The sequence below is a fragment of the Balaenoptera borealis genome (assembly GCF_965194805.1).
Source record: "Balaenoptera borealis genome assembly, chromosome: 8".
Taxonomy (NCBI): Eukaryota; Metazoa; Chordata; class Mammalia; order Artiodactyla; family Balaenopteridae; genus Balaenoptera; species Balaenoptera borealis.
Genome location: NC_138865.1, coordinates 29,286,630 through 29,403,651, shown reverse-complemented (window position 1 = coordinate 29,403,651; position 117,022 = coordinate 29,286,630). Strand labels below are relative to the sequence as shown.

The following is a 117,022-nucleotide window of genomic DNA, read 5'->3' as shown; positions in this document are numbered from 1 at the left end:
TTAAAGAATAGTTAACTTTTAAAGAAGTTTCTTTATCAAAAGAGCAGTTTGAGTTATAGCCATGGTTTTTGCTGGGTTAACATTGGCTTCAGTTAAATCGTTTCAATTATAAAGTAAGTATAACTATGGTGAAGAAGCTTGTCTCATTTTTAAATGCTGAATCACATTTTATTTCTTGAATTAATGCGATAGAAACGTCAAAATTCCGGACCACTGGAATATGCTAACTTTTTTGTTTTGGGGTTGTGTGTATAGATTTTGTTGTGCTGATTTGTTTGCTTGTTTTTTAAAGAAACTGAAACTGCTATGTCTGCTAGTGGAAGAAAATGCTTTGTTTTGCTCTGAAGATTCTGAAATTATTCAGGCATATAGTGGTTCATAGATTACAAGGAATAATGCTAGTTAAATGCCAATGAACTATTTTTACTCTTTTTACACGAAATGTACAAATTTCGGGGGGGGATGATGGTGGCAGCGGTGCCTCTTAACTACCTTGTGTAAAACACTTGAACATTTTCATCAATATTGCCATCATCTGTTTAATACTCCCAGTATATTTTCTCAACGTGTTTACCTAAAGTTGTATGGAATGACATAATAAGCAATAAAATCTGAATTACACCCCCCCTCCCAAAAAAAAAGTGCCTTCTTAAGTCTTTCGTCATTGTACACAGTTATGGTTTCACTCTGATGCCTTTGCAAAAATGCTTCCTCTTCAAGAAGATTTATAGAAGGGACCTTCGGATAAATACAAGTTTCTGGTTTTCAGACCATAAAGGTGAACTGGGTAAGATCTTGAAGAATTCTAATGGGAAACCTGATGGCTTCATAAAGCTGTTAACAAAAACGATTAGTTGCACATAACTGGGTAAACTGGTGACTATGGTTATAATTTTTATGGTTTCTATCTGAAAAATGACTGTTTTAAATCTGTGTTTTCCAGGTGTAAGCAAAAGTCTCCCCTTAAACTAATTATGACTTACAGTAATTTGTTAAATTATACCCTTGTAAGCAGAATTGAAACATTTATCTTTTTCTCTCTACCTGGTTGATCCTGCCAGTAGCGTATGCTTGTCTCAAAGATGAAGCCGTGCATGTCTAAGTATGCACTGCTGGTACACTGAAACAGCGGATGGCTCACTAACTCAGTTATGGTACCTCTGGTCGCTCGCTATTGCAATTGGATTACAAGTAGTTATACTGATCATTGTTCTTTGTTTCCAGATTGTTTGCTCTTTGTGTCTCCCTGCTGCACTGTGTCTTTGTTAACGTTACTAGCTGCATTACTTATATCCTGTCTATTTTATAAGATTGGTGTCTCTTACAGTACCCAGTATGTAACCAGGCCTCCAACAATACTTCTATGGCTAAACATCTTGAGGAAATAGATCACATTTATAACATAAAATAATTGTAATAGTGTGATTCTAGGTATGGGAGGAAGCAACAAGGGAAAATGTCTCCTGGATCATAATTAGATAGAGGATCCAGAGGATCTTTAATTATCAATAGGGCCTAGTCCAAAAACTAGCACCTGGAGTGGCATATCAAGAATTCTCCCCTGACCTGGGATAAGCCTCCCAGCACCGTGGGACAAAATTTGATCCTGAAATGTCTCCCAAATATTGGTCAAAATCCTGACCAAGAGGAGAGGATCTGAGAAATGGAATATTGCCTGACACATCAGTCATTAGCGATTGCAGCCCTCCAACGTGAGCCGGTGAGCCCTGACGAAACTCAGGATATGAGAATATAGGATACAGGCCCCGGGTAGCTGAGGTACATATCAAATGAATGATTTCAGTGAGCCCAGACTCTTGCATCTTCCCATACATAGAAAACTGCCAAATTCCTTAACTTGAGATGCTGCTTCCCAGGCTTGGAGCTCTCAAAATTCCTGTCAAATAGATCATAACTCTCAACTTTTAGGCTGAGAATATTTTTTTAAGGCTACAGGTGTAAAGGAGACACTTTCCAGAGAGGAACAAAAAAAACAAACAAACAACGTTTGGAACACTGGCACTGATGGTGGACACCCCCGGAAAGTTCCATCTGACGAAGCAATTAGAAGGGCCGTCACCCCTTTTTCCACAAGACTGTGGAATGGACATTGACAGTAGGGAATTGGAACAGGGAGGAGCCAAATCTGACTACACGTTGGATCTCTTTCTTTGACTTTAACCTTTGCCTTCTGCTGCTTTTGTTCACTAAAAGGATACTGTCTGTACATAATGGCCTGCCTCGGGGAACCCTGTTCCTCTGCCTGAATGTTAAACCAAAGTGCCTTTGTTCAGGGAAACATACGGACTCTGTCCACCTGTGGATGGCTGCAATTAAGAAGAAATTAACACATCCCCTCCCTGAGGCTGGCCATTCCAGGGGATATTCGCAAAACTTATGGCCCTTTTACTTTACCTCCTCATCTCCTCCCCATCTCTGTGCTATAAAACAAACTGGCATCCAAACCCCGATAAGATGGTTATTTTGAAACTTTAGTCCGCCATCTTCTCGGTCTGCTGGCTTTCCGAATAAAGTCATATTCCTTGCCTCAACACCTCATCTCCGACTTATTGGCCTGTCGTGCGGCAAGCACAGCAAGCTTGGACTTGGTAACATCTTTACTCAGGACACGGTGTCACAAAATGGGACATTGTTTTCTCTTTGTTTGTTTTGTTTTTGTGTTTGTTTTTGTTTTGGGCTGCGCCACGTGGCTTGTGGGATCTTAGTTCCTCGACCAGAGATCGAACCCGCGCTCCCTGCAGTGGAAGCTCGGAGTCCTAAGCAATGGCCTACCAGGGAATTCCCATGGGACACTGTTACCTTGCAGTCATGGTCCTCACCTTTGTGAGACAGAGGTAGTAGCGTAGCAGGATTGAGAACGTTGTAAAGTTTAAGATAAAGATTAGGTGGTGAAAGCAGGATTTCACAGGAAGTGAATCTAGTGACACTTGCAGTGAAACGTTGTCAATTCAGAGTTAAGAAGACTGTGGACAATGTGTGGAGTTTGCAAATAAACTTCATTTTCTAGAGTCAAATCTGCCAAGGCTTCCACTAAATTTGCAGTTGTGGCTATAACCTTAAGACAACTGAGATAGGCATAAGCAACTGACTCAAGTTGCATGCTATAATAGGCAAAAGGCCTATGTTTACTACCATGCTCACATAGTTCCGCGGGGCCTGATTATGCCATTCATGCACAAATCAAGTAAAAGGCTTTGAATAACCTAAAGTTAATCTATTAGGTAGAGATCTCTTTGCTAACTTAAAAGGGCTAACATATTTTGCCTCCAGTGGAGATCTCACCTTAAAGTTTCCGGATCAACCTGAACCTGATCATTTGGGTAACCCTAAGGCAGGCAGCTCTTGCAGTGCTTGTTTTAGCCTTGTAAAAGCCTGCTTATGTTTATCTTCCCAAGCAAAGGATTCAGGGACTAAATCTTTAATAAGTTCATAGAGTGGAAGAGGTAACAGAGAAAAATTTGGAACCCAGAGCTTGCAATAACCAGCTAAACCTAGAAATCCACAATGCTAGCACTTAGTTGTGAGTCTAGGAAGTTCCTGTATCAGCCTAATTCTCTCTGGAGATAGCTGAATTCCTTCAGTGCTTAGATTATGTCCTAGGTAATGAACAGTGTCTAGAGATAATTGTAATTTTTCCTTTGTGTTCTTTCTCAGCTAACTGTTGCAGCAAATCAATGGAATCTTTTATGCATGCCTTATGGAATCTTTACAGTAGCTGAGTACAGCAGGAGGTTATCTCCATATGGTAAAAAGGTTGATTTCTCAGGGAACTAGAGGGTACTTAAATCTTGGTGAGGTACTTGGGAGAAAAAAGAAGGGGTCCCAGTGAACCCTTGAGGCATAAAAGTGCAGGTATATTGTTGATTGTTCCAAGTAAAGGCAGATAGATATTGGCTGTTGGGTCTCCGGGATGCTGAAGGAAGGTGAACAAAGGTCTCCAACAGTACACCATTCCAAGTCAGTTGAATCTTGTGACAGAAGGGTGGCTAGGTTTGGAACAACAGGAAAACAGGGAATAACTATTTTTATTAACAGCTCCCAAGTCCTGGACAAATCGCCATCCTGCCAGGTTTCCAACCAGGCAAGATTGGCATGCTGAAGGGACGAGTACAGGAATGACTACCTCCCCTCCCGGGAAATTAAGTTTTCTACAATAGGTGTGAGACCTTGTATGACCGCAGGCTTTAATAGTTGTTGAGGAAACCTAGGGAGAGGTTTAGCTACATCTATCTGAATCTTTATAGGTTTGCATTTTTTTTATTCTTCTGATGTTAACACTGTCAGAAGTAGCCCCCAAATTTGCAGGCATCTCCACCAAATTAGAGAACTTTTGCTGAACTTCCTCTTTTATGTCCAGGACAGATTGTAAGGAACATAAATAATCAGGTTCAGGTTGATCAGGAAAGTTTAAGGTGAGATCTCCACTGGAGGCAAAATGTACTGGCCCTTTTAAGTTAGAAAAGAGATCTCTACCGAATAGATTAACTGGGGCTATATTGCATAGCAAAAAGGAATCTTGGTTGAGATAAAAATTCTCTCTGAACTTTATTAGGTACTCCCACTATGGAAACATCCTCTTGACTCAGAGGGACCTGTTGTTCTTTGAGGGTGGGATTTAGAGTAGAAAGCACAGCTCTGGTTAGGGCTAGGGCTAGGGTGTTAAAGGGTTAGGTAATTATGTTTACAGTTAGGGTTAGGGTTTAATGCAGATTTCAAAGTAAAATATGAGAGTGGGGTTTAACGTAGAAAGCATAGCTCCAGTATCAACTAAAATTTGGCAGTTTTTCATCAATTTTCATTCTATTTTCCTCTGGGCTGTTTAAGGTAATTGCTGGTAATAGTTTACCAGAGAACCTCTGGAGTTCTGCCAACTAGGGGAGAGGGTCATGGGGGGGGGCCCTCCCTTTAAGACAGATATGAGAGCATTTGTGAAGAGTTTGCATAGGACCTTTGAGGACACCTTTTTTTCTAGTGTCCTCACTGATTACAAATGAAACATCAACTTTGGGTCATCGAATTGATCATGGACCCCTAGGAGGTTATAATGAGGGGAGGCCTAGGTGTTATTTTGTGTCTCTTGCCTTAGAGCTGTTGTAACTGTAAGGCTATGAGCTTGGTGGATTTCTGTTTGTGATCTTGCTCCAAGGTCCTTTCAAAATGCTCAGCTACAGTCAGGAGTTCAGTCAGGCCTACAGCCTCCCAGCCTATTTTCTGCCCTTTTATCAATCCACTAATCTCAGAAGATAATCCATTTACAAAGAGGGCAGTTAAAGTAGGCTGAGTGGCCTTTTTATTGCTTGCAACCCCAAATGCCGTAAAAAGAGAACCTACAAACTGGCTCTAAAGTCTTCCACAGATTCACCCCTCTTTTGTTTGTATGAGTGAATAACAGGCCAATCATTATTAGGCCAATTAATAATAGACCAAGTGTGAGCAGGGAAGATTTTAGGAATAGCTTATAAAAGGTTAGTTGTTATTCTGCAAGCCTTTTTAGGTTGAGGATCTTGAATATCATCCTAGGGATTATGTCATTTTGCTTCCCGCGTCCATTCTGGGGCTTCCCCCAGTCCTACCAACATGTGTACAAGCGGATAAAGATCTAGCAGTTTGGGGACATAGGCCGTGACAGTGACTCTAAATTCTTCAAAAAATGTTGGGGGTTCCTCCCTAGGTTTAGAGAATTCTTTGACTATAGCTCTCAGTTCAGTCTTTGACCAAGGGGTAAAGGACACCTGAGGGGGCTCACCTGCAACCTCAGCTAGTTTTACTTTAAATGGCAATTGTTAAATATTCTCTTGGGAATAGAAAAGTATTTCAGACAGAAAATGAGTAAAACAAGAGTACTCAGGTGAAAAAGGAAAGGGGGGGACAGTAGGAGTTAAATCTGCAGTCACATCCGTCCTATGGTCTTTTGTTTCAGGTACCTTTTGTCTCTTTAATTTTTCATTAGCTTTTTGTTCTAAGTCTCTAAACGAAGCTATTTTGGAATCTTGAAACCTTCTGTAAACTTTTACATACCAATTAAAGCAGGCATCTCATTCTCCCTGTCCAATTTGGGAACCCTTGCTCTCCAGTGTTTTCCTCAAATGAACAATCTTGTCTAACTGGAACATTCCCCACAATGACCATTGTAATTCTAGATCAATATTAGTATAATTTTGCCATCTTTCTAAATATCTACAGCCTCCAGGACTATAGTTCTCAAATATAAAATAAGCAGGTGTGCCAGAAGCTGGCATTCTCAACTCTTTGGTGATAAAGGATCTCATTTCCTTAGCTAGCCTTTGTCAACCCAAAAGAACACACAAAAGAACTGCGCCTTAATATATCAGCAGTAACAAAGAGATGTTACTATGTCCTGGCCAAAAGAAGGCCTGGTATGCACCACCACCAATTCCCAGGGATCCCTGGACTGTGGAAAAAGATCCAACCAGCAAATCCCAAGGAATGGGGACTGCAAACTGATGCCTAACAAAATGGAGAACAATAGCCGCCACCAACAGTTCCAAGCATGGAAACTGAGGGCTGATGCCAAACAGATGGGGAAGTGCAGACTACACTGCCAGCAGTGCCCAATGTGGAATCCAGGGAACAAAATTAGGGGCTAGGCTTTACCACTCAAAAATATACTGGCAATAACCAAGAGATGTTACTGTGTCCTGGGAATTTCCATCTGAAAGGCTAGGGGTTTGGCCTCAGGGAGAATCCTCTACCAGCCAAACTGACCTGCCCTGTAAAGGAAAGCCAATTAGATTGCGAGCACAAACTCAATCAAAGAGAATGGAGCTCAAACCAAGAGGAGCTTACCAACAACCTTCAGGAATGGCAAGAAAGACAGTGAACTCAAAGGAGTTGTGGGCACCACACCTGTTTCTCCTTGTCCCAAATGTTATCAGAAATTTGCTTCAGATCCCATCACTGCCACCAATATATTTATCTTTTTCCTTTTAAAAAGATAAGCATTTAATCATAAAATCATCCTGTTAGCAAGAGGAATCATAAGAGTGGATTTTAGAAAAGTGCACATACATATTTTTATACAGAACATTTCTGGAGGGATACATATTCAACTGTTAGTGGCCACCTCTGAATGCCACCAATGTATTAAAAAACAAGATTTAACTGAGTAAATTTGAAGATTTACTTTGAATTTTGAATAAATTGGCTTTATTAAACGATTCATGAATCAGGCAGCATCTCATCTGATAGAAAGGGAGATATTCCAACGGGTTACACAACATGGAAGGCTTTTTGTTTTTTGGCCACGCCACATGGCATGTGGAAATCTTAGTTCCCCGACCAGGGATCGAACCCATGCCCCGTGCATTGGAAGAGCAGAGTCTTAGCCCCTGGACCACCAGGAAAGTCCCAGAAGGCTTTTAAAGTAAAGAGGGTGGGACAAGGAAAGAAAGTCATCATCAAGGGAAAAAATGAAAGTTCACTGGAGGAAAGTGAAACTTCAGGCGACAATGGCTTCTCATTGGCTAAACTGCGGAATTTTCTATTAGCTATTTCTATTTTCTATTTCTTGTTGCTGGCCAGGAAGGAAGTCTTCCCTCCTCCAGCTGGGGTAGTAAAGTGGTTGCACTTCCTGTTTGGGGTCAGTAAATGACCTCTTCCTGTTGGGGTAATTGATGATGAGTGACACGGCATGAGAGCTCCCTCTACGGGCCTTCCAGACTCCAATTCTAGTTGAGGTTTCCTTTTGTTAACATTCACAGCATGTTTTATTGGCAGGAGGATTCACAATGAGGGAGAAAAGGCCACAAGACTCACCATAAAGAAGGCTCAGAAATTCCTGGGTGGGTCCAAGGGAGGCATAAGGTGACTGTGGGGTCAGCTGGTGGCGACAATGATCACATGGTTCCATCTGATGGGTTTGCAGCTCGATGTGGAATAGTGAATAAAAGGGTCAGTTCATCCTATCAGAGAAACATGAAACAGATAAGCTTCCCACTGCTAGAAGCATCATGAGCCTTCAGAAAAGAACAGAGAATATGTCTAAAGAGTTTGGGAACATCAGAGCCATATCTCCTCAGAATGGGACTCCCCAGGCTCTCCAGGTCTCAGTCCCCAACTCTCCCTCAGGGACAAAGCCTCCTCACCTCTGTCCTTGTCAGCTCACTGATTCCTAGAGGTCCTGCCTATCCCTGAGGACTTAGGTTTCCACGGAGACAGGTTGGTTGAGACCTAGTGATACAGTTGACCAGCCTGAAACGCAACAGTTCCCACCACCCTGGGGCAGTTGGGCTCAGGGACACGTGGCTCTGGACCCCATGTGGAGGGTGTCCTTGCACGTCAGCTGTGCCCCAGAAGAGCCAGTAACGCCTGTAGCTGTCCAACTGATTCTCAGGGTATTTTCCTGGGAGAGCCCTTGGTCATCTGACCTCCTATCCAGGAAGCCCCGTGACTTTCTGACTGCTGCCTGTCACGCCAACAACACACCTGTGAAGGTTCTGCTCTGCATGGCCATCTGTCCTCCAGGCCCCCCCTTCTAGGGACCCAGATGCTAGGACCACACAAATGCTGAAGGAGTGTCCACCTGCCTAAGGTACAGACACCCCTGTATCCATCTGCATGATTTCTACTGGGAATCAACAACATTTATGGGGATTCTTTGGCCCTAAAGAACAGACCAACCTGATAGCAGCAATGCAATGATTCACGATTACCAGGGTCAATGCACATATACAGGGGCCCATAGCCCCAGATGCCCCACTCACAATTCACATGGGTGTCCCATACGTACCCACCGATGCCCAAATATTCTTGCTTCATACATACATACATCCAAACACGCACATCAGTGGTGTGCTGGTAAGTGCTAAAAAACTCTCCGAGAAAGGTGGGAAAGACTTCACCTATGCTATCTACGTGGTATAAATATTCCCAGCATGACCAATTTCAAGCTACCCACCTGACATCACTGAACACAGAGCTGGGAAGAGATATGCACCATTGACTATCCCAGGATAGTATGAACCAGTTCCAGCACATCCCATACCTTTTCCTATGAATTTGTGCACACAATCCACTTACACCCCAAGTAGAACCCTCAACTCCCATCACAGATATATAACCAAAAGGATACCACATACACATATGTGTTTGTACATATACATATATATATATATATATATATATATATATATATATATCCTGAACACACACGTACATTTCTACCCTCACCCTGAATAAATACACAAACAGACTACCTCTTACTACCTAAATTTTTACAGACAAAACCTTACTCACCCTGAATATTCACATTCCACTCTCACAACTATATATACACACACAACATGGGCCTGAAAACAAACACGTGCAACCAATATGCCATCCAGATGTACACACTGAGTACCTAAATACACAGGCTCACCAAGTACACAACTGTCTCATGTGCAACCCAAAAAAGACCCATATGCAATCCCACAGCCCTAAAATACATATACTCCAGGATTCCTGCACACACACATAACCTACACCATCTACTCTTTCCAAACACACAAACTAAACTCTCACATCCCCCAGAATACATACCCCAGAAGCCCCAGGAACTCAAAAACACACACAGCCACAAATAACCTATTCTTATCAAATACAGCTGACCCTTGAACAGCTTGGGGGTTAGGGCGCCAACCCTCCATGCAGTGGTTCTGCATCCATGGATCGTGTAGTAGTCCTGTAGTATTTACTGGGAAAAAAATCCACTATAAGTGGACCCGTGTGGTTCAAATGTGTGTTGTTCAAGGGTCAACTGTACATATAAGTCCACCTCACTAATACTGAGAACACACATACAAGCAACACCACTAAATTCTTCAGGCATTACATTTGGAAATAGACACATAGAGGACTCTAAGCCTCCTGATATACTCACAAATCACAAATACACACACCCACAAACTACTCATGAGTATACACCCCAAATGCTCAGACACACTCAAAACAGAAAAACACCAACAACCTCTGCAGTCTTACTAATATACATACACAATTCTCACACACCTATGGACACACACATGCAAATATTCCCAAGCCCTGAACATACAGATCCCCTCCCAAACACTATACGTTATGCTACCTCTCCAGAATACAAGCTCCCCACCACCACCCCAACATATAAACTGTATATGTGGGGGGGGGTGTTTATATATATATATTTCTACCCTCACCCTGAATATATAGACAGACCACCTCTTACTCCTACCAAACACATGTATAAACACCCTAGCATTCTCCAAAGAAATACACTTTGAATACTCCTAACAACTCCATACCTTATGAACAAACTTTGATAATGCATGAACCTGATGATGGACACACACACAGATTAGAATACACAAGTAAGATACATGCAAGTATCTCCAGCAAACCATTTATGAAACAACTTCCGTATATCAAATTATCCCTAGCTATTAGGAGCCAGCTCACACATATGCAAATACTAACAAATACGCGTATCACATATTTCTAATACATAGAAATGCAATTGTCCAACTTCCCTGTAGAAACATAGAACCCCACCTCTTTATCAGATATACATATACTCACTTCCCAAAATACATACGCTTAAGAGGCTCCTACTGAAAATTACAAATGCACAGCCTCAGCAAATATTCCTCCAAGTGGCCATGCCCCTTGAATACACACACAAACTCATTTAACACATAACTCTCCACAAGTCCCAAATAGAACCACAGTTACCCAGAACACTACAAATATGCAATAATATCATCCTATATGCCCTTTGTTCCAAATACACATACAGTACCACACTACTGGCATATACATAACCCCACATTCCCAACCTCTCACACAGAATTAACTCTGCCATCTTGCAGAATACAGAATCATACAAACACAACATACCTACATATACAACATCCACCAGTCCCAGAAAATAGTCACAGACTTGCCCTCTACACATCCAAATATACATAGACAGCTCCTGAAAATGCACCCACACAAACATCCCATAACCATACAACATGCCCTGAATACACAAATGATCATCCTACATTCCCCAAATATACAAAATAAACAGACTGGACACCCAAAGTAATATACACCACTACTTTTCCTGACATTGCCCTTACGCATATGCAGATAATCCTTCCAAATCCACCATTAGACACACATAAATCCCCAAATTCATGGGTGAAAAAAACACATGTAAACATATTCCCCAAACACCTAATTACAAACACCTAACCACCAACTCCTTGAGTATGCCTGCGTCACATCTCAACACCCTCCAAGTACAACACTCACTCTTACACACTCTCACAAAAACACAGGCATGACCTCCCTTCAGACACAAACATCCACAGACAAAACCAAGCCACACATTTGACTACATATCAGATTCCCACCAACCAATTAAATATGTACAGACCCCATCTATGCTTGCAACTCAATCATGATTTGACATCAGACTACAAATACATGTTTACTACCACATTCAGCAAAGTTGCTCCCATCACTGACAAAAGAATGCAGTTTGAACATAAGTGGTGATTGATGTTTTTATGATAAGAAGGAAGACACTAGTGAAACCATGAGTGTGTTCCTTCGATCTTCACTCATTTTCCAATCACCTGAGCTACACCTTTGGAACCAGATGAGGGTTTTCAACTCGCAAGAACGTCCCTCTAGCTTTTGGACTCTTCAGAACGCGCAGCCTAGAACGGCACCTGGGCACCTGTTTAATAGCTCACACACACTATTTCCCCCCGACTGTAGGCCCCGCAATCACTGAACCCTTCATGCAGCCGGCTCCCCAGTGGTGCCAATAACCCTGGGGTAAACCCCTCAAGGGAATCGAGCTCTATGGGGGCGTGAATCCACATTGTGGGGAGTCTCCTTACACGGGCAAGGGCACAAATAACCCACAGGGTGAACAACAGCGCAGAGCGGTGACACCTGAGGGGTGAAAAGTCCCCGTACCCCTTACCTCAGGGTTCCTGGAATTGACTCTCGAGGCCGCCATGACAGGCCCCGCCCCCGCCGGACGGCCGTTGGGGCCCCACCCTCCGCGCTCGCGCATGCGCTCCTGTCTTCCGGAGCCGAGCCAACTGCCCCAACAGACGCCAGGAGCCGTGGGAGGACGGCGGTCCGCGTGCCCGAGAGCCCCGCCCCAGTGGGCGTGCGCAGGCGTGCAGGCGCGGGGCACGCGGGCATCTGGTCCTGCAGCTCTCTGCCAGAGAGGAGAGAGGTGGAGTGTCGGGCACGCTGCAGAGCATCTCTGGCGACGCTCCTCGCCGGGAAGTTTCGTGCTGGTCTCTTCTTAAAACCAGCTCTTGTGAGATGTGCACTCGTGATTTTTCTATTGCACACCTGAAACCCATGCACTTAGCTACAAAGAGTTCTGGAGAGCTCCGCTCTAAGCACAGTAGCCTCAAATTGGGGCAAGTGCTTTCATGCCCTTTGGACTGCACTTCCTTGGTTCTTGTTTATGCCTTTCAAAAAACAGTAGGTCCTTTTTCCTAGCAAGCCTGAAGTTTCCGTTAAAGAACAATTCTAGCAAAGAATTCAGACCTGGGAAACACTCTTAAGATACTGTCTCCTGACTCCGTTCCTAGAGTTTTTCCAAACGCATTTACTCTACTAGAATATTTTTTCTCAGTGTATTTAATACATGGAGGTTTTTCAATAAATGTTGATTCACAGGTGTTTCCTTTGTACGGTTTTTTTTTTTTTTTTAAATAACTTTGAGAGAGAGTGGACAATCTGGGCCAATTTCAACACAGCAGGTAGTATGGGAACAATTTTACTTTCCCTCCCTCCTTTTTTGTAATATCTTGTAGACTTTCAGTTGGCATTAAAAACAACAACAACAACAAAAATAGTAGCGGGATCAACTTACTGGCCTGACTTTGTAATACTTCCCAAAGAAACTTCAATCATCAGATCCTCTTTCTGGTCAACCGCAAGATTAGAGCATTTCTCACTCAACAGGATGCCCCTGAAGACCCCTCACATCTAACAGCACTAAGCGCCTCCAAGTGCCCAGACTTGAAAACTCCACAAGACACAAACATGGTATCTCTTTGTTTCTTTAATGTTTCGTGATTGAGTGGAAGACGAACTGTCTTCTGAGGCTTGTGATGCATGTCCAGAGTTGTTTTTTCTCAGTAGTCAATGCCTGCGCACAGCCTCTGTGCAGGAATAGTCAGAGATCATGATCCAAAGGACTTTTAGATATTCCCTTCTGTGACTGCTCTTCCCAAATTACATTTGGGCTAATTTGATTATCTCTGTCCCTGGGGTGTAGGATTTTGAAGTATTACAAAAGTGATTGCAGAATTGGGACTGACTAATTTTTGCACAGTGCCATTTTTGTATCAGCGGCCTTGAGAAGAGTCCTTCAAATACTGTATCAGAATTATGAGTGAGAATCTTGTAAATAATTGGTTGAATGACTGAACAAAGGGAGGAAGCAACAAGGAAGCCTGCCTTTCTCGAGTGCCTGGGTACAATATTTTGCCTCACAATCCCTCTAGAATGAGGTTATTGGTTGAAAATCATATGAGTTTTCCTTCATTGTAAAAGCTCCAGTACTGAGCGATATTCCCAAACTGTTTATTTTTTTCAGTCCCCGACAGGAGTTTCTTTAGATATAAAGTTCACCATGATGTTGCTTGAAATATTCTCACCTTATCTTCTCATCTTCTTCTGAGTCAGTTTTTCCTGACAAGGGGCAAGGGACTTCTTAAACACCAACAGGAGTCTTTTTCACACTGTGGAACAGTCCTTCTAAACCTCTGTTTCCTTCCCCAACACCCCACAATCAGTTGGAGTTCTACTGCAGCTACAGCAGTGAGAGAATCTCGTCTCGCAAGAGATTTGGTTGCCATCCTCTGAGGTTTTCAGCCTTCATCTCCCTTGACAAGTTTCCTAACAGTCCTCTCTTCTCACAACACAAACCACGAATACTCTTTCATATCATTTTGATAGTGGTAAACTGACTGACATGGATTCTCAATATGAAAATAATAATCAGACAAGTTTTGTAAAAGGAATGTTACCATGATTCCCATGCAGATGGGGCCATATGCAACGATGAGCCTAGACTGTAAAGAGCAAGTGTATGTAATGCAGACAGGAAATTAACAAACTTGTAAGCAGGGCTTGCAGGCTAGGATTTAGATGGAAGTGGGCTTCTCTGAATGGGGATTGGACACTGGTGGATAAACTCTTGGCATTGTGTCAAGGTGCACATCCATGTCATGGGTAGTGGACTTTTAACACCTAGAAAAACCAGGGCTCTAGGATGTTTAGTCCCTTTAACATAAGGAAAGAGAAGAAGATTTTCTGCCTTCTTGTTCCTTACTTCTGTCCTTACCCCTACTAAGCCAAGATGTTCAGTGCTATATGATGGCTCTTCCAAATCCATTTCATCCAAAGAGCCTGCAGATTTTGTGTATGTTTACAGTTGTGTTTTCTGTTGGAGCCAAGGTGCACACTTGAGTCTCATCACTCCAAGTTCTCTTTCTCATAAGGATGAGTAACTGATAATAGCTTAGTATGTTCTGATTTTTTGGTAGTGTTGCCAGATAAAATACAGATTTCAAGTTAAATGTAAATTTCAGATAAACAGGGAAAGAATTTGCAGTAAAACTATGTCCAAAATGTTGCATGGGACAAAGTTGTACTAGAAATGAATTCATTGTTTATGTGAAATTCAAAAGTCAAATTCAGTTAGGCATTTGTTACTTTTCTTTACTAGATCGAGCCACCCTATTTTTTCAGGTGCTTTGAAATTTAAGAGACTAGAAAGTCTTGTTCTAGGAATCTAGTGCAGAAACACAGGAGCCACAATACCCGTACAAAGACAATCATTGGAAATATCCTCAGATATATTGGAACATATATGAATTTTCATCTAGAAAAAAAATGAAGGCATTTTAAAAACTGAAAACAGATTGCCTTCGTTTTTAGTTGCATAACGTATCTCTGGGAAGATTTTAATGAAAGAGATAACACTGGTTTCCTCCAGGAAAGAGGATTGGGTTGACAGGGGAAAGAGGTGGGAGGAGGACTCGCCACTGCATATTCCATTTTGCACAATTTAATTTTGAACCATGAGACGGTGTTGCTCGCTTAAAATATTATACTAAAATCATTTAAAAGGTAAAAAACTAAATCTTTTACAACCATGGAATACTATGAGAAAGACATTTAGTGAATTCTGGTCTTGGACATGGGGGCTGCATGACGGTTTTTTCATGGACGGGGGCTTTCCAGCACAAAGGATCATTAGTAAGGCTGGTCCTGCTGGATGTTGGTTGGAGCACAAGGACCACTCCTTTAGGAGTGATGTACATACAGCAGTCAAAGACACTGGATCTGCTGAGACAATCCTAATTTCAAATACTCAGTTCCATGTGGCCATAAATACCCAAGTGTTTATCAGACTAACAGTTCTGAATTTTGTTCAGAAAGTCTAGTCTCTGTTGAAGTAAGTCAAGAGCCAGGTAGGAAGCAGAGTGTGTTGAGGGACACAAAACTAGGTTGATGGAAAAAGAAGTGAAAGGAAGGGACCGTCAAGTCCAACCTCGGTGCCGTGAATCAAAAAAACAGTGTATAAACTGCGTAAAGAGGCACACGCCAATTGTGTTGCCACTGTGTGAGGTGGAAGGAACTTCCGGTTCTTGCCTACCTGCCAGAGCCCTCGTGGAATGTCTCCCCACCCCCACCCTACCCAGACCCACGTGCCCTCTGCCCCTCCCCCACTGCAGAATGTTTCAGCCACATTCTACTGTTATGACTCAAACGTGCCCCTCCTTCAGTTGGATCCTGAGCGTCTGTTGAAGCAGGTCACTCTCTGGGTCCTGGTCTTGACTTTTCTCATTGAGGCTACCAGGCAGCAGTAGTCCGTGCCCAAGCCTGCAGGATGGCTTCAGAAGGAGGTAAGGCTATAGGCTGGGGGTGTGTTCTCAGAGACCCTGCCATCCCTCACATCCTTCGGGTTCACACGTGACACTTCACGGTGGGCACACAGTTGGACTGAAGTAGAGGGAGAAGAGAGCCCTGGACACACGAGGACATTTCACCTGGGGAGACTGGGGAGCCTGAAGAAACCTGAGACTGCACTGGGGAGGAGGGGTCATTGGAGGTGGATCAAGAGGAATTGGCCTGGCTATGGAGAAAGGATGGCAGCAGGCAGGTTGATTCTTTCTAGAAGGGAGACAAGCCACTTTGAAACGTGTGTGTAAGGATGTGTGTGATGTCCTGGTGGTGACACAGGGAGGGTCATGAGGAAAGCCTAGACCTGTCTTGTGTTCCTGAGACACCTGAAGCTTGCCTCACCATATCTTTCTAAGGGATTTGAACAGGAGCATACTGTATCTAAGGGGGCCGTGGGGAGAGATGGTCTTGGTGAGAAAACTATTCAGTGGGGCTGTGTGTGGCCACACCTGCAGTGAAGTGTCCTCTCCGAGAGCTAGGCAGGAGGTTACTCTAACTGCCGCAGCCCACACCTCGTCCACTCCTCCCAGCCCAGAGCTCACTTCTCAGTTCAGGCAACTGTTGCTTTGGATTCAACAGGGGATGGGCAACCGTGTAACTTCAGCCAAGAGAGGGCTCAGGTTCCTGAGTTGCTCTGAATTGTTCTTCCTTTTGTGGAATCGCAGTACTTCAGACCTACTTCATCTCGTCCAGTATCTCATGGTGGACCCTCAGGCTGCCTTGAGAGGAAGAGTTTGTTCATATTTCCTGTCACTCCTTCATGGACAGGGGACAGATGTGGAGTGGGGTTGTTTCGGGTGGAATGTCTGTGAAGGCTGCTTCCTCTTTTAAAGGGGGAAGGAGTGTAGCCCAGGGGCAGGAAGACGATCTTCTGTGTTATTATTAAACGTCCTATGACACCTGTTCTGGTTAATTAGGTGCACCGTGGTGTGTACCTTGTTCTCCTGAACAGGGATGTGATCCAGACAACTTGATCGCCATGGCAACTGGCTTCTGCCTGCTTCTCAGATTGTCTTTCCGTTATTGGGAGCTGGAGGGGGAAGGACCACAGGCGGTCTGTACTCCCATGACCAATGTAACATGACAATTCCCTGGCCCTTGTTTAATCCTCTGCAGCCATCACTGGCTGTGAAATGACAGAATCTAAGGGACACGCGCCTACTTCTCACACACCACTCCCCCCACCCCCCGCCTCCTAGGAACAGAACTCCTGAGTGATGACAGTGACTCTGGGCACTGGGGAGGGGGTGGCAGGACCTGGCCCATGTTAAGTGTCTGCTGTGGGTTGTTCTGAGATGCAGGTGCATTCTGGGCCAGTGTTATGGGTTTGTATCGGGATTCCATTAGAGAGATATTTTCCAGCATTTTGTTTTGTTTTGTGAGGCTAGGAAAGAAAGAGGGGATTTACACTGAGCATCAGGAAAAGGAGGACTGAGGAGGAGGTGGGGCCCTAATATTTTACACAATACCTGTCCACAAAGGGCTTTTGGGTGCCTAGAACTTACCTTGGAGAAGGTCCCTACCTGCTAGTACGCCGGCTGAGGGGCATTTCTCACAGAGCGGATGTCCACACAGTTCCAGATCTTGGGAGACAGCCTGTGAGGCTTAGGTGCCAGGCGGTGCCTTAGGGAGGCTCTCCAAGTCAGTGCTTGCTGAGGCGATTTCTTCTCGGCAGACAGGGGTCAGGGACCTTGGTGGATGGGCGCGGGGTCACCAGTGGAATAATTCTCAACTGGAGGTCAGGGCATGAAAATCACTTGAAGACATTTGCACGCTGCACAGTTTCCCTTGTCCAAGTGTCCCTCACCTGTGGAGATTTACACTCTGATGCCACAGAAAGCCTCAGTCCCACTTGCCCATTCTCCTCCTCCATTCACTCCTTTCCTTTGCCTCCACAGCATGGCCAGTGCTGGGAACGGATGTGACCATGAACCCCGGTGCCTCCTTGTCTACTTTCACGGCAGTGCCCTTCCCTCCACCCATTCCTGGCGCCCAGCACCGGCCACCCTGGCAGCAGCACCTGCCACGACCCCTCACCCCAGCATTCCCTCCTGGCAGCAGCCTGCTGCTGCCAGCTTTCCCCAGGATGCCTTTGGTGGCTAATGGTGGCCATGGCCCCAGTGGCCCTGGGGATTGCAACCTCACTGTCCAAGTCAGGTCACAAGGGAGGACAGTGGAGGCCCCCCAGACTCAGACCTTTGTCGTTACTCAGGCCCCCCTCAACTGGAGCGCTGCAGGGGCCCTCAGCAGGAGTGCTGCATGTCCTGCACCCGAATTCATAGCAACCCCTGTGATGGGGACCGTTGTGACTGCTCCAGCTGTTGGAGTTAGTCAGGCTGGCAAGGGAGGCTGGACCCCAGGCTTTCCTCCTCAAGCTCCACCACCAGCTGCCCAGCTGGCCCCTATCATTCGCCCAGTGAACTCTGGGCCATGGCCACATGGCACTTCCAGGGAGGGCCGCCTGGCCACCAACCAGTCCAACGCCTCGCAGGATGGCTCCTCTAACACCCAGAGAGAGTACAGTAACTTCCGACGTTGGCAGCACATCAAGCCCCTGGCCCGGAGACACTTTCACCTGAGTCCTGATGCAGAAGCTTTTTCCTGCTTTCTCATGTGAGTGAACGCTCAGGGGGTCCTCAGCTTATGGGAGCTTTTAGATAAAGAGGAACTGGGGATGGACTCGCACGTTAGCTTTCTAGGGCTACTGGAAGGAAGGTGTGAGGGCGATGTCCATGCTATGAGAAGGCACACTGTCGGTCACATGGGTGGGCCTGCCAGTCCGTGACATCAGGACTGCAATGTGCCCTATCTCAACTGGCCCCACCACCCTGTGAGTCTGGCCAGCTTGCTCTTCCATGATTCTCATGGTAATCTGGACTGAAGACCTGCAGTCAGAGAGGGTCGTGGTGTAAGGTGAGGAGCCAAGGAGTGGATGCCGCACTCTCCTGTGGTGCCGTGTCCTTCATACAGGACTTGAGCGTACATGGCCAGGGGAGGTCACTTCAGAGGAGGGGGAGGAGCGCGGGGCCCAGGAGGGCGCTTTATGCATGCCTCCACTTCGTTGTGGAGAATTCCACGAGGAACAGGGTGATGGTAGAGCTCTCCTAAGGGCGTGGGCTCTCTCCCACTAGACTTGTGAGCCTGGCAGGCATTTCCATCCTAAACCTCCGGTCCCTCGTAAAAAGGGCACAATTACACTTCACTCAGAGGACTGTGCCGAAGACTCCTTGGGCTAATCTATGAAGTGTTAGCAGATTGCTTGGCACATGACACGCCTCATTGATGATGGTGATTTTTATTATGAAAATGCAGCCTTGAGGAGGAAAAGAGCTCCCCAAGGCACAATGTCCCAGCTCTAGCCTGGGAGTGGATGGTCATCCTTGAGTGAGTGTGAGGCGGTGACAGCAGTGGCCGGGAAGGCTTGTCTTTGCCCTCTCAGACGCCCGCCTCTCACCCTCCTGTTGCTCAGTCATTCTGGGTTGAGTGATGTGTGGTCCACATGGGCGGGTGGGGTCAGGCAGGTGCGGGCTGGGCTGGGCCCGGAGACTGACCCCAAGGGCTTACAGCCCAGTGCTTCGATCCGTGGCCCGCCTGAATCCCAACATGCCGCTGGAGGAGGGACTGTGGAGGGCCGTGCAGGAATGGCGGCGCTTGAGCAACCTTGACCGGATGATCTACTACGAGAGGGCGGAAAAGTGAGTCAGCGTCCTGGGCCCAGGGGCTGCGTGGAGGGTGAGGCGAGTGGGTGAGGGCAGGGTCTGGCCGTGGGGGTGCTCATCAGAGAGGACAGAGGAGAAGGGCTGTCACCCAGCACAGGGTTCCTGCAGCCCAGGAGCCCTACTGTCCCCCAGAAACCCGTCCCTCACCTTGAGAGTTTGAGACTTCTGTCCTTCCTCCACCAGGAGCTCTGCCTTCCCCTGATTTTGACCTACCCTTGCCTTGACATGAAGGTCTCAGGACGGGGCAGGGTGAAGCTGTGTGTCCAGTAGGGGTCCAACTCCGGCCATATGGGCTGGGCTGGGGAAAGAGCTCCACCCGCCAGCCTGCTGCTTCCTTAGTGGTGGGTGGCTGGCGGCCACTAACATAGATTTGGGACCACCTCTTCTCATGAAAAGTGCCCTGTGTGGGTACCCTGGCATCCCTGAAGAGGCTGGGGAAGCCAGCTGTCGTCGGCCCAAGGGTCTCCGGCCCTTCCAGTGTTTGCTCCATGGTAATCCCCTTGGTTTAAGAAACAAAAGCAAACAAACGAGCGCCTCTCAGAGGAAGGGAAGGCCTCTCCTCTAAGCTCAGCATCCACATCGTCCAGCCTCTCCTGGGCCCTGTCTCCAGGTCTATGTTCCAGGAGTCTCAGTCCTAGCCCAGGGTCCTGGATTCGGGCAAGGACCCCTGTGGGGAACACATGCCTGTTCCAGCCTCTGGCTGTCAGCCCTTCATGTGGTTCTGGATGGGGACGGGGGCATGAGGAGGGTGCCCCCTGGGTCAGCCATGTGTCCCGTTGACCTGGTTCAATTCAGCGACCTGGGTCTATGCTGTTGAATGCCCTCCAGTGCTGGTGAGGCAGGAAGGGTCCCAGATCTTGTTATCACTTCCAGGAGCAGCTCTCTGCTGTGGACAGCACCTCACAGGGCCTTGACGGCCCCAAGGCACATCCTCTCCCAGTGCCTCATTCTTGGCTGCCTTTGTTGGGCTCCAGAACCCAGGCCTTTTTCTCAGGGTGGCCTGTGCCTCCGTCACCCCCCAGGTTCATGGAATTTGCGGCCGAGGAGGAGACGCACATTCAGCATTTGCAGTGGATGCAGTGCGCGCAGCACCTGCCTCCTCCAGCCCCACCGAAGCTGGATCCTCGGGGGCCCCCAGCCCCGAAAGTGGGCCTTCAGCCAGGCACCCAGCTTCCCACTGGAGCTGAAGGCACAGGTAACAGGGGCCTAGGCTTGGCCACCGTCCCCATGTGGATCCTTTTCTTTCAAGACAGGGGCATTGGTCTTTCAACCAAAACAGCCACCGAGGCGGGGGGTGGGGGGGTGGGGTCTCAGCTGCCCTTTGTCACTACGGGGTATTGACTTGGTCAGTTTTGTAACTCCTCTCACACCTCCCTGTCAAAGGACCCCACACGAAGTCTGCCTAAGAAGTGGGCTTGATGGGGAGACCCCTAGAAAATTGGAGGTTCCCCACTTCCTTACTTGTGACTCTCTTAGATGACCCCCTAACCTCCCCTCTCCAACTGTGCATGAGGCTTCAGATGGTCCTGACCCCTCCCACACCCACATCAACGTCCCCCAAACAATGCCCTCACCAACGTGCGCTCGGTGGTCAGGAGGTGGACCGGGAGTCCCTCACCTTCCTTCCCTTCCTCCTGCTCTGCCTCAGCCTGTGCTCCCAGGATGTCCGGCCCCAGGGCCCAGCCCTCGCACCCGAAGCCACACAGATCCCAGTGGCCCCCGGAGCCCAAGGCGCCCAAGGAGATTCCCCCTGAGACTGTGAGGGAGTATGTGGACAGGATGGAGGCGCTGGTGGGGCACATCCACTCAGCCACAGGCAAGTCACCTGCAGAATGTGGAAAGGACGGAAATGAGCTGAAGCAGGAAGAGGACGACACCTGCTTGGACCCGTGTCTCTTGAGCTACACTGACGAGCTGCGTTCCCGGGAACACTCTGTCACCAAGGTAGGCTGGGCCTGGAGCCTGGGGTCTACAAGATGCCAGGGCATGGAACTCTCAGCACCCAAGATCTGGGTTCTGCTCAGGCCGATGGGACTTAAGCTCAGCTCCTTGTTCCTGAGCCTGGTGTTCGGGGAGGTTTACGGAGATGTATGTGTGTATATGTTTGTGTCTGTGTGTATGCCTTTGTGTGTCTGTGTATGTGCATCTGTATATGTGCTCTTTTGTGTGTGACTGTGTATGTGCATGTGTGTGTGTGTGTGTGTGTGTGTGTGCTGACCATCCCCGCCTTGTGGAGGAGAGTGGGGGTGGGTCTCTGCTTTGCACTTTCCCTCCTGGTCTTCTTGTGTCACAGGCCACTCCTGGCCAAGGATGCTCACAGCCTCTTCTTTCTGTCCGAGGTGGAGGCAGTCATTCATCCTCGATTCCTGGCAGAATTGTTTTCCCCGGACCCACAGCTGGATGTCTTGGCCCTTGCTGAGGAGCTGGAGCAGGAGGAAGGACTCACCCCTGAAGAAGTGAGCCAGGGGAGGGAGAGGGACACTTAGGGAGCCAGGGGACTCCAGGGGGGGGGGACCCCAGGTGATCCAGGGGACAGGGGAAACCAGGTGGCCCAGGGGAGCCAGAGGAGGGAGGGATCGCAGGTAGAACAGGGGAGACAAGGGACACCCAGGAAGACCAGGGCACGGAGGGACCCCAGTGAGCAGGGGAGAGGTAGGGCTCCAGAACAGGAGGCCCACATGGCTCTGTCCGTCCCTTCCCTGCCTCGGAGGCCTGGCATGGGGAAGGGCCCTCTCTGGGGTGGGTGCGGCACAGGGTGATAGGAAGGAGAGGATGGGGAGCCGGGAGCGGAGGGAAGGACACACAGCTGGGAATAAGGTGCAGGAGGATGGCAGGCATGCCACCGTGTCTGTATTTGGAGTCTAGTCCTGGGGTCACCCGTCCCCTCCTCCCCCCCAGGGCCATTGTCCCACTGCCCAGTGCGCCTCCTCTCACACGTGCGCGTGGAGCCGTCACTGTCCTCCTCCCTCCTACCAGTTGGTGCAGAAACGACTCCTGGCCTTGAAAGAGTACAAGGGTGGGCCGGCAGCCCCGAGCCACAGTGCACCCGGAATGGGCTCAAGTCCATCTGAGTCCCACACCGGCCAAGGTGCCCAGAGGCACGACCAAGACCGCCATCGAGGGGTCAGTGATGAAGCCTGCCCACCAGAGATTGATGTTGAGGCTCTTCATAGGCCCATCCGAACAGACACTGGCCCTTTCGTGCTCAGAGTCTTTGTTCCCTCTCGAGGACGTCAGGCTGGCAAGGGAGGCTGGACCCCAGGCTTTCCTCCTCAAGCTCCACCACCAGCTGCCCAGCTGGCCCCTATCATTCGCCCAGTGAACTCTGGGCCATGGCCACATGGCACTTCCAGGGAGGGCCGCCTGGCCACCAACCAGTCCAACGCCTCGCAGGATGGCTCCTCTAAACCCCAGAGAGAGTACAGTAACTTCTGACGTTGGCAGCACATCAAGCCCCTGGCCCGGAGACACTTTCGCCTGAGTCCTGATGCAGAAGCTTTTTCCTGCTTTCTCATGTGAGTGAACGCTCAGGGGGTCCTGAGCTTATGGGAGCTTTTAGATAAAGAGGAACTGGGGATGGACTCGCACGTTAGCTTTCTAGGGCTACTGGAAGGAAGGTGTGAGGGCGATGTCCATGCTATGAGAGGGCACATTGTCGGTCACATGGGTGGGCCTGCCAGTCCGTGACATCAGGACTGCAATGTGCCCTATCTCAACTGGCCCCACCACCCTGTGAGTCTGGCCAGCTTGCTCTTCCATGATTCTCATGGTAATATGGACTGAAGACTTGCAGTCAGAGAGGGTCGTGGTGTAAGGTGAGGAGCCAAGGAGTGGATGCCGCACTCTCCTGTGGTGCCGTGTCCTTCATACAGGACTTGAGCGTACATGGCCAGGGGAGGTCACTTCAGAGGAGGGGGAGGAGCGCGGGGCCCAGGAGGGCGCTTTATGCATGCCTCCACTTCGTTGTGGAGAATTCCACGAGGAACAGGGTGATGGTAGAGCTCTCCTAAGGGCGTGGGCTCTCTCCCACTAGACTTGTGAGCCTGGCAGGCATTTCCATCCTAAACCTCCGGTCCCTCGTAAAAAGGGGACAATTACACTTCACTCAGAGGACTGTGCAGAAGACCCCTTGGGCTAATCTATGAAATGTTAGCAGATTGCTTGGCACATGCCATGCCTCATTGATGATGGTGATTTTTATTATGAAAATGCAGCCTTGAGGAGGAAAAGAGCTCCCCAAGGCACAATGTCCCAGCTCTAGCCTGGGAGTGGATGGTCATCCTTGAGTGAGTGTGAGGCGGTGACAGCAGTGGCCGGGAAGGCTTGTCTTTGCCCTCCCAGACGCCCGCCTCTCACCCTCCTGTTGCTCAGTCATTCTGGGTTGAGTGATGTGTGGTCCACATGGGCGGGTGGGGTCAGGCAGGTGCGGGCTGGGCTGGGCCCGGAGACTGACCCCAAGGGCTTACAGCCCAGTGCTTCGATCCGTGGCCCGCCTGAATCCCAACATGCCGCTGGAGGAGGGACTGTGGAGGGCCGTGCAGGAATGGCGGCGCTTGAGCAACCTTGACCGGATGATCTACTACGAGAGGGCGGAAAAGTGAGTCAGCGTCCTGGGCCCAGGGGCTGCGTGGAGGGTGAGGCGAGTGGGTGAGGGCAGGGTCTGGCCGTGGGGGTGCTCATCAGAGAGGACAGAGGAGAAGGGCTGTCACCCAGCACAGGGTCCCCGCAGCCCAGGGGCCCTACTGTCCCCCAGAAACCCCTCCCTCACCTTGAGAGTTTGAGACTTCTGTCCTTCCTCCACCAGGAGCTCTGCCTTCCCCTGATTTTGACCTACCCTTGCCTTGACATGAAGGTCTCAGGACGGGGCAGGGTGAAGCTGTGTGTCCAGTAGGGGTCCAACTCCGGCCATATGGGCTGGGCTGGGGAAAGAGCTCCACCCGCCAGCCTGCTGCTTCCTTAGTGGTGGGTGGCTGGCGGCCACTAACATAGATTTGGGACCACCTCTTCTCATGAAAAGTGCCCTGTGTGGGTACCCTGGCATCCCTGAAGAGGCTGGGGAAGCCAGCTGTCGTCGGCCCAAGGGTCTCCGGCCCTTCCAGTGTTTGCTCCATGGTAATCCCCTTGGTTTAAGAAACGAAACCAAACAAACGAGCACCTCTCAGAGGAAGGGAAGGCCTCTCCTCTAAGCTCAGCATCCACATCGTCCAGCCTCTCCTGGGCCCTGTCTCCAGGTCTATGTTCCAGGAGTCTCAGTCCTAGCCCAGGGTCCTGGATTCGGGCAAGGACCCCTGTGGGGAACACATGCCTGTTCCAGCCTCTGGCTGTCAGCCCTTCATGTGGTTCTGGATGGGGACGGGGGCATGAGGAGGGTGCCCCCTGGGTCAGCCATGTGTCCCGTTGACCTGGTTCAATTCAGCGACCTGGGTCTATGCTGTTGAATGCCCTCCAGTGCTGGTGAGGCAGGAAGGGTCCCAGATCTTGTTATCACTTCCAGGAGCAGCTCTCTGCTGTGGACAGCACCTCACAGGGCCTTGACGGCCCCAAGGCACATCCTCTCCCAGTGCCTCATTCTTGGCTGCCTTTGTTGGGCTCCAGAACCCAGGCCTTTTTCTCAGGGTGGCCTGTGCCTCCGTCACCCCCCAGGTTCATGGAATTTGCGGCCGAGGAGGAGACGCACATTCAGCATTTGCAGTGGATGCAGTGCGCGCAGCACCTGCCTCCTCCAGCCCCACCGAAGCTGGATCCTCGGGGGCCCCCAGCCCCGAAAGTGCGCCTTCAGCCAGGCACCCAGCTTCCCACTGGAGCTGAAGGCACAGGTAACAGGGGCCTAGGCTTGGCCACCGTCCCCATGTGGATCCTTTTCTTTCAAGACAGGGGCATTGGTCTTTCAACCAAAACAGCCACCGAGGCGGGGGGTGGGGGGGTGGGGTCTCAGCTGCCCTTTGTCACTACGGGGTATTGACTTGGTCAGTTTTGTAACTCCTCTCACACCTCCCTGTCAAAGGACCCCACACGAAGTCTGCCTAAGAAGTGGGCTTGATGGGGAGACCCCTAGAAAATTGGAGGTTCCCCACTTCCTTACTTGTGACTCTCTTAGATGACCCCCTAACCTCCCCTCTCCAACTGTGCATGAGGCTTCAGATGGTCCTGACCCCTCCCACACCCACATCAACGTCCCCCAAACAATGCCCTCACCAACGTGCGCTCGGTGGTCAGGAGGTGGACCGGGAGTCCCTCACCTTCCTTCCCTTCCTCCTGCTCTGCCTCAGCCTGTGCTCCCAGGATGTCCGGCCCCAGGGCCCAGCCCTCGCACCCGAAGCCACACAGATCCCAGTGGCCCCCGGAGCCCAAGGCGCCCAAGGAGATTCCCCCTGAGACTGTGAGGAAGTATGTGGACAGGATGGAGGCGATGGTGGGGCACGTCCACTCAGCCACAGGCAAGTCACCTGCAGAATGTGGAAAGGACGGAAATGAGCTGAAGCAGGAAGAGGACGACACCTACTTGGACCCGTGTCTCTTGAGCTACACTGACGAGCTGCGTTCCCGGGAACACTCTGTCACCAAGGTAGGCTGGGCCTGGAGCCTGGGGTCTACAAGATGCCAGGGCATGGAACTCTCAGCACCCAAGATCTGGGTTCTGCTCAGGCCGATGGGACTTAAGCTCAGCTCCTTGTTCCTGAGCCTGGTGTTAGGGGAGGTTTACGCAGGTGTATGTGTGTATATGTTTGTGTCTGTGTGTATGCCTTTGTGTGTCTGTGTATGTGCATCTGTATATGTGCTCTTTTGTGTGTGACTGTGTATGTGCATGTTTGTGTGTGTGTGTGTGTGTGTGTGTGTGTGTGTGTGTGTGCTGACCATCCCCGCCTTGTGGAGGAGAGTGGGGGTGGGTCTCTGCTTTTCACTTTCCCTCCTGGTCTTCTTGTGTCACAGGCCACTCCTGGCCAAGGATGCTCACAGCCTCTTCTTTCTGTCCGAGGTGGAGGCAGTCATTCATCCTCGATTCCCGGCAGAATTGTTTTCCCCGGACCCACAGCTGGATGTCTTGGCCCTTGCTGAGGAGCTGAAGCAGGAGGAAGGACTCACCCCTGAAGAAGTGAGCCAGGGGAGGGAGAGGGACACTTAGGGAGCCAGGGGACTCCAGGGGGGAGGGACCCCAGGTGATCCAGGGGACAGGGGAAACCAGGTGGCTCAGCGGAGCCAGAGGAGGGAGGGATCGCAGGTAGAACAGGGGAGACAAGGGATACCCAGGAAGACCAGGGCACGGAGGGACCCCAGTGAGCAGGGGAGAGCTAGGGCCCCAGAACAGGAGGCCCACATGGCTCTGTCCGTCCCTTCCCTGCCTCGGAGGCCTGGCATGGGGAAGGGCCCTCTCTGGGGTGGGTGCAGCGCAGGGTGATAGGAAGGAGAGGATGGGGAGCCGGGAGCGGAGGGAAGGACACACAGCTGGGAATAAGGTGCAGGAGGATGGCAGGAATGCCACCGTGTCTGTATTTGGAGTCTAGTCCTGGGGTCACCCGTCCCCTCCTCCCCCCCAGGGCCATTGTCCCACTGCCCAGTGCTCCTCCTCTCACACGTGCGTGTGGAGCCGTCACTGTCCTCCTCCCTCCTACCAGCTGGTGCAGAAACAACTCCTGGACTTGAAAGAGGAGGAAGGTGGGCCGGCAGCCCCGAGCCACAGTGCACCCGGAATGGGCTCAAGTCCATCTGAGTCCCACGCCTGCCAAGGTGCCCAGAGGCACGACCAAGACCGCCATCGAGGGGTCAGTGATGAAGCCTGCCCACCAGAGAGTGATTTTGAGGCTCTTCATAGGCCCATCCGAGCAGACACTGACCCGTTCGGGCCCAAAGTCTTTGTTCCCTGTCGAGGACGTCAGGAGGTCTCTCCATTCCTTGCCGGACGGCCCTCCCCTCCCCAGGGTCAAAGGCGCACTGGCCCTCTACTGGGACCCAGGGATGCGTCTGTTCTCAGAGAGGCGTCTCCTGTTCGGGAGGCCCGAGGGCCCAGGGACGCGTCCAGTGAGAACGAGGAGGCGATCCCCAGCCTGGCCTCCCTCTTGGCCTCTCCGCAGAGCCTGCCGCCTTGCGGGCTGTCCCAGAGTCCTGCCCCTGCCTCAGGCCTGGCCTCCCCTGGAGGTTGGGGGGCCCAGAGTGCTCCCCAGGCCCCCTCCCCTCAGAGAAGAGGCCCCAGCCCAGCTCCACCAGCCGCTCCCAAGTCGAGCAAGCGGGCTCTGTGTGGGCGCCCAGCCGCTGCTGAGAAGCTGCCCATCCCCGGGGCTGGCCACGGGGTCTCTGCGAGGCCAGCCTTGGCTCTGGGGCTGGCTCGCCCCTCACAGCCGAGAAAGAGAAAGCGTGACCCGTTTGTCACAGGGAAGAGGAGGAAGAAGAGGAAGCACTGCAGCCAGTAGGGAACAGCCGGGCCGGCCCTCCAGGGCGAGCCCCCCAGGGCGGCCCCCAGGGGAGCCTAGAGGCTCCTCCTCACCCCAGAGCTGATCCTGGGATTGTGGGGGGTTAGGGAGGTGGGGGAGGTGGGTGTGGGCAGGACTTTTGGAGTGATGTATGAAAATTGTGAATAAAGATAGTTTTGGTGGGAAATGCTCTCAGGCCACTGTCATCTTCTTCGTGTTGAGCTGCTCCATAGAGAGCGAACCTGAGAGGAAGGAAGGGTGAGGGAGGTCACAGGAGCTATGGATCTACAGGTGGCCAAACCTTTCCTCCACATAGACAAGGACTCCTCAGGCTGCCCCTGGGAACGCATAGCTCTCACTTTCCCCAGGGACCCCCTCATCATCCCCTTCTCTAAAGCCTGCTTGGCTAGGGGCCTTCTGGGGCATCTGTAGCATCTTCTGCATCCCTGAACCGTCTGGGGAGGGAGAGCTGCTTTTGTGCCTCTCAGCCCTCTGGACACTAACCAGTTTCTAGGACGGAGCCTGCAGATGGCCCTTGTCTTTATGGAGCTGCTCTCTGCTTCCCTGAAGTGGCCAGGCGATGGCGCTGGGGTGACCCTCCGCTCATCCAGGGTTTCCTGTGTGGGTGGCCTGACCAGACAGGAAAAGTCTTGGCCATGGGGACAGGACTGTCTGCCTCGTCATAGCGGGAGCGTTCTCTAGTCCCACTGGGATTATTGCAATGTGGAGAGTGGTTGAGGCAGCTACCTCTTAATCCCAGTGAGGATGCAACGAGGGGAATGGGCGCGGGGAAATTCATGGGGCACCTGTTACAGGTGTGTCTAAGGGAAACGACAGTTGGGCCCCTTTGTGGAACTTGTGGGATTTCTGTGCAGCAGCATCTCTTTCAACTGAGGGAGGAGGACCCATCTGGCTGTGGCTGTGGGGACTGGCCTTAGGGGCCTAGGGGTGTGCAAAGACACCCCAGAACTACTGTCCCTTCCCTTTCCACCCATGGCTGGACATGTGTGTGTATTGGTATCAACACTGATTTGTATTCCCATAGAAAACAGTTCCTCCTGACAAACTATGACCGTGTTTCACAAGAACAGCTTGCTCACAGGGGCAGCAGGGGTGGGGGAGAGGTGTCTGCGGCCCCAGATCTGGGTGGGAGCTGGGATCCATGCTGAGGAGTGTGGAGGCCTCAGTCACCGTCCTGTGGGTGCCGGCAGAGACTTCGAATCATCAGAGCAGGGGAAATGACCCGCTCATAAGGGTGAGACGAGCAAACAATGAGGGGCAGGGAGCAGACCCCTGCTGTCTCCCCGAACTGCCCCCCCTCCCAGTCTGCTTAGCTTCCGTCACAGCCTGTGCTGGCCCACCTCTGAAGCCCCTTCCTCCTAAAGCACTCAGATGCTCTGATCTTTTGTAGACCTGCCCCGGGCCTCACCCCCCTTCCCTGCTGGCCAAAGGCTCTTCTCCCGGTTCTGAGTTCTGATTCCTTCCCCAGGACCCAGGCGGGGGTTAGGACAACAGGGACTCCCTGAACATGACCCCTACACCATCAGCATGCAAAACTGGGGCCGCAGGCTTCCACAGGTGGCATGGCTCTCTGCTGGACCCTGCAAAGAGCTTGGAGAAGAAAGGGGCTCATGTCTCTCCACCTCCACTAATCTGTAGGTCAGCCTCACAGGTCCTCCTCTGTCCAGGTGGGCAGCACATATGTGCTCCCAGCCCTCCTTGACCCTTTGTGAAAGAAAGTTTTTGCAGCTCAGTAGTCTATTAGTCAAGGTGTCTCAGGGCTTGTTCCTTTTGAAGCCCTACAGGAGAATCTGTTTCCTTTCCCTTTCTGTCTTCTAGAGGCTGCCTGCATTCCTTGGAATTAGTCCCTTCTTCCATCTTCAAAGTGCATCACTTTAATCTCTGCTTCCCTCATCACATGGTCTCTCCAACTCTGACTCTTCCTGTGTCCCTCCAATACAAATCTTTGTGTTTATATATAGCCCACCCAGAAAATTTATGATAATCTCTTCATCTCCAGATTTTTTACATGGTCACAGCTGCAAAGTCCTTTTTTCCATACAAGGTGACATTCACATATTGTCATAGGAGGGGTTAAACACGGACCTTTTTGGGGAACCGTAATTTACCCTACTAGAAGAAATCCACAAGAATACCTACCATCAGAATCCACATGAATAACAGACTATGACCAAGTGGAATTTATTCCAGGGATGCAAGCCTGGTTCAATGGTAAAAAATCATCAATGTAATCTACCATATTGAGTCTAAAGGAACACATACTGTCACACCAATTAATACAGAAAAGGCAGTTAACGAAATTCAACACCCATTCATATTAAAAATGCTCAGAAAACTAGGAATAGAAGGTCACTACCTCAACCTAATAAAGAACATCTACAAAAAACCTACTTCTAACATCACATGAAATGGTGAAAGAATGAATGTTTTTCCCTGAGTTCAAAAACAAGGTTAGAATGTCCACTCTCATCTCTTAGTTTTCAATGTAGTACTTTAGATTCTAGTTAGTGTAGTGCAGCAAGAAAAGGAAAACAGAGGCATACATATTAGAAAAGAAGAAATATAATTGTCATTATTTACAGATGACATAATTGTCTACATAGAAAATTCCAAGGAATGTATAAGAAAACTCATAATAAATTATAATAAATTGCTGTAGCAGGATCTCAGAATATAAGATCTATACGTAAACATTAATACACAACATTGATCATATTTCCATATACTAGTAACAAACTGAACGATTGAAAACCAAAATTTAAAACGTAGTAAATAGGTTCCAGTTCAAGGTGGCAACATAGGAAGATCCTGAACCCACCTCCTCCCACAAACGCACCAAATCTACAGCTACATATGGAAAACTTTCCTCTGAAAAAAACTAAAAGATGGTGGAGCAACCCCTTCACATCAGGAAAACCAGAGGGAAACCACATCAAAACAGGTAGGAAAGGCTGAGACACAATTTTTCCATAAATCCCATCCCTGGTGTGGAGACACACAATCAGGAAGGAGCTCAAAACCTGGAGCTTCTCCCTGAGAGGTGAAGGGTTTGGACCCCACACTGGGCACTCCAACTTTTAAGGCTGGCACCTGTGAGATAGACCCCCAAAACATCTGACTTTGAAGACCAACAAGGCACATCCCATGAGACCCACAGGGCTGTGGTGGACTGAGGGACAGCTCTTAAAGGGCCTGTGCACAGACTCACCTGCCCCAGGGCCAAGTGCAGAAGCAGCCCTTTGAAAAGCACTCTGACTTTTTGTGAAAGAGACTCACTTCCCAATTTTAAAGCATTAATCTGAGGAACAGGGGCCTGCTGGAATACTCCCCAGGGACAGAGGCTGGCAGGTGCCATCTTCCTGCTCTCTCTCTGCCTTGATAAAGCTGAAAGGTGCCATCTTTTTCCCCCTTTTTCTTTTCCTGCAGGTGACAACTTTGTGCTCCAGCCAGCTGGCTCCTTCTTCCCTGCTCTTCCTCTGTCTTGCTATATATATATATTTTTTTTTTTTCTTCTTCTTCTTTTTCTTTTTTTCTTTTCCCTTTTCCCCTTTATTCAGATGGTGTCATCTTTGCACTCTTCCCACCGCCTCACTCCAGCCAGTAAGCATCATCTTCACACTTTCCTTCTGATGTGCTCCAGAGAGCCAGAATCTCCAAGACGGGAGATCCCACTTTTGTGGCCTCCACTCAGGGGATGCTCCTTGATCACCTGGCTCTGGAGGCCAGGAGGGATCTCTTTTCTGCATCCCATGGGACTGTAACAATTGGAGAGACAGTTCTTGGCAGGATACCACCCCCAGGATGTACCACTACACATCAGACTGAGACACAGTCCCAGCCTTTACATGAAAAAGGCCTAGTTGCTAGTAGGGACAAGACTTAAGAGCAGGCTTCAGGTTCAGCACACATCTAGAGGCTACGGATGTGCTCTCAAGGAAGGTAGGCTGGGGGTACCATCTTTCCACCCTCACTCTGCCTTACTGCACTTCACTGGTATCTCCCAGAATGGAGCTTGTACACTCATCTGAAGCCCTGTTTTCTTGTGACTGCTCCCCAGGGAATATCTTCAGATTGCTTGCTTCTGGGGCCCAGCAAGGCTTACACATGCAATCTCACAAGACTGAATATATTTGCATTCTTTAAAAGCTGTTACCAAATTGTCTGGCTTCCTATCAACCTGAATCTAGGTGCTGACTGAGATCCTCCAGTTTGGGATGCTCACTGGTCTTGGCACACCCTCAACTGCTGGGAGGGTGTGCCAAGTCTATTAACAATAAACTGCTTAGACAATCACAAAGTTTTGAGAGGCAACCTAGAGTAGACAGCGTTAAATGACAAGGTTCATCTGTCACACAGCTCTTCAAGACTGGGAGATGTGACTATTTCACTTAATGCGTAGAAACCAACCAGAGAGTCAAGCAAAATGAAGAAAGAGAGGACTATACTCCAAAAAAAGAACAAGATAAAACCTCAGGAAAAAATCTTAATGAAATGAACATAAGTAATTTACTTGATAAAGAGTTCAAAGTTATGGTCATAAAAGTGCTCACTGAACTCAGAAGGAAAATGGATGAAAACAGTGAGAACTTCAACAAAGAAATAGAAGATATAAGAAAGTTCCAAATAGAAGTCACAGAACTGGAGAACGCAATAACTGAACTTAGAAATACAGTAGATGAAGCACAAGAAAGAATAGGTGAACTCAAAGACAGGTCAGAGGAACTCATCCAATCAGAGAATAAGGAAGAAAAAAGAATGAAAATAATTAATATAGCTTAAGGGATTTATGGCACATCAAATGGAATAACATTCACCTTATAGGAACTCCAGAAGGAGAAGAGAAAAAGGGGCAGAAAACATTTGTAGAAATAATATCTGAAAACTGTTCCTAACCTGGGGAAAGAAACAGACATCCAGATACAGGAAGCCCAGAGAGCTCCAAAGCAGATCAACCTAAAGAGATCCATACCAAGAAATATTAAAATTAAAATGTCAAAGTTAAAGATAACAAGGGAATCTTAAAATCACCAAGAGAAGTACAACTTGTTACATACAAAAGAACTTCCATAAGACTATCATCAGATTTTTTAGTAGATATGTTACAGCTCAGAAGGGAGTGGCACAATATATTCAAAGTGCTGAAAGAAAAATCTTTCCAACCAAGAATACTTCACCCAGCAAATACTTCACCCAGTTATATTCAGAACTGAAGGAGAGATAAAAGAGTTTTCCAGATGACTAAACGTTAAAGGAGTTCATCACCACTAACTCAGCCTTACAAGAATTGTTAAAAGAACTTCTTTAAGCTGAAATGAAAGGCCGCTAATTAGTAACAAGAAAACACATGAAAGTATAAATCTCACCAGTAAAGGTAAGTGTGTATCGTAAAGGTAGTGGATTAATGAATTATAAAGCTGTATGAAGGTTAAAAGACAAAACTCGTAAAAAGACTTATAATTAAAATAATAAGTTAAGGGATATACAACATAAAAACATGTAAAATATGTCATCAAAAACATAAAATGTGAGGAGGGAGGAGTAAAAACTTTGACCTATAGAATGCATTCAAACTTAAGTTGTTACCAACTTAAAATAGACTGTTAAAAATATAAGTTGTTATATGTGAGCTTCATGGTAACCACCAAGCAAAAACCTAGAGTACATGCACAAAAGATAACAAGAAAGGAATCTAAACATACAACTAAAGAAAGTCATTAAGCCACTAAGGAAGAGAGCAAGAGAAGAAAGGAACAGAGAAATCACAAAATAGCCAGAAAACAATTAACAAGATGGCAATAAATACATACTTATCAATAATTATTTTAAATGTAAATGGACTAAAGGCTTCAATCAAAAGACATAGGGTGGCTGAATGGATTAAAAAAGAAGACCCATCTATATGTGGCCTATAAGAAACTCATTTCACAGCTAAAGACACACACAGACTGAAACTGAAGGGATGGAAAAAGATATTCCATGCAAATGGAAACCAAAAGAAAGCTGGGGTAGCTATCTATAATTATATCAGAAAAAATAGACTTTAAAACAAGAGACAAAGAAGGACATTACATATGGATAAAAGGGTCAATCCAATAAGAGTACATAACATTTGTAAATATTTATGCATCCAACATAGGAGCACCTAAATAAATAAAGCAAATATTAATAGGCCTCAAAGGAAAAATAGCAATACCATAATAGTACGGGACTTGAGTATCGTACTTACATCAACAGATATATCATCCACACAGAAAATCAATAAAGAAAGATTGGCTTTAAATGACATGTTAGATCAGATGGATTTAACATATATATATAACATTCCATCCAAAAGCAACAGAATATACATTCTTCTCAAGTACACATGGAACATTCTCCAGGATAGATCATATGTAAAGCGAAAACCAAATCTTAACAAATTGAAGAAGATTTAAATTATATCAAGCTCCTTTTCTGACTACAATGGTATGAAACTAGAAATTGATTACAAAAAGAAAACTGGAAAATTCACAAACACGTGGAGAGTAAACAACAAATTCCACAATACAGTAAAATGGTCATCTAACATGATCCAGTGAGATTTATTCCTAGGATGCAAGGATGGTTCAATATCTGCAAATCAATCAATGTGATATACCACATTAACAACTTGAAGAATGAAAATCATATGCTCCTCTCAATAGATGCAGAAAGACTTTTGAGAAAACTCAACATCAATTTATTATACAAACTCTCAATGAAGTGGGTATAGAGGGAGCATACCTCAACATAATAAAGACCATATATGACAAGCCCACAAATAACATCATATTCAACAGTGAAAAGCTGAAAGCTTTTCCTCTAAGATCAGAAACAAGACAAAGACGACCACTAAAGTCCTAGCCAGGGCAATTATGCAAGGAAAAGAAATAAAAGGCATCCAAACTGGGAAGAAAGAAGTAAAACTGTTACTATTTGCAGATGACATGACACAATATATAGAAAACCCTAAAGACTCCATCGAAAAACTGTCAGAACTAATAAATGAATTGAGTAAATTTGCAGGATATAAAATCATTATACAGAAGTATGTCACATTTCTACACACTAATAACAAACTAACCAAAAGAGAAGTTAAGAAAACAATCCCATTTACAATTGTATCATAAAGAATAAAATAAGAATAAATTTACCAAGGAAGTGAAAGACCTGTACACTGAAACTACAAGGCATTGATGAAATAAATTGAAGAAGACACAAAGATACCCCATGCTCATGTATTGGAAGAATTGATATTATTAAAATGTCCATACTCCTCAAACAATCTACAGATTCAATAAAACTCAATCAAAATTCCAGTGACATTTTTCACAGAAACAGAACAAACAATTCTAAAATTTGTATGGAACCACAAAAGGCCCTGAAAATCTTGAGAAAGAAGAAGAAAGCTGGAAAATGCATGCTCCCTGATTTCAAACTATATTACAAAGCTATAGTAATCAAAACAGTATGGTATTGGTATAAAGGGAGACACATATCAATGAAAAAGATAGAGAGCCCAGAAATAAACCCATTCATATATGGTCAATGAATTTACAACAAAGGAGCCAAGAGTATACAATAGATAAAGGACAGTCTCTTCAATAAATGGTGTTAGGAAAACTGGACAGCCACATACAAAAAATGAAACTGGACCAGTATCTTACACCATACACAAATTCAACTCAAAATGGATTAAAGACTTGAATGTAAGACCTGAAACCATAAAAACTCCTAGAATAAAACATAGGCAGTAAGCTCCTTAACATCAATCTTGTCAATGATTTTTGTTTTTTCTTTTTGGGATTTGACACCAAAAGCAAAGGCAACTAAAGCAAAAATAAACAAGTGGAAGTACGTCAAACTAAATAGTTTCTGCACAGCAAAGGAAACCATCAATAGAGTGAAAAGGCAACCTAGTGAATAGGAGAAAATATTTGCAAATCATCTATCCAATAAGGGGTTAATATCCAAAGCATGTAAAGAATTCATACAACTCAAAAACAAACAAAAAAATTCCAATTAAAAAATAAGCAGAGGATCTGAAAAGACATTGTCCAGAGACGATATACAATTGGTTAACAGGTACACAAAAAGATGCTCAACATCATTAGTCATCAAGAAATTGCAAATCAAAACCACAATGAGGTATCACCTTATACCTGTTAGAATGGCTATTATCAAAAGCGACGAAATAATAAGTGTTACCAAGGATAGGGAGAAAAGGGAAACTTTGTGCACTGCTTGTGGGAATGTAAATTTGTGTAGCCATTATGGAAAACAGCATGGAGTTTCCTCAAAAATTAAAAATAGAACTACCATATAATTCAGCAATTCCACTTCTGGGTATTTAGCCAAAGAAAATAAAAATGCTAACTTGAAAAGATATATGCAACCCTACGTTCATTGCAGCCTTATTTACAATAGCCGAACTATGGAAACAACCAAAATGTCCAGTGATGAATAAATGGATAAAGAAAATGTGAGGTATATATATATATATATATATATAATGGAATATTATTCAGTCATAAAGAAGAATAAAATCTTGCCACTTGTGACAGCATGGATAGACCTTGAGGGTGTTATGCTAAGCAAAATAAGTCACACACAGAAAAACAAATACTGTATGATCTCACATATATGGAATAATGAAAAACAAACAAAACAGACTCACAGATACAGGGAACAGTTTGGTGGTTGCTGGAAGTGGGGCGTGAGGAAGGTGGGCAAAAAGGCTGAAGGTAGTCAAAACATACAAACTTCCAGTTATAAAATAAATACTATAAATCATGTGGATGTAATGTAAAACACGGCAACTCTAGTTAAAAATACTGTACTGCATATTTGAAAGTTTCTAAGAGAATAGATCTTAAAAGTTCTTATCACAAGAAAAAAATTGTAACAATATATGATGGTGGATGTTAACTAGATTTATTGTGGTCATAATTTTGCAACATATAGAAATATTGAATCATTATGTTGTCCACTTGAAACTAATATAATGTTGTATGTCAGTTATACCTCAGCTTAAGAAAAATAAAAAGTGCTACAAATAAATATAAATAAATAAATATATACAATAACTGCCTTCAAAATGAGATGTTTAATATAAATGTTTAAAAAATGTAGATCTGTATAATGAAACCTACAAAACTTTGATGAAAACAATTAAACAAGTGGTAAAAAGAAAAGTACAGAGGCATATTATTTTCATGGATTGGAAGACTCAATATGGTAAAATATTAATTCTTCCCAAATTGATCTGTAGGTTTAAATGCAATTCCTATCAACTCCCAACAGGTTTTTTTTTGTCACAATACACAAGCTTATTCTAAAACTTATATCAAAAGTTAAAGGAAGAAAGATGGCAGCAAAATGATGGTCTAGGAAGTTTCAAACTCTCGTTTCCCTACAGAAACATTCAAAACAAAAACCGATCAGAAGCTTCTAAACCAACTCTGTAAGAGCTCTGGAAAATCATCAAAGGTTTCCACAACCAAGCAAATGCCCAATTGGAGAAAATCATCGCCAAAGAGATAGGAAAGTTTTGTGGCCATTTACCTACTCTTGTTCCACTCCTCCCAACATAACAGTGTTCTTAGTCTTGAGCCAGCAGCAGCCTGGTTTCCAGTTCTCCAATTCCAACTGGTTGGAGCAGAGTAGACCTTATTTACAAATTATTGTGTACCACTATTCCAACCTGTCAGGGGGAAAACCGAAAGCCTGAAAGCCTGAAGCAAGATGCTCTTGTCTGTTTTGCATAACACAGAACACAGAAAAATGGCAGGTGCTACTTGTAAAGCTACAAGGCAACTGTAATTGAACAGACGCCTGGGTCAAGAGATTCTGGGTGGAGAAATATAATAGACCATTTAAAGCCCAAGGTAGAAGCTGGAAGTGAGACTATTTGGGAAATTAGGACTTTCAAAGCAGCCTGTATACAGGGGAATTTAGAAAGCCACACGCAGGGCCAGGCATGACATGCTCAGAAAAGTCCTGAGAAGACCTCAAGCTCTCACCTCAGGCTCATCCCTAGGCTCAGAGCAAGCCTAGCTAAGTGGTGAACAAGGACCCCAGCACAGAGCCAATCTGCCGTAATTGGTGGTGGCTGTTCCCTCTTTTTACATGTTTTTATTTATTATTTCAGCTCCTAGACTTCAAGGAAATCTCCATCAGAAAAAAAGCTGGGGGGCTGGAGTCAAGGTGGCAGAGTAGGAGGATGCAGAGTTGGCGTCTCCTCACAACTAGGACACCTACCAGGTGTTGGTGGGGGACCTCGGACACCTAAGCGGACTGGAGGAACCCCTGAGTGACCCAGTAGGACATGGAGGAGGGAAGGGGAAGGAGAAGTGGAGGCCAGATGGGACTGGAGCCCCTGAGGGGCAGCTGGAGGAGGGGAGGGATTCCCATGCACAGAGGGGCCCATTCACAACGAGGGGAACAACAGGGACAGGGAGAGACCCTCAGGGGATTGGAGGACCAGAAGGAAATGCGGCCTGCATTTCCCCCCACCCAGTGGGCCTCGGGGAGCCTGCAGATCCCAGGCCTGATGCTCCACACGACAAGGCCCCTTCTGGTCGCACTGAGCCTAGGCCCAGCACACCCCCCCCCCCCACCCAGGGCCTTTTCCTTTCCCATGTTAGGGAAGTTTTCAACTATAATCTCTGCAATATTTTCTCAGACCCTTTCCTTTTCTCTTCTTCTTCTGGGACCAGTTTAATTAGAATGTTGGTTCGTTTCGTGTTGTCCCAGATGTCTCTAAGGTTGTCTTCAATTCTGTTCATCCTTTTTTCTTTATTCTGCTCCTCAGGAGTTATTTCGACCATTTTGTCTTCCAGATCACTTATTCGTTCTTCTGCCTCAGTTATTCTGTTACTGATTCCTTCTAGTGTATTTTTCATTTCAGTTATTGTGTTGTTCATCTCTGTTTGTTTGTTCTTTAGTTCTTCTAGATCTTTGTTAAACATTTCTTGTATCTTCTCAATCCATACCTCTAGTCTATTTCCACGATTCTGGATCATCTTTACTATCATTACTCTGAATTCTTTTTCAGGTAGATTGCCTATTTCCTCTTCATTTATTTGGTCTTGTAAGCTTTTACCTTGCTCCTTCTTCTGTGACATATTTTGTTGCTGTCACTTTTTTTTTTTTTTTAATGAGTGGGATTTTGTTCCTCTGTTATTGATTGTTTGGCCTGAGGCTTCCAACACTGGAGTTTGTAAGCTGTTGGGTAGAGCTGGGTCTTGGTGCTGAGATGAGGACCTCTGGGAGACCGCACTCTGATGAATATTCCACGGGGTCTGAGCTTCTCTGTTAGTCCACTGGTTTGGACTCAGAGCTCCCACTGCAGGAGCTTTGGCCTGACCCCCGGCTCGTGAACAAAGATCCCACCTTTGTGGTTCTTTTGTGAATAAGGACACTCCAAACCTAAAAGGTCATTATTTTCTGCTGGGTTCTGCCTCCACTGGGTTCCACCTCTGCTGGGTTCTGCTGGAGCAAACTATCTTTTAATAGTTTTGGTGAATTTAGCATATGACTTCAATTCCTCTCCATTCCCCAAACACAGACTCACTCCCTCTGCTCATCTCTAGAGAAGTCTGCAGACCTTTTGTGCTGCCCATCATGTCTGGCCCCACCCCCTGTCCCTTTGGACTCACCACACCACACATGGGCCCATGCTCCAGGAACCTAGGGTGGCCTGCTCTCGGCTCCTTTTGTTTTAACTTGCATCAGATGTCAGAGGATGGTGCTTTTGGTTGCCTTACAACTCTCTTGGGGGGTGCTTCCTTGCCTAATTTCATTTAATCTTTACAATAAGCCCACAAGTTTAGAAATCACTTGATTGCAAGTGACCACAATCTCATGCACACTATCTGAAACCAAAAGCAGAGGGGTTTCCTAGGAGACAAAGTGACAGAGCTAGCCTCCCCATGCTTGGAGTAGCAGAATGATGTCTCAGACCTAAAGGTACCCTCTCTGTACCTTCAGAGCTGCCTGAAGCACCATCTCTACTTCTCAGAGCAGCTGTCACATCCTCCTGGTTCCACGTGTTCCCTTTACTTGCTCATGACCCCAGCAGGACAGTCCCTAAAATGCAGCCTTCACTCCAGGAGTTCCCTAACCTTCTGGTTCTGACCATCTCGGTCCTGGTATCTCTGGTTCTTGATTTTGGTGTCTCTAATGTGTTCAGCCCAAATAAGGTCACACTTCCTCTGAATATATGTGCCCTGATCAAGTCATCTGTGTCTGGAGTAGAGGGAGAAATGTTTCATGTTAAGAATAGGGAATGTGTTAGTGACAGCTGAATTTTCTAAGGAATGAGAAGCACCAAGAGGTAAGTGTGTAGGAGGAAAATATAAGTTCTGTTCAGCCAGTGAGGTAGATAGTGCATTTATTCTTAGTTTATAGGTACAGAAACAGACTTAGAAGGTTCAGTAGCCAACCCAAAGCCACTACACAATGGCTTAGCCTTCATAGAGACCAAGAATGTATGTGTATACGTGTGATTTAGGGAAATGGAGATTTAGGTGTGTTTAGTGTACAATACGTATATATGATATATATCTATATATGTATTCTATCTCTAAGGCTTTCTTTGGTCTACCTGGATATGCAGATAGGCAGAAGGGCTCAGGGGCTGCAGAGAACTGAGTGCTGCATGCAAGTACAGGGAGAGAATTTCATGGATATGTTTCTTCTTGAAGGGAAAGTATGTTCAATGCATTTGACATTGGCCGATTGCATGTGGTTCTAGAAAGGAAAACAGGCTGGACAGCATAGTGACTATGAGCCTGGGTTGGAAGCCTGATACTGCCCTGGGCCAGCTCTGTGACTTCAGAAAAAAATACCTAATGTCTGTGTGTGCATCTGTTTCCTCAAGTGAGCATGAGTAACATAATGCCTAGACCACAAAGACTGTTAATGCAGACTAAACAAAGTAATATTTGCAAAGTACTTAGAACCTTGCCCAGCACATAGTAAGCACCATAAGTGTATGCTGAAGAAAACCAGAGCAAAACATATCTTTCCTTCTCTCTTTGTCTCAGGAGAGATTCATCTTCTCTTTCTGTCTCATTTAATGTTTGAAGTTCATCCTACAATCTTACAAATAACTTTTTAACCTGACTCCCTCTTCCTAGTCACAATAACCCTTTGATTTAACATTCTTACTGGGAACTATAATAGAAAACGTTTTTGCATTGGGATAGGTATATTATTTTTCGTGTACTACCTCTTTATTACATTTTGTTTCTATTATTCAGAAGTCAACATGAGTAGACTGAGAAAGAAAGTTCTTGTCTACTATCCAAAAGTAGCTTAGAACTGAATTATGTTCCATGTCTAGTTAACATCTCAATAACTCAATAACCTTATTAAGCCAATCTTTTGTTTTTTTTGTTTTGTTTTGTTTTGTTTTTAAACATCTTTATTGGAGTATAATTGTTTTCATTGTTGTGTTAGTTGCTGTTGTATAACAAAACGAATCAGCTATACTTATACATATATCCCCATATATCCTCCCTCTTGTGTCTCCTTCCCACCCTTCCTATCCCACCCCTCTATGTGGTCACAAAGCACGGAGCTGATCTCCCTGTGCTATGTAGCTGTTTCCCACTAGCTATCTATTTTACGTTTCGTAGTGTATATAAGTCCATGCCACGCTCTCACTTCGTCCCAGCTTACCCTTCCCACTCCCCGTGTCCTCAAGTCCATTCTCTACGTCTGCATCTTTATTCCTGTCCTGCTCCTAGGTTGTTCAGAACCATTTTTTTTAAAAATTAGATTCCATATATATGTGTTAGCATACGGTATTTGTTTTTCTCCTTCTGACTTACTTCCCTCTGTATGACAGACTCTAGGTCCATACACCTCACTATAAATAACTCAATTTCATTTCTTTTTATGGCTGAATAATATTCCATTGTATATATGTGCCACATCTTCTTTATCCATTCATCTGTCGATGGACACTTAGGATGCTTCCATGTCCTGGCTATTGTAAATAGAGCTGCAGTGAACACTGTGGTACATGAATCTTTTTGAATTATGGTTTTCTCAGGGTATATGCCCAGGAGTGGGATTGCTGAGTCGTATGGTAGTTCTATTTTTAGTTTTTTTTTTTTTTAACATCTTTATCGGCGTATAATTGCTTTACAATGGTGTGTTAGTTTCTGCTTTACAACAAAGTGAATCAGTTATACATAAACATATGTTCCCATATCTCTTCCCTCTTGTGTCTCCCTCCCTCCCACCCTCCCTATCCCACCCCTCTAGATGGTCACAAACCACCTAGCTGATCTCCCTGTGCTCTGCGGCTACTTCCCACTAGCTATCTGTTTTACGTTTGGTAGTGTATATATGTCCATGCCACTCTCTCACTTTGTCACAGCTTACCCTTCCCCCTCCCCATATCCTCATGTCCGTGCTCTAGTAGGTCTGTGTCTTTATTCCCGTCTTAACCCTAGGTTCTTCATGACCTTTTTTTTTTTTTTCTTAGATTCCATATATATGTGTTAGCATACGGTACTTGTTTTTCTCTTTCTGACTTACTTCACTCTGTATGACAGACTCTAGGTCCATCCACCTCACCACAAATAACTCAATTTCGTTTCTTTTTATGGCTGAGTAATATTCCATTGTGTATATGTACCACATCTTCTTTGTCCATTCATCTGTTGATGGACACTTAGGTTGCTTCCATGTCCTGGCTATTGTAAATAGAGCTGCAATGAACATTTTGGTACATGACCCTTTTTGAATTGTGGTTTTCTCAGGGTATATGCCCAGTAGTGGGATTGCTGGGTCGTATGGTAGTTCTATTTGTAGTTTTTTAAGGAACCTCCATACTGTTCTCCATAGTGGTGTATCAATTTATATTCCCACCAACAGTGCAAGAGGGTTCCCTTTTCTCCACACCCCCTCCAGCATTTATTGTTTCTAGATTTTTTGATGATGGCCATTCTGACTGGTGCGAAATGATATCTCATTGTAGTTTTGATATGCATTTCTCTAATGATTAATGATGTTGAGCATTCTTTCATGTGTCTGTTGGCAATCTGTATATCTTCTTTGGAGAAATGTCTATTTAGGTCTTCTGCCCATTTTTGGATTGGGTTGTTTGTTTTTCTGTTATTGAGCTGCATGAGCTGCTTGTAAATTTTGGAGATTAATCCTTTGTCAGTTGCTTCATTTGCAAATATTTTCTCCCATTCTGAGGGTTGTCTTTTGGTCTTGTTTATGGTTTCCTTTGCTGTGCAAAAGCTTTTAACTTTCATTAGGTCCCATTTGTTTATTTGTGTTTTTATTTCCATTTCGCTAGGGGCTGGGTCAAAAAGGATCTTGTTGTGATTTATGTCATAGAGTGTTCTGCCTATGTTTTCCTCTAAGAGTTTGATAGTGTCTGGCCTTATATTTAGGTCTTTAATCCATTTTGAGTTTATTTTTGTGTATGGTGTTAGGGAGTGTTGGAATTTCATACTTTTACATGTACCTGTCCAGTTTTCCCAGCACCACTTATTGAAGAGGCTGTCTTTTCTCCACTGTATATGCTTGCCACCTTTATCAAAGATAAGGTGACCATATGTGCATGGGTTTATCTCTGGGCTTTCTATCCTGTTCCATTGATCTATGTTTCTGTTTTTGTGCCAGTACCATACTGTCTTGATTACTGTAGCTTTGTAGTATAGTCTGAAGTCAGGGAGCCTGATTCCTCCAGCTCCGTTTTTCGTTCTCAAGATTGCTTTGGCTATTCGGGGTCTTTTGTGTTTCCATACAAATTGTGAAATTTTTTGTTCTAGTTCTGTGAAAAATGCCAGTGGTAGTTTGATAGGGATTGCATTGAATCTGTAGATTGCTTTGGGTAGTAGAGTCATTTTCACAATGTTGATTCTTCCAATCCAAGAACATGGTATATCTCTCCATCTATTTGTATCATCTTTTTTTTTTTTAAACATCTTTATTGAAGTATAATTGCCTTACAATGGTGTGTTAGCTTCTGCTTTATAACAAAGTGAATCAGTTATACATATACAATATGTTCCCATTTCTCTTCCCTCTTGCATCTCCCTCCCTCCCACCCTCCCTATCCCACCCCTCTAGGTGGTCACAAAGCACCGAGCTGATCTCCCTGTGCTATGCGGCTGCTTCCCACTAGCTATCTATTTTACATTTGGTAGTGTATATATGTCCATGACACTCTCTTACCCTGTCACATCTCACCCCACCCCCTCCCCATATCCTCAAGTCCATTCTCTAATAGGTCTGTGTCTTTATTCCCGTCTTGCCACTAGGTTCTTCATGGACTTTTTTTTTTTTTTTCCTTAGATTCCTTATATATGTGTTAGCATACTGTATTTGTTTTTCTCTTTCTGACTTACTTCACTCTGTATGACAGACTCTAACTCCATCCACCTCATTACAAATACCTCCATTTCATTTCTTTTTATAGCTGAGTAATATTCCATTGTATATATGTGCCACATCTTCTTTATCCATTCATCTGTCGATGGACATTTAGGTTGCTTCCATGTCCTGGCTATTGTAAATAGAGCTGCAATGAACATTGTGGTACATGACACTTTTTGACCTATGGTTTTCTCAGGGTATATGCCCAGTAGTGGGATTGCTGGGTCGTATGGTAGTTCTATTTGTAGTTTTTTAAGGAACCTCCATACTGTTCTCCATAGTGGCTGTATCAATTTACATTCCCACCAACAGTGCAAGAGTGTTCCCTTTCCTCCACACCCTCTCCAGCATTTATTGTTTCTAGATTTTTTGATGATGGCCATTCTGACCGGTGTGAGATGATATCTCATTGTAGTTTTGATTTGCATTTCTCTAATGATTAATGATGTTGAGCATTCTTTCATGTGTCTGTAGGCCATCTGTATATCTTCTTTGGAGAAATGTCTATTTAGGTCTTCTGCCCATTTTTGGATTGGATTGTTCGTTTTTTTGTTATTGAGCTGCATGAGCTGCTTGTAAATCTTGGAGATTAATCCTTTGTCAGTTGCTTCATTTGCAAATATTTTCTCCCATTCTGAGGGTTGTCTTTTGGTCTTGTTTATGGTTTCCTTTGCTGTGCAAAAGCTTTTAAGTTTCATTAGGTCCCATTTGTTTATTTGTGTTCTTATTTCCATTTCTCTGGGAGCTGGGTCAAAAAGAATCTTGCTGTGATGTATGTCATAGAGTGTTCTGCCTATGTTTTCCTCTAAGAGTTTGATAGTGTCTGCCCTTACACTTAGGTCTTTAATCCATTTTGAGTTTATTTTTGTGCATGGTGTCAGGGAGTGTTCTAATTTCATACTTTTACATGTACCTGTCCAATTTTCCCAGCACCACTTATTGAAGAGGCTGTCTTTTCTCCACTGTATATGCTTGCCTCCTTTATCAAAGATAAGGTGACCATATGTGTGTGGGTTTATCTCTGGGCTTTCTATCCTATTCCATTGATCTATATTTCTGTTTTTGTGCCAGTACCAAACTGTCTTGATTACTGAAGCTTTGTAATATAGTCTGAAGTCAGGGAGCCTGATTCCCCCAGCTCCATTTTTCGTTCTCAAGATTGCTTTGGCTATTCGGGGTCTTTTGTGTTTCCATACAAATTGTATAATTTTTTGTTCTAGTTCTGTGAAAAATGCCACTGGTAGTTTGATAAGGATTGCATTGAATCTGTAGATTGCTTTGGGTAGTAGAGTCATTTTCACAATGTTGATTCTTCCAATCCAGGAACATGGTATATCTTTCCATCTATTTGTATCATCTTTAATTTCTTTCATCAGTGCCTTATAATTTTCTGCATACAGGTCTTTTGTCTCCTTAGGTAGGTTTATTCCTAGATATTTTATTCTTTTTGTTGCAGTGGTAAACGGGAGTGTTTTCTTAATTTCACTTTCAGATTTTTCATCATTAGTATATAGAAATGCAAGAGATTTCTGTGCATTAATTTTGTATCCTGCTACTTTACCAAATTCATTGATTAGCTCTAGGAGTTTTCTGGTAGCATCTTTAGGATTCTCTATGTATAGTATCATGTCATCTGCAAATAGTGACAGCTTTACTTCTTCTTTTCCGATTTGGATTCCTTTTATTTCTTTGTCTTCTCTGATTGCTGTGGCTAACACTTCCAAAACTATGTTGAATAATAGTGGTGAGAGTGGGCAACCTTGTCTTGTTCCTGATCTTAGTGGAAATGGTTTCAGTTTTTCACCATTGAGGACAATGTTGGCTGTGGGTTTGTCATATATGGCCTTTATTATGTTGAGGAAAGTTCCCTCTATGGCTACTTTCTGCAGGGCTTTTATCATAAATGGGTGTTGAATTTTGTCGAAAGCTTTCTCTGCATCTATTGAGATGATCATATGGTTTTTCTCCTTCAATTTGTTAATATGGTGTATCACATTGATTGATTTGCGTATATTGAAGAATCCTTGCATTCCTGGATAAACCCCACTTGATCATGGTGTATGATCCTTTTAATGTGCTGTTGGATTCTGTTTGCGAGTATTTTCTTGAGGATTTTTGCATCTATGTTCATCAGTGATATTGGCCGGTAGTTTTCTTTCTTTGTGACATCTTTGTCTGGTTTTGGTATCAGGGTGATGGTGGCCTCGTAGAATGAGTTTGGGAGTGTTCCTCCCTCTGAAATATTTTGGAAGAGTTTGAGAAGGATAGGTGTTAGCTCTTCTCTAAATGTTTGATAGAATTCACCTGTGAAGCCATCTGGTCCTGGGCTTTTGTTTGTTGGAAGGTTTTTAATCACAGTTTCAATTTCAGTGCTTGTGATTGGTCTGTTCATATTTTCTATTTCTTCCTGATTCAGTCTCGGCAGGTTGTGCATTTCTAAGAATTTGTCCATTTCTTCCAGGTTGTCCATTTTATTGGCATAGAGTTCCTTGTAGTAATCTGTCATGATCCTTTGTATTTCTGCAGTGTCAGTGGTTACTTCTTCTGTTTCATTTCTAATTCTATTGATTTGAGTCTTCTCCCTTTTTCTCTTGATGCGTCTGGCTAATGGTTTATCAATTTTGTTTATCTTCTCAAAGAACCAGCTTTTTGTTTTATTGATCTTTGCTATCATTTCCTTCATTTCTTTTTCATTTATTTCTGATCTGATCTTTATGATTTCTTTCCTTCTGCTAACTTGGGGTTTTTTTTTGTTCTTCTTTCTCTAATTGCTTTAGGTGCAAAGTTAGGTTGTTCATTTGAGATGTTTCCTGTTTCTTAAGGTAGGACTGTATTGCTGTAAACTTCCCATTAGGACTGCTTTTGCTGCATCCCATAGGTTTTGGGTCGTCGTGTCTCCATTGTCATTTGTTTCTAGGTATTTTTTGATTTCCTCTTTGATTTCTTCAGTGATCACTTCGTTATTAAGTAGTGTATTGTTTATCCTCCATTTGTTTGTATTTTTTACAGATCTTTTCCTGTAATTGATATCTCGTCTCATAGCGTTGTGGTCAGAAAAGATACTTGATACGATTTCAATTTTCTTAAATTTACCAAGGCTTGATTTGTGACCCAAGATATGATCTATCCTGGAGAATGTTCCATGAGCACTTGAGAAAAATGTGTATTTTGTTGTTTTTGGATGGAATGTCCTATAAATATCAATTAAGTCCATCTTGTTTAATGTATGATTTAAAGCTTGTGTTTCCTTATTTATTTTCATTTTGGATGACCTTTCCATTGGTGAAAGTGGGGTGTTAAAGTCCCCTACTATGATTTTGTTACTGTCGATTTCCCCTTTTATGGCTGTTAGTATTTGCCTTATGTATTGAGGTGCTCCTATGTTGGGTGCATAAATATTTACAATTATTATATCTTCTTCTTGGATCAATCCCTTGATCATTATGTAGTGTCCTTCTTTGTCTCTTGTAATAATCTTTATTTTAATGTTTATTTTGTCTGATATGAGTATTGCTACTCCAGCTTTCTTCTGATTTCCATTTGCATGGAATATCTTTTTGCATCCCCTGACTTTCAGTCCGTATGTGTCCCTAGGTCTGAAGTGGGTCTCTTGTAGACAACATATATACGGGTTTTGTTTTTGTATCCATTCAGCCAGTCTGTGTCTTTTGGTGGGAGCATTTAATCCATTTACATTTAAGGTAATTATCGATATGTATGTTCCTATTCCCATTTTCTTAATTGTTTTGGGTTTGTTATTGTAGGTGTTTTCCTTCTCTTGTGTTCCTTGCCTAGAGAAGTTCCTTTAGCATTTGTTGTAAAGCTGGTTTGGTGGTGCTGAACTCTCTCAGCTTTTGCTTGTCTGTAAAGGTTTTAATTTCTCCATCAAATCTGAAGGAGATACTTGCTGGGTAATCTTGGTTGTAGGTTTTTCTCCTTCATCACTTTAAATATGTCCTGCCACTCCCTTCTGGCTTGCAGAGTTTCTGCTGAAAAATCAGCTGTTAACCTTATGGGGATTCCCTTGTGTGTTACTTGTTGTTTTTCCCTTGCTGCTTTTAATATGTTTTCTTTGTATTTAATTTTTGATAGTTTGATTAATATGTGTCTTGGTGTGTTTCTCCTTGGATTTACCCTGTTTGGGACTCTCTGTGCTTCCTGGACGTGATTAACTATTTCCTTTCCCATATTAGGGAAGTTTTCAAATATAATCTCTTCAAATATTTTCTCAGTGCCTTTCTTTTTCTCTTCTTCTTCTGGGACCCCTGTAATTCAAATGTTGGTGCGTTTAATGTTGTTCCAGAGGTCTCTGAGACTGTTCTCAGTTCTTTTCATTCTTTTTTCTTTATTCTGCTCTGCAGTAGTTATTTCCACTATTTTATCTTCCAGGTCACTTATTTCTTCTTCTGCCTCAGCTATTCTGCTATTGATCCCTTCTAGAGTATTTTTAATTTCATTTATTGTGTTGTTCATCATTGCTTGTTTCCTCTTTAGTCCTTCTAGGTCCTTGTTAAATGTTTCTTACATTTTCTGTGTTCTATTTCCAAGATTTTGGATCATCTTTACTATCATTATTCTGAATTCTTTTTCAGGTAGCCTGCCTATGTCCTCTTCATTTGTTAGGTCTGGTGTGTTTTTACCTTACTCCTTCATCTGCTGTGTGTTTTTCTGTCTTTTCATTTTGCTGATCTTACTGTGTTTGGGGTCTCCTTTTCACAGGTTGCAGGTTCCTAGTTCCCATTGTTTTTGGTGTCTGTCCCCAGTGGCTAAGGTTGATTCAGTGGGTTGTGTAGGTTTCCTGGTGGAGGGGAGTAGTGCCTGTGTTCTGGTGGATGAGGCTGGATCTTGTCTTTCTGGTGGGCAGGTCCACATCTGGTGGTGTTTTGGGATGTCTGTGGCCTTATTATGGTTTTAGACAGCCTCTCTGCTAATGGATGGGGCTGTGTTCCTGTCTTGCTAGTATTTTGGCATAGGGTGTCCAGCACTGTAGCTTGCTGGTCGTTGAGTGAAGCTGGGTCTTGGTGTTGAGATGGAGATCTCTGGGAGATTTTTGTCATTTGTTATTACGTGGAGCTCTAAGGTCTCTTGTGGATCAGTGTCCTGAAGTTGGCTTTCCCACCTCAGTGGCACAGCCCTGACGCCTGGCTGGAGCACCAAGAGCCTGTCCTCCACATGGCTCAGAATAAAAGGGAGAAAAAATAGAAAGAAAGAAAGAAAGATGGGGGTAAAATAAAATAAAGATAAAATAAAATAAAGTTATTAAAATAAAAAAAATTATTAAAAATTTTTTTAAAGTAAAAAGAAAAACAAAAAAACAAAAAAAAAAACCCAAAACGGATGGACAGAACCCTAGGACAAATGGTTAAAGCAAAGCTATACAGACAAAATCTAACACGGAAGCATACACATACACACTCACAAAAAGAGGAAAAGGGGAGAAAATAATCTATCTTGCTCCCAAAGTCCACCACTTCAATTTGGGATGATTCGTTGTCTATTCAGGTATTCCACAGATGCAGGGCACATCAAGTTGACTGTGGAGATTTCATCCGCTTCTCCTGAGGCTGCTGGGAGAAATTTCCCTTTCTCTTCTTTGTTCGCACAGCTCCTGGGATTCAGCTTTGGATTTGAACCTGCCTCTGTGTGTAGGTCGCCTGAGGATGTCTGTTCTTCGCTCAGACCGGACAGGGTTAAAGGGGCAGCTGATTTGGTGGCTCTGGCTCACTCAGGCCCGGGGGGAGGGAGGGGTACAGATGCGGGCGAACCTGCGGCGGCAGAGGCTGGCGTGACGTTGCTCCAGCCTGAGGCACGCCGTGCGTTCTCCCGGGGAAGTTGTCGCTGGATCACGGGACCCTGGCAGTGGCGGGCTGCACAGGCTCCCGGGAGGAGAGGTGGGGATAGTGACCTGTGCTCACACACAGGCTTCTTGGTGGCGGCAGCAGCAGCCTTGGCGTCTCATGCCCGTATCTGGGGTCCGCGTTGATAGCCGCAGCTCGCGCCCGTCTCTGGAGCTCCTTTAAGCAGCGCTCTTAATCCCCGCTCCTCGCGCACCAGGAAACAAAGGGGCAAGTAAAAGTCTCTTGTCTCTTCGGCAGCTCCAGACTTTTCCCGGACTCCCTCCCGGCTAGCTGTGGTGCGCTAACCCCTTCAGGCTGTGTTCATGCTGCCAACCCCAGTCCTCTCCCTGGGATCCGACTGAAGCCCGAGCCTCAGCTCCCAACCCCCCCGCCCGCCCCAGCGGGTGAGCAGACAAGCCTCTCAGGCTGGTGAGTGCTGGTCGGCACCGATCCTCTGTGCGGGAATCTCTCCGCTTTGCCCTCCGCACCCCTGTTGCTGTGCTCTCCTCCGTGGCTCTGAAGCTTCCCCCCTCTGCCACCCGCAGTCTCCGCCCGTGAAGGGGCTTCTAGTGTGTGGAAACCTTTCCTCCTTCACAGCTCCCTCCCACTGGTGCAGGTCCCGTCCCTATTCTTTTGTCTCTGTTTTTCCTTTTTTCTTTTGCCCTACCCAGGTACGTGGGGAGTTTCTTGCCTTTGGGGAGGTCTGAAGTCTTCTGCCAGCGTTCAGTGGGTGTTCTATAGGAGCAGTTCCACGTGTAGATGTATTTCTGATGTATCTGTGGGGAGGAAGGTGATCTCAGCATCTTACTCTTCCGCCATCTTCTCAAAAATCTCCAATCTTTTGTTGGTGGGCACTTGAGTTGCTTCTATGTCTTGGTTATTGTAAATAGTGCTGCTATGAACATTGGGGTGCATGTGTCTTTTTGAATTAGAATTTTCATTTTTTCTGGATATATACCTAGGAGTTGAATTGCTGGATCGTTTGTAGTTCTATTTTTAGTTTTTAAGGAAACTCCATACTCTTTTCTATAGTGGCTGCACCAATTTACATTCCCATCTACAGTGTACAATTCCCTTTTCTCCCCATCCTCTCTAGCATTTATTATTTATAGACTTTTTGATGATATCCATTATCTTTGGCCACTTCTTAAAAAGGCATCAGGTAATATATCCTTATGCTTCTTGGAGTAATGAGATTTCTCAGCCAGTTTCCTGCACATAGGTGGTTGGGGCACAAGGATTGTTTTATGTCTCAAAATAAATGCTTTTTTTTTTTTTAGCACAGGTTGATGACCTCTTTTAATAATATGACTCTGACAAAAATCTTACTCAATTTAACTTTCTTTCCAACTTGATTCCAGTCAGCTCCATGTGTCAACAGACATGCCCGTGGTAACTAGAAATAAATTTCCTCCCATACACTTACCTTTCTCTCATCTTATGTCATTCAGAATATAATCAGGAGACAAAACCACACCATTAATTTAAACATATATATATATGTTGTTATGTAAGAAAAAGAGAGTTAAATACTGAAAGGGTAAAAGAGTGCTAGAACAAGGAGTGTGGTGCGCTAAAATAGGACTGTGCTGTAGTGATCAGATGGTGTCCTCCCCAGAGCATCTTACTTTCAATGAACTTATTCAGACAAATAATTGGTTATGGTTGCAGTGCTTTCTTTTTGTGTTGGCTGAGGTAAACTGGCCAGATCATGCCCACACAAGTTATATTTAAAGGATGGAAATTAATTGGAATTGCGTACAGAAGACTTTAATTATTCCAGGAAGTAAAAAGCACTGTATTTGGGTATTTAAACATATTCACTCTTGATAGTTTTTTGTTCTGTTTATTGGAAAGAAATATTGGTGATATTTCTAGAATAATGGCATGAGGAGCTTATCAAATCCTCTTCCTGAAAAGCAATGATAAAACTGGACAAAATTATCAAAAGCAACAATTCCAGGACTCTAAAAACTGACTATGGTGTCAGTAAATTGAGAAGTGCTTATTGAAGTAAAAACAAAAATAACAAAAAAAACCCCTACTAAACCTTGAGCAATAACAGTGGGAGTCTGTGGCATTATTGCCTGTGTCAGTTCTTACCACCACCCCCTTCCCTGGTTCCATGAGCAACAGTAGTTCTGCCAGGGTGGGGCAAGCTGTGAAAATCAGAAGTTTACTGCTGAAGAGGTCTGACTTGATTTGGAACAGAACTCTAGATACCCAATACCTTTGGTCATTGTCAGAAAGCAATTTTGGTGGAAACCAATGAGGAATGGCAACATTGCAGGTAGTATGAAGTCATGATGTTAGTTGAGGTTAACAGCAGACTGGCAGACTAACCAAAAATTTAACAGAAAAATCCCCAAAATGAGACCACTAGAGTGGGCCATAATAAACTCCCACATGTCCTTGGTGGTCTGGATGTGTGAACACATGTGTAAGGCTGCATACATGCTGGGAAAAAGTTGGAGACAACCTTAGCTATCTACACATTCCTGGCTGAATGTAAGTTTATGTGCAGGCATGGGGGAGACAGGGTGGTGTCCAATAGAAAATAAAAGCTAGAAAGACTAGCAAAAGCTAGCAAACTTGAATTCTGAATACATTCTGCAACCCACATACAGATACATTGGGAAAGGATGGAAACCTTACTGATGGAAAGTTTTTTAGTGTAAACGTATTCAATTGACTGCTAAGCTATGCTGACACAGGGTTAACCCCTAAAAAGACAGGGTTACCTAAAAATAAGAATTTTAAAAATTAAAAATCTGAACAGAGACATCAGCAGGGAGACAGATATCATATAATTAATTTAGGTATATTTTTGAAAAGAAGAAACAGCCACAAATCTGAGAGGTAGGAGGAGGCATATCAGAATACAGAATTGCTGTAATATTTTTTCTAAAATGCTTAATTTTCAACAAAAAACATTAGGAGACAAGAAATTGAAACCCATAAAATAGAAACTGCATGGGCTCTAGATATTGGACTTAGCAGACGAAAACTTGAAAACATCTATTATAAATATGTCTAAAAAAAAAGAGAAGGGAACCATGTTTAAAGAATTTAAGAAAAGTATGATGGTAATGACCCACTGAATAGAAAATATTAATAAAAGGATAGCAATTATTTTAAAAAAGAACCAAGTAGAAAGTCTGTAGTTGAAGGTTTCAAAAATGAAAATTTTTAAATTCACTAATTTCAACAGAAGATTCAAGATGACAGAAGGAAGAATAAATGAACTTGAAGATAGATTAATAGGAATTATCCAATCTGAAAAATGGAAAGAGAAATAAATGAAGAAAAATGAACAGACTCTCAGAGAGTCATCAGACATATTAATATATGCATAATGGGAATCCCAGAAGGAAAGCAGAGGAAGAAATGGGTAAAAAAAATTTTAAGAAACAATAGCCAAAATTTTTTCAAATTTGATGAAAAATAATAATATAATAAAACCACAATGAGGCATCACCTCACACTGGTCAGAATGGCCATCATCAAAAAATCTACAAACAATAAATGCTGGAGAGGGTGTGGAGAAAAGGGAACCCTCTTGCACTGTTGGTGGGAATGTAAATTGATACAGCCACTATGGAGAACAGTATGGAGATTCCTTAAAAAACTAAAAATAGAAACTACCACATGACCCAGCAATCCCACTACTGGGCACATACCCTAAGAAAACTGTAATTCAAAAAGAGACATGTACCACAATGTTCACTGTAGCACTATTTACAATAGCCAGGACATGGAAGCAACCTAATTGTCCATCGACAGGTGAATGCATAAAGAAGATGTGGCACATATACACAATGGAATATCACTCAGCTATAAAAAAGAAATGAAATTGAGTTATTTCTGAGAGGTGAATGGACTTAGAGTCTGTCATACAGAGTGAAGTAAGTCAGAAAGAGAAAAACAAACATTGTATGCTAACACATATATATGGAATCCAAAAAAAAAAATGGTTCTGATGAACTTACGAGCAGGACAGGAATAATGACACAGACATAGAGAATGGACTTGAGGACACGGGGTGGGAAGGGTACGCTGGGATGAAGTGAGAGAGTAGCACGGACATATATACACTACCAAACGTAAAATAGATAGCTAGTGGGAAGCAGCTGCATAGCACAGGGAGATCAGCTAGGTGCTTTGTGACCACCTAGAGGGGTGAGATAGGGAGAGTGAGAAGGAGGCACAAGAGGGAGGGGATATGGGGATATATGTATACATATAGCTGATTCAATTTTTTATATAGCAGAAACTAACAAAACATTGTAAAGCAATTATACTCCAATAAAGATGTTAAAAAAATTAATCTAAAATTCAAGAGACCCAACATACACCAAGTAGGATCAAAGAAATCTGTATCTGGACATATCAAATCAAAGATAAAGACCAAGAGAGAATCTTGAAAGCAGCAGGAGAAAAAAGACTTATCTTACATAAAGGAACAACATTCCAATTAATAGCTGGCTTCTCATTAGAAAAAAAAAAAAAATGGAGGACAGTGAGATAAAATACTCAAAGTGCTAAAAGGAAAAATCTGTCAACCAAGAATTCCATACCCAGTCAAACTATCCTTCAAAATGAAGTTGAAATAAGGGTATTTTCAGATTAACAAAGACTGAGATAATTCATGGCTGGCAATCTTGCCTTATAAGAAATACTAAAGAAAGTCTTTCCATATGAAAGAAAAGGATATAGGATGTTAAATCAAATTTACAGGGGGAAATAAAGAGCAAGGAAATGGTAAATATAAGGGTAACTGTAAAAGACTGCATAAATATATTTCCCTATCCTTTACTAACTGAATTAAAAAGGTTAAAGAATGTATAAAGTTTAAATTAAAATATTGTATTGATGATATATCATAGAGATGTAATAAAAATGACAATAACAGCACAAAGGAGGGAAAGTTAATGGAACTATATTGGATGAGTTTCTCTATTACCAAACTTAATAATCTAAAGTAGATTCGGGTAAATTAAGATGCACAGTGTAATGATTATAGCAACTATGATGGTTAATCTTTGTGTCAATTTTACTGCACTACAGGGTGCCCAGATTAAACATTATTTCTGGGTGTGTCTGTGAGGGTGTTTCTGGATGAAATCAGCATTTGAATCGGTGGACTCAGTAGACTGCCCTCCCCAGGGTGGGTGAGCATCATCCAACCTGTTGAGGGCCTGAATGGAACAAAAGGCAGAAGAAGGAAGAATTTGCCTTTTTTTCTTTCTTATTTGCCTGGTTGAGTTGGGACATTGGTCTTCTTCTGCCCCTAGACTGGGATTTACACCATTGCCTCCCCTGGTTCTTAGACCTTCAGACTCAGGCTGAAATTATACCACCGGTTTTCCTGGGTCTCCAGCTTGCAGATGGCAGATCATGGGACTTCTCCATCTCCATAATCATGTGAGTCAACCCCTCATAATAAAAATCAATCTCTCTCTCTCCCTCTTCTCTCCCTCTCTCCTGATTCCTATTGGTTCGGTTTCTCTGGAGAACCCCAACTAATACAGCAACCACTATGTAAGTAACTGAAAATACAGCTACAAAATCAACAAAGGAATTAGTAGGGCACAATAAAAAAATGTATATAGTGGAAAAGAAAGAAGTAGAGAAGTGAAAGTGTTACCGACCAGGGTTCTTGCCCTCCTTAATCAATAGAAAATGATAAGAGGCCAGACAAGAAATTCAAGCAAGGCTTTATTGGAGCCCCTGCTGCAGCAAGGGGGGAGCCAGAACAAACAACAGTTTCCCTTGTTAACCTGCTCCCTGAGGGGGGGGCGAGCTGGTTCCTTATATGGGGGTGAGGGTAAGGGTGTGTCCAGGGGTTGGGCCAGAGGGGTGGCTTAGGTGGTTTGCCCACCCCTTTGTGATGTTGTGTGCAGGGGGCATGCACAGTACCCTGTTTTTGCTCCCAACCCCCTGTTTTTTCTCCTGGCTCTTCAGAAGTGGCATTTGGGCTTTTTTGGTCTTTTTGTATTTTTTGTCCATAATTTGTCCCAACTGAGCATGCACGCAGTAATTTTTAGTCCTTATCGTTTCTTTGTATTTCTTGGCTTGAGGAAATGTTTGTCCAGATGCAAACACTGCAGCACTGCTGCAAAGGGTCCCAGGTCCCAGCCTGTCTCATTTCCCTCTGAGAGACTCTACACCCTTATTCTTAAGGGGTGAGGGGCCAAAGGTCTCTTCTTTTGAAACGTCTTCCTGCTGGACAGGGTCTGCAGACCCTAGCCTACCCTAGAGGTATAGAAATCCTTTGCTGACTGTTCCAAGGACCTGTAGGGAGCTGGGCCACTCTCCACTGGAATGGGCTGAATTCCTTGAGCCCTCATGAGTCTTCCTTCAAACTGTTAGAGCCTAGAAGACACAAACTTAACCAAAAAGTTAAACAGACAAGGGCTAGAAAGAACAACAATAGCCACTAAAGGGTCTGGAAAGGGAAGGAACCAGGTTAACTTTGGGAGGGCTTCTTTCTTTCTTCTTCTTCTTTTTTAACTGTTGACCAGACAGTGGAGGCAATATCGCCCCTGTTGAAATTGTGAAGCCACTCTGCCTGGGTGTATATTTCCTTAATATTAACTGTTACCTGTCCTGTCACATTGGTCCATGTGTAACAGGAAGTATTAGTTAACCAAGTGCAGCAGGAAGTATTAGTTATCACACAAGCTCCATCTTGTTCTGCAAGACAAAAGCCAGACAATTGTCAAGAACTGCATCAGCCAAGGAAAAAACAGAGGTTCCAAGTCTTGTTAAGGCTTCAAATAGGAGTCCAACCCACTACATCATTTTACTTACCTGTTGATGGTGCCTATCTTTTGAATAGGTATCTCAGATTTTCCACTGACTCAGAGGTGTATTGTTCTTCGGTTGTGACCTGTGGGGTTTCTGGAGGTAAAACTTTAGTCTGGACAAATATACGCAACTAGATATATATCCCTTGAAGTTTGACAGCAGTAGGGGTGGCTAAAATTACTTTATAAGGACCCTTTCATCTTGGCAATTGTTGGTCTTTGGGGCACCCCCCTTTCCATGTTTTAAGAAGAACTTAGTCCCCAGGGTTTATTTGTGAAGGAACTGCTCCTTCCTCTGTATCTTTAGTGGGAGCTGACAGTGCCTTGTGAGCATAATCCTGGATTGCCTTCTGAACTTGTTCTAGATTAATAATATATCTCAGGGTCAGGTTCACTTCTTCGTCTGATAGAACATCAGTAGTAAGAAAAGGCCTCCCATAGGTCATTTCAAATGGGCTAAGCCTCAGACCACTCCTGGGGGCTACACAGACCCTGAAGAGTACAATAGGAAGCAAGCTGGTCCAGGGTTCATGAGTTTCTTGGCAGACCTTTGCTAAGGTTTTCTTTATTTTTTAAAAAATATTTATTTATTTACTTATTTGTTTCTTTATTTATTTGGCTGTGCTGGGTCTTAGTTGCTGCCTATGGGATCTTTGCTGTGGCATGCAGGATCTTTAGTTTTGCGGCATGCGGGAATCTCTTAGATGTGGCATGCGGGATCTAGTTCCCCAGCCAGGGATTGAACCCAGGCCTGCTGCATTGGGAGCAAGGAGTCTCAACCACTGGACCACCAGGGAAATGCCACTAAAGTTTTCTTTAAAGTATTGTTCATTTTCTCTACCTTCCCTGAAGACTGAGGGTGCCGAGAAGTGGCTTGTAGTCTATCCCTAGGGCCGTTGTGAGCCCCTGTGTGATTTTGGCTATAAAAGAGGGCCCGTTATCACTCTGGAGGGACTTTGGAAATCCAAACTGAGGAATTATTTCTTCTAAAAGGGACTTACACACTTCCATGGCCTTTTCAGATCGGGTGGGGAAGGCTTCAACCCATCCTGTGAAAGTATCAACAGACACCAGAAGATATTTATATCCTGATCGTGAGGGCATTTGCGTGAAATCTAACTGCCAGTCTTCCCTCAGGCATGTCCCCCGGCATTGAATTGGCCTGAGTAACGAAGTGGGGAGTAGATAGGTCTGTGGGTTATTAGGGGCACATAAATTCCAGGCAAGCCTTACTTGTTTTATTGTTCTTTTAAGCTCCTTCCCTGAAAAAGCCTTTTGCATCAAGTCCCATAGTGCACCCCTCCCATAGTGGGTGGCATCATGTAAGCTCTTAGTGAGTTTCCATTGTTGGGCCTCAGGGATTAGCACCCTATCCTCCTTTCTATACCAGCCTGTGCTTCCTTGCTCATAGCTCCATTTCTCAGAATTTTCTTGTTCCTGTGGGGAATAGTGGGGGAGCTAGGGAGTTCAGGGAGCCAATCACTAGGGCCATAACTTGTTCAGGTTCCTGCAATCGAGCTGTCTGTTTTGCAATTTGATCAGCTTTGCTGTTCCCTTGGCTAACAAAAGGCCCCTCCCTGTGATGGCCCCTACAGTGGACTACTGCTACCTAGGTCGGGAGCTGCACTGTTTCTAAAAGAGTCAAAATCAAATCTTTATGTTTTAGGGGGGAACTTCTAGCGATTACCATTCCTCTTTCTTTCCAAATGGCAGCATAAGCATGGAACACATGGAACCCATACTTAAAGTCAGTAAAAATATTTAATTTCTTATCCTTCCCTAATTGCAAACTCTCGTTAAGGCAATTAGTTCAGCCTTTTGGGCTGATGTCTGGGGTGGCAGGGCCTTGGCTTCTATGACTTCATCTAGGCTAACTATGGCATACACCACCTTTCAGTTTACCATTTCTACAAAACTGCTCCCATCAGTAAATCATTCGACCTCAGGGCTGTCTAGAGGCTCATCTAGAAGATCAGACCTACTGGAGTAAGTTTGTTCTATGGTCTCTATACACTGATGCAATAAGTCTCCACTCTTGACCACTGGAAGCAGAGTTTATGGGTTTGGGGTTTGGCACACCTTTAAGGTAATGTTGGGGGTGTCCATTAGGAGGGCCTGTTATTTTGTTAACCTTCCTCCAGTCAACCAATGTCCTTTGACTTCCAGCACAGATTGTACCTGATGAGAGGTTAACACATCTAAATGTTGTCCCAGGGTGAGCTTGGAAGACCCATTAACTAACAGGGCTGTGGCTGCTACTGCCCGCAGGCAGCTTGGCCATCCCAGGGCCACTGAGTCCAGTTGTTTTGAAAAGTAAGCCCCTGTCCTCTGATCTGGTCCCAGCTTTTGGGTCAGGACTCCTAGTGCTATCCCTGACTTCTCGTGAATGTATAGGGTAAAGGGTTGGTCCAAATTTGGAAGCTCCAGTGCTGGTGCTCTACTTAATTCAGTCCTTAGAGCCTCAAAGGCCCACTAGTGGTCCTTATTCCATTGAAGGGGTTCTCTTTCTTCTCCCTTTAGAGCCTCATAGAGGGGTTTTGCTATAAGGCCATAATTTGGAATCCAGACACAACAGAACACAGCCATCCTGAGAAAGCCTCGAAGTTGCCTCTTTGCGGTTGGAGATGGTAATGCACTAATTGCTGTTTTTTGATCTATGGCCAGGGCTTGTGCCCCTGGGGTCAAAACAAATCCTAAATATTGAACCCACTGCTGTGAGATCTGAGCCTTTGTTGGAGAGACTTTATATCGCCTTTCTGCCAGAAAATTTAGGACCCTAATGGTATTTTGATCTGAATCTTGTTCGGTCTCACTACTTATCAATAAATCATCAACATATTGCAGCAGAGTTCCCTTCTCAAGGCTCAGTTCCCTCAGTTCCCTTGCTAACGTGTTTCCAAAAGATGGGGGCTGTCCCAAATCGCTGAGGAAGCACTGTTCACGTATACTGGGTGGCCTCCAGGGTGTCAGGGTCCCTCCATTCAAAGGCAAAAAGGTATTGAGACTCAGGATGTAGAGGAATACAGAAAAGTGCATCTTTGAGGTCCAAAACAGAGAAATACTGGGTGCTCCCTGGCACTTGGGTGAGGAAGGTGTATGTGTTTGGCACCAATGGGTGAATAGGGATGAGTGCCTCATTCACTGCTTGTAAGTCTTGCACAAACCAAAACTCCCCATTAGGCTTCTGAATGGGGAGGATCGGGGTGTTGCAAGGGGATTGGCAGGGCCTAATGAGTCTGTGTTTTAGGAACTTGCTGAGCAGCAGTTGGATTCCCCTCAGGGCCTCAGGCTTTAAAAGATCTTTTCCAGGGGTATTTTTCCCCAGGCTTTAACTTTATGTTTATTGGGGGAACAGGTTTTGCCCTTCCTGGCACTGAGGTATCCCAAACTGCAGGATCTACTTGTTCCCTAATTTCTTGGGGAATGTCTTGGGGAATATTTTGATGACCAGCAGGTGGGTCATCTGGGGCTACTAACAGATGCATTCTCTGCTTGAATTCTCTACCTCCTAAGAATATACTAGCTCTTAACTTATTTAGCAAATCTCTTCTGAGGAGGAGGACAGGGCATTCTGGCATATACAAAAAGGAGTGAATAATAATAATGGGCCTGACTCTGTGGGCAAGGGGAGATGTAAATCACCTTACCTTTGGCTGTCTATCAACTCCTGTCACAGTACAGTCTCTGTTGGAGAGGGGGGCAGCTGGCCAAGTCAGAACAGAGCAGGTGGCTCCAGTGTCTACAAGAAATTCAGTTCTCCTACCTGCCACATCGAGGTTGACCCGAGGCTCTGCTGGAGTGATGAGGATGGATCGAGTGGGATCTGGAGCTGGGAAGGCACTCAGACCCCATCAGTTGGTGTGCAGGAATCTCTCATTGGAGAGAATTGTAAGGACCTGGGGCCAGTCAAGTTTGCCCCTTGGGTGTCTCACAGGAAAGCGCTCAGGACATTCCCCCTTCCAGTGCCCCGCCTTCCAACAAAAGGCATACTTGTTCGAGCCCAGGCAGCTTCTTGGCAGTCTGTCCAGGCTTCTTGGCCCTCCAGCGTCCCTTCGAGATGGTGGGTGGATCAGAGCAGCCAAAAGTTGTGTTTTCTTTTTTAGCCTCTTATCCTTATTGGACTCCTCCATTAAGTCGCGGTTGTTATAGACCTTGAAAGCCTCCTCTACCAAGGTTGACAGTGGGGTTTGGGGCCCAGACTCAAGCTTTTGTAATTTTCTCTTGATAATCAGGAGTAGCCTGGGTGATAAAATTCATGGCCAATAGTGTCCTCCCTTCTGCGGACTCAGGGTCTGTACTGGTGTACTTCCTGAATGCCTCTGTCACTCGGCTCAGGAAGACTGTTGGGTTTTCATCTTTTTCCTTTGCAACTTCTCAGACCTTATCATAATTTACAGGCTTCACCATACACCTTTTCAGTCCTTCTGATAGACAAGTCATATAATGCCTCATCCTAGCCTGGCCTACCTGATCTTCATAGTCCCAGTGTGGGTCATGTTCTGGGACTGGATCCCCACCCACCTGAAAAATTTGGCGGTGTGGATTGGTGGCCAATAGGCCATCTGAGTGTTACCTGGCCTTTCTCAGTATACGCTCCCTTTCATCTGGGGTGCAACAGTAGGCCAGAATAACCATGATGTCCTGCCAGGTGAGAGAGAATGTCAACCCCAGCCTGATAAATTCGTCCCTAAACTTGTCAGGGTCCTCTGAGATCCTGTCAAAATTCTCCTTACAAATTCCTAAGTCTCTCATTGAGAAGGGGACATGCACTCCAGTAGTGCTTCAGTTTCCATCAGCTGATTCCTGAAGGGGTAAAGGCCTTGTGGGGCAGAGGTGGGGGCTAACTTTGAACCTGATCCTGGGCGACAGGAAGTTCCACTACGAGTTACCCTGGAGGGACTAGTCTCTCCCTCCTGGGGCGACGGAGGATATAAAGGGACATAAGGAGGCAGAGATTGGGATTGGTCAGAGGGACCCGGAGAAGTAGGTGGCTCCGGAGGAGTAGGTGGCTCCGGGGAAGCAGGTGAAGCTTGGTTTCCCCCCTGAGAGTCGGAGAAAGCTAGAAGGGGATCATTTAAAATGTCGGGAGTGTTTCTGATTCCCCAGGCTTTTGATTACAGGAGACCCATAGAGCGGGGTTTTGGTAAAGGACCATGAAGGTTTATTTTGGGGGGTGGGGGCAGCCCCATGTGGTTTGTGGGATTTTAGTTCCCCGACCAGGGATCGAACACATGCCCTCAGCAGTGACAGCTCAGAATTCTAACCACTGGACCACCAGGGAATTCCCAGGACCATGAAGGCTTGAACATAGGGAGCCTCAGTCCATTTTCCTGTCCTGCAACAGCAGAGATCCAATTGCAACACGGTATTATAGAGACCCATTTTCAGACCATTTTTCTCCATTCCCCGACTTATACAAGGGCCAGGCAATGTTACAATAGAGTTTAAACGTTTCCCTTTTCAGCCCGTCTATTTTGAAAGTTTCCAATTTTTAAGGATACTCTCCAGAGGTGTTTCTTCTGGCTTAGAAGAGGATCATCCCATGTTGAATAACATGCAACCGAGAAAAAGTGCTCCTAGAAATGAAGTCCAGTGTCCCAGAGACATTTACCAGGAGGCTTTTGTCCTATAACATTTCCCTATGCTGGGGGTACTCCTCGAGTTTGAGCATCTATAAAACCTAGGATGTGGGCTGCTTGGAAGTGGCCACCCAATAGGTGATCTGTAACAAGGTATGGGCTGCCAAGGCCTTGAGTGAAAGGGGTCCTAGAGGTGCAAAAAAGGAACTCCTGGAGGAATTGGAGTTGGGTGCAATGGAAAATGCCATTGGGGTCAGGACCTAAGGGCCTACGTTGGGAGTATTCCCACAGGGGATTTTTTTTGGACATAAAATAAGGTGAGAGACTAGACAGCAGAAAAACCTAAAACCCTTTCCCCTCTCTGTTTGACAGCTATGATAAAACTGGGGAGAGCCTGATGATTCCATCTGACACAGGCAACAATGAGTTTAGACAATGTTTCCCATGTAATTTAACACACCAAATGACCCCAATTAGTTTAGGATCTCTCTTTGGGAGGCTCCAGGGGCCCCATGAAGCATCCCAAAGTTAACTGGAAGTCAAAAGAATTTCAATTAGAATTTGATATTTGGGAAATCTGTCAAAAATTTCCAAAAGTTTTAAAACATCCAGTCAAATAGAATCATAGGCTGCTGTGAAACAATTATTCCTTGAGCTAAGGTGAAAAAAAAAAAAAAAGGATTCCAAAAGTAAATGCAGATCACTTAAAGGCACAGAAACTCACACAATCTGTTATCAAAAGGAGCATTCGAGGAAATCTTTGTTCTCTTATGAGAGAAAGAAACCAAATCCAGTCTTATATCAGCCTACCCTTGATAAAATCCGGTTACCTAATTAAATTTAATCCAACCTTAGAAAATTCCAACCACATAAAAAATTCTCTTCTCAGTGTTCCTTTTCTGCAAATCTTCTGTAACTTTGTGTAGCCATATTTTGTCCCTTCTTTTTTCCATTCAGAAATAACCAGCTGTAGGACAAAATCACATTTTTCCATTTAACAAAATACATTTCCATTCCACATACCTTCTTTTCTGAAAGCACACATCCTACCTTCCTTATGTCACAATGAAATGTCTTTTACATTAGCATTCCCTGGTTGGAATATCCCATAAACTCTTGGGAAGATCCCATGTATCTTCCCAAAGCACAATTTCTTTCCTTAATGTGATGTAAGATATGTGTCTAATAAACCCAAACATCCTTACTTTCGCTCTCACAAGAAAACAAAAGTAGGTAAATTTAGACCTGTTTAGCAATTGATGTTCCAATATTTCATCTTATTTGAAACGGCCTGGATACTCAATGGATTCCTATCCTTTAACTTAATTTAGTTTCAAGTTACCAAAATTTGGAGGGACTGTTCTAGATGGACATTTTGAAAACATGATTATTCCCATTGAGTTTACTAAAAAGCTCTTATCCAGTTATATTTACTTAAAAGTTTAATCATATCAGGTTATTTTCCTTGCTAACAGATTTTATCACAGAAACAATATGCACTTATTGACTTCCAGTAACCCTAGGTACGATAGAAGTATTATACTTAAGGTTGATAATACAGACAGGTCTCTATTAATTAAACCCACAAGCTTAAGCCACAGAAGTTAATTTTTACAAAATCAGAGATCTCTTAGCTTTCCTGCTTGAATTTAAAAAGGTCTCTTTTTTTCCCTCAGTCTGGGGACTACAGATGGATCAGGGAGTCCCTGAGAGTCCAGGCAGAATAGTTACATTGCAAAGGCAGAGGAGAGAGGTGCAAGCCCCTCTCTTCTTTTTTTGTTCTTTAAAATCCCACTAAGTAACCCAAGGCTGGAGTCGAGTCTCAGACAATGTGGGATCCATTTGTATTTCAGGGTTTAAGAGCTTCACCATGCCCACAATGTTAGCAGAGACTTGTAGGAGCAGTTGGACAGACAAAACTCATAAAACAAAGATACCAATGACAAAAACTTAGACACAAACAAGAAGTTTTCAGGATAAAGGGGATGGGAGTGCAGGTATAAGGACCAAGGCAGAGGTAAAGGGAGGAGGGACAGAAAAGACTGTAAAAGAGAAAGAGAAAGAGAAAGAGAGAGATTGCCATTTCAACCTGACCCTGCAGCTGTCTCTTCAGGCACCAACCTGCAAGCTTTCAGAAAGGGCCACTGAAGGAGGGTGCACCCCGTCCACTGCCCACCGGGGTGATCGAGCCTGGAAACCAGACAGTTGTATTTCATCTGTAGGAACCTAACCCACAGGTGGGACTCTCACCCATGCATACACCAGTTTATAGAAATCTGCTGTAGCACTGCAGCAAAGGGTCCCAGGTCCCAGCCTGTCTCAAAAGTGGGGGGAAAGATAAGAGACATACAGAAAACAAATACCAAAGTGGAAAATGTAATTCCAACCATATCAATAATCACATTGAATGTGAATAGATGAAACAAAGTTAAAGACAAAGATTGATAGACCATATTTGAAAAGCAAGGTCCTTAAAGTATAGTCTCTAAGAAGTGGAGGAAAGAAAGGTGGGAAGGAAAGAAGGGAAAAAGAAAAAAAAGAAGGTAGGAGAGAAAGAAGAAATTAAAGGCACCCAACTTTAAATGGCAGAATTAGAACTTTTATTACAGAGGACATGATCCTATGTGTTAGAAAACACCAATGATCCCACCAAAACAAAATACAACAAAACAAAACAGACTAGAATGAATAAACAAGTTTAAGAAGGTCACAGGAAACATTTCTTATAAAAATAAATTTCATTTCTATATACTGAGTACAAAAATATGAAAAGGAAATTAACAAAATGATTTCATTCACAGTAGCATGGAAAAGAATAAAATACTTAGAAATAAATTTAATAAAGAGCTGCAAGATCTGTACACTGAAAACTACAAAACATTGCTGAGAGAAATTAAAGATCTATATAAACAGAAACATTTCTTTTTCATAGATCAGGAGACTTCATATTATCAAGAAAGCAATTCTCGGACTTCCCTGGTGGTGCAGTGGTTAAGAATCCTCCTGCCAATGCAGGGGACACAGGTTCGAGCTCTGGTCCAGGAACATCCCACATGTCCCGGAGCAACTAAGCCCATGAGGCACAACTACAAGCCAGCGCTCTAAAGACGGTGAGCCACAGCTACTGAGCCGTGTGCCACAACTACTAAAGCCCACGTGCCTAGAGCCCATGCTCCACAACAAGAGAAGCCACCACAGTGAGAAGCCTGCACGTTGCAACCAAGAGTAGCCCCCACTCACCACAACTAGAGAAAGCCCACACGCAGCAACGAAGACACAAAGCAACCAAAATTAGATAAATAAATAAATAAATTTTTAAGTAAAAAAAAGAAAGCAATTCTCCTCAAATTGATCTATAAATTCAATGCAGTCCCTGTGAATATTCTAGCAGGCTCTTTTTGTGTAGAATTTGACAGCTGATCCTAAAATTCATATGGAAATGCAAAAGATGCAGAATAGCCTAAACAGTTTGGCAAAAGAATAAAGCTGGAGAACTTTCACCACCTGACGTCAAATTTTACTATAATACGTATTAATCTAGACAGTGGGTTTCAGGCACAAGGAAAGGAATACAGTACAATGGCACAGAATTAAGGGTACAGAAATAAAACAATTTTTATTATGAATTGATTTTCAACAGAGGTCACAAGACAATTCAATACAAGAAAGACTAACCTTTCTTTTTTTAACCAAGGAAAGGTGCAGGGATAAATGGATATCCACAGGAAAAACCCAAAGCAAAGAAACAGAAACTTACATCACACTAGACAAAAATGAACTAAAACTTGATCACAGATCCACATGTAAGAAACAACCCCTAACATTTCTCAAAGAAAACATAGAAGAAACTCTTCATGATCTATTAGATATAACATCAAAAACATGATCCATACAAGAAAAGATTAGTAAATTAGACTTCATCAAAATTAAAAACTTTTGTTCTTTGAGCACCACTGTTGAAAGAATGAATAAACAAGCTACAGACTTGGAGAAAATCTTGCAAATCACATATCTGATAAAGAACGGGATCTTGCCGTTTGCAACAACATGGATGGACCATGAGGGTATTATGTTAAGTGAAGTACGTCAGACAAAGGCAAGTACTGTATGATTACACTTATATATGCAATCTAAAAAATAAAACAAATGAAGAAACCTAACAAAACAGAGACAGAGTTATAGATACAGAGAACAAACAGGTGCTTGCCAGACGGGAGAGTGTTGGGGGAAAGAAAGCAACAGGTGAGGGAGATGAAGAGGTACAAAATTCCAGTTGCAAAATAAATGAGTATGAAATGTACACTGTGGGGAATATAGTCAATAATTATGTGATATATTTGTATGGTGACATATCATAACTATACTTACCATTTTGAAATGTACAGAAATAACCAATCACTATGTTGTGTAACAGGAACTAACATAGCATTTCATTGTACATCAATTCTACTTCAAAAACAAACAAATTCATAGGAAAGGAGATCGGATTTGTGGTTACCAGAGGCCGGAGATTGGGGGAGGGAGAACTGGTTAGCTGCAGTCAAAGGTACAAACTCCCAGTTATGCGATAAATAAGTACTAGGGATGTAATGGACAACATGATAAATATAATTAACACTGCCGTATGTTATACATGACAGTTGATAGAGTAAATCCTAAGAGTTCTCATCACAAGGAAAAATTTTTTTTTCCATTTCTTTAATTTTGTATCTATGTGGGATGATGGATGTTCACTAAATTTATTCTGATGATCATTTCATGATGCATGGAAGTCAAATCATTATGCTATACACCTTAAGCTTAAAAAAATTAAAAAAAAGAAAGAATGGACCTCAGTTAATATTAATGTCTCAATATTGGCTCACTAGTTGTGATAAATGTGCCATAGTAATATAAGATCTTAATATTAGGGGAAAGTGGGTGAGGGGGATCTTGGAACTCCTTGTACTGTCTTTGCAACTTTTTCATAAATCTAAAACAAAAAGTTTATTTAAATATAAATAAATAAATAAATTTTAAAAAATGTACAGAAAATCATTGAATTGTCCCTTGTATAATAATAAGTGAACTTCATGGTATATAAATTATATCTTAGTAGAGTTGTTTAAAAGGTTATGAAGAAGGTCAGGGTGGGCTGAGGGCTGGGCTGAGGCGGGGTCAGGGCAAGGTCAGGCAGGGCCAGGCTGGGGTCAGGCGGGAGTCAGCAACCCTGGCAATGGGCACGGAGGCGTGGATCGCCCAAGGCCGAGGCCAGCCTGTGGCCCTTCTCTGGCTGCTGCTGCTGCCCGTGGCCACCCTGGAGTTGCGAGGGTCCCCGGCCACGGCCACGGCCGCCCCCGGCTGGGCTCCAGGCGCGGGCGGAGCGGTGGAGGGCAGCGCTCCGACTCCGGAAGCGCAGCGGTTGGCCCCGGGAGCCACAGGTGAGTTGGGGCCTCTGTTGAGGGCGGAAACGGCCTAAACTGCAGGGCCTGAGGGGGCCGGCTGTGACCAGGGCCTGGGTGCCCTGAGTCACTGAATTTCATCTTTTCTCTGCCCTGGCCAGCAACCGGGCAGCCCAGAGACCCCCTCAACACAGGTGGGTCACCGACTCCCCACTGTGGAGCCTCTGGGTGGGAAGTGCCTCTGTGGGACTGTGGGACCTCTGTGGGACTGTGGAAGTGGGGACATAGCAGGGTCTGACCCTGAGGCTGGGTGGCTGGGTGGAGGAAAGCACCAGGACTGATGAACGAGTGGCCCTGAGTCCAGGGCCGCGGGTCTCATTCCCCTCCGTGAGGCCCTGGGAGCGCAGGCCCTAGACCAAGATGCCCGCTCTCAGGGGGCCTGGGCACACCCCCTGCCCTCCCAGGTGTGAGTCCTAGAGCCAGGGCTGTCTTCATTAGCCCACTCCCTCTTCTTTTAGAAATGTAGGATCCTGAGTCAGAGAGGGGGAATGACTTTCCCCAGCTCACACAGCACCACAGACTGCAAATCTCCCTCCCTAAGACACCGGGGTGACATGGAGGAGGCACAGGCCCTAAGAAGCCATGATCTTGAGCAAGTAATGTGGGCAACTTCTGAGACCTTTAGCTCTTTGATCTACAAGAGTAGGCATTGAGGTGTGCTAGTTGAGGGAAATAAGGTCTGTGACGTGCCCAGCCCTTGGCAGCCTCACTCGGGGATGTCCTTCTCCCTGGAGATGCTGCTGTGAGCTGCTGTGGCTACCTTAGGTCCCCCCTTGCCCCATCCCACCAGACCTCTGGGTCCTCATCCCCACAGGGCTTGCTCTGTCCAGTTCTCAGGGGCAGCCAGTGAAAGTAGAGTCCAGGTAGCGCTGTCATTTTGGCTAGGCCACTGGACGCTTGGCCTTGGTTTTCCCATCTATGAAGTGGACGGGGCCTTCCTGGTAGTGGCATTTGGGGTACTACTAGTGTCTCTATCGTAGGTGGCAGGGGAGTCTCCACAGTGTGCGGGAAGCCCAAGGTGATGGGGAAGATCTACGGTGGCCAGGACGTGGCGGTTGGCCAGTGGCCATGGCAGGCCAGCTTGCAGTACCAGGGCTCGCACGTCTGTGGAGCTGTCCTCATTAACTCTCACTGGGTCGTTTCCACTGCCCACTGCTTTCTGAAGTAAGTCCTCCTTCCAGGGTGCCAGCACAGGCACTGGCAGGCAGGGGGGACATGGGGGAAGAGGAGAAGAGGGGTGATGGGCACCCCACGTCAGCTCCTCTGGGCTTTTCTCTGGGGTAGTCTGTGGCCTTCAGGTGCATGTCATTCCTGCCTTTGGCCTGTGTACCCTCCACCTGGACTGGCCTCCTTGCTCACCTGCTCAGACCCGCCTCATGCTCTGCCATCAGCCCCTGTGCCTGTCCTTCAACACAGATGTGCCTCAGGAGAGTGGCAGTGTCCGTCCTGGCTGCCGTGCGGTGTGGACCCATCTCCGATCACAGCTTCCTCTGAACGTCCCCACATTTCCAGGTGTCAGATTCTAGGCGGGGACCTGGGGCCGCGTGTCTGGCCAGCAGCTGGGCAATTCTTCTTATTCCTCCTGCACAACTGTGTGCCCAGGAGGAGTCATGGCCGCCGGTGGGCGTTGTGGGGAGCCACGGTGCCAGGCTGCATAGGAGGGAATTGGGGCTCCCTGGGAGAGTGACATTGCTGCTCAAGGGTCTAATTCCCCTGGCCGTCCTGGGCCTGGCTCAGTGCCTGGGTCTGAACAGATGCGGAGGGGTCCCCAGGGAGTTGGGGCATCACAGCCCAGGTCTGGGAGCTGGAACTTTCGGAGCTTAGAGTCCTATTGGCGCCTACTCCATACGACGATCCATGCAAGCCCCTTTGTGACATCAGGGGTGGCAAGTCCCCACCTCACCCTGTCTCCATCCTGTCACAAGAGAAGGCCCAACATGGGTGAGAAGGGCAGATGCATGGGCTGGGGGTTCCGGAGAAGGGCTATGCAGAGCGAGGGGCTTGCTGGAGGGGAAGGGTTTGGGCAAGGGGACCATGAGGGGGTCTCCAGGTGGATGAGCCGTGCAAACAGTCAGGGAGGTGGGGAGTTTCAGCACCTGTGTTCAGGGAACAAGGCAAGGCTCTGTTTCCTGCACTCATTTGCTCATTTATTTAACAAATCTTTTGTGAGTCCTTATAACTAAGTGGAGAAGCAGCCCTTGGGCAGGAAGGTGTTTAAAGAAAGGAGAGGTCAGGAAGAGTGTGGGGCCAGAAGGTGGACTGTAGGGAGTCTTGGGAAGGGTAAAGTTAGAGCTGGGATTGAGCCAGAACTCCTCCTGTGTACAATCAAAGACCTTCATTTGATACGCCACCAACGATCTTTCCAGCACAAGGATTCAATGCTCCTCTGATTCTAGTGTGTGATGGAGAAGCCGTGTGTCTGAGGTTGTAAGTAGAATAGCAATTAGCCCCAAGAAAGAAGGACTCCTGAACGCTAGAAATGGGGAGATAAAAGCTGTCTAGCATCATGTGGGGTAGAGGCCTGTGGGCAGTTAGATGAGGATGCAGGGAAAGAGCTAGCCCACACGCAGAGATGACGGTGACAATGTGCCCTCTTCCTCCAGAAAATCTCACGCCCCAGAGAACTACCGGGTTCTGTTGGGAAGCACCCAGCTGCACCAGCACACCCAGCACACCCGAGAGATGTCACTGAGCCGGATTATCATGCACCCAGACTTTGAGAAGTTACATCCCTTCGGGAGTGACATAGCCATGTTGCAGCTGCTCTTTCTTGTGAATTTCACCTCCTACATCATCCCCGCCTGCCTCCCAGTCGCTGGCATGCAGCTACCCAGTAACTCATCCTGCTGGATAACTGGCTGGGGGATGCTCAACGAGGAAAGTGAGAGGGTGTAGGAGAGTCGGGTTGGGGGCAGATGAGGGTGGGGAGGAGGAAGGGGAGAAGGACAAAGGAGGGAAGAAGGGAGGTGTGGCTCCTCCTGAGGGGTCCCCAAGCAAAGAGGCACTGGACCCTGGCCCACTAAGCGTCACTTCTAGAGGAGTGGACCATTCTAGTTCTAGTTCTGCAAGTGTGTGACTGTAAAGCTTCAGTGTTCCCTAAGTGCAAAGGTTTACACTGGAAGTCTGGGAATCTTTGACTTTTGGAATCAAGATTCTGGGTTCTTGAAGTCTTTCTGGTTCTGGATTCCAAGGTTTTAATCAACCATGGATCTGAGATGACTTGATTCAACTCAAAGGTCATGCTTGGGGCCTGGTCCATTGCAGGCCACTGACAAACAAACACCCTGATTTCCCATTGCCGTAAGAGGAGCTTAGGAAAAGTGGAAGGAAAACACACGTACGACTTCTGACCTCTGAGCCTGCCTGATGAAGTTAGAATGATTATGACTTGAGAGTGTTTCACTCTCTGAACCTCACTTTGCTCTTCTCCCAACGCAGCTCAGCTATCTACTTCGGAAGCTTGTTAGGTGCACTGCATAACGCAGGAAAAAAATTATGTTTTTTAAGATTGAAAGAGGAGAAATGTAGGCAAAGACTTATGAGCCAGAGTCTTTATTAAAGAAAGGAGTATTTATGGTTGGGGGAAATGCTTATGGTGCAACATTAAGGGGAAAAAGAATATATATTTTAATTATTTGTAGGGTCATAATTTGGTACCGTGTTTCTCAACAGAGGTGCTACAGGCATTTTGAACAGACCCTGTCTTCATTGCGTGGGATGTGCCAGCATCCCTGGCCCTTGCCTACTAGTATGTCATGAACACTCCCTAATCATAGGACAAACAACCAGGTTCCCAGCATCCTCACACCACATACACAACACATACACACCACACATACACCACATTTCTCACACACACACACACACACACACACACACACACACACACACAGACTGTTCCTCCTTGAGGACAGAAACCCTGTCTTTCTTGTTTTAATATCCCAGCCTGTGGCCCGGGCAGGGCCAGGCACCTTGTAGGTACCCCACTGCTGCCACCCTGGTCCTATAGACCATAATTGCTTGCCTGTACCTCCAGACTGGTCTCTGAGATCCCACCCTGTGTGCTATACTTTAGTCTCCACATAGCTGTCTGAGTGTTTTCTTTAAAGCAGGAGTCATGCCAGTTCCCTGCTCATTACCCTCAGTGCCTTCTCATTTATACCTAGAAAAAAGTCATAACTCCCTGCCTTGGCTCTCAGGCCCTGTGTAATGTTGGCCCCAATTCCTCTCTGCTCATCTCCTACTACATCCCTCACCCACACCATCCCAGCCAGCAGGCCTCCTTCCTGCTTGAAAACGCCAAGGCCATCGCCACCTCAGGGCCTTCACCTTGGCTGCCTCCCTGGCCTCACTTGCTCTCCCTGCTAACCTTGGCATGACTCACTTCTTTACATGTACAACTCAGCTGCTCCTCTGAGGAGTTTTACTTGATCATATGAGCTAAAACAGGCAACTTCTAATAGCATATGTCCCTGTTTTATTTCCTTTACACCACTTATTAGATCTAAAACAATTCTACTTATTTACTTCATTTACCCTGTTGATACAAAAAGCTCAGCTTCCCTGTACACCAGTGCTAAATAGAATCTTGGAGACAGAGTTTTGGGTGAAGTAGAAAAGGATAGCTTTATTACTTTGCCAGGCAAACGGGGACACAGTGGGCTCCTGCCTCGAAAAACTGTGTCTCTACTTGGAGAGGATAGTGAGAAGTTTCATAGTAATGGTTCAAAGAGGGCATGATCAGCTCTTGGACGTTCTGCTGATGAGGTGGGGGTGAGGTAAGTAAGAGTCAGCATCATCAACCTTCAGGTTCCAACTGGTCTGGGGTCTACATGCTTGTGGGCAGCACACCATTGTTAATCATTAACTTCTCCCACCTGGAGGGGGTTTCAGTATCTGCAAAACAGCTCAAAGATATTGTTTTGTATATCCATTGTTGGGGAGCCAGGACCTTGCCCCAAGGCTGCACTGTGTTTCTCTTGACTGTTTCTCACTGGTCTCGCATCCCCTCCCTTCCCTGATTAACAACTGCTTGAATCTGCCCGTTGGAACTCAGAGAAGGTCATGGAGGCTGAATGAAGTCTATTTCCTGTAATCAAAGAAATGGGGGACACAGAAAGCCTTTGTGCCCAGGAGCCCCTCAGGGCCCTGCTCGGTATCCCTGTCTCCCCCAACTAAGAATGTTCCTGTGTATCATTAGTGTCTAAAAGGTACTGAACACAAGGACAGAGGAATAAATGAGTGATTGGATGAGAGGGTGGATGGGTGAAGGGTAGGTGGGAGGATGAGTGGGTGGAAGGAAAGATGGATGGGTGGGTGAAAGGATGGTAGGCAGAGATAGTTGGAGTGAGTGGAGATGGATCAAAAGATGGGTAAATGGGCAAATGGATGGAAGCGTGAGTGGATGAATGGGACATGAGGAAAGAGGAAAGATAGGTAGATGGATAGAGGAATTGGTGGATGGATGGAAAGGTTAATGATAGACAAATGGAGAGCGGATGGGATGGTCTGTGAAAGGGTAGGTAGGTTGGTGAATGGTTGCTAAGCACCACTGAGTGGCATGTGTTGGTGGGATTTGCCTTTTTCCTTTGTAGAATAGGAGAGGTGTGGTCTATTGTTATGAGGGAGGTGGAGGGAATAGGATGAGTTTGGAAAAGTTTGAGAAAAGGGGGAGGGCTTACTAGGCATAGGTAGAAGACTGAAACAGTGCTGAAGGCTCAACTGTGCTGAGAAAAGTCCATGTTGAAGTGGTGAACAGTAAGGCAGAGTAGCCTGTAGCTAAGCCACAGCACCCTTCACTGATTTCCTCCTTATCCTCGCAGCGCCTCTGCTCGAACCCTTCCATCTCCAGGAGGGTAAGGTGGGCTTCATTGAGAACAAGTTTTGTAATATATTTTACGGACTTAGAAAAGGCAAGAACTTCTCCGTGCATGAGGACATGCTGTGTGCTGGGGACTTCTCGACAGGAGAGGCCATCTGCCAAGTGAGTAAGGTCATTTCTGTTCTTCCCTTGCCTGTTCTCAGGGCCTCAGTTTCCCTAGGGGAGGGGCTGTGTTGCCTCTACTGTCTTTGTGGAGACCCCTGGGACTTCCCATTTCCTCCCTCCACATGTCTTCCTGGGCTCAATTCCTTGGCAGTGTCCCCCAGGATAGCCCCTTCCTAAGCCCCTTGCACATAAGGGCATCTACTGGCAGCACCCTCAAACAGCATCTTTTTATGAGGCATACCTTAAAGTTTTTATTTAAGTATAACATACATACAAAAGAATCTATTCATGCTGTTTTCATAAGTTGGATGAACTTTCACATAGTTACGCAACAGATGACCAATACCCCAGAGGTCCCACTCACACCTCCTTCCTATCACCAACACCCAACAGAAACCGCCGTCTTCACTTTTGACAACTTAGATTAGATTCTGAATATTCCATAAATAGAATTTATTTCCAGTTGTCAATCTTTCGTGTCTTTATATTTGTGAGATTCATCCAAACTGTTAAATGTAGTTATAGTTTGTTGAGTCTTATTGCTCTACAGGACTCTATTGTGTGAATTGAATTCTATGATCAGTTCTACTCTTGATGGGTATTTTAGAGGTTTCCAAGTTTTTCATTTCATTTCACTTCCAAATATTTTATCTTCTATTTCACAGAAACCCTTGAGTAGAATTGTTGAATTAAAAGGTATGTGTATATTCAGCTTTGGCAGATATTTCCTAACAACATCTCCAAAGTGGTTGCACTTCATTCCAGCAGTGGATGCGAGTTTAATATTTATTTATTTTATTTATTTATTTTCCTTATTTTTTTTTTGCTGTGTCGTGTCTTAGTTGCACCACAAGGGATCTTTGCTGAGGCATGCGAGATCTTTCGTTATGGTGCGCGGTCTCCTCCGGTTTCTCTCTGGTTGTGGTTCTCAGGCTTCTCTCTAGTTGTCGTGTGTGGGTTTTCTCTCTCTAGCTGTTGTGCGTGGGGCTCCGGAGTGCATGGGCTCTGTAGTTGTGGCATGCAGGTTCTCTTGAGGCGCACGAGCTCATTAGTTGCGGCACGCTGGCTTAGTTGCCCCACGGCATTTGGAATCTTAGTTCCTCAACCAGGGATTGAACCTGCGTCCCCTGCATTGGAAGACAGATTTTTTACCACTGGATCACTAGGGAAGTCCTGGATGAGAGTTTATATCCTCGCCAACACTTTGCACTTTCCATCTTTTCTCATTTTGATAGCTTATGGTGGTTTGCATGTCCCTGATGACAAGTTAAATGTACTTTCATATGTTTATTGTCATTGGATATCTTCTCTAAAGTTTCCCTTCAAGATTTTCCCCCCTCTCACTTTTCTGTTGGGTTGTCTTCTTTTCCTTTAGGGGCTCTTTGTGTATTTTTACATATTACAGGTATGAGTCCACTGTTGGATATTTGAATTGTAAACATTTCTTTCCTCTCTCTGTAATGCCCAATTTTAGAGGTGGGCAAACAGGTCCGGAGAGGGAAAGTAGCTACCCTAAAATAAGGCAGCACAACCTGGTCCCCCGTATTCTGACCCCAAGCCTAACCTGACCTCCACCATATCCGCCTCAGGGCCCAGCCTCCCAAGCTGGCATCATGTGCGGAGCTCTTGCATAGATGGCATTGTGGAGTGGAGGGGAGAGCATTAGGGTTCTGGAGTTAGAGACACTGCTCTGCCCTGAAGGTCTTTTCACTTTCTGAGCCCATGTCCTCATTTATACTGTAGGATTCTGAGGCCTCCTTCACGGGATTGTCGAAAGGATGGTGTAGTGGGTTGGATAGTGTCCCCTACATTTGTAACCATCTGGAGTCTCAGAAAGTGACCTGATTTGGAAATAGGTCTTTGCAGATGTGATTAGCTAAGAATCTCGAGATGAAACCATTTTGAGTTTAGAGTGGGCTGAGGGATAGACAGAGAGGTACTTGATTTCAGACTTCTGGTTTCCAGAACTGTGAGAAGAGAAATTTCTGTTGTTTTTATAGTGACCCAGTTTGTGGTAATATGCTTTGGCACCCCAGGAAATGCACACAGGAGGGATGGGATGCGCCTGGTCCTTGAGAAGGCCTCACGGACAGCTGTTTTCACGGCAGCCCAGTGGAGCTGCTGAGCCAGAGGGAAGAAGCTCGGCCACCTGCCCTCCTGGTAGGAGGTAGACCCAGCTTTCTTGGTTCCCAGTGCACAACCCATGGCTGTCTGGCTTGGGCCGTTGTTCTCACAGAGTCAGCTGCACCTGCAGGTGAAATAAAAGGGCTGAGTCCTCCGAGTCCCCATCTGGCTGTCACCGTAGACCTCCCTTCCAGACTGCAGAGGTCATGGCCATGGAGTTCAGGGCCGGAGCCCTTTGCCTGCTTGCCTGCTGGACATCCATTCTGCCTCTTGACCCCACCCCCTCTCGTTTCTCCCCAGGCTGAGGACACCATTGAGCTGGACACCCAGGAGCCCCAGCACATGGCCCCTCCTGCCCCCCTTAGCCTTTCAGTCACCACAGCCTGTCTGAGAGGTTCCATCTAGATTCATCTTCTGTCACATGCCTGCTCTGGTCCCCAATCTCCAACCGGGGCTCTCTTCTCTCACTGAAGTGCCCTCCCCCAGCACAGGACACCCAGAAACAAGTCTGAGGAGAGACAGACCCCAGGAGCACTCAGTGCTCAGACTGTGGGGCAGGACAGACCTGGGTCCAGTCTTCAGTCTGTAATGTAGTGATTACGACCTTCGATAACCCGTGAAATGGGGCTGCTAACGGCCTCCACTTAATAAGGTCCTTATAGAAGATTCAGTACTGTGCCTGGCATTCAGTAGGTGCTTAACACCTGCTGGCTTTCAATCTCCTGGCCTGGTCTGCCTCCCTCTATCTGGATTGTACCTGTTCTTCTGGGCCTGTCTTAGACCTGTCCTCTCACCCAAGGTAGAATTCATTGCTCTGGCCCTGCCCAACACACACACACACACACTGTTTGCTGCGTGTCTTCAGTAGTGCAAAGTGCAGCTCACTTTGCGTGGGATACATTAGTGTTGGGCCTTCCTCTGCCTTCTGAGAACTCCCCAGGGGCTAGGAGGCTATTGGAGCCCTTCCCATCTCCCTCGGACTGGCCCAGAATCCATCATAATATAGACAACCACATGGCTCTTCTGCACGAATCCCTGAGGCCTGGAGTGGACAGGGACCAGGCCTTCCCCTGGTCAATCAATCAAACAGCTTGGGGTGGGTACACTGTGGGGAGGGCCAAGGGCACCCCAGCTAGGGAGCACAGAGGGGAAGAGCCGAGGTGATGATGGCACATTCCCAATCTCCAAAAAGACCCCATGTATGACTTTCTTGGGTCTGTGGTGACAAATCACCTCAAAGTGGGTGGCTAAAACAACAGAACTTTATTCTCTTACATTTCTGGAGGTCAAAAGTCTAAAGTCAAGGTGTTGGCCAGGCTGGTTCCTTCTGGAGACTCTAGGGGAGAATGTTTTCTTGCTTTTGCTAGCTTTTTCGAGGCCGCCAGCATTCCTTGGCTCATGGCCCCTTCCTCTGTCCCCAAAGCACATTGCTCCTACCTCTGCTTCTGTCATCACATCTCCTCCTCTGACTCTGACCTCCTGCCTCCCTCTTTCCTCATGAGAATCTTTCTGATTACATTGGGTCCACCCAGATAATCCAGGATACTCTTCCTATCTCAAGATGCTCAACTCCATCACAGCTGCAGAGTCCCTTTTGCCACGTAAGGTAACATAGCCAAAGGGTCCAGTGATGAGGATGGGCATCTTTGAGGGTTACTTTTGGCCAGCTACACCATGTACCCTTCTCTCTCCTTCAAGCCGCCACTTCCCCCACCCCCTCCTCAGCTGGAGATCTTCTCATTTCACTGAGAACGCCAAAGCAATCAATCAGCCTAGAGCCCATTCATCTTGCCAGCCCCACCCTAGCATCTTCCATCTCTCCTGAGCCTCATGGCCCATCCCAGCCAGTCTGTCCTGGAGCTCTGGGTGCCCAAAGGCTCTCCTGCTCCACGTCTTCTGTCTCCCTCTTTCCTGGCTCCTGTGTAAACGTGCAACAGCACTCTCCCGCCTGCAATTGCCCAGTTTCTCTGCCTTCCTTCCCCAAAAGACTCACAGCAGCACTGAATCTAACCCACTCCACCCAGGAGTGTCGCCAATGTGCCACCAGAGCCACATGACCAACATCCCCAAGAGCCTGTTCTTGCCAGAGCCACCTGTGGACCTGAGTCCTCCTCTCACTCAGCACTTCAGCAAGTCTCACTCCCATTTCCTGGGCACCAGGACTAGCCAGCTACTCTGCTGTGCACCTGGTCCCCTCCCCTCCCACCTCTAAATGCTGGAGACCCCAGGGCTCCGTGCTCAGCCTGCTGCTTCCCCTCTGCAGTTCCTCCCTGGTTGGTGAGAAAGGCTCAGATTTGAAAGGTCCTGTTGCCTCCTTCAACATATTGCCCCAAATCTGACTGTTTCTTACTGCCCTGGCCCCTCCCCATCAGTAATCTCTCACCTTCCCTCCTGTAGCTACCTCCCAACTGGTTCATTCTCCACACAGCACCAGAGTGATCCAGGTGCTAGACATAACCTAGACAGTTCTCCATGGGGGTCAATTCTAACGCCCCACCATAAGGCCCTGTGACCCCATGTCCCATCTATCCCCCTTGCTCCACACACATCACTGCTCTTCCTCCCCCCCACCTGGCTCAACCCTCCTCTCCTTGTCTGCACTTACTGCTCCCCCTTCTCCTGCATCAGAAAGTTAGGTTGTTTCTTGCCTGGAGTCTCAGCACAGGAAAGCTTTGTGCCTCCACCCTATGAAGTGCCCTTCCCTTCCTGTCCTGTCCCTTCCATGACTTGTTTCCACATGTCACATCTGACAATGGCAGGCTAATTGGCTTATTTACAAAAGCACCGCAAAAGAGGAGGCTTGTCATTTCACCGCTGTGCCCAAAGGCGGAGGCTGCCCTGGATGCTGGATGTGCGTGTTGGACCGGTGAGTGGAGGAGCAGCAGGCGTGGCTACGGCCCCCGCTCCCCCACCCCCACCCCCAAGGATGGGACCTTCGCTTTGGCTGATGAGTGAGGGGATTTCCAAGCAGATTGTCCTGCCCTGACAGCATTTTAGGACTCCAGCAGCTTTCTGGGGACCCCCATCTTCTCCCCGAGCAAAACAGGCTGCCTCCACCACGCCTGGGTATGGGCATTTTCTGAAAATGTTCAACCAAGAAGTTGAGAGAAAAATTAAAGGCCTAACTAAATGAATGAAAAAGGAGGAGGACCCACGTGGGCACATGCTGCTGCAGTTCAGGGTATTGCAAGAGCTGGGGACTGACGCAGCTTTAGCTGGCCAGGCTTTCCTCACAGAGCAGCTCTCTTGGGCCCTATGGTGCAGCTGCCCCTTCTCGGCCTTGGATAGTGCCCGTCCCGGACCACCAGGACCTCGCTGGGCACAGAGGCCCACATGTTGATAGGTTTAGATCAGTGATGGTCCCGAGGGTCAATCAGGAACGTCCTGTAGCGTGATTCCTCTGCCTGCCCGCATGGCCTAACAGGGCTGCTCGGCAGTGGGACGCTGGTGTTGGGACTTTCACAGAGGTGCACCTGAGTGAGCCTGGATGGCAGAGACTCATAAGCCCACCTTGCTACCTGGTCTTCTCAGACCTGGCTCAGTCACCCACATGAACTCCCATCTCTTTCCTAGGGCGATTCCGGGGGGCCCCTCGTCTGTGACTTCGCCAGTGCCTGGGTTCTGATGGGGCTGTCCAGCTGGGGCTTTGACTGCCGTCATCCCATTTACCCCAGCATCTTCACCAACGTCACCTACTTCACCGACTGGATCGTCGAGATCCAGAGACTCACACCTCTCCCTGAGCCCACATCCGCTCCCCCTCAGGCCCTGTTTCCATACCAGACTCTGCAGGCTGCGGGCTCGCCTGGGCCTGGCACAGCCTTTGTGCCTCCACAGAGCTGGCCCCTGCTGTTGTTCATGCTTGGGGCCGTATGGAAAGCCCTGCAGTGATCCCCCAAGCCCCTCTGCTCTTGCTCTCTGCCTCAGGGCCCAGTCTCCTCGCTGAAACCTTCTGCCTCTCCCCTCCCACAGCCCCATCACCTTTCAGTGGTCCCTTCTTCGCTTTCCTGTCCAACTGCTGCCACCCCACAAACCAAGCATGAAAAAAACAAATACAAACTAATGAAAGAGTCATCTTGCTCCTGTCTTGGGGCCCTATTGCCCGCCGTGATCCTCAGCACTCACCCTTTCCCTTGAGGTCTGTTGTCTGACTCCGTGGACAAGGAAACAGGACTGGGCAGGGAGACTATCCCAGGAGGAAAGCAGGAGTGAGGACACTGAAGGAGTCCAGCTGGGGAGAGAGAAAGGTGTCTTCACTTGCAGACACCACTCCTGCCATGGGGGTGCACAGGCCTTCAGAGGAAAGATATGTCAGCTCCAGCTGCCATAACAAATACCACAGGCAATGTGGCTTAAACAACAGGAATTTATCACCTCACAGTTCTGGAGCCCAGAAGTCTAAAGTCTCTCTCCTTGGCTGATAGATGGCCATCTTCTCCCTGTGTCCTCACATTGTCTTCCCTCTGTGTGTTTCTGTGTCCAAATTCTCCCTTCCTATAATGGCACCAATCATATTGGATTAGGGGCTACCCTAACGACCTCATGTTAACTCAATTATCTCTTTAAAAGCTCTACTCCAAATAAAGTCACATTCTGGGGACTTCTCTGGAGATCCGGGGTTTAAGACTCCACGTTTCTATTGCGTTGGGCACGGGTTCCATCCCTGGTAGGGGAACTAAGATCCCACATGCCGCATGGTGCAACCAAAAAAAAAAATGTCACATTCTGAGGTACTGGGGTTAGGACTTCAACATATGTATTTGGGGGGGGGGGGTGCATAATTCAGCCTTTAATAGGAAGTAAGACATTTTGCCAGGTGTCTGTAGTACAAGGGAGTAAGGATCTTTCCCAAAGTAAAGAACCGTCACTCGTGGGATATGGAGGAACAAGGACCAGCTCCCCACGGAGGTAGAGGGAAGTTCCCAGAGTGCGGGACAATTGAGTTGGACTGGAGTACATGACCCAGGCCTTGAGGATGGGGCTTCCAGCCTGCAGCATAGAGGGCTGTTGAATGTGGCGGGTCTAGCAGAGTGAGTGGGAAAGAGAGAGAGGAGGCCCGAAGCCAGGCTGTGAGCTGAGGTGCAGGCTGGCAGTCCTCAGACCTCTGCTCCTAGAGTCGACTTCCAGCACCCTCCTCACCCACCCCCATGCTCCCGCTCTCCACAGTCCGAAGGGGCCCAACTCACTGCCCCCCAAGCCCACATGACACTGCTCTCTTCTGTGTAGGAGCCCAGGCCAGCCTGGCCCAAGATGTCCACAGACCTCCAGCAGTTGGAGCCTGGTGTCTCCTTTCTGCTTAGCTGACTCAGGACTTAGTGGCCTGGCAATAAGCCTTGAAGCAATGCTCTAGTCATCCTTCCTACCAATATGCCTGACACAGAGTCCTTGTGCAGCCATCGGGATCCCAGGAGGCCTCGCAATGCACCCGCCCCAGCCTTCCTAACCCATGGTAATGTGGTAAATTTCCCATTTAGCTCATATCCAATATGGACTAGATGCCATTCAAAGGGTTCAGTGCAAGTTCTTTCCAATCCTGGCATTGCCCAAATATCCTGAACCCTCACTGGCAGGTGAGCACAGATGGACTCGTATGCACATGAACACTGGGATGCCACTGGCTGGAGCCAGGACCCTGCACAGGAACTCCCTTCCCAAGATGATCTTGGGAGGCCTCAAGAAAGTGTCTTCCCAGCGTCCACACCTGTCTAGGCATTGCCGCACTCCCTGCCTCTGGCCATCCCTCTGGCTGGAGCTCTACCACTGAGGTACCCCCACACCTAGCAGGAGAGCCTTTGGACACCCAGAGCTCCAGGACAGACTGGCTGGGATGGGCCATGAGGCTCAGGAGAGATGGAAGATGCTAGGGTGGGGCTGGCAAGATGAATGGGCTCTAGGCTGATTGATTGCTTTGGCGTTCTCAGTGAAATGAGAAGATCTCCAGCTGAGGAGGGGGTGGGGGAAGTGGCGGCTTGAAGGAGAGAGAAGGGTACATGGTGTAGCTGGCCAAAAGTAACCCTCAAAGATGCCCATCCTCATCACTGGACCCTTTGGCTATGTTACCTTACGTGGCAAAAGGGACTCTGCAGCTGTGATGGAGTTGAGCATCTTGAAATAGGAAGACTATCCTGGATTATCTGGGTGGACCCAATGTAATCAGAAAGATTCTCATGAGGAAAGAGGGAGGCAGGAGGTCAGAGTCAGAGGAGGAGATGTGATGACAGAAGCAGAGGTAGGAGCAATGTGCTTTGGGGTCAGAGGAAGGGGCCATGAGCCAAGGAATGCTGGTGGCCTCGAAAAAGCTAGCAAAAGCAAGAAAACATTCTCCCCTAGAGTCTCCAGAAGGAACCAGCCTGGCCAACACCTTGACTTTAGACTTTTGACCTCCAGAAATGTAAGAGAATAAAGTTCTGTTGTTTTAGCCACCCACTTTGAGGTGATTTGTCACCGCAGACCCAAGAAAGTCATACACGGGGTCTTCTTGGAGATTGGGAATGTGCCATCATCACCTCAGCTCTTCCCCTCTGTGCTCCCTAGCTGGGGTGCCCTTGGCCCTCCCCACAGTGTACCCACACCAAGCTGTTCAAGGCCAGGGGAAGGCCTGGTCCCTGTCCACTCCAGGCCTCAGGGATTCGTGCAGATGAGCCATGTGGTTGTCTATATTATGATGGATTCTGGGCCAGTCCGAGGGAGATGGGAAGGGCTCCAATAGCCTCCTAGCCCCTGGGGAGTTCTCAGAAGGCAGAGGAAGGCCCAACACTAATGTATCCCATGCAAAGTGAGCTGCACTTTGCACTACTGAAGACACGCAGCAAACAGTGTGTGTGTGTGTGTGTGTGTGTGTGTGTGTGTGTGTGTGTGTTGGGCAGGGCCAGAGCAATGAATTCTACCTTGGGTGAGAGGACAGGTCTAAGACAGGCCCAGAAGAACAGGTACAATCCAGATAGAGGGAGGCAGACCAGGCCAGGAGATTGAAAGTCAGCAGGTGTTAAGCACCTACTGAATGCCAGGCACAGTACTGAATCTTCTATAAGGACCTTATTAAGTGGAGGCCGTTAGCAACCCCATTTCACGGGTTATCTAAGGTCATAATCACTACATTACAGACTGAAGACTGGACCCAGGTCTGTCCTGCCCCACAGTCTGAGCACTGAGTGCTCCTGGGGTCTGTCTCTCCTCAGACTTGTTTCTGGGTGTCCTGTGCTGGGGGAGGGCACTTCAGTGAGAGAAGAGAGCCCCGGTTGGAGGTTGGGGACCAGAGCAGGCATGTGACAGAAGATGAATCTAGATGGAACCTCTCAGACAGGCTGTGGTGACTGAAAGGCTAAGGGGGGCAGGAGGGGCCATGTGCTGGGGCTCCTGGGTGTCCAGCTCAATGGTGTCCTCAGCCTGGGGAGAAACGAGAGGGGGTGGGGTCAAGAGGCAGAATGGATGTCCAGCAGGCAAGCAGGCAAAGGGCTCCGGCCCTGAACTCCATGGCCATGACCTCTGCAGTCTGGAAGGGAGGTCTACGGTGACAGCCAGATGGGGACTCGGAGGACTCAGCCCTTTTATTTCACCTGCAGGTGCAGCTGACTCTGTGAGAACAACGGCCCAAGCCAGACAGCCATGGGTTGTGCACTGGGAACCAAGAAAGCTGGGTCTACCTCCTACCAGGAGGGCAGGTGGCCGAGCTTCTTCCCTCTGGCTCAGCAGCTCCACTGGGCTGCCGTGAAAACAGCTGTCCGTGAGGCCTTCTCAAGGACCAGGCGCATCCCATCCCTCCTGTGTGCATTTCCTGGGGTGCCAAAGCATATTACCACAAACTGGGTCACTATAAAAACAACAGAAATTTCTCTTCTCACAGTTCTGGAAACCAGAAGTCTGAAATCAAGTACCTCTCTGTCTATCCCTCAGCCCACTCTAAACTCAAAATGGTTTCATCTCGAGATTCTTAGCTAATCACATCTGCAAAGACCTATTTCCAAATCAGGTCACTTTCTGAGACTCCAGATGGTTACAAATGTAGGGGACACTATCCAACCCACTACACCATCCTTTCGACAATCCCGTGAAGGAGGCCTCAGAATCCTACAGTATAAATGAGGACATGGGCTCAGAAAGTGAAAAGACCTTCAGGGCAGAGCAGTGTCTCTAACTCCAGAACCCTAATGCTCTCCCCTCCACTCCACAATGCCATCTATGCAAGAGCTCCGCACATGATGCCAGCTTGGGAGGCTGGGCCCTGAGGCGGATATGGTGGAGGTCAGGTTAGGCTTGGGGTCAGAATACGGGGGACCAGGTTGTGCTGCCTTATTTTAGGGTAGCTACTTTCCCTCTCCGGACCTGTTTGCCCACCTCTAAAATTGGGCATTACAGAGAGAGGAAAGAAATGTTTACAATTCAAATATCCAACAGTGGACTCATACCTGTAATATGTAAAAATACACAAAGAGCCCCTAAAGGAAAAGAAGACAACCCAACAGAAAAGTGAGAGGGGGGAAAATCTTGAAGGGAAACTTTAGAGAAGATATCCAATGACAATAAACATATGAAAGTACATTTAACTTGTCATCAGGGACATGCAAACCACCATAAGCTATCAAAATGAGAAAAGATGGAAAGTGCAAAGTGTTGGCGAGGATATAAACTCTCATCCAGGACTTCCCTAGTGATCCAGTGGTAAAAAATCTGTCTTCCAATGCAGGGGACGCAGGTTCAATCCCTGGTTGAGGAACTAAGATTCCAAATGCCGTGGGGCAACTAAGCCAGCGTGCCGCAACTAATGAGCTCGTGCGCCTCAAGAGAACCTGCATGCCACAACTACAGAGCCCATGCACTCCGGAGCCCCACGCACAACAGCTAGAGAGAGAAAACCCACACACGACAACTAGAGAGAAGCCTGAGAACCACAACCAGAGAGAAACCGGAGGAGACCGCGCACCATAACGAAAGATCTCGCATGCCTCAGCAAAGATCCCTTGTGGTGCAACTAAGACACGACACAGCAAAAAAAAAATAAGGAAAATAAATAAATAAAATAAATAAATATTAAACTCGCATCCACTGCTGGAATGAAGTGCAACCACTTTGGAGATGTTGTTAGGAAATATCTGCCAAAGCTGAATATACACATACCTTTTAATTCAACAATTCTACTCAAGGGTTTCTGTGAAATAGAAGATAAAATATTTGGAAGTGAAATGAAATGAAAAACTTGGAAACCTCTAAAATACCCATCAAGAGTAGAACTGATCATAGAATTCAATTCACACAATAGAGTCCTGTAGAGCAATAAGACTCAACAAACTATAACTACATTTAACAGTTTGGATGAATCTCACAAATATAAAGACACGAAAGATTGACAACTGGAAATAAATTCTATTTATGGAATATTCAGAATCTAATCTAAGTTGTCAAAAGTGAAGACGGCGGTTTCTGTTGGGTGTTGGTGATAGGAAGGAGGTGTGAGTGGGACCTCTGGGGTATTGGTCATCTGTTGCGTAACTATGTGAAAGTTCATCCAACTTATGAAAACAGCATGAATAGATTCTTTTGTATGTATGTTATACTTAAATAAAAACTTTAAGGTATGCCTCATAAAAAGATGCTGTTTGAGGGTGCTGCCAGTAGATGCCCTTATGTGCAAGGGGCTTAGGAAGGGGCTATCCTGGGGGACACTGCCAAGGAATTGAGCCCAGGAAGACATGTGGAGGGAGGAAATGGGAAGTCCCAGGGGTCTCCACAAAGACAGTAGAGGCAACACAGCCCCTCCCCTAGGGAAACTGAGGCCCTGAGAACAGGCAAGGGAAGAACAGAAATGACCTTACTCACTTGGCAGATGGCCTCTCCTGTCGAGAAGTCCCCAGCACACAGCATGTCCTCATGCACGGAGAAGTTCTTGCCTTTTCTAAGTCCGTAAAATATATTACAAAACTTGTTCTCAATGAAGCCCACCTTACCCTCCTGGAGATGGAAGGGTTCGAGCAGAGGCGCTGCGAGGATAAGGAGGAAATCAGTGAAGGGTGCTGTGGCTTAGCTACAGGCTACTCTGCCTTACTGTTCACCACTTCAACATGGACTTTTCTCAGCACAGTTGAGCCTTCAGCACTGTTTCAGTCTTCTACCTATGCCTAGTAAGCCCTCCCCCTTTTCTCAAACTTTTCCAAACTCATCCTATTCCCTCCACCTCCCTCATAACAATAGACCACACCTCTCCTATTCTACAAAGGAAAAAGGCAAATCCCACCAACACATGCCACTCAGTGGTGCTTAGCAACCATTCACCAACCTACCTACCCTTTCACAGACCATCCCATCCGCTCTCCATTTGTCTATCATTAACCTTTCCATCCATCCACCAATTCCTCTATCCATCTACCTATCTTTCCTCTTTCCTCATGTCCCATTCATCCACTCACGCTTCCATCCATTTGCCCATTTACCCATCTTTTGATCCATCTCCACTCACTCCAACTATCTCTGCCTACCATCCTTTCACCCACCCATCCATCTTTCCTTCCACCCACTCATCCTCCCACCTACCCTTCACCCATCCACCCTCTCATCCAATCACTCATTTATTCCTCTGTCCTTGTGTTCAGTACCTTTTAGACACTAATGATACACAGGAACATTCTTAGTTGGGGGAGACAGGGATACCGAGCAGGGCCCTGAGGGGCTCCTGGGCACAAAGGCTTTCTGTGTCCCCCATTTCTTTGATTACAGGAAATAGACTTCATTCAGCCTCCATGACCTTCTCTGAGTTCCAACGGGCAGATTCAAGCAGTTGTTAATCAGGGAAGGGAGGGGATGCGAGACCAGTGAGAAACAGTCAAGAGAAACACAGTGCAGCCTTGGGGCAAGGTCCTGGCTCCCCAACAATGGATATACAAAACAATATCTTTGAGCTGTTTTGCAGATACTGAAACCCCCTCCAGGTGGGAGAAGTTAATGATTAACAATGGTGTGCTGCCCACAAGCATGTAGACCCCAGACCAGTTGGAACCTGAAGGTTGATGATGCTGACTCTTACTTACCTCACCCCCACCTCATCAGCAGAACGTCCAAGAGCTGATCATGCCCTCTTTGAACCATTACTATGAAACTTCTCACTATCCTCTCCAAGTAGAGACACAGTTTTTCGAGGCAGGAGCCCACTGTGTCCCCGTTTGCCTGGCAAAGTAATAAAGCTATCCTTTTCTACTTCACCCAAAACTCTGTCTCCAAGATTCTATTTAGCACTGGTGTACAGGGAAGCTGAGCTTTTTGTATCAACAGGGTAAATGAAGTAAATAAGTAGAATTGTTTTAGATCTAATAAGTGGTGTAAAGGAAATAAAACAGGGACATATGCTATTAGAAGTTGCCTGTTTTAGCTCATATGATCAAGTAAAACTCCTCAGAGGAGCAGCTGAGTTGTACATGTAAAGAAGTGAGTCATGCCAAGGTTAGCAGGGAGAGCAAGTGAGGCCAGGGAGGCAGCCAAGGTGAAGGCCCTGAGGTGGCGATGGCCTTGGCGTTTTCAAGCAGGAAGGAGGCCTGCTGGCTGGGATGGTGTGGGTGAGGGATGTAGTAGGAGATGAGCAGAGAGGAATTGGGGCCAACATTACACAGGGCCTGAGAGCCAAGGCAGGGAGTTATGACTTTTTTCTAGGTATAAATGAGAAGGCACTGAGGGTAATGAGCAGGGAACTGGCATGACTCCTGCTTTAAAGAAAACACTCAGACAGCTATGTGGAGACTAAAGTATAGCACACAGGGTGGGATCTCAGAGACCAGTCTGGAGGTACAGGCAAGCAATTATGGTCTATAGGACCAGGGTGGCAGCAGTGGGGTACCTACAAGGTGCCTGGCCCTGCCCGGGCCACAGGCTGGGATATTAAAACAAGAAAGACAGGGTTTCTGTCCTCAAGGAGGAACAGTCTGTGTGTGTGTGTGTGTGTGTGTGTGTGTGTGTGTGTGTGTGAGAAATGTGGTGTATGTGTGGTGTGTATGTGTTGTGTATGTGGTGTGAGGATGCTGGGAACCTGGTTGTTTGTCCTATGATTAGGGAGTGTTCATGACATACTAGTAGGCAAGGGCCAGGGATGCTGGCACATCCCACGCAATGAAGACAGGGTCTGTTCAAAATGCCTGTAGCACCTCTGTTGAGAAACACGGTACCAAATTATGACCCTACAAATAATTAAAATATATATTCTTTTTCCCCTTAATGTTGCACCATAAGCATTTCCCCCAACCATAAATACTCCTTTCTTTAATAAAGACTCTGGCTCATAAGTCTTTGCCTACATTTCTCCTCTTTCAATCTTAAAAAACATAATTTTTTTCCTGCGTTATGCAGTGCACCTAACAAGCTTCCGAAGTAGATAGCTGAGCTGCGTTGGGAGAAGAGCAAAGTGAGGTTCAGAGAGTGAAACACTCTCAAGTCATAATCATTCTAACTTCATCAGGCAGGCTCAGAGGTCAGAAGTCGTACGTGTGTTTTCCTTCCACTTTTCCTAAGCTCCTCTTACGGCAATGGGAAATCAGGGTGTTTGTTTGTCAGTGGCCTGCAATGGACCAGGCCCCAAGCATGACCTTTGAGTTGAATCAAGTCATCTCAGATCCATGGTTGATTAAAACCTTGGAATCCAGAACCAGAAAGACTTCAAGAACCCAGAATCTTGATTCCAAAAGTCAAAGATTCCCAGACTTCCAGTGTAAACCTTTGCACTTAGGGAACACTGAAGCTTTACAGTCACACACTTGCAGAACTAGAACTAGAATGGTCCACTCCTCTAGAAGTGACGCTTAGTGGGCCAGGGTCCAGTGCCTCTTTGCTTGGGGACCCCTCAGGAGGAGCCACACCTCCCTTCTTCCCTCCTTTGTCCTTCTCCCCTTCCTCCTCCCCACCCTCATCTGCCCCCAACCCGACTCTCCTACACCCTCTCACTTTCCTCGTTGAGCATCCCCCAGCCAGTTATCCAGCAGGATGAGTTACTGGGTAGCTGCATGCCAGCGACTGGGAGGCAGGCGGGGATGATGTAGGAGGTGAAATTCACAAGAAAGAGCAGCTGCAACATGGCTATGTCACTCCCGAAGGGATGTAACTTCTCAAAGTCTGGGTGCATGATAATCCGGCTCAGTGACATCTCTCGGGTGTGCTGGGTGTGCTGGTGCAGCTGGGTGCTTCCCAACAGAACCCGGTAGTTCTCTGGGGCGTGAGATTTTCTGGAGGAAGAGGGCACATTGTCACCGTCATCTCTGCGTGTGGGCTAGCTCTTTCCCTGCATCCTCATCTAACTGCCCACAGGCCTCTACCCCACATGATGCTAGACAGCTTTTATCTCCCCATTTCTAGCGTTCAGGAGTCCTTCTTTCTTGGGGCTAATTGCTATTCTACTTACAACCTCAGACACACGGCTTCTCCATCACACACTAGAATCAGAGGAGCATTGAATCCTTGTGCTGGAAAGATCGTTGGTGGCGTATCAAATGAAGGTCTTTGATTGTACACAGGAGGAGTTCTGGCTCAATCCCAGCTCTAACTTTACCCTTCCCAAGACTCCCTACAGTCCACCTTCTGGCCCCACACTCTTCCTGACCTCTCCTTTCTTTAAACACCTTCCTGCCCAAGGGCTGCTTCTCCACTTAGTTATAAGGACTCACAAAAGATTTGTTAAATAAATGAGCAAATGAGTGCAGGAAACAGAGCCTTGCCTTGTTCCCTGAACACAGGTGCTGAAACTCCCCACCTCCCTGACTGTTTGCACGGCTCATCCACCTGGAGACCCCCTCATGGTCCCCTTGCCCAAACCCTTCCCCTCCAGCAAGCCCCTCGCTCTGCATAGCCCTTCTCCGGAACCCCCAGCCCATGCATCTGCCCTTCTCACCCATGTTGGGCCTTCTCTTGTGACAGGATGGAGACAGGGTGAGGTGGGGACTTGCCACCCCTGATGTCACAAAGGGGCTTGCATGGATCGTCGTATGGAGTAGGCGCCAATAGGACTCTAAGCTCCGAAAGTTCCAGCTCCCAGACCTGGGCTGTGATGCCCCAACTCCCTGGGGACCCCTCCGCATCTGTTCAGACCCAGGCACTGAGCCAGGCCCAGGACGGCCAGGGGAATTAGACCCTTGAGCAGCAATGTCACTCTCCCAGGGAGCCCCAATTCCCTCCTATGCAGCCTGGCACCGTGGCTCCCCACAACGCCCACCGGCGGCCATGACTCCTCCTGGGCACACAGTTGTGCAGGAGGAATAAGAAGAATTGCCCAGCTGCTGGCCAGACACGCGGCCCCAGGTCCCCGCCTAGAATCTGACACCTGGAAATGTGGGGACGTTCAGAGGAAGCTGTGATCGGAGATGGGTCCACACCGCACGGCAGCCAGGACGGACACTGCCACTCTCCTGAGGCACATCTGTGTTGAAGGACAGGCACAGGGGCTGATGGCAGAGCATGAGGCGGGTCTGAGCAGGTGAGCAAGGAGGCCAGTCCAGGTGGAGGGTACACAGGCCAAAGGCAGGAATGACATGCACCTGAAGGCCACAGACTACCCCAGAGAAAAGCCCAGAGGAGCTGACGTGGGGTGCCCATCACCCCTCTTCTCCTCTTCCCCCATGTCCCCCCTGCCTGCCAGTGCCTGTGCTGGCACCCTGGAAGGAGGACTTACTTCAGAAAGCAGTGGGCAGTGGAAACGACCCAGTGAGAGTTAATGAGGACAGCTCCACAGACGTGCGAGCCCTGGTACTGCAAGCTGGCCTGCCATGGCCACTGGCCAACCGCCACGTCCTGGCCACCGTAGATCTTCCCCATCACCTTGGGCTTCCCGCACACTGTGGAGACTCCCCTGCCACCTACGATAGAGACACTAGTAGTACCCCAAATGCCACTACCAGGAAGGCCCCGTCCACTTCATAGATGGGAAAACCAAGGCCAAGCGTCCAGTGGCCTAGCCAAAATGACAGCGCTACCTGGACTCTACTTTCACTGGCTGCCCCTGAGAACTGGACAGAGCAAGCCCTGTGGGGATGAGGACCCAGAGGTCTGGTGGGATGGGGCAAGGGGGGACCTAAGGTAGCCACAGCAGCTCACAGCAGCATCTCCAGGGAGAAGGACATCCCCGAGTGAGGCTGCCAAGGGCTGGGCACGTCACAGACCTTATTTCCCTCAACTAGCACACCTCAATGCCTACTCTTGTAGATCAAAGAGCTAAAGGTCTCAGAAGTTGCCCACATTACTTGCTCAAGATCATGGCTTCTTAGGGCCTGTGCCTCCTCCATGTCACCCCGGTGTCTTAGGGAGGGAGATTTGCAGTCTGTGGTGCTGTGTGAGCTGGGGAAAGTCATTCCCCCTCTCTGACTCAGGATCCTACATTTCTAAAAGAAGAGGGAGTGGGCTAATGAAGACAGCCCTGGCTCTAGGACTCACACCTGGGAGGGCAGGGGGTGTGCCCAGGCCCCCTGAGAGCGGGCATCTTGGTCTAGGGCCTGCGCTCCCAGGGCCTCACGGAGGGGAATGAGACCCGCGGCCCTGGACTCAGGGCCACTCGTTCATCAGTCCTGGTGCTTTCCTCCACCCAGCCACCCAGCCTCAGGGTCAGACCCTGCTATGTCCCCACTTCCACAGTCCCACAGAGGTCCCACAGTCCCACAGAGGCACTTCCCACCCAGAGGCTCCACAGTGGGGAGTCGGTGACCCACCTGTGTTGAGGGGGTCTCTGGGCTGCCCGGTTGCTGGCCAGGGCAGAGAAAAGATGAAATTCAGTGACTCAGGGCACCCAGGCCCTGGTCACAGCCGGCCCCCTCAGGCCCTGCAGTTTAGGCCGTTTCCGCCCTCAACAGAGGCCCCAACTCACCTGTGGCTCCCGGGGCCAACCGCTGCGCTTCCGGAGTCGGAGCGCTGCCCTCCACCGCTCCGCCCGCGCCTGGAGCCCAGCCGGGGGCGGCCGTGGCCGTGGCCGGGGACCCTCGCAACTCCAGGGTGGCCACGGGCAGCAGCAGCAGCCAGAGAAGGGCCACAGGCTGGCCTCGGCCTTGGGCGATCCACGCCTCCGTGCCCATTGCCAGGGTTGCTGACTCCCGCCTGACCCCAGCCTGGCCCTGCCTGACCTTGCCCTGACCCCGCCTCAGCCCAGCCCTCAGCCCACCCTGACCTTCTTCATAACCTTTTAAACAACTCTACTAAGATATAATTTATATACCATGAAGTTCACTTATTATTATACAAGGGACAATTCAATGATTTTCTGTACATTTTTTAAAATTTATTTATTTATTTATATTTAAATAAACTTTTTGTTTTAGATTTATGAAAAAGTTGCAAAGACAGTACAAGGAGTTCCAAGATCCCCCTCACCCACTTTCCCCTAATATTAAGATCTTATATTACTATGGCACATTTATCACAACTAGTGAGCCAATATTGAGACATTAATATTAACTGAGGTCCATTCTTTCTTTTTTTTAATTTTTTTAAGCTTAAGGTGTATAGCATAATGATTTGACTTCCATGCATCATGAAATGATCATCAGAATAAATTTAGTGAACATCCATCATCCCACATAGATACAAAATTAAAGAAATGGAAAAAAAAATTTTTCCTTGTGATGAGAACTCTTAGGATTTACTCTATCAACTGTCATGTATAACATACGGCAGTGTTAATTATATTTATCATGTTGTCCATTACATCCCTAGTACTTATTTATCGCATAACTGGGAGTTTGTACCTTTGACTGCAGCTAACCAGTTCTCCCTCCCCCAATCTCCGGCCTCTGGTAACCACAAATCCGATCTCCTTTCCTATGAATTTGTTTGTTTTTGAAGTAGAATTGATGTACAATGAAATGCTATGTTAGTTCCTGTTACACAACATAGTGATTGGTTATTTCTGTACATTTCAAAATGGTAAGTATAGTTATGATATGTCACCATACAAATATATCACATAATTATTGACTATATTCCCCACAGTGTACATTTCATACTCATTTATTTTGCAACTGGAATTTTGTACCTCTTCATCTCCCTCACCTGTTGCTTTCTTTCCCCCAACACTCTCCCGTCTGGCAAGCACCTGTTTGTTCTCTGTATCTATAACTCTGTCTCTGTTTTGTTAGGTTTCTTCATTTGTTTTATTTTTTAGATTGCATATATAAGTGTAATCATACAGTACTTGCCTTTGTCTGACGTACTTCACTTAACATAATACCCTCATGGTCCATCCATGTTGTTGCAAACGGCAAGATCCCGTTCTTTATCAGATATGTGATTTGCAAGATTTTCTCCAAGTCTGTAGCTTGTTTATTCATTCTTTCAACAGTGGTGCTCAAAGAACAAAAGTTTTTAATTTTGATGAAGTCTAATTTACTAATCTTTTCTTGTATGGATCATGTTTTTGATGTTATATCTAATAGATCATGAAGAGTTTCTTCTATGTTTTCTTTGAGAAATGTTAGGGGTTGTTTCTTACATGTGGATCTGTGATCAAGTTTTAGTTCATTTTTGTCTAGTGTGATGTAAGTTTCTGTTTCTTTGCTTTGGGTTTTTCCTGTGGATATCCATTTATCCCTGCACCTTTCCTTGGTTAAAAAAAGAAAGGTTAGTCTTTCTTGTATTGAATTGTCTTGTGACCTCTGTTGAAAATCAATTCATAATAAAAATTGTTTTATTTCTGTACCCTTAATTCTGTGCCATTGTACTGTATTCCTTTCCTTGTGCCTGAAACCCACTGTCTAGATTAATACGTATTATAGTAAAATTTGACGTCAGGTGGTGAAAGTTCTCCAGCTTTATTCTTTTGCCAAACTGTTTAGGCTATTCTGCATCTTTTGCATTTCCATATGAATTTTAGGATCAGCTGTCAAATTCTACACAAAAAGAGCCTGCTAGAATATTCACAGGGACTGCATTGAATTTATAGATCAATTTGAGGAGAATTGCTTTCTTTTTTTTACTTAAAAATTTATTTATTTATTTATCTAATTTTGGTTGCTTTGTGTCTTCGTTGCTGCGTGTGGGCTTTCTCTAGTTGTGGTGAGTGGGGGCTACTCTTGGTTGCAACGTGCAGGCTTCTCACTGTGGTGGCTTCTCTTGTTGTGGAGCATGGGCTCTAGGCACGTGGGCTTTAGTAGTTGTGGCACACGGCTCAGTAGCTGTGGCTCACCGTCTTTAGAGCGCTGGCTTGTAGTTGTGCCTCATGGGCTTAGTTGCTCCGGGACATGTGGGATGTTCCTGGACCAGAGCTCGAACCTGTGTCCCCTGCATTGGCAGGAGGATTCTTAACCACTGCACCACCAGGGAAGTCCGAGAATTGCTTTCTTGATAATATGAAGTCTCCTGATCTATGAAAAAGAAATGTTTCTGTTTATATAGATCTTTAATTTCTCTCAGCAATGTTTTGTAGTTTTCAGTGTACAGATCTTGCAGCTCTTTATTAAATTTATTTCTAAGTATTTTATTCTTTTCCATGCTACTGTGAATGAAATCATTTTGTTAATTTCCTTTTCATATTTTTGTACTCAGTATATAGAAATGAAATTTATTTTTATAAGAAATGTTTCCTGTGACCTTCTTAAACTTGTTTATTCATTCTAGTCTGTTTTGTTTTGTTGTATTTTGTTTTGGTGGGATCATTGGTGTTTTCTAACACATAGGATCATGTCCTCTGTAATAAAAGTTCTAATTCTGCCATTTAAAGTTGGGTGCCTTTAATTTCTTCTTTCTCTCCTACCTTCTTTTTTTTCTTTTTCCCTTCTTTCCTTCCCACCTTTCTTTCCTCCACTTCTTAGAGACTATACTTTAAGGACCTTGCTTTTCAAATATGGTCTATCAATCTTTGTCTTTAACTTTGTTTCATCTATTCACATTCAATGTGATTATTGATATGGTTGGAATTACATTTTCCACTTTGGTATTTGTTTTCTGTATGTCTCTTATCTTTCCCCCCACTTTTGAGACAGGCTGGGACCTGGGACCCTTTGCTGCAGTGCTACAGCAGATTTCTATAAACTGGTGTATGCATGGGTGAGAGTCCCACCTGTGGGTTAGGTTCCTACAGATGAAATACAACTGTCTGGTTTCCAGGCTCGATCACCCCGGTGGGCAGTGGACGGGGTGCACCCTCCTTCAGTGGCCCTTTCTGAAAGCTTGCAGGTTGGTGCCTGAAGAGACAGCTGCAGGGTCAGGTTGAAATGGCAATCTCTCTCTTTCTCTTTCTCTTTCTCTTTTACAGTCTTTTCTGTCCCTCCTCCCTTTACCTCTGCCTTGGTCCTTATACCTGCACTCCCATCCCCTTTATCCTGAAAACTTCTTGTTTGTGTCTAAGTTTTTGTCATTGGTATCTTTGTTTTATGAGTTTTGTCTGTCCAACTGCTCCTACAAGTCTCTGCTAACATTGTGGGCATGGTGAAGCTCTTAAACCCTGAAATACAAATGGATCCCACATTGTCTGAGACTCGACTCCAGCCTTGGGTTACTTAGTGGGATTTTAAAGAACAAAAAAAGAAGAGAGGGGCTTGCACCTCTCTCCTCTGCCTTTGCAATGTAACTATTCTGCCTGGACTCTCAGGGACTCCCTGATCCATCTGTAGTCCCCAGACTGAGGGAAAAAAAGAGACCTTTTTAAATTCAAGCAGGAAAGCTAAGAGATCTCTGATTTTGTAAAAATTAACTTCTGTGGCTTAAGCTTGTGGGTTTAATTAATAGAGACCTGTCTGTATTATCAACCTTAAGTATAATACTTCTATCGTACCTAGGGTTACTGGAAGTCAATAAGTGCATATTGTTTCTGTGATAAAATCTGTTAGCAAGGAAAATAACCTGATATGATTAAACTTTTAAGTAAATATAACTGGATAAGAGCTTTTTAGTAAACTCAATGGGAATAATCATGTTTTCAAAATGTCCATCTAGAACAGTCCCTCCAAATTTTGGTAACTTGAAACTAAATTAAGTTAAAGGATAGGAATCCATTGAGTATCCAGGCCGTTTCAAATAAGATGAAATATTGGAACATCAATTGCTAAACAGGTCTAAATTTACCTACTTTTGTTTTCTTGTGAGAGCGAAAGTAAGGATGTTTGGGTTTATTAGACACATATCTTACATCACATTAAGGAAAGAAATTGTGCTTTGGGAAGATACATGGGATCTTCCCAAGAGTTTATGGGATATTCCAACCAGGGAATGCTAATGTAAAAGACATTTCATTGTGACATAAGGAAGGTAGGATGTGTGCTTTCAGAAAAGAAGGTATGTGGAATGGAAATGTATTTTGTTAAATGGAAAAATGTGATTTTGTCCTACAGCTGGTTATTTCTGAATGGAAAAAAGAAGGGACAAAATATGGCTACACAAAGTTACAGAAGATTTGCAGAAAAGGAACACTGAGAAGAGAATTTTTTATGTGGTTGGAATTTTCTAAGGTTGGATTAAATTTAATTAGGTAACCGGATTTTATCAAGGGTAGGCTGATATAAGACTGGATTTGGTTTCTTTCTCTCATAAGAGAACAAAGATTTCCTCGAATGCTCCTTTTGATAACAGATTGTGTGAGTTTCTGTGCCTTTAAGTGATCTGCATTTACTTTTGGAATCCTTTTTTTTTTTTTTTCACCTTAGCTCAAGGAATAATTGTTTCACAGCAGCCTATGATTCTATTTGACTGGATGTTTTAAAACTTTTGGAAATTTTTGACAGATTTCCCAAATATCAAATTCTAATTGAAATTCTTTTGACTTCCAGTTAACTTTGGGATGCTTCATGGGGCCCCTGGAGCCTCCCAAAGAGAGATCCTAAACTAATTGGGGTCATTTGGTGTGTTAAATTACATGGGAAACATTGTCTAAACTCATTGTTGCCTGTGTCAGATGGAATCATCAGGCTCTCCCCAGTTTTATCATAGCTGTCAAACAGAGAGGGGAAAGGGTTTTAGGTTTTTCTGCTGTCTAGTCTCTCACCTTATTTTATGTCCAAAAAAAATCCCCTGTGGGAATACTCCCAACGTAGGCCCTTAGGTCCTGACCCCAATGGCATTTTCCATTGCACCCAACTCCAATTCCTCCAGGAGTTCCTTTTTTGCACCTCTAGGACCCCTTTCACTCAAGGCCTTGGCAGCCCATACCTTGTTACAGATCACCTATTGGGTGGCCACTTCCAAGCAGCCCACATCCTAGGTTTTATAGATGCTCAAACTCGAGGAGTACCCCCAGCATAGGGAAACGTTATAGGACAAAAGCCTCCTGGTAAATGTCTCTGGGACACTGGACTTCATTTCTAGGAGCACTTTTTCTCGGTTGCATGTTATTCAACATGGGATGATCCTCTTCTAAGCCAGAAGAAACACCTCTGGAGAGTATCCTTAAAAATTGGAAACTTTCAAAATAGACGGGCTGAAAAGGGAAACGTTTAAACTCTATTGTAACATTGCCTGGCCCTTGTATAAGTCGGGGAATGGAGAAAAATGGTCTGAAAATGGGTCTCTATAATACCGTGTTGCAATTGGATCTCTGCTGTTGCAGGACAGGAAAATGGACTGAGGCTCCCTATGTTCAAGCCTTCATGGTCCTGGGAATTCCCTGGTGGTCCAGTGGTTAGAATTCTGAGCTGTCACTGCTGAGGGCATGTGTTCGATCCCTGGTCGGGGAACTAAAATCCCACAAACCACATGGGGCTGCCCCCACCCCCCAAAATAAACCTTCATGGTCCTTTACCAAAACCCCGCTCTATGGGTCTCCTGTAATCAAAAGCCTGGGGAATCAGAAACACTCCCGACATTTTAAATGATCCCCTTCTAGCTTTCTCCGACTCTCAGGGGGGAAACCAAGCTTCACCTGCTTCCCCGGAGCCACCTACTCCTCCGGAGCCACCTACTTCTCCGGGTCCCTCTGACCAATCCCAATCTCTGCCTCCTTATGTCCCTTTATATCCTCCGTCGCCCCAGGAGGGAGAGACTAGTCCCTCCAGGGTAACTCGTAGTGGAACTTCCTGTCGCCCAGGATCAGGTTCAAAGTTAGCCCCCACCTCTGCCCCACAAGGCCTTTACCCCTTCAGGAATCAGCTGATGGAAACTGAAGCACTACTGGAGTGCATGTCCCCTTCTCAATGAGAGACTTAGGAATTTGTAAGGAGAATTTTGACAGGATCTCAGAGGACCCTGACAAGTTTAGGGACGAATTTATCAGGCTGGGGTTGACATTCTCTCTCACCTGGCAGGACATCATGGTTATTCTGGCCTACTGTTGCACCCCAGATGAAAGGGAGCGTATACTGAGAAAGGCCAGGTAACACTCAGATGGCCTATTGGCCACCAATCCACACCGCCAAATTTTTCAGGTGGGTGGGGATCCAGTCCCAGAACATGACCCACACTGGGACTATGAAGATCAGGTAGGCCAGGCTAGGATGAGGCATTATATGACTTGTCTATCAGAAGGACTGAAAAGGTGTATGGTGAAGCCTGTAAATTATGATAAGGTCTGAGAAGTTGCAAAGGAAAAAGATGAAAACCCAACAGTCTTCCTGAGCCGAGTGACAGAGGCATTCAGGAAGTACACCAGTACAGACCCTGAGTCCGCAGAAGGGAGGACACTATTGGCCATGAATTTTATCACCCAGGCTACTCCTGATTATCAAGAGAAAATTACAAAAGCTTGAGTCTGGGCCCCAAACCCCACTGTCAACCTTGGTAGAGGAGGCTTTCAAGGTCTATAACAACCGCGACTTAATGGAGGAGTCCAATAAGGATAAGAGGCTAAAAAAGAAAACACAACTTTTGGCTGCTCTGATCCACCCACCATCTCGAAGGGACGCTGGAGGGCCAAGAAGCCTGGACAGACTGCCAAGAAGCTGCCTGGGCTCGAACAAGTATGCCTTTTGTTGGAAGGCGGGGCACTGGAAGGGGGAATGTCCTGAGCGCTTTCCTGTGAGACACCCAAGGGGCAAACTTGACTGGCCCCAGGTCCTTACAATTCTCTCCAATGAGAGATTCCTGCACACCAACTGATGGGGTCTGAGTGCCTTCCCAGCTCCAGATCCCACTCGATCCATCCTCATCACTCCAGCAGAGCCTCGGGTCAACCTCGATGTGGCAGGTAGGAGAACTGAATTTCTTGTAGACACTGGAGCCACCTGCTCTGTTCTGACTTGGCCAGCTGCCCCCCTCTCCAACAGAGACTGTACTGTGACAGGAGTTGATAGACAGCCAAAGGTAAGGTGATTTACATCTCCCCTTGCCCACAGAGTCAGGCCCATTATTATTATTCACTCCTTTTTGTATATGCCAGAATGCCCTGTCCTCCTCCTCAGAAGAGATTTGCTAAATAAGTTAAGAGCTAGTATATTCTTAGGAGGTAGAGAATTCAAGCAGAGAATGCATCTGTTAGTAGCCCCAGATGACCCACCTGCTGGTCATCAAAATATTCCCCAAGACATTCCCCAAGAAATTAGGGAACAAGTAGATCCTGCAGTTTGGGATACCTCAGTGCCAGGAAGGGCAAAACCTGTTCCCCCAATAAACATAAAGTTAAAGCCTGGGGAAAAATACCCCTGGAAAAGATCTTTTAAAGCCTGAGGCCCTGAGGGGAATCCAACTGCTGCTCAGCAAGTTCCTAAAACACAGACTCATTAGGCCCTGCCAATCCCCTTGCAACACCCCGATCCTCCCCATTCAGAAGCCTAATGGGGAGTTTTGGTTTGTGCAAGACTTACAAGCAGTGAATGAGGCACTCATCCCTATTCACCCATTGGTGCCAAACACATACACCTTCCTCACCCAAGTGCCAGGGAGCACCCAGTATTTCTCTGTTTTGGACCTCAAAGATGCACTTTTCTGTATTCCTCTACATCCTGAGTCTCAATACCTTTTTGCCTTTGAATGGAGGGACCCTGACACCCTGGAGGCCACCCAGTATACGTGAACAGTGCTTCCTCAGCGATTTGGGACAGCCCCCATCTTTTGGAAACACGTTAGCAAGGGAACTGAGGGAACTGAGCCTTGAGAAGGGAACTCTGCTGCAATATGTTGATGATTTATTGATAAGTAGTGAGACCGAACAAGATTCAGATCAAAATACCATTAGGGTCCTAAATTTTCTGGCAGAAAGGCGATATAAAGTCTCTCCAACAAAGGCTCAGATCTCACAGCAGTGGGTTCAATATTTAGGATTTGTTTTGACCCCAGGGGCACAAGCCCTGGCCATAGATCAAAAAACAGCAATTAGTGCATTACCATCTCCAACCGCAAAGAGGCAACTTCGAGGCTTTCTCAGGATGGCTGTGTTCTGTTGTGTCTGGATTCCAAATTATGGCCTTATAGCAAAACCCCTCTATGAGGCTCTAAAGGGAGAAGAAAGAGAACCCCTTCAATGGAATAAGGACCACTAGTGGGCCTTTGAGACTCTAAGGACTGAATTAAGTAGAGCACCAGCACTGGAGCTTCCAAATTTGGACCAACCCTTTACCCTATACATTCACGAGAAGTCAGGGATAGCACTAGGAGTCCTGACCCAAAAGCTGGGACCAGATCAGAGAACAGGGGGCTTACTTTTCAAAACAACTGGACTCAGTGGCCCTGGGATGGCCAAGCTGCCTGCGGGCAGTAGCAGCCACAGCCCTGTTAGTTAATGGGTCTTCCAAGCTCACCCTGGGACAACATTTAGATGTGTTAACCTCTCATCAGGTACAATCTGTGCTGGAAGTCAAAGGACATTGGTTGACTGGAGGAAGGTTAACAAAATAACAGGCCCTCCTAATGGACACCCCCAACATTACCTTAAAGGTGTGTCAAACCCCAAACCCATAAACTCTTCTTCCAGTGCTCAAGAGTGGAGACTTATTGCATCAGTGTATAGAGATCATAGAACAAACTTACTCCAGTAGGTCTGATCTTCTAGATGAGCCTCTAGACAGCCCTGAGGTCGAATGATTTACTGATGGGAGCAGTTTTGTAGAAATGGTAAACTGAAAGGTGGTGTATGCCATAGTTAGCCTAGATGAAGTCATAGAAACCAAGGCCCTGCCACCCCAGACATCAGCCCAAAAGGCTGAACTAATTGCCTTAACGAGAGTTTGCAATTAGGGAAGGATAAGAAATTAAATATTTTTACTGACTTTAAGTATGGGTTCCATGTGTTCCATGCTTATGCTGCCATTTGGAAAGAAAGAGGAATGGTAATCGCTAGAAGTTCCCCCCTAAAACATAAAGATTTGATTTTGACTCTTTTAGAAACAGTGCAGCTCCCGACCTAGGTAGTAGTAGTCCACTGTAGGGGCCATCACAGGGAGGGGCCTTTTGTTAGCCAAGGGAACAGCAAAGCTGATCAAATTGCAAAACAGACAGCTCGATTGCAGGAACCTGAACAAGTTATGGCCCTAGTGATTGGCCCCCTGAACTCCCTAGCTCCCCCACTATTCCCCACAGGAACAAGAAAATTCTGAGAAATGGAGCTATGAGCAAGGAAGCACAGGCTGGTATAGAAAGGAGGATAGGGTGCTAATCCCTGAGGCCCAACAATGGAAACTCACTAAGAGCTTACATGATGCCACCCACTATGGGAGGGGTGCACTATGGGACTTGATGCAAAAGGCTTTTTCAGGGAAGGAGCTTAAAAGAACAATAAAACAAGTAAGGCTTGCCTGGAATTTATGTGCCCCTAATAACCCACAGACCTATCTACTCCCCACTTCGTTACTCAGGCCAATTCAATGCCGGGGGACATGCCTGAGGGAAGACTGGCAGTTAGATTTCACGCAAATGCCCTCACGATCAGGATATAAGTATCTTCTGGTGTCTGTTGATACTTTCACAGGATGGGTTGAAGCCTTCCCCACCCGATCTGAAAAGGCCATGGAAGTGTGTAAGTCCCTTTTAGAAGAAATAATTCCTCAGTTTGGATTTCCAAAGTCCCTCCAGAGTGATAACGGGCCCTCTTTTATAGCCAAAATCACACAGGGGCTCACAACGGCCCTAGGGATAGACTACAAGCCACTTCTCGGCACCCTCAGTCTTCAGGGAAGGTAGAGAAAATGAACAATACTTTAAAGAAAACTTTAGTGGCATTTCCCTGGTGGTCCAATGGTTGAGACTCCTTGCTCCCAATGCAGCAGGCCTGGGTTCAATCCCTGGTTGGGGAACTAGATCCCGCATGCCACATCTAAGAGATTCCCGCATGCCGCAAAACTAAAGATCCTGCATGCCACAGCAAAGATCCCATAGGCAGCAACTAAGACCCAGCACAGCCAAATAAATAAAGAAACAAATAAGTAAATAAATAAATATTTTTTAAAAAATAAAGAAAACCTTAGCAAAGGTCTGCCAAGAAACTCATGAACCCTGGACCAGCTTGCTTCCTATTGTACTCTTCAGGGTCTGTGTAGCCCCCAGGAGTGGTCTGAGGCTTAGCCCATTTGAAATGACCTATGGGAGGCCTTTTCTTACTACTGATGTTCTATCAGACGAAGAAGTGAACCTGACCCTGAGATATATTATTAATCTAGAACAAGTTCAGAAGGCAATCCAGGATTATGCTCACAAGGCACTGTCAGCTCCCACTAAAGATACAGAGGAAGGAGCAGTTCCTTCACAAATAAACCCTGGGGACTAAGTTCTTCTTAAAACATGGAAAGGGGGGTGCCCCAAAGACCAACAATTGCCAAGATGAAAGGGTCCTTATAAAGTAATTTTAGCCACCCCTACTGCTGTCAAACTTCAAGGGATATATATCTAGTTGCGTATATTTGTCCAGACTAAAGTTTTACCTCCAGAAACCCCACAGGTCACAACCGAAGAACAATACACCTCTGAGTCAGTGGAAAATCTGAGATACCTATTCAAAAGATAGGCACCATCAACAGGTAAGTAAAATGATGTAGTGGGTTGGACTCCTATTTGAAGCCTTAACAAGACTTGGAACCTCTGTTTTTTCCTTGGCTGATGCAGTTCTTGACAATTGTCTGGCTTTTGTCTTGCAGAACAAGATGGAGCTTGTGTGATAACTAATACTTCCTGCTGCACTTGGTTAACTAATACTTCCTGTTACACATGGACCAATGTGACAGGACAGGTAACAGTTAATATTAAGGAAATATACACCCAGGCAGAGTGGCTTCACAATTTCAACAGGGGCGATATTGCCTCCACTGTCTGGTCAACAGTTAAAAAAGAAGAAGAAGAAAGAAAGAAGCCCTCCCAAAGTTAACCTGGTTCCTTCCCTTTCCAGACCCTTTAGTGGCTATTGTTGTTCTTTCTAGCCCTTGTCTGTTTAACTTTTTGGTTAAGTTTGTGTCTTCTAGGCTCTAACAGTTTGAAGGAAGACTCATGAGGGCTCAAGGAATTCAGCCCATTCCAGTGGAGAGTGGCCCAGCTCCCTACAGGTCCTTGGAACAGTCAGCAAAGGATTTCTATACCTCTAGGGTAGGCTAGGGTCTGCAGACCCTGTCCAGCAGGAAGACGTTTCAAAAGAAGAGACCTTTGGCCCCTCACCCCTTAAGAATAAGGGTGTAGAGTCTCTCAGAGGGAAATGAGACAGGCTGGGACCTGGGACCCTTTGCAGCAGTGCTGCAGTGTTTGCATCTGGACAAACATTTCCTCAAGCCAAGAAATACAAAGAAACGATAAGGACTAAAAATTACTGCGTGCATGCTCAGTTGGGACAAATTATGGACAAAAAATACAAAAAGACCAAAAAAGCCCAAATGCCACTTCTGAAGAGCCAGGAGAAAAAACAGGGGGTTGGGAGCAAAAACAGGGTACTGTGCATGCCCCCTGCACACAACATCACAAAGGGGTGGGCAAACCACCTAAGCCACCCCTCTGGCCCAACCCCTGGACACACCCTTACCCTCACCCCCATATAAGGAACCAGCTCGCCCCCCCCTCAGGGAGCAGGTTAACAAGAGAAACTGTTGTTTGTTCTGGCTCCCCCCTTGCTGCAGCAGGGGCTCCAATAAAGCCTTGCTTGAATTTCTTGTCTGGCCTCTTATCATTTTCTATTGATTAAGGAGGGCAAGAACCCTGGTCGGTAACACTTTCACTTCTCTACTTCTTTCTTTTCCACTATATACATTTTTTTATTGTGCCCTACTAATTCCTTTGTTGATTTTGTAGCTGTATTTTCAGTTACTTACATAGTGGTTGCTGTATTAGTTGGGGTTCTCCAGAGAAACCGAACCAATAGGAATCAGGAGAGAGGGAGAGAAGAGGGAGAGAGAGAGATTGATTTTTATTATGAGGGGTTGACTCACATGATTATGGAGATGGAGAAGTCCCATGATCTGCCATCTGCAAGCTGGAGACCCAGGAAAACCGGTGGTATAATTTCAGCCTGAGTCTGAAGGTCTAAGAACCAGGGGAGGCAATGGTGTAAATCCCAGTCTAGGGGCAGAAGAAGACCAATGTCCCAACTCAACCAGGCAAATAAGAAAGAAAAAAAGGCAAATTCTTCCTTCTTCTGCCTTTTGTTCCATTCAGGCCCTCAACAGGTTGGATGATGCTCACCCACCCTGGGGAGGGCAGTCTACTGAGTCCACCGATTCAAATGCTGATTTCATCCAGAAACACCCTCACAGACACACCCAGAAATAATGTTTAATCTGGGCACCCTGTAGTGCAGTAAAATTGACACAAAGATTAACCATCATAGTTGCTATAATCATTACACTGTGCATCTTAATTTACCCGAATCTACTTTAGATTATTAAGTTTGGTAATAGAGAAACTCATCCAATATAGTTCCATTAACTTTCCCTCCTTTGTGCTGTTATTGTCATTTTTATTACATCTCTATGATATATCATCAATACAATATTTTAATTTAAACTTTATACATTCTTTAACCTTTTTAATTCAGTTAGTAAAGGATAGGGAAATATATTTATGCAGTCTTTTACAGTTACCCTTATATTTACCATTTCCTTGCTCTTTATTTCCCCCTGTAAATTTGATTTAACATCCTATATCCTTTTCTTTCATATGGAAAGACTTTCTTTAGTATTTCTTATAAGGCAAGATTGCCAGCCATGAATTATCTCAGTCTTTGTTAATCTGAAAATACCCTTATTTCAACTTCATTTTGAAGGATAGTTTGACTGGGTATGGAATTCTTGGTTGACAGATTTTTCCTTTTAGCACTTTGAGTATTTTATCTCACTGTCCTCCATTTTTTTTTTTTTTCTAATGAGAAGCCAGCTATTAATTGGAATGTTGTTCCTTTATGTAAGATAAGTCTTTTTTCTCCTGCTGCTTTCAAGATTCTCTCTTGGTCTTTATCTTTGATTTGATATGTCCAGATACAGATTTCTTTGATCCTACTTGGTGTATGTTGGGTCTCTTGAATTTTAGATTAATTTTTTTAACATCTTTATTGGAGTATAATTGCTTTACAATGTTTTGTTAGTTTCTGCTATATAAAAAATTGAATCAGCTATATGTATACATATATCCCCATATCCCCTCCCTCTTGTGCCTCCTTCTCACTCTCCCTATCTCACCCCTCTAGGTGGTCACAAAGCACCTAGCTGATCTCCCTGTGCTATGCAGCTGCTTCCCACTAGCTATCTATTTTACGTTTGGTAGTGTATATATGTCCGTGCTACTCTCTCACTTCATCCCAGCGTACCCTTCCCACCCCGTGTCCTCAAGTCCATTCTCTATGTCTGTGTCATTATTCCTGTCCTGCTCGTAAGTTCATCAGAACCATTTTTTTTTTTGGATTCCATATATATGTGTTAGCATACAATGTTTGTTTTTCTCTTTCTGACTTACTTCACTCTGTATGACAGACTCTAAGTCCATTCACCTCTCAGAAATAACTCAATTTCATTTCTTTTTTATAGCTGAGTGATATTCCATTGTGTATATGTGCCACATCTTCTTTATGCATTCACCTGTCGATGGACAATTAGGTTGCTTCCATGTCCTGGCTATTGTAAATAGTGCTACAGTGAACATTGTGGTACATGTCTCTTTTTGAATTACAGTTTTCTTAGGGTATGTGCCCAGTAGTGGGATTGCTGGGTCATGTGGTAGTTTCTATTTTTAGTTTTTTAAGGAATCTCCATACTGTTCTCCATAGTGGCTGTATCAATTTACATTCCCACCAACAGTGCAAGAGGGTTCCCTTTTCTCCACACCCTCTCCAGCATTTATTGTTTGTAGATTTTTTGATGATGGCCATTCTGACCAGTGTGAGGTGATGCCTCATTGTGGTTTTATTATATTATTATTTTTCATCAAATTTGAAAAAATTTTGGCTATTGTTTCTTAAAATTTTTTTTACCCATTTCTTCCTCTGCTTTCCTTCTGGGATTCCCATTATGCATATATTAATATGTCTGATGACTCTCTGAGAGTCTGTTCATTTTTCTTCATTTATTTCTCTTTCCATTTTTCAGATTGGATAATTCCTATTAATCTATCTTCAAGTTCATTTATTCTTCCTTCTGTCATCTTGAATCTTCTGTTGAAATTAGTGAATTTAAAAATTTTCATTTTTGAAACCTTCAACTACAGACTTTCTACTTGGTTCTTTTTTAAAATAATTGCTATCCTTTTATTAATATTTTCTATTCAGTGGGTCATTACCATCATACTTTTCTTAAATTCTTTAAACATGGTTCCCTTCTCTTTTTTTTTAGACATATTTATAATAGATGTTTTCAAGTTTTCGTCTGCTAAGTCCAATATCTAGAGCCCATGCAGTTTCTATTTTATGGGTTTCAATTTCTTGTCTCCTAATGTTTTTTGTTGAAAATTAAGCATTTTAGAAAAAATATTACAGCAATTCTGTATTCTGATATGCCTCCTCCTACCTCTCAGATTTGTGGCTGTTTCTTCTTTTCAAAAATATACCTAAATTAATTATATGATATCTGTCTCCCTGCTGATGTCTCTGTTCAGATTTTTAATTTTTAAAATTCTTATTTTTAGGTAACCCTGTCTTTTTAGGGGTTAACCCTGTGTCAGCATAGCTTAGCAGTCAATTGAATACGTTTACACTAAAAAACTTTCCATCAGTAAGGTTTCCATCCTTTCCCAATGTATCTGTATGTGGGTTGCAGAATGTATTCAGAATTCAAGTTTGCTAGCTTTTGCTAGTCTTTCTAGCTTTTATTTTCTATTGGACACCACCCTGTCTCCCCCATGCCTGCACATAAACTTACATTCAGCCAGGAATGTGTAGATAGCTAAGGTTGTCTCCAACTTTTTCCCAGCATGTATGCAGCCTTACACATGTGTTCACACATCCAGACCACCAAGGACATGTGGGAGTTTATTATGGCCCACTCTAGTGGTCTCATTTTGGGGATTTTTCTGTTAAATTTTTGGTTAGTCTGCCAGTCTGCTGTTAACCTCAACTAACATCATGACTTCATACTACCTGCAATGTTGCCATTCCTCATTGGTTTCCACCAAAATTGCTTTCTGACAATGACCAAAGGTATTGGGTATCTAGAGTTCTGTTCCAAATCAAGTCAGACCTCTTCAGCAGTAAACTTCTGATTTTCACAGCTTGCCCCACCCTGGCAGAACTACTGTTGCTCATGGAACCAGGGAAGGGGGTGGTGGTAAGAACTGACACAGGCAATAATGCCACAGACTCCCACTGTTATTGCTCAAGGTTTAGTAGGGGTTTTTTTTGTTATTTTTGTTTTTACTTCAATAAGCACTTCTCAATTTACTGACACCATAGTCAGTTTTTAGAGTCCTGGAATTGTTGCTTTTGATAATTTTGTCCAGTTTTATCATTGCTTTTCAGGAAGAGGATTTGATAAGCTCCTCATGCCATTATTCTAGAAATATCACCAATATTTCTTTCCAATAAACAGAACAAAAAACTATCAAGAGTGAATATGTTTAAATACCCAAATACAGTGCTTTTTACTTCCTGGAATAATTAAAGTCTTCTGTACGCAATTCCAATTAATTTCCATCCTTTAAATATAACTTGTGTGGGCATGATCTGGCCAGTTTACCTCAGCCAACACAAAAAGAAAGCACTGCAACCATAACCAATTATTTGTCTGAATAAGTTCATTGAAAGTAAGATGCTCTGGGGAGGACACCATCTGATCACTACAGCACAGTCCTATTTTAGCGCACCACACTCCTTGTTCTAGCACTCTTTTACCCTTTCAGTATTTAACTCTCTTTTTCTTACATAACAACATATATATATATGTTTAAATTAATGGTGTGGTTTTGTCTCCTGATTATATTCTGAATGACATAAGATGAGAGAAAGGTAAGTGTATGGGAGGAAATTTATTTCTAGTTACCACGGGCATGTCTGTTGACACATGGAGCTGACTGGAATCAAGTTGGAAAGAAAGTTAAATTGAGTAAGATTTTTGTCAGAGTCATATTATTAAAAGAGGTCATCAACCTGTGCTAAAAAAAAAAAAAGCATTTATTTTGAGACATAAAACAATCCTTGTGCCCCAACCACCTATGTGCAGGAAACTGGCTGAGAAATCTCATTACTCCAAGAAGCATAAGGATATATTACCTGATGCCTTTTTAAGAAGTGGCCAAAGATAATGGATATCATCAAAAAGTCTATAAATAATAAATGCTAGAGAGGATGGGGAGAAAAGGGAATTGTACACTGTAGATGGGAATGTAAATTGGTGCAGCCACTATAGAAAAGAGTATGGAGTTTCCTTAAAAACTAAAAATAGAACTACAAACGATCCAGCAATTCAACTCCTAGGTATATATCCAGAAAAAATGAAAATTCTAATTCAAAAAGACACATGCACCCCAATGTTCATAGCAGCACTATTTACAATAACCAAGACATAGAAGCAACTCAAGTGCCCACCAACAAAAGATTGGAGATTTTTGAGAAGATGGCGGAAGAGTAAGATGCTGAGATCACCTTCCTCCCCACAGATACATCAGAAATACATCTACACGTGGAACTGCTCCTATAGAACACCCACTGAACGCTGGCAGAAGACTTCAGACCTCCCCAAAGGCAAGAAACTCCCCACGTACCTGGGTAGGGCAAAAGAAAAAAGGAAAAACAGAGACAAAAGAATAGGGACGGGACCTGCACCAGTGGGAGGGAGCTGTGAAGGAGGAAAGGTTTCCACACACTAGAAGCCCCTTCACGGGCGGAGACTGCGGGTGGCAGAGGGGGGAAGCTTCAGAGCCACGGAGGAGAGCACAGCAACAGGGGTGCGGAGGGCAAAGCGGAGAGATTCCCGCACAGAGGATCGGTGCCGACCAGCACTCACCAGCCTGAGAGGCTTGTCTGCTCACCCGCTGGGGCGGGCGGGGGGGTTGGGAGCTGAGGCTCGGGCTTCAGTCGGATCCCAGGGAGAGGACTGGGGTTGGCAGCATGAACACAGCCTGAAGGGGTTAGCGCACCACAGCTAGCCGGGAGGGAGTCCGGGAAAAGTCTGGAGCTGCCGAAGAGACAAGAGACTTTTACTTGCCCCTTTGTTTCCTGGTGCGCGAGGAGCGGGGATTAAGAGCGCTGCTTAAAGGAGCTCCAGAGACGGGCGCGAGCTGCGGCTATCAACGCGGACCCCAGATACGGGCATGAGACGCCAAGGCTGCTGCTGCCGCCACCAAGAAGCCTGTGTGTGAGCACAGGTCACTATCCCCACCTCTCCTCCCGGGAGCCTGTGCAGCCCGCCACTGCCAGGGTCCCGTGATCCAGCGACAACTTCCCCGGGAGAACGCACGGCGCGCCTCAGGCTGGAGCAACGTCACGCCAGCCTCTGCCGCCGCAGGTTCGCCCGCATCTGTACCCCTCCCTCCCCCCGGGCCTGAGTGAGCCAGAGCCACCAAATCAGCTGCCCCTTTAACCCTGTCCGGTCTGAGCGAAGAACAGACATCCTCAGGCGACCTACACACAGAGGCAGGTTCAAATCCAAAGCTGAATCCCAGGAGCTGTGCGAACAAAGAAGAGAAAGGGAAATTTCTCCCAGCAGCCTCAGGAGAAGCGGATGAAATCTCCACAGTCAACTTGATGTGCCCTGCATCTGTGGAATACCTGAATAGACAACGAATCATCCCAAATTGAAGTGGTGGACTTTGGGAGCAAGATAGATTATTTTCTCCCCTTTTCCTCTTTTTGTGAGTGTGTATGTGTATGCTTCCGTGTTAGATTTTGTCTGTATAGCTTTGCTTTAACCATTTGTCCTAGGGTTCTGTCCATCCGTTTTGGGTTTTTTTTTTTGTTTTTTTGTTTTTCTTTTTACTTTAAAAAAATTTTTAATAATTTTTTTTATTTTAATAACTTTATTTTATTTTATCTTTATTTTATTTTACCCCCATCTTTCTTTCTTTCTTTCTATTTTTTCTCCCTTTTATTCTGAGCCATGTGGAGGACAGGCTCTTGGTGCTCCAGCCAGGCGTCAGGGCTGTGCCACTGAGGTGGGAAAGCCAACTTCAGGACACTGATCCACAAGAGACCTTAGAGCTCCACGTAATAACAAACGACAAAAATCTCCCAGAGATCTCCATCTCAACACCAAGACCCAGCTTCACTCAACGACCAGCAAGCTACAGTGCTGGACACCCTATGCCAAAATACTAGCAAGACAGGAACACAGCCCCATCCATTAGCAGAGAGGCTGTCTAAAACCATAATAAGGCCACAGACACCCCAAAACACCACCAGATGTGGACCTGCCCACCAGAAAGACAAGATCCAGCCTCATCCACCAGAACACAGGCACTACTCCCCTCCACCAGGAAACCTACACAACCCACTGAATCAACCTTAGCCACTGGGGACAGACACCAAAAACAATGGGAACTAGGAACCTGCAACCTGTGAAAAGGAGACCCCAAACACAGTAAGATCAGCAAAATGAAAAGACAGAAAAAGACACAGCAGATGGAGGAGCAAGGTAAAAACACACCAGACCTAACAAATGAAGAGGACATAGGCAGGCTACCTGAAAAAGAATTCAGAATAATGATAGTAAAGATGATCCAAAATCTTGGAAATAGAACACAGAAAATGTAAGAAACATTTAACAAGGACCTAGAAGGACTAAAGAGGAAACAAGCAATGATGAACAACACAATAAATGAAATTTAAAATACTCTAGAAGGGATCAATAGCAGAATAGCTGAGGCAGAAGAAGAAATAAGTGACCTGGAAGATAAAATAGTGGAAATAACTACTGCAGAGCAGAATAAAGAAAAAAGAATGAAAAGAACTGAGGACAGTCTCAGAGACCTCTGGGACAACATTAAACGCACCAACATTTGAATTACAGGGGTCCCAGAAGAAGAAGAGAAAAAGAAAGGCACTGAGAAAATATTTGAAGAGATTATATTTGAAAACTTCCCTAATATGGGAAAGGAAATAGTTAATCACGTCCAGGAAGCACAGAGAGTCCCAAACAGGATAAATCCAAGGAGAAACACGCCAAGACACATATTAATCAAACTATCAAAAATTAAATACAAAGAAAACATATTAAAAGCAGCAACGGAAAAACAACAAATAACACACAAGGGAATCCCCATAAGGTTAACAGCTGATTTTTCAGCAGAAACTCTGCAAGTCAGAAGGGAGTGGCAGGACATATTTAAAGTGATGAAGGAGAAAAACCTACAACCAAGATTACCCAGCAAGTATCTCCTTCAGATTTGATATAGAAATTAAAACCTTTACAGACAAGCAAAAGCTGAGAGAGTTCAGCACCACCAAACCAGCTTTACAACAAATGTTAAAGGAACTTCTCTAGGCAAGAAACACAAGAGAAGGAAAACACCTACAATAACAAACCCAAAACAATTAAGAAAATGGGAATAGGAACATACATATCGATAATTACCTTAAATGTAAATGGTTTAAATGCTCCCACCAAAAGGCACAGACTGGCTGAATGGATACAAAAACAAAACCCGTATATATGCAGTCTACAAGAGACCCACTTCAGACCTAGGGACACATACAGACTGAAAGTGAGGGGATGGAAAAAGATATCCCATGCAAATGGAAATCAGAAGAAAGCTGGAGTAGCAATTCTCATATCAGACAAAATAGACTTTAAAATAAAGATTATTACAAGAGACAAAGAAGGACACTACATAATGATCAAGGGATTGATCCAAGAAGAAGATATAATAATTGTAAATATTTATGCACCCAACATAGGAGCACCTCAATACATAAGGCAAATACTAACAGCCATAAAAGGGGAAATCGACAGTAACAAAATCATAGTAGGGGACTTTAACACCCCACTTTCACCAATGGAAAGGTCATCCAAAATGAAAATAAATAAGGAAACACAAGCTTTAAATCATACATTAAACAAGATGGAATTAATTGATATTTATAGGACATTCCATCCAAAAACAACAAAATACACATTTTTCACAAGTGCTCATGGAACATTCTCCAGGATAGATCATATCTTGGGTCACAAATCAAGCCTTGGTAAATTTAAGAAAATTGAAATCGTATCAAGTATCTTTTCTGACCACAAAGCTATGAGACTAGATATCAATTACAGGAAAAGATCTGTAAAAAATACAAACAAATGGAGGATAAACAATACACTACTTAATAACGAAGTGATCACTGAAGAAATCAAAGAGGAAATCAAAAAATACCTAGAAACAAATGACAATGGAGACACGACGGCCCAAAACCTATGGGATGCAGCAAAAGCAGTTCTAATGGGAAGTTTATAGCAATACAATCGTGCCTTAAGAAACAGGAAACGTCTCAAATGAACAACCTAACCTTGCACCTAAAGCAATTAGAGAAAGAAGAACAAAAAAAAAAAAAAACCCCAAGTTAGCAGAAGGAAAGAAATCATAAAGATCAGATCAGAAATAAATGAAAAAGAAATGAAGGAAACGATAGCAAAGATCAATAAAACAAAAAGCTGGTTCTTTGAGAAGATAAACAAAATTGATAAACCATTAGCCAGGCGCATCAAGAGAAAAAGGGAGAAGACTCAAATCAATAGAATTAGAAATGAAAAAGGAGAAGTAACAACTGACACTGCAGAAATACAAAGGATCATGAGAGATTACTACAAGCAACTCTATGCCAACAAAATGGACAACCTGGAAGAAATGGACAAATTCTTAGAAATGCACAACCTACCGAGACTGAACCAGGAAGAAATAGAAAATATGAACAGACCAATCACAGGCACTGAAATTGAAACTGTGATTAAAAATCTTCCAACAAACAAAAGCCCAGGACCAGATGGCTTCACAGGCAAATTCTATCAAACATTTAGAGAAGAGTTCACACCTATCCTTCTCAAATTCTTCCAAAATATAGCATAGGGAGGAACACTCCCAAACTCATTCTACGAGGCCACCATCACCCTAATACCAAAACCAGACAAAGATGTCACAAAGAAAGAAAACTACAGGCCAATATCAGTGATGAACATAGATGCAAAATCCTCAGCAAAATACTAGCGAACAGAATCCAACAGCACATTAAAAGGATCATACACCATGATCAAGTGGGGTTTATTTCAGGAATGCAAGGATTCCTCAATATACACAAATCAATCGACGTGATACATCATACTAACAAATTGAAGGAGAAAAACCATATGATCATCTCAATAGATGCAGAGAAAGCTTTTGACAAAATTCAACACCCATTTATGATAAAAACCCTGCAGAAAGTAGCCATAGAGGGAACTTTTCTCAACATAATAAAGGCCATATATGACAAACCCACAGCCAACATTGTCCTCAATGGTGAAAAACTGAAACCATTTCCACTAAGATCAGGAACAAGACAAGTTTGCCCACTCTCACCACTATTATTCAACATAGCTTTGGAAGTTTTAGCCACAGCAATCCGAGAAGAAAAAGAAATCCAAATCAGAAAAGAAGAAGTAAAGCTGTCACTGTTTGCAGATGACATGATAATATACAGAGAGAATCCTAAAGATGCTCCCAGAAAACTACTAGAGCTAACCAATGAATTTGGTAAAGTAGCAGGATACAAAATTAATGCACAGAAATCTCTGGCATTCTTATACACTAGTGATGAAAAATCTGAAAGTGAAATTAAGAAATCACTCCCATTTACCATTGCAACAAAAAGAATAAAGTATCTAGGAATAAACCTACCTAAGGAGACAAAAGACCTGTATGCAGAAAATTATAAGACACTGCTGAAAGAAATTAAGGATGATACAAATAGATGGAGAGATATACCATGTTCTTGGATTGGAAGAATCAACATTGTGAAAATGACTCTACTACCCAAAGCAATCTACAGATTCAATGCAATCCCTATCAAACTACCACTGGCATTTTTCACAGAACTAGAACAAAAAATTTCACAATTTGTATGGAAACACAAAAGACCCCGAATAGCCAAAGCAATCTTGAGAACGAAAAACAGAGCCGGAGGAATCAGGCTCCCTGACTTCAGACTATACTACAAAGCTACAGTAATCAAGACAGTATGGTACTGGCACAAAAACAGAAACATAGATCAATGGAACAGGATAGAAAGCCCAGAGATAAACCCATGCACATATGGTCACCTTATCTTTGATAAAGGAGGCAAGCATATACAGTGGAGAAAAGACAGCCTCTTCAATAAGTGGTGCTGGGAAAACTGGACAGGTACATGTAAAACTATGAAATTCCAACACTCCCTAGCACCATACACAAAAATAAACTCAAAATGGATTAAAGACCTAAATATAAGGCCAGACACTATCAAACTCTTAGAGGAAAACATAGGCAGAACACTCTATGACATAAATCACAACAAGATCCTTTTTGACCCAGCCCCTAGCGAAATGGAAATAAAAACACAAATAAACAAATGGGACCTAATGAAAGTTAAAAGCTTTTGCACAGCAAAGGAAACCATAAACAAGACCAAAAGACAACCCTCAGAATGGGAGAAAATATTTGCAAATGAAGCAACTGACAAAGGATTAATCTCCAAAATTTACAAGCAGCTCATGCAGCTCAATAACAGAAAAACAAACAACCCAATCCAAAAATGGGCAGAAGACCTAAATAGACATTTCTCCAAAGAAGATATACAGATTGCCAACAGACACATGAAAGAATGCTCAACATCATTAATCATTAGAGAAATGCATATCAAAACTACAATGAGATATCATTTCGCACCAGTCAGAATGGCCATCATCAAAAAATCTAGAAACAATAAATGCTGGAGGGGGTGTGGAGAAAAGGGAACCCTCTTGCACTGTTGGTGGGAATATAAATTGATACACCACTATGGAGAACAGTATGGAGGTTCCTTAAAAAACTACAAATAGAACTACCATACGACCCAGCAATCCCACTACTGGGCATATACCCTAAGAAAACCACAATTCAAAAAGGGTCATGTACCAAAATGTTCATTGCAGCTCTATTTACAATAGCCAGGACATGGAAGCAACCTAAGTGTCCATCAACAGATGAATGGACAAAGAAGATGTGGTACATATACACAATGGAATATTACTCAGCCATAAAAAGAAACGAAATTGAGTTATTTGTGGTGAGGTGGATGGACCTAGAGTCTGTCATACAGAGTGAAGTAAGTCAGAAAGAGAAAAACAAGTACCGTATGCTAACACATATATATGGATTCTAAGAAAAAAAAAAAAAGGTCATGAAGAACCTAGGGGTAAGACTTGAATAAAGACACAGACCTACTAGAGCACGGACATGAGGATATGGGGAGGGGGAAGGGTAAGCTGTGACAAAGGGAGAGAGTGGCATGGACATATATACACTACCAAACGTAAAACAGATAGCTAGTGGGAAGTAGCCGCAGAGCACAGGGAGATCAGCTAGGTGGTTTGTGACCATCTAGAGGGGTGGGATAGGGAGGGTGGGAGGGAGGGAGACGCAAGAGGGAAGAGATATGGGAACATATGTTTATGTATAACTGATTCACTTTGTTATAAAGCAGAAACTAACACACCATTGTAAAGCAATTATACTCCGATAAAGATGTTAAAAAAAACAAAACTAAAAATAGAACTACCATACGACTCAGCAATCCCACTGCTGGGCATATACCCTGAGAAAACCATAATTCAAAAAGATTCATGTACCACAGTGTTCACTGCAGCTCTATTTACAATAGCCAGGACATGGAAGCATCCTAAGTGTCCATCGACAGATGAATGGATAAAGAAGATGTGGCACATATATACAATGGAATATTATTCAGCCATAAAAAGAAATGAAATTGAGTTATTTATAGTGAGGTGTATGGACCTAGAGTCTGTCATACAGAGTGAAGTAAGTCAGAAGGAGAAAAACAAATACCGTATGCTAACACATATATATGGAATCTAATTTAAAAAAAAAATGGTTCTGAACAACCTAGGAGAAGGACAGGAATAAAGATGCAGACGTAGAGAATGGACTTGAGGACACGGGGAGTGGGAAGGGTAAGCTGGGACGAAGTGAGAGCGTGGCATGGACTTATATACACTACGAAACGTAAAATACATAGCTAGTGGGAAACAGCTGCATAGCACAGGGAGATCAGCTCCGTGCTTTGTGACCACATAGAGGGGTGGGATAGGAAGGGTGGGAAGGAGACACAAGAGGGAGGATATATGGGGATATACGTATAAGTATAGCTGATTCGTTTTGTTATACAACAGCAACTAACACAACAATGAAAACAATTATACTCCAATAAAGATGTTTAAAAACAAAACAAAACAAAACAAAAAAAAACAAAAGATTGGCTTAATAAGGTTATTGAGTTATTGA

The 117,022-nt window shown here is 45.3% G+C and overlaps 2 long non-coding RNA genes across 2 annotated transcripts; both read right to left on the bottom strand.

Annotated features, from left to right (window-relative positions):
* Positions 1-44,095: 44,095 nt before the first annotated feature.
* LOC309634343 lies at positions 44,096-115,886 on the bottom strand. The gene is made up of 2 exons (XR_014248001.1): positions 115,516-115,886; positions 44,096-44,744 (listed from the first exon to the last, which is right to left on the bottom strand). It is a non-coding gene; the product is annotated as an uncharacterized lncRNA (long non-coding RNA).
* Positions 75,990-88,326, bottom strand: LOC309634342. Its single transcript, XR_014248000.1, has 3 exons — positions 86,153-88,326; positions 80,465-80,833; positions 75,990-76,463 (listed from the first exon to the last, which is right to left on the bottom strand). It is a non-coding gene; the product is annotated as an uncharacterized lncRNA (long non-coding RNA).
* Positions 115,887-117,022: the final 1,136 nt, after the last annotated feature.